The sequence below is a fragment of the Cornus florida genome, unplaced genomic scaffold, assembly GCF_030987335.1.
Source record: "Cornus florida cultivar Cherokee Brave unplaced genomic scaffold, ASM3098733v1 CherokeeBrave_3.0.0_Hap2_Chr08, whole genome shotgun sequence".
Lineage (NCBI taxonomy): Eukaryota > Viridiplantae > Streptophyta > Magnoliopsida > Cornales > Cornaceae > Cornus > Cornus florida.
In genome coordinates, this window is record NW_026775578.1 from 43,681,602 (window position 1) to 43,794,497 (window position 112,896).

Below are 112,896 nucleotides of genomic sequence, written 5' to 3' on the forward strand. Positions count from 1 at the left end.
GAGGAATGAATGTTTGAGAAAGCAATGATTGCAGCTGAATTTCGGATTGATAAAAAGAGATTCCAAGGAAATTTTGGCAATTATTATTTGCCTATAAAGTTCTTAATTTGAACTTTTGACCTGATGGATCTTAGGGAGGCCGGTGTGATTGTGTAAATCAAAGTCTGGGGCCTCAACATGGATTTGCCTTTACACAATCCAATTTTATCAATTAATCTTAAAAGGTTCAAAATCTTATCAGATGCTGCAGTCTTTGTTCTTATTGATCCCAGATCGAAGTCAGATTGCAATCAAGGCAGTGCATAGAATAAACTTGAATTCTCAAATTATTGGTGGTTTTTATGATGTGATGAACTGCACCAGGGTAAACACAACTTGTTATCAAGTAAAGAAATAATCTGGGAAGAGGTCATTAAATTTCTCTTGTGAGAATATAAAGGTACTTGTAGAGTATTATGGATCATGGGTCGCATTATTGCAAATACCCATATGTTCTTTGCTATAGATGCTCAATGTCTATACCAGCTTGGATCTTTACCTTGGGTGGAGTTATGATTTCTTAGAAATCAAAAAGGTTGACTTGTATATCCCGATATGGAATAAGCCACCACCCTTGACAATATATTGTGACAATAAGGCTGCAATGCTTCGAGCTAACAATGAGTGTTACAATGAAAAATCCAGACAGGTGCAATTGAAGCACAATCACGTGAGAATGATCCTAGCTGATGGAATTATTTCTACTCAGTATGTGAAGTCCAAATCAAATTTGGTGGATCCATTGTCAAAGGGCTTAGGTAGGGACCAAGTCTCCAAAACATCGAAAGCGGTGGAACTAAAGACTGTAATTGAATAAGTTGTGCTGTTATGGGAACTCAACCCAGTGATATTTCTCCTGGGTTCAATGGGAAAAACAAGTAACAGAATAAATTGTGTGAGCACATCAATGTTCATTTCCCTATAATGTGATGTGGGTGTTCAATCCTGTAATTACAGGATCACTCTTGATAGATTCACCGTATAATTAATGAGGAGACTGAGACATGAGTCTCTTAATGAATTCTATAGATCGGATTTCTGATTGGGGTGTACACAATCACTTTTGATAGATTCACCGATTTATCTTACAATGAAGAGGATGCGATTAAATTCTCTTATTGAGTCCATAACCGGTATTCGGTTGGAGTGTGTAAGGTCACTCCTGATGGACACACCGATCTAAGTGTGGAAGTAGGACCGCTTCTATAGGATCTAGATTAGCTTGATCCTTAACGACACTCAGAAGTATGGATTCTGGACATATGGCCGAACGTGTCAAACTTTAGTACTTTATCTCCGAATAGAAGTGTGTGTGTAGTATTTCTTATCCATCAACGTGGTTCTTGGTTTAAGATATCATTCAACAAGTTCTCAGATAAAATCAAGGGTACTTACATTAGGTAATGGTTCAAGTCCAAAAGACACCATTATTGATGCATATAACTGTATCGATCAACAAAAGGAATTTGAAACAAGTGGGGGATTATTGAAGTTATGTTTCAAATTAATATCGTAACTCTATATTTATGAAGACAAAGTATTAATTTTACAAACTTTAAACTTTAAGTTTTCACCTGATGCATTTAATCTACTATATTGATATGTTATTTATGAGTTAAGTTTAAAGTTACATTAAATACTTAATTAATGTCTTCTCAATATACTATTATAAATAGTATGGCATATTAAACCTATGAGATATACAGACACTCTCAATACAAGTAAGAAAGAAAAAGAGATTTAAAAAAGTATTTTCAAATTATTGAGTTTGAGTGTGTGAGTGTCATACTTTTAGTTGATCGGAGAGAGATAAATACACAGGTTCATAATGAGAAATGCAACCTTCATGAATATACAGTTTTGATAACTGGACTTAGTTAAATCCCGTAGATAGTGCTGCCATTAAAATTCCGTTACACGTAGGAGAGGCTTCAACTATCTTCAAGAAGCGATTATGTGCCTCTAAGCCTTGATATTCCCCATTTCAATATATTGGTTCTAACACTTTTTTGTTTGATTGAATGGAAGGTATAGCACAAAGGATTGAATGGAAGGTATCCCCATGCAGTTCTTGATAAAAATTGAAACAAGTTGTGGAGAATGTATAGGTTGCAACTCGGGTGGGTTGAAAGTATAGCTTGAGCCCAACTCGACATATGGAATGTTTAACCCAAGTTTAACCCTAACGTTACCTTTAACCCTAACTATTCAACCTGAATCCAACCCATCCTTCTAGTTTTAAACTCGGGTTTGTAACTCGGGCTTAGATTTCGGTTTTAAAAGGGGTTAATTTGTGTTACCCATATGACCAATTTGATTAAATTACTCTTAAACAAAAAATATTATAAAAATTTGTTGTAAATTTTTAATAAAATTGCTACAAATGCTTATAAAAGTAATTCTCCTAAATGCTAATATACAATACATTGAGATTTAAAAATGGAAATTGAAAAGAAAAAGGTGTTCATAATTTGAAGGGTATATATAATGCATTTAAAGTTAAAATATATATAAAAATAATATTATACTTCATGTTTGGATTCGCTCGGATTGCTAGCACCTCAACTTAAACCCAACCCTAATTAAGTTCGAGTTAAGATTTTTTAACACAAGCCCGACCCTAATTACAAAAATGATTAGCTTACCCAACCCAAGTTGCACCCTATGCATTACCAATATTTTGGTCTAAAATGACATGGGTTAAATGTGAAGATCTCAATTGTGAGAATAGAGTTACAGAAAAACATAACCATTTTCGACAATCTCTGCTTAATGTTCAAGTCATTTGGTTTGGAATTCAACTTCCATTCCAAGACACAAATTGATTTTGCTATCAGAAACAAATTCTCCACAGTTATAGATTTATGCAATTCTCAACATCGAGATTGGTTCGGTGGTAACTCAAACACGAGCACACCTAAACTGATTCAATGATTTGAATTTTAACGGTTCTCTGTTGCTTGTTACGAGGCATGTTGGGCTTATTTCTATAGGCGTAGATTCCTGTAACAGAGCTGGTAATTTTTAGTCCCATTTGTGTTTTCACAGGCTTGGAGCAACTCTGGTCCATCAGTTTGTTGGGCCAAGTTGATATATCCATTTTCGGTACAGTTATCTTTTATTTTTATAATATTTCTTTAACCATTGGAGAAAAAAAAAATTGAAAATTTAAGAAGTATTACTACAAAAGTTGTTCATTGGAATTTAGTAATTATCTTTTTTATCCTTTATATTTATAATATTTGTTTAACCATTGGAGGGAAAAAAAAAAAAAAAAGGAAATTTAAAAAGTATTACTACAAAAGAAGTTCATTGGAATTTAGTTATTATCCTTTAGATGCTGTAAATTGTTGGCACATTTTTTTTTTTGTTGGGACTCTTCCAATTAGATTAGAGAAGTTTTTCCTAATAATTTGTCGAATAACTCAATAATATTTTAATAAAATAAAAAATAATAAATATTATTAAATATAAACTGAATTTGGGTTGGGCTAAGATTACAAACCTCCAAGCTCAGTCCGAAACCCCTACTCTTTGTCACTCAGTTGTCGGAGAAGGCGGCTCTCCTTGTGGATTATGGATAGTTAAGGGATTTAAAATTATGTTATTGTATTTTTAATACAAAATATAAAATAAAAAAAAAAAACAAAAAACAAATTCAGTATAATTCAACAAGTTCAAGTTTGGTTAAGAGCCAGGTTGTTGACTTCTTGAAGCTCGCAAATTTCACCTCATCACTGTTCTATTTTATTTTATTTTATTTTATTTTATTTTTTTGTTGTTGAAAAATTTCAGAACTACCATTGATTTTGCTTTCAGAAAGTACTTTGATTGCTTTCAGAAACATGGGTTGTCCAATTTTTGAACCCATTTTGCTTTTATGGGTCAGTTGTGTTTTGGCGATTCAGGGTGAGTATGAGTATGAGTATGATCAAGACTACGCAAGTCAAATTCTGAGGTTAGCAAAGAAAGACAAAGATTGGTTAGTCTCGATAAGAAGGAAAATCCATGAAAACCCAGAACTCCGATTCGAAGAACACAACACCAGTGCTCTTATTCGGAAAGAACTGGACAAACTAGGCATTTCTTACGATTTCCCATTTGCCAAAACCGGTTTGGTGGCCCAAATTGGCTCCGGTTCTAGCCCGATCGTCGCTCTGCGAGCCGACATGGATGCCCTCCCTTTGCAGGTATAATTCAGACACCAAATTTTCTCTTCATATACATAATAGAAATATACACTCACATATACATGTATGCTTACACTTTCATCTGCATTGGTGTTTTAACTTTTAATAAGTCTATTATTCTGATTATATATATATATATATATATATATATATAGGAGCTAGTTGATTGGGAGCATAAGAGCAAAATTGATGGTAAAATGCATGGATGCGGACACGATGCCCATACAACGATGCTGCTTGGTGCTGCCAAGTTACTCAATCAACGAAAAGATAAATTTAAGGTGTGTTTTAAATTCACAAGTATAATATAATATATGGTGGATTAAATTGTGTTTGGATGATTTTTATTCAAAGGAAAATGTTTGTTGTATAGTTCTTGTCAATTATACTCTTGCAAGAGGGGTTATGTGCTAAATCGTCATGTCATGAACTTCAAATGGTTGGTCGCAGTGTTCATGAGCTTGAACTACCTAAGTTCGCCTTCTTCACGAGCTTATGCAACTTCTATGTTAGTTTTTCAAGTCAATTGCGTATACAGATTCATTTCTCATGGTTGAAATTCCAATTCATGATGCAACTCATGATTTATGCGATGGTAAAATTTAGTTTAGAATCTTTAGACATGATTGATTTCCGCGGGTATATGTCCTCTGAAGTTCAGATGGTAGAACATTAACTCACTTGCACAAGAGAATAAACCCAACTCAACCCTTAATTTAATTTTTTTACAATGAAGATTTGACCAAAGGGTTTTAGGCTTTTAACTGATACAGATAGTCTTCTTCCTAAGATGACTGCATTTCCTTCGGATTGCTTGGATAGTCTTTGTCAAGAATGAGAATTTGAGTATCTTTTTCAATATCTGAATGATGCATTCCCATGTCTGGGACTTGAACCCAAAACTTCTTCCTTTGCAAAAAAAATAAGATCATTTCTTTTTTCTTTTCATTTTGTAAGGATGAGAATTTGATAATCAATTGACAAGAATGATGAAGGAACAAGAAACCGGGAGGTTTAAAATTATTGTCAATAATATTTTGCTGCATAAAATCTCCTTATACGGAAATATAGTAATAATAATGCAATTGTTTGTAACATTTTTTTTTTTTTTTGGTATAACTTGAGCACTCTTAGGTGTAAACCAACTTTTTTTGGATTGTCTCAACTAGTCTAACATGAGACATTTTCAGATTGCTTTCTTTTTGCTGATATGATTTGATTGAAAAACAGAACAAGGAATTTGAGTACACCAATGATGTTGGATGTGGCATGAATAATGGTTAATGCATTGCTGTTATGTCACATTCTTCGAGTAATGTGTATGTCTAATGTGTTTGTAGTCAACCTTTTCCTAAACTGGGACATACCAGGAAAGAAAAAGGGATGTCACCCATCTTGATATTATAGATTTTGTAACATCCTAATTCTTTCTGCTGCAAATGCTATCTGAATCATATTCCTGAATGGTTGAATCCTGGTCTATATCCCTAATCTGTCATGCTGCCATTTTTTTTTTTCGTAAATGGGAAAATTTTATAAAAATAAAAACAAGAAAGTACAATTACAAGAGAAAATGAAGGCATGCTTTCATTTTACAAGAGAAAAGTAAACAGACCCAACCCTAAAGACAGAATGAAAGATTTAGAAAACAGGTTACATAACATGAGTTCAAAATTTTATACCAAAGTCTTCAAGTTTTATCCCGGCCATCTCAAGGAGTTCCAATAATGTGACGTAGTCTCAAATTTCGTTCTTGCCAAATATTCCAAAAGATTGGTGTAAAGATCATCTCCATTAATTTATTTTCAAAGAGGAGGCTCTTGGGGAATTGATAAACCACTCCAACAATTCTGAAAGTTAAGTAGCGTAGGCATGTTCCAGGGTAAGACCATCATCAAACCAACTCTACATTTGCTTTAGAAAGCTACAAGAAAAGAACAGGTGCTCTGTTGAGTCATTGGCTGAAGAATAGTTATGGCATGCAGATACAAAAACCATTCCTCTTTTCTGCAAATTACTTTGGAACCCTATTTAGTATTCAGTGGATCCCGACAGCATGTAATAGCCATTTTGGGCCTACCATTATTCCAACAAAGCCTGTACCATGACACTCCGTTCTCTGCAAATTTACATTTGTTCCAGACAGCTTTAAAAGAGAAGGTACAATGTTTCCAAGTGATTTTATAAGTTCCTTGCTGAATATGTGAAGTTATGTAAACTAGTATATACATAATATTCTAAATCACCTATATTTCAGAAGTTGATGAATCATTTTTTTTATGGTTTCTTATGCTTCATACCTTCTATAGTCCTCCAAAAGAGAAGTATCTGAGTAGAACAAGCTGGAGGTTACAGATTTTTATTTTTGTAATTGTTTTCTTTCTTGTGTTGGAAAATTCAAATATATCGGCGTTTAACTGCTTTTCTTTTATATAGTTGTCAGCTTGCCAGATGGAGGTTGGATGAAACAGAAGTGAATCAGTTAATTTTCTTTGTCGCAGTATTAATTTTTAAATTACTGTCTTTATTTGGGATAGTTATAATTGGACGGATCATATTACGGATCATATTTTTCTGCTCTTCTCTTATTTTATTTGTGACTCAATTTGACACACAACTAATTCGTGGCTTGAATCTAAATTCAAAATGGGACATTCATGCTTCTGGACTGTTGAAGCACCCTGTAAATGGATGGTGAATCATTTGCTTAATTGACGAGGTTAATCATTGAATGTGCTCTTTGCTTCCCTTATCAGTAGAATTTCTCTCTCTCTCTCTATATATATATATATAGTTAAATTACGTTCCTATGTAGATTGTTACGTGGAGGTACTCCATCTCATCTAAACTGAACTTACAGATTTACTATTCCTGTTAAAATATCCTAATTTTTGCTTTATTTTGTGTTGAAGGGAACTGTAAGACTTCTTTTCCAACCTGCTGAGGAAGGAGGTGCTGGTGCATCTCACATGATAAAGGAAGGCGCTCTTGGTGGTGCTGAAGCAATATTTGGAATGCATGTTGATTATACAATACCCACGGGAAGCATATCAACCATTTCAGGACCTTTTTTAGCTGCTGTATGCTTCTTTGAAGCGAAAATAGAAGGAAAAGGTGGGCATGCTGCAGAACCCCACATTGCTGTGGACCCAATAATTGCTGCATCATTTACAATTTTGGCATTGCAACAGCTCATCTCAAGGGAAACGGATCCCCTCCAAAGTCAAGTATTCTCCTATTTATCTATTTATACAATCTCGAGTTTCCCCCCTGCTTTATTGTATTTGAACCTACTGAAATATGGCAGTTGCCGATGACATAGTCCCTTGACCCTTTGAAACAGCTCCGATGCATGTTTCCCTTATGAATATAAGTTAAAGCTTTACCTATTTAACTTATATTTTCATTTAAAGAAATCCATCTTATGACTGTAATAAAATTTATTTGGAATAGTAGGCATCTTCTTTTGGTAGTTTGGGTGCTTATTTCTTGGCATAGAGAAGAATGGAACGTATAGGAAACGTTTAGCATATAGGATGCTTAAGTTGATTTAATGCTAATACATGGGTGTTTGCTGAAGGTGCTGTCTGTTACTTATGTCAGAGGTGGGACGGCATTAAATGTAATTCCATCATATGTTGAACTAGGGGGTACTTTGAGGAGTCTCACCACTGAAGGTTTGATCCAACTCCAGCAGAGGGTGAAGGAGGTATTCACTAATCCTAAACCTTTACTTTTGGATAAATCGAAAGCTTCATGTTTGATATTCATTTTCAATATGTAGGATTTACCTCAATTTTTGTCTAATATTATGCATCTACCTCAATTTTGGTGCTTTGGTTGAACTGACACACCACGCAGTAATTCTCTCAAGTCATTGGCCTTCTTGTTCTTTCTAGAGTTGCTTTAGGCTCTTTAGAGATATACTTAAGGACAACATCCCCATGTTCCTATTTGATTGATTTAGAATCTAAAATGAAACACAATGTGCTTTACAAAAATTAAAGCATATTGTCCCGGGACTAAGTCTTGTGTATAAATTCAATTTATTTGTTCGTTCTTCCGGTTAATGTTTTGCTAACCTAAGCATATCAGTATTGGAACCAAACTCCATTTCGAGTGAAGCCATAGAATGGTATAATTATGCAATTAAGCTTTGAATCTTTGAGACAAAAAGTCCATGTTTCCACCTGTGTTATTTGAACTGTTCTCTTATAGGGTGCTTTTAAGTTGGAACACCTTGCTGCCTGTGTCGATTGGTTTGAATGCCTTCAAAGTCTGAAAATTTTCTAAATTGTTTTTGTAAACATGAAGTCTTTGGCTAATCCATGTCAAGTTAATCATGTCCACATCTATGGAGCTCACAGGTCATCAAAGGACAGGCGGCTGTACACAGGTGTACTGCATATGTTAACATGAAAGAAGAGGATTACCCAGCATATCCAGCTTGTGTAAATGACCCGACGTTGCACCAGCACGTGGAGAGGGTCGGTGGACTCCTGCTCGGTCCCGAGAATGTCAAGGTGTCTGGCAAGGTGATGGCAGGGGAAGACTTTGCCTTCTATCAAGAAGTGATTCCTGGATACATGCTCAACATAGGAATAAGAAATGAGAAAGTGGGGTCAGTTTACTCCCCACACTCTCCTCACTTCTTTCTTGATGAGGATGTCCTTCCAATTGGGGCAGCACTGCACACTACTCTTGCAGAGACATATCTGAATGAGCACCAACATTCTGTTATGCTGTGAAGATTTCATGGTGCAAAATGTATTGAGAGCATGGACAAACTCTAGTGATTTCACAATAACTTTGTGTTGAACTTTCTGTATACACATGCAATGGATAAAAATATACGTATGTTTGTAAACAGACTATGTCTTCAATTACATACTCATGGAGGCTCTATCTTTGAAACAGTAGTAAAAATGACCCAATAGAAGTTTGTGCGTGTTTGTGTGTGTAATTGTGCACATAGCAGCACAATCTTTCAGTTGCCAAATGTTTTTTTTAGGAACTAAGTTCCATTGTGTATAATTTACACTTGTATTACTTAATAATTACTAATAATAAATTGTTAAAAAAGATATGTATTCCTCCTCTTCTTTTTTTTTTTCTTTTTTTTTTCCCCGGTAATTAAATGATATGTATTCCTTGTTTTCTTGTATGCTTGAAGTTGCAAAAATAACAATACTTAATAGTTCCATGAGTTAAGAAATGAATTTTTGTTTTCCTAAATGGGATGATTTTATAAAATTAAGCAAGAAAATACAAGAAAATAAGGAGGCATATACCCCTTTAATTACAGACAGAAATGGAAAAACCCTATTTCAATAAATGTATTATCTTATATTTTTATTAACTATTTAAAGAATTGAATATATATAGAGTATACATGAATTTAGGCAAAGAATGTTAGAAAATTTGGTTGTCCAAATTAGGCAAAATATAAAAAATAAAAATCAATTTAAACTTCTCAGTTTTCTGTAAAATTGTCCCTGGATTGCCCAATTTATAGTCAAATTGATCTCAAGAGAAAGATATTTGAGGCTAAATATTACTCTTTCAAAGTAGAATGTCCGGGATTCAAGTTCTCATGACGGCAAAAATGTGTGTGTTTCTTGCTAACGTTAAAAAAAATTAAATATTGGAAGATACAATAATATATTAGTTGCATTATGTGGACCTCTCCCAGAATCTGTTAAAAACAAGCCACACCTGATGCCCAGGTTTTTATAAGACATTAACACCTTTTATGGTGTTAGAGAGCATGGTGTGTGTGTTGAAATGGTTCTCATTTTAAAGACAAGAAAATATTTTGAGCCCACTTTACATGCCCACTCCATAGTCTCCATACATGCATTGCACTTTGCACCCAAGCATTCAAATTACCTATATAACCTCAACATTCCTAGAATGCAGCCTCTCTTTCTTTCACCCGACCCTACCTCAGTCTTGGTTTTTGAGGGGGATTCCACAATAGACTACGAAGTCTTTCAAAACACAAAACACACAAAACATGTCATGCCCACCCCACACCCCCCCCCCCCCCCCCCCCCCCCCCCCAATTTATAAGTGGGTTCCATTTTTGGGGACACCATGAATTTCAAAGTTCAATTATTATTATTATTGTTACTATTCTCGAAAGTTCAAGTAAATAAGTACACACAGGTATAATATTATTTTTATTTTAATAGGATTTAAACATTTATTTATTTATTTATTTTTGAGAAAAAGAAAATCATATCGCCTTAGTTAATATTTTCATTGAGACACTCGCATTGGCGGATCCAGGGGTGGGCTCAACCAAACCACCCCCCAAAAAAAAAAAAAAAAAAAAAAAAAAGTTATTATTATTACTGCTATTAGTCCATCCAAAAAAATATTAACCCACCATTCACCTTGGACACTCATAGACACACCGACCTATTTAGACTTTAAACACTCAACTTCTCCATTAATTTTTTTTTTTTTGTAAATTGCTTCCGCTAAAATTACACCAACGATTGTCCCCATAATTTTTTTATCTTCTTGTTAAAGAATAACATAATTTTCTGGGTCAGCCCAACACTCACTCACTCATTTGCACTGTTCATTTATAAATTATATTCAGATACATGTACGAGATATCCATGTTTATTTATAAATATATGGTGTATTTGTTGCGGTCTATCAATCAATCAAGGGGTAAATATATTAATTTAGATCATCCAAACTTTTATGATTGATATATCAAATGCCATGTAATTAATGAATGATACAAAGTTATGGAGACATCTGAGACAGAACAAATTGTGATGATCCGTCAAATTTGGCATCAATGTCTTGTTATTTACATTGTCACGTGTTGAATTTTTTGGATTTCAAGAAATGACATGGCCTCTGTTTTGTTCTAGTATTGCTTTATTTACTTTTGAACGAGTTAAGAGGAGAGAAAATAGTATTAATTTGTATATATGTCACACACAAAAAATTACCCTTTTTTGAGAATCTAATTTTTTAAGAGGGTAATTTTTAATATATATTTTTTGTGATAGTAGTTGGGAATAAATTTTCAAATATATCCTTTTAGGATGAATACACATACTTTTATATAACTTCAAATATGGTAAATTAGGAATATTAAAAAAATGATACATTGGATTGTGAGTTGGGACAATTATTTTGGAATAACTAAAAATAGAAAAGTGAACACTTTTTATGAGACTGATGGAGTAAATAAATAGTAGGGGTGTGCAAAAAATTGTCAATCCGAAAAACCAAACTGGACATGACCGAATCGGGCGGTCTCGGCCAATTTCATAACGGTTCGGTCCGGTCACCGTTCTAAAATAATAGAACAGTGAATTTTAGTTTGGTCCCGGATTAGGGTCCTATAGGGCTGGTCCAGCCTAGTCTGAATCGTTATAATATGTATATATATATATATATATATATATGGACAATACTTGTCTACTCACCGGTGAGTACGAAGTTCTTACTTACCCTTGATGTGACACAAAAATAATGTGGCAAGTGTTCTTAAAATAAAAATAATAAAAATTAAAAAAATTGATTAATTTTGCGCCACATTAGAGTAAGTATGAACTTCCTACTCACTGGTAAGTACGTAAGTATTATCTATACCTATATACTACTCTTAACTTTGTAAGGAATTTCGACAAAAAGATCAAATGTGAGCCAACATTTATCACTGTCTGATTTTTTTTATTTGTTTTCGTTTCTTCCAATGTTTTATTTTTGGGTGCGTGCCATCATTCTTCCACTATTTCATTTTTTTTTCTTTGCTCACGCCGCCTCATTCAGTTCTTAGTTCTCATCATTACGGGATCCAGTTGTTGATCAATCTCTCCCACACAACCTTCGAAGTTCGGTCATCGCCATCGATCTTTTATCGTTACCGTCAATGACATCCTTTCTCACACTCACTCCTCTTTTCTCACGGCATGTTTGTGCCTCAAGCACAACCAACAACGACAACAAATCACCCCTCTATATAATTTTGCCCCCCATATAAATTCCTAGATCCTTCCCTACAAACCGGACATTGTGCACCCCTAATAAATAGTAGGTAATCATTTACTTTTATTCTTTTTCTTCCGTTTCTTCCTTTAAAAAAAATCCCAGACTTCTGACGCTATATCATTCCTTTTTTTTCACAGAAAGAAAAGCAAATCCTCTTTCATTGAAATAGGTTTTTGCTTATTTTCCTTACCTTCCCATACTTGTATATAAAAGAAAGTGATCATAACCTAATTTACCCTCTCTCTTTTTCAAAAAAAAAAAAAAAAAAAAAAAAAAAAAAAAAAAAAAAAAGTGAGATAACATTTCCCTTTCCCTTTTCCATTTCGTATCCTCCTTATTTTTCTTTCAATTTCCTTAAACCTCACATTATTAATGATGGTACTGTGTCTTCAAATGTAGTGGAAAACAAAAATAATGAAATTTCTATTTTCACGTTCTTCCCATGGCAAGGGACAAGCTCTTTTTCTATGAGCTGTATTTGCACCACCATTTATAACAATTCCTTGAAATACATCCTTTCCCTTTGAATAAAAAGAAAGTGTTGATTTGATGAAATTTCCAACACAGGATTATGGAATGACAAAAAAGCCCTTCAAAAGTGTCCCTATAATGAACTCAATCACAAAAATTATGGTTCACCAGTAGAGAACCAAAAACATGACACTTATAACTCAAGTCTTTGCTTTACTTGTAGTAATGCCCTAACACATTCTTGCTTCTTTATATATTTCTCTAGAGTTGGAGACATGTCTTATGGAATAATCATGAATAGTTTAGTGTTAATTAAGGTTGTAACAACCTAGGTTAGATCTGTGGTCCCAAACAAGTTTATGTCCATTCCTTCTGCTGACTTCCATAGACCATAGCTTTGATGTTTCAATAACAACTTACAATAAATCTTGCACATCTTAGTAGGACCCTACAAGCAATCTCAATAGCCAATGAGAATCAGCCAAGTGTTCTAATCAACAACAATAGTTTTTTTTTTTTTTTTCAGATATATATATATATATATATATATATATATATATATATATATATATATTTAAAGTTATGCAAAGTACTTGGAGAAAAAAAGGTTGAGTTAATGGGTGGTTGAGTATGATTGTTTACTAACTAGACAAAGCAAGAGTGGTCTAGATGCTGCTAACTGCTATCCTAATGGTATGGTTGGGACCCTACCCTTCTTTGATTAGAATCTCAGAAGAACAAACTATTTGCATCCACGTAAACATTGTCACTAGAAAGGTGAGGACAATTAAAATAGGGCAACCTAACATGAAATCTTCTTGAGGGGGTGCCCTCTTTTTGGCTGGATGTCATTTTTGATTTCTCCTTTGGTTGGCATCTCAGATCTAAACCTTTTTGAGTTGGTGATTCAATTGGTGCCCAATGCTGACTCACTTCCACGCGTAACCAATCGAAGTAAGGTGGATCAATCATTTCTGCAAATTAAACTAGGAAAAATTAGTTTTGTCCTAGATGTAGCACAGTTGGATGGTAGGATGGATCTTCGATGCGTGAACAAATGGTATCCGTATACCGAGCGTGGGTTTGAACCCCTCCACCGCACAAATTTGCGAATTAAATCTCATTTGTGTCGGAACACTAATACAGGTAGGGTTCCTCCAGTTTAGAAGACCTTTTATTAAATAATAATAATAATAATAATAATTAGTTCTGAGTTTTTCCATCAAAGTGTGATGTTGGGTTTGGCTTTGAATCAGATGGTGGAATGAGATATGTACGAGGTCAATATCCATTAGGTCTAGTTTGGTAAGGTTGGTGCTTTAAGACCCTTAGTAGGGAACCCCATGTCACACCACTTTGGGGGTTTTGATGAGTATTGATCAAGATATGTGTGTGTGACTTTGTGTGTGTGTGTGTGTGTGTGAGAGAGAGAGAGAGAGAGAGAGAGAGAGCATTGGTGAACACAACAGAAAGCTAGTTGTTTTACCCAAAAACAGTATGAGAGAAAGATGATTAAAAAAAGGGAATATGAAGCTTTGTGATCTGAAGAAATGTAGCACTCCATGTGACTCCAACTTTCTAGTAATGCAGATCTTTACACGCAAAACATGAACCACTTTCACACCCCCAAGTTTTCAATTATCGCTATCCAAGCTATGAAAATGGGAAAGAAAAGTGAAGCTAAAAACAATTTTTGCCGACTCTATCTGTACATAAAGTCAATACATTAAAAAGATACTTTGGAAAGATGATGAGAAAATGATGACGATGATACAGAGAATATTGATGGTTGTGCTGAGAAAAGTATAAAAGTTTCATAAACAAATTGAAATCAGCTTGTATAACATTTTTGCTTGAGAATCTTCTTGTTACACATAATAGGTTAAGGCATTGATGTACATGTATGAAATTGGATGTGACTATCCTAATTAAATTAAACAATTATTCACAGGCATAGAAGTTATGGTTACCATTATATTTCTTATGGTCTAATTTATCTCTTTAAGAAAACTATGGTCATGAGTTTTTATTTTTGCAATTAAGAATCAATGCACCTGTGAACTTCAAATGCATGCAATTGCCTGTAAATTATGTACATTATTTGAATTCATACCTCGCTTATAATAAATCTCTGGATATTAAAGGGAGTACTCCAAAGACCTTACAAGTTTAAGTTAGTCTCGTTGAGCATATATATGATCATGATTGTGATTGTTTAAAACAAATAATAATTATTATTATAATTAATAAGCGAATTTTGATCTGAGTAATCCAAACAGGTTTGTATGACGAAGAGATGTGCATAATTAACAATTTTTGTATGATAAAAAATATACTGATCAACTTAACCTTCATATAAAGATAATGACGTTCGAATTTTAAGCACTGACTTGATTGTCGGAGTGTACCCGATTAGTACCCCATTGATGTCAATCCTCATCACATCTCCTATATTTCAATTTCACAAAAAGCTCGTACCAAATCAGATCTTGTAAATTTTTGTATCAACAACAATAATAATAAATAAAATAAAATGTAACCTTGGCAACATATACCCATCTCTCTTGGATACCCCAATTCTCACCCTTCTCACTATAAATCAACCTAACCTCCTACCTTGGTTTTCGCCCTAATTTTCTCTTCTCTGCAACCAAACAAATCAAATCAAACACAATTAAACTAAGAGGCCCCTCCGATAGTTAATGGTCCAGCATGTGCTTTGGAATAAGAGAGTTCACTTTATAGGATAATAATAGGCACCGCCCATCCTTTAAATTCCCATTCTTGTATATAAGTACACTCTCCCCCCTTTCTTACTCCTCTCTCCCTCTCTCTTCTTTCTCTGTGTTCCTCTTGTCATTTTGTGAAACTCAGCTTTGGTTTCTCATTTGTCATTGACAATGGGTGAAGAAGCTAAACAGGTAACTAATTTTTTTTTTTTTTTTTGCACTATTTTTATGTTTCTTCATTGCTGATCAATTCTTTTAATGGGTTGTTTTAATTTTTTGTAAATTTTGGTTTTGTATTTGATTGATATATCATATATTGAATTGAATTTGACAGGAACAAGCTAATGTAGAAGCTAAGCCAGAGGAAAAGAAAGAAGAGAAGGCTGAGGAGAAGGAAGAGCCTAAGCCACCCGAGCCTTTCGTCTTGTTCGTAGACTTGCATTGTGTGGGATGTGCAAAGAAGATTGAGAAATCCATCTTGAAGATCAGAGGTCTCTCTAAATATATATATATATATATATATATATCTATATATATATATATATATATATATATATATATATTAGACACATATTTATTTGTGTTTGTGTGTGTGTCTAATCCTTGGTTTTTGTTAATAGGAGTTGAGGGGGTTGTGATTGATATGGCACAAAACCAAGTGACTATTAAGGGAGTGATTGAGCCTCAAGCTGTGTGTACAAAGATAATGAAGAGAACCAAAAGAACAGCCAAAGTCTTGTCCCCATTGCCTGCAGCTGAGGGTGAACCTATACCAGAAGTTGTTAATTCACAGGTCTCATCATGAACCACCTTAATTCATATATATATATATATACACACACATATAATGAACCAAAAAATCTAAATGTTCTCATCTTCTCCATCTTAATGTTGTTCTTTTAATTGATATTTCAGGTCAGTGGATTAACCACTGTGGAACTTAATGTGAACATGCACTGTGAGGCCTGCGCGGAGCAACTCAAGAAAAAGATACTCAAAATGAGAGGTACTACTTCGTGTTACTAACAGAAAGGTCATTACCCAGTGCTGGTCGCGTAAGCCTATGTGGGACGTCTCAAATTTATGTGCACATATATAAACTAAGACATAATTTAAGTGGTTAATATCTGAGTTTTGTGTGAATTTTAGGAGTTAGAACAGCCGCGACAGAATTGAGCTCCGGGAAGGTGACTGTGACTGGTACCATGGAAGCGGACAAGCTCGTTGATTATGTCTACAGGCGTACGAAAAAGCAAGCAAAAATTGTGCCACAGCCTGAGCCCGAGAAGAAAGAAGCAGAGGAAGCAAAGCCCGGAGAGAAGAAAGAAGAAGAGAAGGCAGCCGAGGAACAAAAACCCGAAGAGAAGAAGGAAGAAGGTGAAAAACCACCAGAAGAAGAGAAGAAAGAAGGTGGTGAAGGGAATGGCAATGAAAACAAAGAAGAGGCTATGAAAGAAGGAGAGAACAATATTAGTGGTGGTAGTGATGAACAAAGCATGCAGAAAATGGTGCATTATTACCAACCCCTTTATTTCATTGAGAGAATTCCACCACCACAGCTCTTCTCTGATGAAAATCCTAATGCATGTTGCATTTCATAGTTCAATTAAGTCCTTATTAATTACCAACTTTCCATATATTGTATGATTCCAACACTACTATACCACCACTATGTGAGCATATACATAATAATCTTGGTGGATGGTTTCAGTGAATGGAGTGTGGATCCAAGTTCCAAAAACAATTATAATAATAAGATATAATCATTCTGTATATATGTGTTATGCATTGAATATTTTAATATCTATACATATACACAATATGGTTAGTATTTTATTTTGTGATGAATGGTTGTGTGTGACTATAATGAAGGAGGTCTCTGTTTTATATTAATCTCAGAGGAGTTGTGATAGATTTTTAGTATGTCAGAGTGTGGCAATTTGTACACTTAAATTAATTCGTCTAACTTTATTTAGTCTTTTACTTATGTGACAGATTATATTAGAATGTTATCTGAACCATTTAATAATTTCTAAAAATATACAAGCTTAAAGTACATTTGAGTGAAGTGTGGACCGGTTATTATTAGATTACCAATAGAAGGTTAAGTTATGACAGAATTGGTAACAATGTATGCCAAAATCCAACACCCTCTTCCACATGCAATTTTGTCTAGTTCAATGTTCATCAATTTAATATTATGTAAAATAATCGGTCCTTTAAAAGCTTAAGTTGTTAGAAAAAAAAAAAAAAAAGAAGGCTTAGCAATGGGTGTATCAAAGATCAATAATCTCTCACGTGCAAAGTAGTCTTGCATACAACGGACCAAACATACCAAACCAAGTTCATAACAAACGCATACTTGCACATCAAATCGGGAAATAAATGCAAAAGATGGAGACTTTAATTCAAGCTTGATCTTCAAGAACCAAATTTGATATCATGTTAGATAACCAATTATTTCAACAGAAAGTTTCTAACTTCTATCTGCAAATTAGAAAAGGACCTTGTCGCTTAGTGTTCATACCAAATTTTTAATTTTTTTTTTTTTAAATACAAAGTGATTATTTTTAACTCAATTTAGAAACCCTTCTCCACACATGACGATAAACATAACAGATCTCTGAAGTTAGTATAAATAGATAACGTACGTTCACAAATTTTCAAGGTTACTAGATACCTAAAAGAAATTTAGCGTTTGCTATACTCAAATTAATTAATAAAATCTGAAGTACCGTTAACATTAGACCAATATCTGTAATTAAGTGATTGTAGATGATTGCTTTACGTCAAATGCCACCTGTCATTTTACTATCATTAATGCAAAGCCACATTTGCATACTATAAAGAGCCTGTATCGTACGCTAGAGCTCTATCTGCTTGGCCTTACGAGGGAGGTCCCACTTCAGTTAGATGGGTTTCCTTCTACACGCCTACACTGTTTAGAGGAAGGGGTCACTATCCTTCACTCTCCTGCTGTCATGGAAGTACCTTGCTCTAGTTGGATGGGTATTGCCTGTTAGGATATGTGTGCACTAGCTTAGCAAATTCTAATTTTAGACTGTAAAAGTCATGGTTTATTATCTGGATATTATTATTAAAGCATTATACAATTGGTGAATGGAATGTATTATTTTTCGATTCATTATGGAATTGATTGTGTCCACTTGATTACAAAATATATTTATATATGTATGTAATGGCAATTAATACTATGTTATAAATTAGTAATCATAAATGGTTTAAAGTCGGTAATTATGGATGGACATTTAATTAGTTAAGACTTAAACCGAGTCCACGATAGATTGAGATATATTGCTAGAACTGTCGTATGCAATTACTCTCTATCACAATCATGGCTTTTGACTCTTAAGCATAAAAGAAGTATAGACTCTTTTATTAATTAATAATTACTTTGATTTGTTCGGCGGATACCTCGGGATCCTTAGATCGACACTTTGAATAGTTATGTAATTAATAATTAGAGGTCTATATTCTCAATATTTGTATCAGTGCTATTTGTATTTATTTTGTTTTGATTATGGTTGATCACAAATTAAATTCGAAGGCCTTCGTATGTTTTAGACAAATGTTATATATATATATTTATTTAATAAATTATTATTATTTTTTGTCAAATAAATATTTTATTGTGATCGAGCCGGAAATAATCAAAGGTAACAAAATAATTATATTAATTATGTTGTCGGATTGATGGCTTTAATTATCCGATAAATAATTAAGTATAGAGGGGTCAAAGTGCAACATTGACTTAGAGGTTATTTACTATTTAATTGGAGTGCAATTAATTTCATTTAGTGGAGTAGAAATTAATTTATGAATTAATTGAATTGGGTCCATGGTTTAATGGACCAGACCAATTATTAATTTATAGGAGCCAAGAAAATAGTAAGCCCAAAAGGATTCTCACCAATAGCCCAAGTTGATATTGGAGTCATGTTAGAATTGAGAAAATTGAATTAGAGATGGAGAATGATTTATTGTTTCCTTATTCTTATTTTTATTTTGCCTATATATACATGAGTTCATGGATATTTTAGGTGTGACTTTTAAAACAAGAAAAAGGAATACACTTTCACTCTCTAGATTTTAGGGTTTTGTTTTCTCTTCTAAAGGAGGCTACCACAAACCTAGATTCCAAGGTCATTCATCAAGGCATATTGGTAATTCCTAAAGAGAAGATAATAATCAAGAAGAAGGAGAAAGGATCTTGCTAAAGGGATTTACAATAAGTGAGAACAATCACTTTAGAGGAAAGTTCAAAAGGTTTATTCAGACCTTTGATATAAGTATTCAATCTGTTTATTGAATTATACATCATCTTTTATTTATCTTTGTATAAAACTTGTCTCTATGTGATGAATCAAGATCCATGATTGCAAATCCCTCAAAAGTTTTAAAAACTTGCACGTTTCCCAATAGTGGTATCAGAGCACATGGTTTAATTCATTACTAGAGAACATGTGTTTATAAAAATCATATTCATGGATTCAAATTATATATACATATATAAAATTATTGATATATGTTGATGTATGATTTATTATGTTGATATATATTAATACATGATGATGTATGTATAATTGTGAATGGATAATGATGTGTGTTTGGGCCATGGATGAAGCTTATAGGTTTATAGAATGTAATTTTATTTTTGGATGAATGTAATTAAGGTTTTGTTTTAGCCGTTTGAAAATTCAATGATGTAATTTAATTTTTTCCATTGTATTTCAAATTGTAAGTATTTATTAAAGCCATGTAATATTCATTAAAGGATGCTATGAAGCTTCAAGAGGGTCCGAAAGGGTTAAATTATGCTTCAGTAATTTTCTGAAATTTTTCTGAATTTTCTGGAATTTTTTTGAGGCTTAATTTAATTTTCTGAAATTTTTCGGATTTTTTGGAATTTTTTCAGCGTTTTTCCGGTGGCCGGAGCTTCGCCGGCGGCAAGAAAAGGCGTCGGAGGAGGCTGGAATCACATGTGATGCAAGTAAGATGAGCCTGGCGCGTGTTCCTCACGCGCCAGGAAGTGGCATATAAAGGACAAGCTGGCGCGTGGATCTCACGCGCCAGTTAAGGGGGTTTCCTTCTCCATGCGCGTGCAGGACCGTGGAGGCGCGTCCCACGTGCCCCAAGCGCGTGCCAGCGCATGGGGGCGCGTGCCTTGACCTGCCACCTTCCCTAGGCGCGTGCCAACGCGTGTGGGGTCCTCGGGGCTCGTTCCAAGCGGCGTTTTGCTTCTCCTGACGCGTACAAGTTTCTTATGGGTGTTTACAGACAGTTAAAGGACACCCGTACAGCAAGAATAGTTTTTAAATGTTAAAAACTAAATCCATTGGCCATTTATACTGCTTCTGTCTGTTATTTGATGCATGAAATAATTTAATACTTATTATAATTGTTCATGCATTGGATCCATGATTTTTTAATTAAATGGCTTGATTTATATTAATTAAATTATGAAGATAAATTGGATTAGATTGCTAATTAATTTGAGGGCATTTATTGGGAAACAGAAAAATTATTTTTGTAAATTATTTTTTGCCTCAAATTAAAATTAGTGAATCATTTAAAATCCATATATTTTCTAAATTTAATTGGATTAAAATCAAGGCGTTTTGCATGCATTAAATCATGAATTGAAAACCCTAGTTTTATATTATTAAAAATTGAGTGGGAGCGGGGATTTTTATACATTACTCCATGGCCTTCGTAATTATAACCATTGTGATTAGATCTTTAAAAATAAGGCTCCAAGCATGATTTAAAGAGTCTAGATTACAAGAATTGTTGTCTCACGAAAATATATTTATTAAATAACCATTATAGTTAGATCTTTAAAAATAAGGCCCTACGCATGATTTAAAGAGTCTAAGCTATTAATGGCAATATTTAATATTTGATTTTTTGTTGGAGCATTAATTATGCTATACACTTAATCTAAAATCAATAGTATTAGCACCCCAACGGAGTGGTCTATACTAGGTGATTTTAGAAAGGCTAAATATAATCGGGAATTATTTCATATATATAGATAAGGCATTGTCTAAAAAGATATGGAAATAATGAGTTGTTTTCGCCAATAAGTAATAATGAATTCTGCCAACCGGATAAGTTATTGGCATATTGATTGTCCGATTTTTCATGCAATGTGGTTAAGGGACCCACAATTAATTAATTATTTTATACTTACATGATTATTATTATTCACTTTATTTATTGTATGAATGCTTTTATTTTCAGATTTATCATGACTAGTCCATTCAGTCCACTTGCAAACATACTAAAAGAAAATCGATTAACTGGACCTAATTATATCGATTGGAAAAGGCAACTAGATATTGTACTCACATATGAGGGGTTGAATTATGTACTTACTACTCCCAGACCTTCTCCACCTTTGCCTGAGGATCCTCCTAAGGAGCATGAAGTTTTTAAGAAATGGAATAAAGCAGATGAGATGACTAGGTGCTACATTCTTGCTTCACTCTCGAATGTACTCCAAAGTCAACATCTTCAATATCTCACTTCTGCAGACATCATGCTTAACCTTAAGGAAATGTTTGGGCAAATTGGTAAGAGTGCACGCCAAAATGCTATGACAAATTTGATGACCATTAAGATAGTCCAAGGTACTTCAGTTCGGGAACATGCTTTAAAAATGATTGGTTTTTTAAATGAACTGGAGATCCTTGGATGTAACTTGGATGGTGAACTTCAGGTTGACATGATTATCGCTTCATTGCCAGACTCATTTAACTCTTTTAGGGTTAATTATTATATGAATAAGCTTGAGTACACACTCGCTGAACTTTTGAATGAGTTAGTAACCTTTAAAGAGATAATCAAAAGCAAGGGTGCATCTATCAACTACACTCAGTCTGCTGGACCATCCACTTCTAGGCCCAAGAGGAAGGGCAAGAAAAAGAAGAAGAATGGTGCCAAAACTGTGGTTGTGCCAAACAAAGTAATCCAAAAGGATAAGGGAAAGAAGAAAGTGCGGGTTGAAGGCGAAGGAAACTGTTTCCATTGCGGCCAACCGGGTCACTAGAAACCTAACTGCCCAATACTTCGCACACAAGGCAAAGGAAAAGGTATATTCATTGTTGAGGCATGTAATGTGGTTAAATCTATAGATTCCTGATGCATAGATTCTGGAGCCACTAATCATGTTTGCAATTCATTGTAGGGATTCCAGGAGTCTAGAAGCCTCAATGAAGGAGAGATATACTTGCATATGGGATCTAATGCCAAGGTGGAAGCTAAAGCAGTGGGAGTGGTTCGTATGCAGTTTGATAGTGGGAGGAGTCTTATTTTAGAAGATTATCTTTATGCGCCAAATGTTAGGTGCAATTTAATTTTAGTTTCTTTGTTGGTTTGCAAAAACTATATTTTTACTTTTGAAAAAAATGTTTTAATTAAATTAAATGGTTGTGTTATAACGTCTGGTGCATTGAAAGATAGTCTATATGTTTTAACTCCTAACTCATATCAAATGCAAAATTATGAATTAAATGCAACTTCATCTAGATTGAATGTTAAAAGAAAAGCAGTTTCTCCAAACTCATTGTATCATTGGCATCTACGATTAGGTCACATCAATCAAAATAGGATTCAAAGGTTGGTTAAAGAAGGTTTATTACCTTGTGAGGCAGAAGAGCCTATGCCAACTTGTGAATCCTGTATTGAAGGAAAGATGACTCGAAGGGCTTACTCAGCCAAAGGATATAGAGCCAAAGAACAATTAGAGTTGGTGCACACAGACGTGTGTGGTCCCATGAACACCCAAGCGAGAGGAGGGTTTGAGTACTTCATCACTTTCATTGATGATTATTCACGTTTTGGATATATTTACCTAATGCGACACAAATCAGAAGCTTATGGAAAATTCCGTGAGTTTCAGGCGGAAGTGGAGCGTAGATTAGGTAAACTTATCAAAACACTTCGATCTGATCGAGGAGGTGAATACCTCTTGGGGGAGTTCAAGGATCATATGGTCAATGAGGGTATTGTGCGCCAGTTATCCGCACCTGACTGCCCTCAACAGAATGGAGTGGCAGAAAAAAGAAACAGAACTTTACTTAACATGGTTAGATCTATGATGAGTTTTGCTACATTACCTCTATCATTTTGGGGATTAGCCTTAGAATCAGCGATGTATATTTTGAACTGTGTTCCATCCAAGTCTGTTTTAAGAACGCCATATGAGCTGTGGTTTGGACATAAACCTAGTTTAAATCACATGCATATATGGGGGTGTCCAGCACACGTGCAAAAGAAACAGGTAGACAAGTTGGAAGCAAGATCAGATGCATGCTTGTTTGTTGGCTATCCTAAGGGCACTAGAGGTGGATTATTTTATGATCCCAGGGACAATAAGGTTATTGTCAGCACCCATGCTGTTTACCTGGAGGAGGATTATATTATGAACCACAGACCTAGTAGCCAGATAGTGTTAGAGGAGATGGTTGGCCCATCAGATATACCCACTGTGGACACATCTAATATAAATACTGAGAATAATGAGACACAAGAAGTCCCTGTTGAATTACCATCAACTAGTACATCGATTCCTGCACCGGTCTTTCGGCGTAGTGGGAGGACTATCATCCAACCCGAAAAACTCACGCTTTTGGGTGAGGTCTATAAGGCCATCCCCGATAAGCATGAGTCAGACCCAGTAAGCTATGCGGAAGCATTGACCGATATAGATGCGAATCGTTGGAAAGATGCCATGAATTCAGAGTTGGAATCTATGTATTCTAACAAAGTCTGGGATATTGTAGAACTTCCTAGTGGGGTTCAGCCCATTGGTTATAAGTGGATCTATAAACGAAAGAGAGGAATGGATGGGAATGTTGAGACATTCAAAGCTAGACTGGTTGCCAAAGGCTTCACTCAACGTGAAGGTATTGATTATGAGGATACATTCTCACCAGTTGCAATGCTTAAATCTATTCGCATTCTTTTGGCCATTAGTGCTTATTATGATTATGAGATATGGCAGATGGATGTTAAGACGGCATTTTTAAATGGCCATCTTGAACAAGACATCTACATGAGGCAACCAGACAGTTTCGTGGTTAAAGGTAGTGAGGACTGTGTATGTAAGTTGAATAAGTCTATTTATGGACTTAAGCAAGCTTCACGCACATGGAACATTTGTTTTGATCAGGCAGTCAAATTATTTGGCTTTGAACAAAACGTGTTTGAACCTTGCGTTTACAAGAAAAAACAGGGTAATGTCATCATGATTCTCGTTTTATATGTTGATGACATCTTACTCATTGGTAATGATGTAGAAGCATTGTCATCAGTTAAAAGATGGTTGTTCAATAAATTTGAGATGAAAGATCTTGGAGATGCAAGTTATATTCTTGGGATCAAGCTTATGCGAGATCAGGTTAAAAAGAAAATAGGCTTGTCTCAAGAGTCTTACATTGACAAAGTTCTGATCAGGTTTGGAATGGAAAACTCTAAGAAAGGGTTTTTGCCATTTAGACATGGGTTGGCTCTTTCTAATGACCAGTCTCCCAAGACTGATAAGGAAATTGAGCAAATGAGGCGGGTACCATATGCTTCGGCAGTTGGTAGTCTCATGTATGCCATGGTCTGTACTAGACCGGACATCTGCTACTCTGTAGGGATTGTCAGTAGATATCAGTCCAATCCTGGACTTGATCATTGGTCAGCTATGAAGAATATCTTAAAATACCTTAGAAGAACTAAGAATCTAATGCTCATTTATGGAGGTGATGATCTGGTTCCAGTCGGATATACGGATTCTGATTTTCAATCAGATCCAAATGCCAGGAGATCTACATCTGGATATATGTTTAAGTTCAATGGAGGGGCAGTTAGTTGGAAGAGTGTCAAGCAGGGTTGTACTGCTGACTCAACCATGGAAGCAGAATACATTGCAGCTTCTGAGGCAGCAAAAGAAGTTGTTTGGTTGAGAAACTTTCTAATTGAACTGGAGGTTGTGGAGCATATAGATCGGCCTATGACACTTCATTGTGACAATAGTACAGCTATAGCCCAAACCAAGGACCCAAAATTTCATAAAGGAACAAGACACATTCAGAGGAAACATCATGTGGTTCGTGATATAGTAAAGCGAGGAGATATACTTGTGGCCAAGATTGCATCGGAACATAACCTTGCTGATCCATTCACAAAGGCTTTACCGATCAAGATGTTTGATCGTCATATGGAGAACATGGGAGTTAGATGTGATTCGAATTGGCTATAAGTGCAAGTGGGAGCTGTTAAGATATGTGTGCACTAGCATAGCAAATTCTAATTTTGGATTGTAAAAGTCATGGTTTATTATCTGGATATTATTATTAAAGCATTATACAATTGGTGAATGGAATGTATTATTTTTCGATTCATTATGGAATTGATTGTGTCTACTTGATTACAAAATATATTTATATATGTATGTAATGGCAATTAATACTATGTTATAAATTAGTAATCATAAATGATTTAAAGTCGGTAATTATGAATGGACATTTAATTAGTTAAGACTTAAACCGAGTCCACGATAGATTGAGATATATTGCTAGAACTGTCGTATGCAATTACTCTCTATCACAGTCATGGCTTTTGACTCTTAAGCATGAAAGAAGTATAGACTCTTTTATTAATTAATAATTACTTTGATTTGTTCGGCGGATACCTCGGGATCCTTAGATCGACACTTTGGATAGTTATGTAATTAATAATTAGAGGTCTATATTCTCAATATTTGCATCAGTGCTATTTGTATTTATTTTGTTTTGATTATGGTTGATCACAAATTAAATTCGAAGGCCTTCGTATGTTTTAGACAAATGTTTTATATATATATTTATTTAATAAATTATTATTATTTTTTGTCAAATAAATATTTTATTGTGATCGAGCCGGAAATAATCAAAGGTAACAAAATAATTATATTAATTATGTTGTCGGATTGATGACTTTAATTATCCGATAAATAATTAAATATAGAGGGGTCAAAGTGCAACATTGACTTAGAGGTTATTTACTATTTAATTGGAGTGCAATTAATTTCTTTTAGTGGAGTAGAAATTAATTTATGAATTAATTGAATTGGGTCCATGATTTAATGGACCGGACCAATTATTAATTTATAGGAGCCAAGAAAATAGTAAGCCCAAAAGGATTCTCACCAATAGCCCAAGTTGATATTGGAGTCATGTTAGAATTGAGAAAGTTGAATTAGAGATGGAGAATGATTTATTGTTTCCTTATTCTTATTTTTATTTTGCCTATATATACATGAGTTCATGGATATTTTAGGTGTGACTTTTAGAATAAGAAAAAGGAATACACTTTCTCTCTCTAGATTCACTACAAGAAAAAGTGTTATTAGTGACAGACCTTTAGGGACAGTACAAAAAGGGTCCCTAAAGACCCTATTTTTAGGGACGGGCTTTTATTACTGTCCTTAAAGACCCTATTTTTAGGGACGGGCTTTTATTACTGTCCTTAAAGACCCTATTTTTAGGGACAGTCCTTTATTACTGTCCCTAAAGACTCTATTTTTAGGGACGGGCTTTAATTACCGTCTCTAAATGGCCAAATAATTTTTTTTCCCCCTCCGTGCTACTGGCGGGAAACTTGGCGCCACATAAATGATTATTTTTAATAGAAAACATAATTAAAAATTAGTCTTTAGGGACGGTAAATGTACTGTGACTAATGTGACATTATAAAACGACGTAGTTTTTGTCAGTAGGTATATATATCATACGTCCAACTTCCTCTACACATCTACACATAAGCCCTAGCTTTCTCTCTCTGCTCTCTCTCTCGTCGAAGCCGTGTATTTCTCTTTCTGCTCTCTCTCTCTATAAACGAAAAAGATGCAGACAAGATGATGTTGTAGATTCGATATAGTCTCCCTACTCGAGTTATCTCTTTGGTTCGCCTCTCTAGTCTCCCTCTTCGAGTTATCTCTCTGGTTCGCCTTTCTATTCGAGTTCTCTCTCTGGTTTGAACACGACAAACAACCATTTGGAGCCACAAATTCTTCGAATTTCAGACGGCTATACACATAAATTTGAAGCAAAAAATCAAGGTTCTTCTATCCCTGTCTATATATGTATCTATTAGCTTTGATTTTTTGATTAAGAGTGTTTCATTTATTTAGTTATTTATTTATTTTTTTTTTGGATCTTTCTGTAGTTTTTTTTAATGCAAATAAGTATTATAGGGTTTCAAAATTGCAAGTGAAATTGCAGATTTGGAAGAACTTAGGAACAAAATAGCCAAGCGAGTTGAGGAGCTTTCCATTGAGGGTTCTGTCCATTGGAGCTATAGATCTGAATGTACCTAACCCAGCTGAGGATTCTATTCATTCTTGGCTCTAGTGAACCAGTAAGTTGGAGAAGGGTCTGTCTTAGCTATGGTTTTCCGTGGATGTGCATTACACATCAATTTGAAGCAAAAAATCAAGGTTCGTCTGTCTCTTTCTATATATATATCTATTAGTTTTGATTTTTTTTATTAAGAGTGTTTTATTTAATTTTTTTTTTGGATCTTTCTGTAGTTTTTTTTTATGTAAATACATATTATAGAGTTTCAAAATTGCAAGTGAAATTGCAGATTATTTCCTTTGTTTTGCTCTGGTTCCAGTTTGTAGCTAGTTTGGCTTTTTCTTTTGTGCTTTGAGCTTTTGGTTCCCCTTTGTTTTGATTGTTTGCTCCTTTAATAGATATGCAACTTATATAAAGTTTTTGGCTGTAACTGACCATTTTCCAATCATATATGTAGATACAATTCGCCAATAATACATTTTCTTTTTCACTCAATGCATGCAAACTCCAAATTTACCGCCACAAATTCATTCACCTCTCACATACCATCTACCTCTTGCAGTGGCACGGGTTCAAATCCTGGAATCAGCATTTCTAGAACTATAGGTTAGGTTGCCTACCATGTGCCTTTGACAGACCTTGCTTAATGCAGGACCCTTGTGCACTGGGTACAACCTTTTATAGTTGACGTGGTAGCATCGAGGTCCCTTGGTTGTTTCTGTTTGGGCTTTTCATGTAAAAATAGTGTCTCTCTTTTTTGCTTCCTTGATTGATTGATGTCTAATTAATCAGCTTCATATAATTGTGAACAAAATTGTGATTGGAATTTTGAATACCACTGGATGGAAGAGACATATTCAGCCCCTTCTAGCTTTGTCATTCCATATATTTTTTGAGAACTTTCTAACTATTTACCAAAGCTTTCTCAACGCTTTATCCAGTATTAATCATCTTCATTCTGCTTTGCTCATATAATCTTCATGTGACTTTTCTGTGAAGAAAAAGAAAAGAAAGCCATCATAAGTATCGTCTAAGAGTGTTAGTCTCACTATTATGGTTCTAAAGTTTACTGAAAGTTTGTGCAACTTTAATTTGGATTGTACTACCTATTTTGATTTTAAAAAATTCAGGTGAAAACAATATGGCTGAATATTCTGCCAAAACTGAAAATTTTTGGACTTGGAAGTTAGTTTAAAATTGCCATTTCAATGAAAAGGCTATTGCTTATGTTATTATTGCTACAATTGCAATTGTTGACAGACGTAAACAGAGTATTAGGATTATTTCACATACAGTGGTTGATCTCAACCTTTTAACTAGCATTCTTGTACTTATTAGTGCTAGCTTGTACTACTGCATCAAATAATGAGTCCCAAAAGGGTCATTTATCTGCCCTTTACTATTTTGAGTTAAAATTGGGTTGATTTTGCAGAATTTGGTAAAATCCCACCGGATATTTCAAAAGATAAAATAGATTGTTTGCCAATTTTGGTCAACTAATTGGAGCATTCAGAAGATATTGATGTGTTGAACTTCCAAGTTGACTAAAAATTGCCGAGTTCAAAACCTTGCTCATGACAGACTCTCTATTATGCATTTTATTTAAGCATTTGCTATTCATCCTAGTTCTTCCTGTACACAATACATCTTTTATTACTCTAACTTATAATTTGACTTCGATTCTTTTTCTTTTTGTTTGTAGGGGGATGAAAATGTTGGGGTCGCCTTTTTAACTTATCCTGTTTTGATGGCTTCTGATATTCTTTTATATCAGGTGGGTTTCTGTCTCTGCGGCACAGAATATTGGGTCATGCTCGAAATTCATATCTTTATGGATATGCTGTTTCATCTGGATTGTGTTCTTGCATTTTATTTTTAGACTTTGAAAAGATAAATTAGTCCTCCGTTTTGAATTATTGAAATATTGGTTCATCATGATTGTTATAACAGTACACATAACAGATTGAATGGCAAACAGGTAGCACTTTTATGTGTGCTTTCTCGAATTCGCATGTTGATGATTACCCTGAATATGCATGTATCTTATTAATTGCAGCATTCCTTTGCAGTCTGACTTTGTCCCAGTTGGCGAGGATCAGACTCGAGAGCTGGCTGAGTGTATGTATATGTATATGTTTCTTTTTCAGAATTTGAGAGCATTTTAACTTTTCTAGAAATTTGTGATTTCAACTGATATTACAAATGATTTTGTTCTACCGTTAAATTTCGCAGGGTTCTGTTATTCTTATGTAGGTATTCATATTGATCTCTAGAAAAACTTGTGCGATTGGTGGATGTCACTAGAATTTCAGGTTTGTTAACTACTTGTTTTAGCTATGAATTTGAAATCATTGATTATAATACATTGATTCACTAGTTATTTAGGTTTGTTAACTTTTATTATTCTTTGAATTACTATGCAGAAAATAAGTGAAAGAAATAAAGCTAACCGTTCGAAGAATGAGATTCCACATGTTTCATTGGTAGTGGACTCTTGAGGATTTACTGTGTAATATAACCTGATGGGATTTTACCATTGTTTCAGACCTGCTAGGTCTAAGCATTGCAGTGTATATGACCGGTGTGTCGCTCGGTTTGACCATCATTGTGGATGGATGGTTTGCTTTCATACCATTCTTAAAATTATATTTTTATGTGGTACATATTATAATATATTGTTTTTCTTTCCTTCTCAAAATTTTTTATTTCATCTGTCATTTCTGCAGAATAATTGCATAGGGGAGAGAAACACCAGATACTTCATGGGTTTTCTTCTCTGGTGAGATTTACTAGATTTAGCAGCATTGTATTTTATAATCGAGCAAATAGTATTTCAGCTGTAGCTAGTGAGTTTCCCTACGATTTTCTTCTATTCCTATGTTTCACAAATGATCCATGTTTAGGACTGGCATTGTTTTTGTTAGAAGACATGCATCTGCTTATTTTTTAATTAAAGGTTAAAACTGAAACTACTTAACAGTTGTAATATTTATTGGTTATAAATGGGTCATAGTCGAGCTTTTAAAATTGACTTCAAGTTGCTTATACCTCGATGGGTTGCGCTTTTAAAAAAATGGAAATATTTTGTTGAGGCATAAGGAAATAAAATTGAATTAATACTGGTCCATGTAGGATATTTTATGCGAGTATTTCACTAAAATGTGACAACCGCAGAGGTTGCATTATTATTGATGACTGTGGTAAAGGCCTAAACCCAATCAGTAATTGTGTTGTGTGACATTTGCACCATATAAATGAACTGTTTGGCTCACCCAACCCAATTAGTATTACAGTGCATGTGCTGCCTCCATAATGATTCTTGATTCTACTTGTGTTGAGTGCTTCTTTAGTGCTTATGCAGGCATTTCCTACTCTGTGTATATGGAACAGTAGCCATTGGGTTGGTTCTTGCTGGTCAGTTGAAAGAACTAAAAGTTATATATATTCTAACAGGTATTTTTTTTTTTTTTTTTTTGCATATAACATCTCCTAGTTGGTGGTTGAATTTTTATGAGACCCTAAATTTGAATAATTATTTTCTGATTTCCTATTTGCAGTTTATTATGGCATTCAGAATTCTTTTGGTAGCTTGGCTCCATATGTCGTACAGGTGAGTGCTTCTAGATTTATATCTTGCTTCTTGTATGCAGCCTATAATTTGCGTTTAGGAAGTATTACTTTCTAATTGCATTTCAGTTTTTTCTACTGTGATATTAACATTCTATTTGTTTCCTTATAAAATTTTGAATATATTCATATATTTAATCCTCTACCATGCTTGTTCCCGAGTTTTGAAATGATGGGAACATGTTGCTTTAAGAAGAGAAAACTGGGGAAACATCATTTTGGGAACACACCTAGAATGCCATAGTCATCACAACGGGGTTATGGTTAAATCACAAAATCTTGAGAGTTTCAAATCAGCTATAAATTCTAAAGTAACATCTACTAAATTAGAAGAGCAGATGGTTTACATTTCACATATAAGCTAGTGGACATTGCTTATTATACTTGGACTAAGAATCTAAAATTATAAACTATAAATTATACAGTAAAACTAAATTAGATCACCTAATGGCAAACATAATGACCCTACTAAGCCCTAACCCACGAGAAGAGGCCTTACGTACAAAATATTTACCTTATTAAGTACCATATTCACATTAATGTAATAGATCACAAATAAGAATAACTAGTATTAAATTGGTTAAAAGTAAACATAAAATAGAACTCAACTTAATCTAAGACATACACAAGGTCTTGAGTTGGCCTCACAATGTGGGAAATTGGAATTTCGTGCATGGTTAAGGGTTCTTTGTTAAATTTAGAGATTATCATGGCTTTCATCACTTCCTTGGCCCCATTCTCTTTTTATCATTTTATCATTGTAATATCTTCATTTGGAGTCATATAATTCTCTTTTATTTAATCATGTGTATAACATAAAGATATCACATTTAGCCTTTCTTATTTTTCACTATTTTTTTTTCTCACTTTCCTAATTTCTCTCACTTCTCTTGGATTCAAACATATAGGAGATGCATGGAAGATGCTACTTGGAACAGCTGGAGCAATGATGCCTGACTATGAGGATGTTGAAACCATTTGATGTTAAAGCTGATACTATTTGGAATGGCTAGAGCAGTGATGCCTGATTATGAGGATGTTGAAACCATTTGATGTTAAAGCTGCCAGTGAATATTTTGTAGTTTTTGTTTAAAAAATTAGAGATTTTATAGTTTCATTATGAAATTAAGAGCTTGAAGTTTTTATAGATTTTATAGCGCTATTGTGATAATTTTTTTTCTGAACTTAATATTGGTAGATAACATATTAACTGTGTTCTTTTTTTTCAAAATTTGTCCCGATTCAGAAAAGTTGCATACACAATCTCTCTTTTTTTTTCCTTCATACCTTGGACTTGCAACATATAATGTTTTAATCACACAAATCAAACCGAGCCCAAAATAAAAACATAATAAAAATAAATAAAAAATCAAAAGTGTATTAGGGACAGTTTTTAGCTGTCACAAATTTTAAAATAAATAAAAGAATTATGTATCAGGGACGGTATTTATTGTCCCTAATACTACATGTATTGGGGACAGTCACCAAAACTGTCCCTACTATATAAATGATTAGTGACGGTTTCTACCATCCCTAATACCTTTTAGGGACAGTATTATTTGGGACAGTAGGTACCGTCCCTAAAAGCCGAGTTTTTTGGGGACGGTCATTTTTTACCGTCCCTAAAGATCTTTTGTCACGCAATAATTAGGGACGGATGATTTTGATCATTAGGGACGGTCTTGGGGTTTTTAGGGACAGATTTGACTGTCCCTAAAAACCAAATTTCTTGCAGTGATTTTAGGGTTTTGTTTTCTCTGCTAAAGGAGGCTACCACAAGCCTAGATTCCAAGGTCATTCATCAAGGCATATTGGTGATTCCTAAAGAGAAGATAATAATCAAGAAGAAGGAGAAAGGATCTTGCTAAATGGATCTACAATAAGTGAGAACATTCACTTTAGAGGAAAGTTCAAAAGGTTTACTCAGACCTTTGATGTAAGTATTCAATCTGTTTATTGAATTATACATTATCTTTTATTTATCTTTGCATAAAACTTGTCTCTATGTGATAAATCAAGATCCATGATTGCAAATCCCTCAAAAGTTTTAAAAACTTGCACGTTTCCCAACATCGCCATGCACCATCTTTGAGGCCTCCCTATCTGGATCATCTATGTTGTTCATCCCGAACTCCCCCTACATGGGAGCTCGAGAGCTTCAAACTTAATTGCTCGCCTCGAGCTCCCTCTGCATAGGAGCTCGAGAGCTTCAAACTTAATTGTTTACCCTGAGCTCCCCCTGCATAGGAGCTCGGGTGCTTCAAACTTAACTGATCATAGCTTAAAGGAAGTGTGGAAACTCGGGACCAAAGAAGGCAAGTCCCAAGCAATTTTCATATCTCTTCCTACTTTGCGGGAATCTGAGTATCAGTGGTTAGGCGGCTGAGTTCCAAGGATTCGCCTTATCTCGAGATCTACACAAGGGGGAGGGAACGTTTAATACGCAATAACTAAGCTCGAGTAGTAAAGACCACATAATACATTAAATATATGTTGATTGACTGATAAGACCTGGATTTAACACAGAACCATTATTACATCACTTGGACCAAGGCGCACGTTGCCTCAGGCCACCCTCCTGACGTTCTATCAGTCAAGAAGAAGGCCCTTTAGCCCACTAGTCAAAGGAAGGTTAACCTCCGCGACTAATGGTTAAGGGGAGGTTACCCCCCCGCCACCGGGGGCATTATCCGGAGATGAATTAGTAAAAATATGACCAAACTCTCATCATTTAGGGGCAAGACAGATATATTCCACTACAACCATAACCATAAAGAATGGTCTTATAGGGCTCAAGCTACCATAGGGTGTTAAACAAATTTGCCTTCTCTCTCTCAATCTCCAATACGGAGAATCCCTTGTGCTAGCTTAGAGCTCCATTCAGCCTCTGATTTCAGCATTCCTGATAGACGTGGAATGATCTCCTCACATCATCAAGAACCAACTATCAACAGTTATATTTCCTGCCATTTCAAAGTAAAAGATAAAGAGTTCGAATAAACACATTGCGTTATAAAAACCAATGAATTATGCCTTCTCCTATGAAGATCAAGTAATATTTCTTAGCATAGTCCCATAATGGGGTTTCATTCAATTAGTTTGAAAATGTTAAGGTTAAGTTAGAGCTTCCTCCTATGAGATTTGCTTTCATTGTCTCATATATTTTTTTTGTAGCAAATTTTCCTCTTCTAGGAAGAGTAACAACTATCAATAATAATTTTTACGACACCAGTAATATTTTAAAATGGGGTAAATTATACTAACTTCCTTTATAGTTTGTCATAATTACAAGGATCTTTTTTATAATCTTTAAAATTACATTATCCTCCCTTCATAATGAAACGTTATTTCACAGACCTCCTTTTTAACTGTCAAGAACGGAATTTGCTGATGTCATTAATAAATTAAAATTCTCATATTACCTCTCAACTTATATAAACATACTTATATATGGAATTATTAGTTAAATAAAAAATAGAGACTATATGACCTTATCTTTAGTCAAAGTACCACGATCTCGAATCTTGAGGCAGAGGACAGATCGAATCAATTTTGGAACTAACATGAAAAATAAAATTAATCAATTGTGTTGGTATTTTGGTTGCAAAGAGTGATTTTTAGGGTGGAGAGAGACTACATCTCTCTTTCCATAACTGCTTCTGTCTAAATCGCTTTATATGTGAGATATTAATTATTTTTGGCAATTGTCGTAGACATAACAAGTCCATGTCGAGTTGTAATTTAAGTTACTTGTAATGCAAGTTATCAAGATCGACGGAGACTATGAATTTGGAAGGTTGTTCAAAGATGCTATAATTGTGATCATCACAGAAAAGAAAGAACACCATGTTAGGAAGAAATCCAAAAAGGTTAAGACACATTCCATATTTGGTAATTTCAAGTCTGGTAGATTTGAACCTGTTCATGATTCTTGGAACAGGTTCAAGCCATTAGAATTTCATCTAGAAATCATTCTGCCATTCTTGAACCTGTTCCCAATTCTTTGAACAGGTTCAAGTTTTCAACATTGGCATCGAAATACATTCTGCCATTTTTGAACCGGTTCCCAATTCTTTGAACAGGTTCAAGAGTCCTGATAGCCTATGGAAAGTTTAGTTTCCTGTTTAAGATTTCTCTCCTAGTTGGTTTAGAATTGTACCAAATCCTATGCACGAATTTTATCATTTTCAGAAGGATTAGGTCATTCTAAACTCTATATAAACCATGTCATATACATTGGTTGAAAAAAGGCTTTTACATTATTATTCAAATTTTATTTAAAGCCTTAGGAAGATTATTTTTGTAGAAAATCAGAGTTGATTTTTTCTGATATCTTTCTAGAACATATACACATAAACACTTAGTTTAGAGTTGTGGTGTTCGAATCCTGATCGTGATCATACAGTCGTATTTACATCGATCAGACGAAGCAGATCTTCTTCTACATCATTCAGACGATTGAAGAACAAAAGTAAACGCAGTCACACTTTGAGAGGGTTGGAGCATTCGTGGAGTGTTGTCTGATCTACCTACTACTCTTCTATAAATATCAAGTGTAAGCCTGAGATCAAGTTGATGTTGTACGGGGAGTCGCAAAGCCAGAGGATTGTCAGCAGTTGGTGTGGTGTAGAACGATAGGGTGTGAGCCAGAGTCAAAGTTCGGTATACTTTGTTTCAAGCATAGTGAATTGGTTTACTTTGGACTGCACAAGTCCACGAGGTTTTTCCCATAACAGTTGACGTATTTTATCAACTTGGGTTTCCTCACTAAAATCCTGGTGTCATCTCTACCTTTATACTTTGCTTTATTTTATTTGCATGTGATTAACTGTTTAAATTGCTAAAATAAGTAAAGTTGGTAACGACATAGATCTGTTTTATAAAACAAATAAAAACTTTCCTGTATACATTCCGCTGCCTATGACTCACATTATATACTTCCCATGGCTTTCAATCCTCTAGTCTCTACATACAGAACACTCAAAATACAAACCCTTTTCCCACTGACCTATATATATACATACTACACCCTCAAGTATAAACACCATAAATTTGGAGATAAATAGAGTAAGAATAGGGGACTATGGCATGTTTGTGTGTATGTATACCTTAACATTACAAATAAAACGTATAATAGTTCTTGGCCATGTGAATAGTTCCACCGATACATATAGATCATGATTTTGGGGTATGTATATACAAAAGTCCGTGAGTTTCCTGTTTATGTCTTGTTCTACCCAAATTTTTCCATATGGACTAGATATATGTGTGTGTGTGTGTGTGTGTGTGATTTGATTTATTGTACACATGGTTTGTTGTATCGTTCGATAAGCAACCCTTTTTCAAGTTCGATATGCGACTCGTATCGGCCAGTTTATACTGACTTTATCCAAGTCCGTTATACCGTAACCGTAATCGATAGTGCAAATCATGATTGTAAATCTTTTGATGTGCGAATCATGATTGTAAATCTTTTGATGCCAGATCTTCAGTTTCAAACGGGCAAAAAGGGATATAAAGTATGTGAATCATGGTGGAGAAATTGGGTGTGACCAGTGTATCTTTCGATATCTCCATTGTTGCTTTGAATGGAGATTGAAACCCCAACCCAAATTGGTGACCAACAAACACCAATCCACCAAAGAAAATTGAAAACCCAATTGTGGGATAAAGATGGTGTTAGAAAGATAGAATGTACATCTCAAGTTCAACCAATAAAAATGAGTAGTTCAATCATTTACTAAATTAACTTGAGGACATTTCAACAGTATACCTGTAAGGAAAGGTATGTGTAATAACGTTTTGTTATTAAAGGAGGCCAGTGTAATTGTGAAAACTATAAGAGATATTCCTATAATTTTCTCCAATCATGTCAAAAAATACAATTAAAGCTCGTCCAAATTTTGTGGATGAAATGGTATTACATACTTGTCAAGGTAGTTGGATATATAATAAGAAAGTTATTATGAAAGACCCGAAAACGTTGGATTTCATCTGAGAGTATGCAACGAGGAGCAACTTAAACTCTAATTTTGGATTGATATTCGTCATAGCCTGCGTATTCATCCTTGTCTCTATCAATAAAATCGGGAACTTAAATTATTTTTCTTCATTCTTTCTCCTTAAACTTTATAATACATCTTATATTTTATGTTGTTTGAATTTTTTAGTTTCTATTTAGGAATTTGTGGATGTCACAGAATTAAGGGGAGAGACAAAAGTGGATAAAAAGGAATGGGGTCCTTTAGAGATTCCCTGAGAAATCAGAGGCCTGGGTTTCACATGGTGGGACCACTCTCTAATATGATGAGATCTGACTCATCGTCTCTCAATAAGCGCGAACACAAACAAACACCACATCTTATGTTTGGGCCCACTCATTGACGTGGCCCAATCTGGCGGTGTCACGCACGTGCCAAACTTCGGAACTGGACACTACCATTGGTTGTTGATTAATTAAAAACCTAGATCTGTGTCCTATTTTACTTTTAGTGGATGGTGATCGGATGGCCCTTGTCCTACTGCAGTACTTTGCTGCAATCTCAAAACCTTCATCATTTTTTATTTTTATTTTATTATTTTTTTAATCAATATTCACACATATATGTTTTATTAAGACTCGAACCCCTAATTTTTTTCTTAAAAGTAAAAGTGGTGGTATAGGTGATGATAGCAATGGTGTGGTGGAGGTGAATGGTGGTCGTAGTGGAAGGTGACAATGATGGCGGTAATGGTGACAGTGATGGTGATGGAAAGCAGTGAAGGTAGTGGTAGTAAAAGGTGGTGATGGACGTCGGTGGCGCCGATGATTGTTGTGGCGTGCCCTGCAACCTCTTTTTTGTTTGAGAATTATGATATATGATTCGAATTTGGAGTTCGAATTTGAATGCCTCCAAATGGTACATTTGTGAGTGGAGTGCTACAACATGAATCTCATATTTAGATGATAAATCATTCATCTTTGTTCGATATTCCGTCGTGGGCTAGCAAAGTATTTCTATTGCACACAAAGAAACAAAAAATACAAAATTGTACAAACTATATCTTTACCAAGCTAGTATTGTCCCAAATTCCCAATTAATCGAGGGCTCCGTTAAAGGGAGTGACTGAATTTAAACAAAGCCTTTAACTATTTTATACAAACTAATTGGAAATTCTCAAACTCAAACTCACATTCTCACACATTACTTGAACTTTAACCACTTTAAGCAACTGAAGAAGAACGAAAACTAAAACTAACCAACCAAAGTAATTAAGTTAATATTTATGTCTATGTTTACTAAGCTGGTGCATGCACGGTGGCAATAAATCTCAACTGGAGCTCAAACTCATCAAGAAACAATATTAAAGAATCAATATATATATATGTGTGTGTGTATAGCAGTGTGTGTCCATGTTATAATTAGCATTGTGTTATAAACGCGGGCAAGAGTAATATTTGTCTGATTGATGAAGAAAAAGAAAAAGTACAAATATCACATGCATGCATGGCAGAACAGATATATTCTATGAAGAATGATGCATTGAGTGCTTCAGCAAATCAATAACTAGTTATAATATATATATATATATATATATATATATATATATATATATATGTACGATGAAGAATTATATATATATATAAATTGATCACTCATTTCATTTTCTCGGGTGCTTTCCACAACTTGTTTGCTAAGCAAACACAGCCCACATGGAAGCCAAAACCCGCCATTAAAAGGTGATGCAATACAAGCCACTTTTTATTGACCAAATAAAAGTTGATGACACATTGTATTCATTGTCTGAGTCACCATTGACGATCTATCTACAAAGCACAAACAACAACTTCTCAATTCAAAGAATCTTTGGAATTGAAATGCCTTGACAATAACTTAAGCTAGCCACCATAAACAGTAAATTAAGGATAAACAGCAACAAAAGGGAATGTGCAGAAAGCAAAGAGAAAGATAAAGGGTACGTATGGTGACCTTTCTTTTTCCCGGGAATCCATATTTTGTGTACTTTGCTTTTGTGAGGATAATGTATATCTAGCTAATTGACCCCTCTTTAGTGACTTCTAGTCCTATATATATCCATCAATTTATTTCAAGTCTAAGAAGCAATAACAATACAAACACATATATATATAACTGTCAAGAACAAGATTGATGGTTGGTGTATTTTGAGATTATATAATGGAGAATAATCTCCAAATTGTTCCGGCGAGCAAGAATGTGGAGGCACAGTATGTCGAAATGAAGGTGCCTTTATATTCCTATGGATGTGAGAGGAAAGTGAAGAAGGCTTTAGCTCATCTCAAAGGTAACAATTTTTTTTTTTTTTTTTAAGTCCCAGTTTTCAGTAAATTAAATTTCCTCATAATTAAACTAGGGAATCAATTCCTCCTAAATTGTTTTAATTGTTCATGCCCATTCACTGACCATATTATATGTTTTTGTGTGTAGATATCATAGTGATTTTTTTGACCCGTTTTAGTATTGCGACTCGGTTTCTTATTTCTTTTGTAACCTGATATATAATGATACTGTGATTTTTGTATTTTTTTTTAAGTTGAACAGTGAAAAATCCAAATAGAGAGAGAGATATTTGAAAGGGTGTATTGAGCGTTAGGGGTTTGAGACACTTGTACGTATATCTCCTTTGTTTTTCACATAATAAACTCTTTTCATGATTGTCCTTAGCCGTGGATGTTCGCTATGAGCTGAACCATATTAAATCTCTGTGTTCAATGCAATGTGTGTTTTTTTGCTTATGCTATATCTTGAATTTTTTTGTATCTTGTCACAACAGAAAGGATTTAAACATTTTGCTATGAAAATGAGCCCACAATTGCCAATGTTTGTGTTTGTCTTTAAGCATAGGCAAGACTCGTGTTAGGGTCAAAACAGGCCCAAGCATACAACACTACCAGATCAAACCAAAACCATGTCCAAGTAATATCTATGGGCCACTGAGTGAACAAACCATAATCGTGATATTGTTCAAAATATTGATGCACACATCTAACGGTTCGAAAGAAAATTTTATAAATATCAAAATTCATTTACAGTAGATTACACGAATTAGTTAAACTTTTACTTCTCTTTCTTTTAGCTTCTTTTTACTAAATTAAACTTCGGTGTTGAATAATTTTATTTTCTGATATCCGCAGGCATATATTCGGTAAATGTGGATTTTAATCAACAGAAGGTGACAGTGTGGGGAATATGCAACAAATACGATGTGCTAACGACGACGAGGATTAAGAGGAAAGAAGCTCGTTTTTGGAATCCAGAAGACAATATTAATGAAGAAATGGATCAAGAATCAGAACCAAAGCCACCATCAACATCACCATCTTCTCTTAATCCCCCAAAATTAAAACGCTTAGAGTTATCTTATACCCTCGCAAAGGCTAGGTCTCTCGGCTGGAAAGCATGGAAGAGAGTCTTCATTAGATCCTATTCCTTCTAAATTAAATTAAAATCAAGTAAAAGAAGAGAGAGTAATTAAATGTACATTTGCATCACTATATATTTTTGTCATCTCATGTGTGAAATATTGCTGGTTCATGCACCTTATTTATTTTTTTTTGACTTCTTTAGGGTCTGTTTGGTTAGCGTTTTTTGTTTCTATACTTTTGTTGTGGGCGGGTTACTGTAGTAGTGTTTTTGGCAGTAACGTGTTTGGTAAATAATATTTTATTTTTTACAACATTGAAACGCTTCATGAAAAGTAGGCTAAAGTCGAAACACCAATTTAATATTTTTATATATTAGCAACAAGTACTTTAGCGATAATCAATACCCAAAAAAAAAAAAATTAAATACTTGGTAATGACCTTTTAAATTAGCCATTATATTTTTCAAACTTGCAACATTTTTTAATCAAACGTCTTTTAATATTTCTACAACAAAAACAAAAACGTTATTTATGTTTAGAGTTAAAATAAAAAAAAAAATTGGATTAGCAAACAAGCCCTTAAAATCCTCTATAATGTACAGAAATAAGGAATTTGACCAAACGAAAGCATTGATTAACTTTCCTAAAGAAGAAAGTATTGACTAGTTAGGAATACTACTATATTATAGTATATAATGCTGGTTCATGATCAAGTTCCTAGAACGTCTTGATAGGCTTGGGAGTAGGAATATATCATGGTTTTTAATTAAGCAATGCTATTAAATTGATAATAAAAATTTAATATTTTTTATCTCTAGATTCATTGGGATAGAAACCTTTTAACTAATATTTTCCATTAGATTTTAGGTCTAAAAATCATTATTCTTACCGTAATGAGCTCTAACAAAAACTTACTTTCAATTTTGTCTAATTTGTCGAACTTATTGGCTTAAGCATGTATTTTTCAATTTCTTTCTTAAATATTAGATATATATATATATTTGAAAGGGGAATAATTTCTACATAATTCATCCATAATACAATTCAAAAAGTGGCTTTTCTTGATCACCATAATTCAAAGGGACCGAAAAAAAGGTTTGGTGCAGCAGTAATGAGAGAATTTGTGTCACATATTGACTGTCGGCATAAAGAGGATTAATTATTTGAAGTACTATGTTGTCTGCTGCTTTCATTCTATTCCACAATCTCAAACTTTCACTTAAAAGCCTTATCCACCCAGCATTAACTCTTTATACAAACATAATTTTTCCTGCTAATACTTAGACTTAATTAAGTATTATTAGTATAAACAAATGGATTAGTTAGTGTTATAATATCTCCTCTTTAAATTAAGAGTTGAGTGTCGGAACCTAAAAAAAAAACAAAAAAACAAAAAACAAAAACAATATTATGAATACATGTGAGTTTACTTAAACCTTCAAAAAAAAAAAAAAAAAAAAAAAAAAAAAAAAATGTATTATCAACTAATAGATTATATGTATAATTTCATTTACAAAATTTTTTTTTCAAGTTTCTTAGAGCAACCACATAATTCACTACGAGATATATACAGACCATTCGTTTCACATATACTGAACAATACCGAGAGAATTCTCTTGAAGTGACCCCAGAGAAATTCGAATGCACCTAATCCTGAAGATAAGGCCTAATTCACATAATTTTCTAAAAGGATGTCATTTTCACATTTTGCTTATGTCCCCATTCTGTGTAATCTAGATTATGTTGTTTTGGCACTTCTGTTTTTACTTTATATGACTTAAATTTTATCGCTTTCACGCTCCGATTTCTGCTCCTACTATATGTGACTTCGACAACCTCCCTTCAATTGCCATTTTATTGTTTGAACTTTGACAAATTAATTAGTCAAATTAGTGATATCATCTACTACTTAAACACGTATAAAAAAGTTAAAAACGTGATTAAGGTAAGATAAGGTAGAGAAAAGGAAAGAAAATTATTTTTGAGCCAAGTTGGGCCAGAACAGGGCCACCATGTCTCTGTCGGCTTGGGGCAAAATTGGGCCAAAAAAAGAAAATGTGAGCATTCAAGTTTAATGATTTCAAATTATATCAAACGTTACCAAACACGTTTCGTATTTTTTTTTCGCTATAGTACTCCGAAGCAAAAACATAAGAAACAAAAACAATTACCAAACAAGTCCTTAAACTTCAAAAAGAAAAAAAGTATTATCAATCAATAGATTATATATAATTTCATTTGCAAATTTTTGTTTTCAATGATAATGATATCAGGTTTCTTAGAGCATCTCATAATTCACTACCAAATATATGTAAACTATCCATTTCACATACGCCGAACAATATCGAGAGAATTCTCTTGAAGTGACCCCAGAGAAATTCGAATGGACCTATTTTTCTTTGTTCTTCTTGAAGATAATGCCTAAGTCACATAATTCTTCTAAATGGATGTCACTCTCACATTTTGCTCATATTCCCATTCTGTGAAATTTGGATTATGTTATTTTGGTATTTCCGCTTTCACTTTATATGATTTAAATTTTATGACTTTTAAACTCCGATTTCCGCTCCCACTATATATAACCTCAACAGCCTCCCTTCAATTGCCATTTTATTGTTTGAACTTTGACAAATTAATTAGTCAAATTAGTGATATCATCTACACAACGTCATCTACTACTTAAACACATTAAACACGTATAAAAAAAACAAGTTAAAAACGTGATTACACAAGTGATTAAGGTAAGATAAGGTAGAGAAAAGAAAAGTTAAATTATTTTTGGGCCAAATTGGGCCAGACCAACCCAGAACAAGACCACCATGTCACTGTCGGCATGGGGCAAAATTGGGCAAAAAAAAGAAAACGTGGGCATTCAAATTTAATGATTTCAAATTATCGCGTGAGCCCACGTGTCACCATGTGAAACCAAATTCCATCATTATAACATTATTTATTATGGTCACAAATCAACCGTGCATTAAAGATTTAAAAATAGTAAAAATATATATAAATAAAAATTGAACAAAAAAGCTGGTCCATCCTTGTTAGTATATAAATTTGGCTACATTATGCAGAATATATCCATTCTCATTAAGTTTTCTGCAAAAATCGGTTCAAGGGTTTTAGAGAGAGAAATATTTAGAGAGAGAGAGGATGATGAGAGTGGGGATGTTGGTGGTGCTACTGGAGGAATATGGGACGTTGATGGCAAGAGTGAGGGAGGAGCTTCTCAGGAGTCTTCGTTCCGCCACCACTTCAAGTTCACACTTCTCTACAGACTCGTCTTCTTTCTTTGTTTACTTCTAAATTTACAATTTCTTATACTTTTTTTTTTTTGGTTAAATATTAATTTCTTATACTTTATTTATGGATACTTTGGAATTGGTTGCTTTTGATGTGGCTAATTGAAGTGGTGTATCTATAACTTTTCCATTATATTCTACAATTAATGAGAGAAGCAATAATAAAAGATGGGTTATTTTGTTTGTCTACATGCATTGGTTCATTTTTATCCTCTAAATTTCAATGTTAAGGTAATGTATATTGCTCATGTCATAGCTCCAGTTTGGTGATAATTCCAAAGGTTTGAAATGGAATTTTTAAAAATTTTGAGAATAGAAACAATTTTCAAAAACTAAAAAATGATTTTTTTTTTTTTTTTTTTTTGAAAGGCGAGAAAATATCATTACACTATAACTCTTCATGAACAAAATTTATATATTTACAAAGTAGAAAAAATGATACTGTATAATTGAATGAGGTGTATATGTGATGTGCGTAGACATGTAAATAAGAGAGAAAAGAGTAAGCATAAGTTTTCAAACTCTGCCTTCAATAATCTATATAGAGAAAAATAAGATTTTATAAAAGTATTAATTAAAAAAATAAAAAAAAAAACTTGAAGATTTTTTATTTGAAAAGAAGAAAACTTAAGGGGAATTACAGAACTGAATAATGTGTATACTTAGATGCCGTTGAGACAATTAACATATTAATCTTTGAGAGATACACACAAGAGTCTTCAAATTTCATTAAAATTCAACCTTATTATTCTACATGCATTGTGAATTGTTGAGTAGTTGAAAATTGAGAGTAGGAATCCTAAGAATCTTAATAGGATGCCAGGCTCAAACATAAACTCTTCAGTATTCACGATATATTAATCTTAGTTTTGTCCAATATCTCAAATGGTAAAGCCTATCTATGAAATAAGTCTAATATTGTATGTATTTCCTATCTATGAAATAAGTCTGTTGTATGTATTTCTTTTTCTTTTGTAAAGAAAATAAAAAATAAAAATAAAAAATAAAAAAGGCCCACCTTGTTTGATCAAGAAAACCAAGAAAAGAATACTAAGATTGAAAAAGGATGCTATAATTTTTTTTTAATATTTCTAAGAGTAGTGATACTTATACCGAATACTTGCAGTGAGTTGTTTAACCTAATGGTTTTTGATTGGTTATTGATGCTAAATACAAGTAAGTGGAGGCCCTACTTCCTTATTTATTGCATAAATGACCAATTAAAAGTAATAAATTGTAGTAGGTCTAGCAATTCATTGCAACTATTCGGTGCGTGTAAAAATTATTTTCCTATTTCAAATGATAAATCCTATCTTTCAAATGCAACGATGTGTTTGAACTAGTTTCATAACCTATAATCATGCAATGTGAATGAATTATGCTTTAAGCTACAATGTTACTAAACAAATTTAAAAGTGATAAAAGTATAAAAAGTATTTTATACAATCTATCGCTAAAAGCGTTTGGAATTACAATACTTTTGATGAAAGCACTTTTATCAGTAGAATTGTCACAATACTACTTTCATAACAATAAATTTTTATAAGAGATAAAGAGAAAATAAATTTTTACAAAAATATTAATTAAAAAAAAAAAAACTTGAAGATTTTTTAATTAAAGAGAAGAAAGCTTAAGGGGAATTACGTACATAACTGAATAATGTGTATACTTAGATGTCATTGAGACAATTAAACACACTAATCTTTGAGAGATACACACAAGAGTCTTCATAATTCATCAAAATTCAACCTTATTATTTTACATCGTGAATTGTTGAGTAGTTGAAAATTGACAGAGTATGAATCCTAGGAATCTTAATAGAGTGCAAGGCTCGAACATAAACTCCCAGACATGAAGAACAAGCCAACCTCGAACTACACCTCACTTGAGTTTCATCTTCACGATATATTAATCTTAGTTTTGTCCAATATTTCAAATGGTAAAGCCTATCTATGAAATAAGTCTAATATTGTATGTGTTTCCTATCTATGAAATAAGTCTATTGTATGTATTTCTTTTTCTTTTTTTAAACAAAAATAAATAAAAAATACTTGTTTGATCAAGAAGACCAAGAAAAGAATACTAAGGTTGAAAAAGGATGCTATAATTTTTTCTAATATTTCAAAGAGTAGTGATACTTACACCGAACACTTACAGTGAGTTGTCGAACCTAATAGTTTTTTATTGGTTATTTATGTTAAATACAAGTAAGTGGAGACCATACTTCCTTATTTATTGCATCAATGACCAATTAAAAGTAGTAGGTCGTAGTAGGTCTAGCAATTCACTACAACTATTCGGTGCAAGAATCATTTTCCTATTTCAAATGATAAATCCTATCTTTCAAGTGCAACAATGTGTTTGAACTAGTTTTATAACATGTAATCATGCAATGTGAGTGAATTTTGCTTTAAGCTACAATGTTATTAAACAAATTTAAAAGTGATGCAAGTATAAAAAGTGTTTTATACAATCTATCGCTAAAAGCGTTTGGAATTACAACACTTTTGATGAAAGCACTTTTATCAGTAAAATTGTCACAAAACTGCTTTCATAACAATAAATTTTTATTAGAGATAAGAGTAAGCATAAGTCTTCAAACTCTGCCTTCAATATAGAGAAAAATAAATTTTTATAAAAATATTAATTCAAAAAAAACTTGAAGATTTTTTATTTGAAGAGAAGAAAACTTAAGGGGAATTACATAACTGAAAAATGTGTATACTTAGATGTCGTTGAGACAATTAAACACATTAATCTTTGAGAGATACATACTAGTGTCTTCAAATTTCATTCAAACTCTACCTTATTATTTTACATTGTGAATTGTTGAGTAGTTGAAAATTGATAGAGTAGGAATCCTAAGGATCCTAATAGGGTGCAAGGCTCGAATATAGACTCTCAGCCACAATCACACGAGGAATAAGTCAATTACTCGAACTACACGTCACTTGGGTTTCATCTTCACGATATGTTAATCTTAGTTTTGTCCAATATCTCAAATGGTAAAGCCTATCTATGAAATAAGTCTAATATGTATGTATTTCCTATCTATGAAATAAGTCTATTGTATGTATTTCTTTTTCCTTTTTTTTTTTTTAAAAAAAAAAATTACTTGTTTGATCAAGAAGACCAAGAAAAGAATACTAAGATTGAAAAAGGATGCTATAGTTTTTTCTAATATTTCAAAGAGTAGTGATACTTACACTAAACACTTGCAATGAGTTGTCTAACTTAATAATTTTTTATTAGTTATTTATGTTAAATACAAGTAAGTGAAAGGCCCTAATTTTTTATTTATTGCATAAATGACCAAATAAAAGTAGTAGGTCTAACAATTCACTACAACTATTCAATGCAAGGATTATTTTCTTATTTCAAATGATAAATCCTATTTTTCAAGTACAACGATGTGTTTGAACTAGTTTTATAACATGTAATCATGCAATGTGAATGGATTATGCTTTAAGTTACAATGTTACAAAACAAATTTAAAAGTGATGCAAGTATAAAAAGTATTTTATACAATCTATCGCTAAAATTGTTTGGAATTACAATACTTTTGATGAAAGCACTTTTATCAGTAGAGTTGTCACAAAATTGTTTGCCACCTAATCCACAAATGTTTTGGATTAAGTCAATGTGAACCCTACTTTTACTTGCCACCAGGACACCCATGTTCATTCGATTATAAGGGAATAGATTTGTGACTTTCGTCCAAATAGCATTTCCCCTAAAACAAATAAGCTACACAAAGTTTACAGTTCCGGGACTACTATTAAATATCATCAACAAGGATGGTACTTCCTCACTTATTAAATATAAGTTGAGGATTCAGTTTTCATAATAAAATAGTGTGCGAATTTCTTGTCAAAATTTTTTTTTTTAAAAAATAAATAAATAAATAAACCTCAAGTATCATGGACCATATTTGATGATGGAATTTCTTAGTGTTGCTTTGGATTCCAAATTCAAGGCTTTAGTTACAAGCAATGGAGGACCAAACAATTTCAAGAACCTGAATTATTTAGTTAGCATATCATGGGTATGCTGGTGGGAGTGTTGTTGGATTTTTCTGAATTTCAGTCTTTTACCATTGTTGAATGTTTGGTCATTAGCAACATTACATATTTTTATAGGGCCGGTTCAGGCCTATAGTCAGTCTATCAATAAATTAGCGGACCCAATTGCCCATTGTTTGTGGCTATGGTTCAATCTTAAGGAAATTATTTTGAAATTTTATTTATTTATTTATTTGGGTTTGAACATTGATTTGGACTACTTGTTTCCTCCTGTTTTAAACAAATTCATTTTTCTACAAAATACATGTTATGAAAGTAAGATTGCTGAGTATATATGAGCCAATTTGCATAAGCCCAAGTGTAATGGGTAGGAGCTTATTTATTTATCAAAAAATTTAATATACTGGGTAGTACTACATAGCCATTCATTTATACTCAATTATTCTCTTAATCGGATTCGATGTGGGACAAATCTCTTCTTGTAACATTCTCTCTCACCCGAACTCGCAACACCCTCGTTACAGTCGAGCCACCCTGCCTACCAATTAACTCACCCAGACGCTTTCTGGACCGGGTACTTGGTGTGATACCGGATCAAGGATTGGATCTGACTCTGATACCAATTGTAACGGGTGGACGCTTACTATTTACCAAAAAACTTAAATTATTGGATAGTACTGCATACGTACCCATTTATATCAAATCACTCTTCCATTTGAATTCAATATAGAACAAATCTCTCCTTATAACACTAAGTCTATATAAGCCCCATTTATAATCATCCAAACTTAAATCATACTTTTTAGAAAGTTGGTACCACATTGTAGTCCATTTACCCATTTCAAGTAAAACAGAATATATATCTTGATAATTAGAGGGTTTTTTTATTTTTTTATTTTTATTATTATTATTTTTTTTGGTGCCAAAATGTGATATTCCTCAACTGTGATTCAATATATGATGTCAAATAGTGATGTTTGTCAACAAAAATTTGTTTCATGACAAACATCTATCTGGTTCATGTTTTCTTGACCGTTGATACTTTTAGTGGACCATAAAAAGTGAAAAACATAAAATAGTAAGCATTCCACAAAAGAAAATACATTAGAATGTTTTTGGATAAACATTGAAATGACACAAACACATTGTCTCAAAGTTTACATCCCAATAACTCCACGACAAAAAAAGCACAAAACATAACTAAGTAAAAAACAATATAACCGAACATAATCAATTTCCAAAAGCGACATCAATTTCTCCAAGCGTCTCTCACGATGGGGTAAATAGATAATCAATAAATTGTGTCACTCTATCACGATAGTTATGTTTAGTCAGAAAAATGAAATACTCAACAATTGCATGATCTTCTATTCCAATTACCACCAACTCATTAAAGATGTCTCTTTCATATTTTCCCTTTTGGTACAACTAGCTTCTCCTAAAGTTCATTTCCCTTTTTAGGTGCTTCACCAACATGACTCACTCTTCAATCATATAATTATCCTAATCAAAAGTCGAAGAATTTCTTTTTCTTTTTCCTTTTGATGAAGCCGTGCTATGGAAAGGTACACTTAAAGGTGTTTCAAGAAACATCATATTCATATTTTCAAATTCATTATCCATAAAATCATAGTTATCCAAATTTACTTCATTTTGTGACACCAAGTGATAAATACCATTAATGTTTTCCATAGGATCCTAGCTCATTAGAAGTTGGCACCATCGGTTATTCCACTCCTTAGTACTTGTTGCATTAAACTCATTTGCTCTATCTTTGGCAAATAAATCCAACAACTTATCACAGTTATAAATAGGTGTAGTCCTCCATTTGTCAATTTGTGGTTTTTGCTATTGTCAAAACACAAAAAGATTTGTTAACATTATTTCAAAATGGAAAAAAACAAAAAAAAAAAACAAAATATATCTTTTTTTTTTTTATTTATTTAAAAGAGTCACTTAGAAAACAAACCCGAATTAAAGAATCCCAAACTTCATCCTCAGCGATCCACATTTTTGTTTCTTTCTTCAAGCAAACCCATTCAAACCATTCTTAAACAAATCAAAACACTCATTAAATTTACTCTTGATTGTTTTCAAGCGATTTTTTACTCTCTCTTTGTGTTTATATGCATGCCTAATATTTCATTCAATTCTTGAACCATTTCAATACAGGCTTTTGTAGTGAAAGTGTCGTCGATCCTATTCCCCTTGAGATATTAATTATATAAAACATGCACAAATATATCATACATTTGTGTTGTCCAAACTAATCTATCCCTATTGTTTCCATCACTTTGGCTTGATTTTTTATTCATTTTTGTGTCTACATATGTGTCTACATACAACTAATATAATAAAAAGAAAAGAACAAAAAGAGAGAGATTAAATAGATGAAACAAAAAAGTGTATGCATGGTAAGAGTTAATAACAAGCTTTTAAAATTCTACATCTCCAAATCAAATCAAACACTCTAATATTAAAAAAGTTAAAAGAAAAATTAAACAAAAGCAAATAAGTTTATCTCAAGCAAATAAATATATCAAATCTCACACTTGATTAGCAACATAGTCACTCTATATATGAGAAGCTATTGAATCCCTCAAGTATTCCCTAATGCATGATCCGCACATTTCTCTATTGGACCACGCTCTTTATTTAGAGTTTAATTAATTAAAAGCTCCTGACCCACTTCATTAATAAGATTTTCATCCATCCTCTTCTTTATAGTGCTCTCCTCATAACTCTCGAGTCTGGCGTCATACCCCCCCATCTAGACTTGACATGGGGTGAATTTTATGTTAAATGAATAAACAACTAACATGTTTATTGTTAGATAATTCTTCCTACCCTTATATGTTGGTGCATCTTCATTAATTAGATACTTTCAACGAATGTGTACCATCAATAGCCCCGATGCAATTCTACCTTGAAATTGAAAAAAAAAAAAAAATTAATATTGAGGAGTACAAAATTAATCATATCTACCTTGGAAAATGGATGAAAAGTATTGTTATTGAGTATTTTCGGGAACTTCCAATTCATTAGGTTGTTTGAGAAACCATCCTTCCAGCGAGATTATTGTTTTTATCACACTATATATGAAATTATATTGTTCGATTCCTCACATTGTGTGATATAATATGAAGAAACTTGGCAACTTGCTCCTCAACACTTGCACATTTTATGGGTCAAAGACCTCCATCTCTCATAAACATCTTACATAATTTTTGAAAAGCTTTTGGTCCCATATGAGTAATATTCCGACACTCATAACTTATTCTATGTTTGTTCATTAGTTTATCCCGTATTCTTTGCCTTTCAATCCTTGATTGTGTAAGAGGTTTATATACATAGTTTCTATGCTTTCGACCATAAACCAATACACCACGATACAAGTGACCATATCAGTAATTTTACATTTGTCTTTAATTCCCACATAAAATGAAATTTATTTCCTCATTCTCTTGTGTGTCCATCTAAAATTGTAAAAAATGCAAAATGATACATAGTTAAAATAAAAATATTAATACCTTAATTGCTGAATAATGATGAAAGGCGACACTTAAGAAGCTAATAAGCAAATGATTTGCTCAACAGAAACAAAATACACCACAAATGTTATCACTTGCTCCTAACCACATTCTAAAAGCTCGCAATTGTTGCCATTCATTTTCTACTAAAAAAAGGTTAATGTAATATAATTGTTACTAATTAGTATTTAAAAAAATAGTCAAGACTCAAAACTAATGCTATATAAAAGAAGTACAAACGTGAATGTATACAAAGAAAAGACTTCTGAATTCTACGACTTGAAGACATTGAATAGGAAAGGTAAAACATAAACCTAACTAACTGCTTTAAGGTGGAGGTGCGTGATAAAGGCCCAGAGCAAGGTAGGGTGCTTCGACTTCGTGTTTCCATTGATGTTACTAAACCGCTCCGGCGAGGGGTTCAGCTTGCTGATCATAATGGTCGTACTTTTTGGGCCCCAATCCGGTATGAACGCCTCCCGCTGTTTTGTTACCGGTGTGGAGTCATTGGCCATAGTTTCAGACATTGTCGCCGGGGCCAAACCGAGGTTGCTTCTACTCACACAATGGTTCATCAATATGGGCCATGGCTTCACGCTACGGCACTGATTGGCCGAATACTAAATAAACAGTCTTGAGTCTCATTTACAGGAGCCGCGTGACAAAAGATGGTTGTATACTGATGATCTCGATGATTATGAGCCAGAATCGCCGGCGTCGTCTGAGCCGTCGGCGGAGCAGTTGCCGATTCTGCCTCATGGCGTCACCGATACAACGCCGCCTAGTCAGTCCTCTGACACACGCTTTGATGGGGCTTCTGACACTGCTTTTGATGAGGCGTGTCTTGGACGTCACATTGCTCCCACCACAGAGTTGGCCCATCTGGATGAGGCGTGTCCTGAACGTCACACTGCACCTACTACAGAGTTGGCTCATGTGGATGAAGCGTGTCCTGAATGTCACAATTCTCCTGATTTAGAATTGGGCCCTGGGGTTTTGGTCCATCATCTTTTGGCCCCTCCACTTTTGGCCCACGAGAAAGATTGGGCTATGGTTGAGGGTCACTCCGACATTCTAGTCCAAGATGGTGCTGGCCCAAGTACATCAGTTGCTCATCGACAGAATCCATCCACTCCTAACGAGGCCAGTATTTTAACATTTCCAAAGGCACTTGGGGAACCCACTGTTCAGTCTATTAGAAGTCCAGCCCATTTTCGTCAGCTTCCTTTGTCGATCACTAGACTGCGGCCGAAGGCTGTGGTGGGTAAGAAGCGGCAACCTAAGGCTTCTAGGGCTGATCGACCTCAGAAGAGATTGCAACGGGACGCCTCTATGCAGTGCACCACCCGTGAGGAAGCCCGACTCTTGCCGAGCTCTCCGTTGCAAACGGAAGAACCGTTTCTTCATCCCTGTTCATCCAAACTCAAGGTGGAGGTAGCCAGCCTTAAATGGCCCCATGATGATCAATGAAGATGTTGGTATGGAACTATCAGGGGTTGGGGAATCCTCTGACGGTTCGACAATTGAAGAAGCTGATCCGGCTTCATTCCCCTTGTTTGGTGGCGCTTTTGGAAACAAAGAATGGCGAGTCTTTGCTGGAAAGGGTTCGGAAGACGGTGAATTTTCCTTTTTCTTGTTTGGTCCCGCCTCGCGGCTTAGCTAGAGGTTTATTATTATGGTGGACGGAGTCTGTGGATGTTCGGATTTGTGCCTTTCTGGATTTTCATATCTCCAGTGTCGTTAATTCCGGTTCAGGTCGATGTTGGGGTTTTTCCGTGGTCTATGCTAGCTGTCATGCTAGTGTTCGTGTTGAGCAATGGGGTTCCCTTCGTCGTTTGCTGCAGGATTGGCAGTATCCTTGGATCATGATTGGGGATTTCAATGAAATTGCTCACTCTTCTGAGAAGTTTGGTGGCCGTTCAAAGCCGGTTTAGGTTTTACAAAAATTCCGGCTGCTGATCAATGATTGTAGTCTCTTTGATTTGGGCTTTTCTAGTTTTCCGTTTACTTGGAACAATCAACGTTGCGGGGAGGCAAATATCCGCCAACGGCTTGACCGTGCCTTGGTCTCTTCTGACTGGCGTCTTTTGTTTCCTAGAGCTTCTCTTAGCCATTGCTCAGTGGCGGGCTCTGATCATGTAGCTTTGCTTCTTGATTTCCAACCTATTTTCTCCTTTAAAGCTCGTCAATTTTATTTTGATGCCCGTTGGGTTTCTCATGTGGATTGTCACGCCATTATTGAGGCTGCTTGGAAATCTCGTTTTCATGGGTCTCCGTTTATTTTGTTGGGCGGCTAGACTGAAGTTATGTAAGGAACGCTTGCAGGGTTGGGCAAAGCAATGCAATCAGAATTCTCGTCGTCAGACGCTGAAGCAAAGTTGAAGAGTTTGCAGGAAAACTTATCGCAGTATAATCATGCCCAGGTTGTTGCGGTTGAACGAACTCTTAATCAGCTTTGGCAAGATGAAGAATTGTTCTGGAAGCAGAAATCCCGTGTGAAGTGGCTTCAAAGTTCTTCCATGCCACTACACTGCAACGTCGATCTTGCAATCGGATTTCAGGGATAGAAGACTCAACTGGTCGTTGGATTGATGATGATGTGGGCTTGCAAAATATTTTTCTGTCATACTTTCAACAGCTCTACACATCTCATTCTCTTTCTTCTTCTTCTATGGAGCATTTCTTACGATATATCCCTCTCACCATCACGGCGGAGATGAATCAAAAGCTTTTGTGTCCATTAACAGAGGCAGAGGTGGAAAATGCTGTTTTTTCAATGGCGCCTTTCAAAACTCCAGGACCTGATGGTATGACCCCGTTGTTTTATCAACACTACTGGCAGTTAATTAAGGATGATATTGTTTTTGCTATCTCCAGTTTTATGTACTCGGGTTTTATGTTGTCTAGCTTTAATCATACTAATATTGTGCTTATTCCAAAAGTTAAATCTCCAACTCTAGTTTCTCAATTTCGGCCTATTTCCTTATGTAATGTGGCTTATAGAATCATTGCTAAGGTGCTTGCAAATCGCCTCAAATCTGTGCTTGATTCTTGTATTAGCTCTACTCAGAGCGCTTTTGTTTCGGGTAGGCATATAACTGATAATATTCCGGTTGCACATGAAGTTCTTCATTATCTCAAAAATAAAAGAAACGGGGACTTGTCTTTTTTGGCACTTAAATTGGATATGAGTAAAGCCTTTGATCGGGTTGAATGGCCTTTTCTTGTTGAGTTGCTTGGCCAGATGGGGTTTAATTCTCATTGGATTCGTTTGATTTATGCCTGCATCTCTACTGTTTCTTTCTCTATTGTTATTAATGGCCGGCCAGTAGGTTTTTTTAAGCCTTCTCGCGGTTTACGCCAAGGAGATCCTTTTATCTCCTTATTTATTTATTCTTTGTGCTGAGAGTTTATCACAAGCTTTTCACAGGGCTATGCTTATGAAAGTGTTGACAGGCGTTCGAATTTGTCGCCGCGCTCCATCTCTGTCTCATTTATTTTTTGCAGATGATTCTCTGATCTTTTGTCAAGCATCTTGTTCGGAGGTGAGATCAGTCAAACGCATTCTTTCAGCTTATGAGCTTGCTTCGGGACAGGTGGTGAATTTTTCCAAATCCTCTATTTTCTTCTCTAAAAATACCAGTCCCTTCAGACGGAGACGGCTTTGTTCTATCTTGGGTATTGGGGAGGAAGGTTTGAAAGCCAAATATCTGGGTATGCCGGCCATTATCGGGCGCTCCAAGTCTGATGTTTTTCATTTTGTCTCCCAGAAAGTTCAAGATCGTTTGTCAGCGTGGAAAGCGAAATATCTTTCTAAAGGCGGTAAAGAAGTGCTTATTAAGGCTGTTTTAAGTTCTTTGCCGACTTATGTTATGTCATGTTTCCGTTTACCGGCTTCCCTATGTGAGAAAATTATGCAGCTTATTCGTGCTTTTTGGTGGCGCAATAATCCTGATTCTAGATCAGTTCACTGGTCTAGCTGGGCCTCGCTCTGTTTAAGTAAAAAAAGCTGGAGGCTTGGGAATCTGAGACACGGGTGCGTTCAACTCGGCTCTGTTAGCTAAGCAAGCGTGGAATTTTCAAGTGCTTCGTCGTGGTTTGGCTTTTCGGTTGTTCAAAGCCAAATATTTCCATTCTTGTTCCTTTTTGGAAGCCGGTCTGGGGTCCAATCCATCTTGGGCGTGGAGGAGCATCTGGTCCTCCAAGCCTATTCTTAAAAAAGGGCTAAGATGGGTTGTGGGTGATGGTAAATCTCTCAGCATTTGGAATGACTTCTGGGTGCCATCCATGGAAACTTTGCCGTGCCTCAATTCTTCTATTGCTGTTCATAGAGTTGCTGACCTTGTTGACCCTATGACTCATTCGTGGCGTATCCCTCTCCTTTTCCAGCTCTTTCCTGCTGAAGTGGTCTCTGCTATTCGGCGCATTCCAATTAGTTTGCGCCGTTGTGAGGATCATCAAGTGTGGGCTTTCTCTGATCACGGAAAATTTACTGTTAAATCGGCGTATCATGTGGCTTTTTCTCTTCTTGATCATCCTATGCATCATTCCACTATTAATCCAAAGTGCTGGACATCTATCTGGAACTGTCACAGTCTTCCAAAGGTTAAGCATTTTCTTTGGCAGTGTGTTCATTGGATTCTCCCAACTCGGGCTGCTTTAAAGCTTAGGGGGTTGTCTGCTGATGATTTTTGCCTTTCTTGTGGAGAGGGACCTGAAACGGTGGAGCACTTGCTTTTGGGCTGCTCTAAGTCTCTCCTTGTTTGGAAGCTCGCTCCTCTTCGTTTTGATTTTCAGACATGGGGTGTTCGCTCCTTTGCTGAGAGGTGGCTTGATGTGTCCTCCTATGGGGTTGATGCTTGTAGTTTGGCCTCTTTTGTTGCTTGGACGATATGGAAATCTCGGAACACTTAGTTTTTCATGGTTCGATATCTGACCCTCATCAGGTTATTTCTACAGCCGTTTCAGTGTTTTGGGAGTTTCGGGACGCTGCTCAGCTTCAGTTATCGACTTTCCTCCCCGTCTCATCTCTCTAACTCTGTGGTATGGACGCCTCCGGCTCCTGGTTTCATCAAATGCAATTTGGATGCCACCTTCTTTGCCAGCACAGAATGGGCTGGAGGCGGACTTGTCTTCTGCAATCATTTGGGAGTTATCTTGCGAGTTGTTGTCCTTAAGTCTTTCTTTGCATTTTCAGCTCTCTCGGCTGAGGCTTTTGTCATGAGGGATGCTTTGCTTTGGGCTCGTCTTTTTGGTTTTCACAGTTTATGTTTGGAGAATGATTCTCTTATCTTATGTGAGGCTGTGAATGGCGTTCGCCCGTGCCCTGCATCTATCTTGCCTCTTGTTTTTGACATTCGGCATCTTTTGCATGCTCTTGATGTTGCTCGGGTTGAGCATGTTCGTCGTGCTGCAAATTCGCGGCGCATCAGATTGCTTTGCTTTCTCGCTCTCAGCCTTGCTCTAGTCAGGTGTTTTTTGGGCTGCCTTGGTAGTTGTTTTTTCTTCAGCCGCTTCCTGTTCCTCTCATAGAAGATGTGGTTCATGGGAGCTTTGTTTGTCATCAGCTTCCTGCTCCTCCTACTGATGTTTTTGATTGAGCTTTTTGGCATCAGCGTTTTGGAGCCATTGTTCCTTTCAGCATTATCACTGATTTCTGGAGATATTGTCTTCTTCGGATCTCAATGAGCTCGGAGTGGAATGGGGCGTCAATTATGAGCTTTATCATTTGTTGTAATTTGATGGGGTATGCCCCTGGTTGCTGTATTTGCTATCCTGTTTTAGCTGCTTGTTGCAATCTATGTTTGCTCATGGAAAAAAAAAAAAAAAATTTAGCTTACTCAAAAAGTTGATTCTACTACTATCATGTTTCAAAGAATTGAGGAGTGAGGACAAGCATATGCACCAGTTAAAACTGATGGGTAAGACTTCAGACTTGTCATTAGACACTCTTACGGTTTTCCAATTTGATCACAAAACCTGGTCCTCACTAGGTAAGCCCTAAATTGATCCAATAAATGAAATACATCTGATCTGTCAGATTCTTGATTTGTAATATGTCATTGTGTGCAGGGGCAGAGGGATAGGAGGCTAAGGGGGGGACCATGGAAACAAAGTGATTGGATCCGCTTAATAAATCAAATAATAGTGGAAGAAAAATAGATACAGCAATATATATGTCAATGAACTCAGCACAACACCATCATGAAATTATTTTTTCTAAAAGCAGCAAAGAATTGAAGTCCAAGTTTGGTTCTTTGAACAATTTGTTATAATTTCTTTATAAATTAAAATTACAAAAGAAACAGCATCATATTTCTTAGAAACTAAATAGAGCACTGAAATTTCCATCTAGGGTGTATACTCACTCTCCGATTAGTGAAAATTAACCAGAAAAAAAAACTCAAAAATTGATTCAAAAATAACAATTTATTACAGAATGGAAATGAAAGGTGCAGTTTATTTATATGTGTGTGCACGCGCTTCTATGTCTCTGTGTGTGTATATATATATATGAGTAGTGATATTCACACCGAATACTTGCATTGAATTGTCTAACCGAATAATTTTTAATTGACTATTTCTACCAAATATAACTAAGTGGAGGGCTCTACTTCCTTATTTGTTGCATAATTAATCAATTAAAAGAGTAGGTTTAGCAATTCAGTGTAACTATTCTGTGCAAGAATCATTTCCCTATATATATATATATATGGTAAATTGAAATGGGTATAAATTGATTCGTAGATAACTCTGACCTGATTTATGTAATGATTCTGATTTTTTTATTTTTTTATTTTTATTTTTATTTTTTTTATGGGATTTTTTGATTTTTCTAGACTATTTTAATCCTTATTCCGTTTTTACGTGTCGAACACCGTGGGGTGTGTCGGGATTGTTTGAGAGTTGTTTGGGGCATTCCCTTGAGTTGAGGATTCTTGAAAATGCATTGGTTGCCATATCGGCATTTTTCATTTTTTGGATCGAGAGGTTCTAGGTGGAACACGCTACTGGGGTTGTTGTGTACGGGGGTTGTGTTTTGGGTCCACTGCATTTCATCCATGTTTATTTAATGTATTTTATGTGGATACATATTTATTATGGAGTTGTAGTGTGATTAATATGTGTATATATATAATGTTAATGTTAATATTTGTTGTGTGGGACCCACTAAGCATTTAGTCATTACATGTGACCATAAAGTCACATGCTGACCATTTACTACTTCCATCTTCCTGCGTCATTCTTTTCTTTTCTCTGTATCTTCTTTTCTTTCTTTTCTCTTTTTTCTTTCATCACTTCAAAGCAAGATTTACATCATTCTACATAGAATTTGATCTTGCCACTGAAGGCAAAGTTGACGATCGCGTTGAGGATTTTGTATTGATCGGAGCAAAGTTCTGTTTGGCCACCATTTAGATTTCATGATTGGGCTAATTTTTGGGTTTCTCCTTTATTGAGGTAGGGGTGCTCTAATCCATGGCTTCTTTGACTTATTGTGAATTTTCCTTCTAATTTGATTCGAAGCACGTTGAATTTTAATTATTTTGCCTGTGGTTATTGTATTTGTATGTTCTCAAGATGATGAAGGTGTCCTAAGTGTTAATTAAATTCATGTACATGATTATTTTATTGTGGTGAAGAAGCATGCTTAGTATCGACATGTTGTATGTCTTGTGATTTCTAATTGCTATAAAAATTGATGTTGTAATTGTGAAAATAAATGTTTAGAACTCCCTACCACAATGTGATAATGATGCAGTTGGAATGTATGGAATTTTATTGTTGAATTGGTATTTAGAAATATAAAGCATTCATGCATTCATTAGGAAAGAAAAAAGGAAAAAGTTGTTTTAATAGCAAATGAAAATTATTTTGGAAAAAAAAAATGTTTTTTTTTAAAAAGTGATTTGCGAAAAACCTAGATGCCTAAGAGGTTCCTAGTGGTCCGCAGCGTTAATGTGATCTAGAAGGAATTAGGGAGAGACCCTAGCGTGGTTGAGCTACCTAGGCGCGAAACGACGCCATAGAGATGCCATGTGGCAGGGGATAGCTAACCAATCCTTCTCTCGTGGCACCAAAGGGGTGCTATGGATCGGGTTGTATTAACGGTTTGGAACGGTAAAACGAAAATGTTTCAGAATTGGGGAGCATCATTGGCATGTCATTGCATTACATTGGCATGTGTTGTATACATATGGTTGGATGATCTGTATTGTTGTATTCTTATTGTTGTTGCTATGTTTTCCCTTATAGCACAATCTCGTTTACTTTAACTCTATGCTTTGTGTGGATTTACGTGGTTATTAAGTGGTGTGTCTTAGACACCTCCTACTGAGCGGCTAGCTCACCCCATCATATTATTACATTTTTCAAGTCACGAGAAGGAAGTGGCGAACGACGCTTTTCCACAGATTTTGATGGGTTAGTGGACTGTTTTGACATATTTTGTAACTATGATCTCATTTTTTTTATTATTATTATTAATTTTTTTTTATAAACCTTGGGATGACTCGTATATTATGTATTGACATAGGAAGGGATGGTAGTGTTCTTAGTTGATCTCGGGTTCGGGTCGTTACAAATTTGGTATCAGAGCAATGGTTCGAAAACCAGTAGGACGACGGGTAGAGGCCTACCTAGGATTGTGTAGAAGGTGGATTGCATTATTTATGTGCTTATGTGTTAAAGTGTTTGTTATCTGAGAAGCATACTTATTTGCTTAATTGCTTATGTGTTTAAGGTTTTAAAAGGCATGTTTATTTGCTAAGTGTTCACATGCTTATGTATTTAATTGCTAAGATGTGTGTTATATGGCCATGATGATGAAATGTATAAGTAATTGAAAACATGTTAATTGTGATAAGATGACAATTATGAGTTACGGTTATTATATATATGTGTATGCGTGTATAGGAGTATACGGTTGGGTATGGGATGGTTACTAGTACATATTGCGGCATTGATGGTTGTGTGGGTTTTAAATTGAGTAGGTGTGCAGCTCGGTTATTCTAGGGTTCTTATCGAACGAATGGCGTGGACTTCTAGCTCGTGGATTGAGCTATTTGGTGTGTAATTATTTTGATCTTCTTGTTGCATTTTGTGCGGTGTTTAGAGTACGACTTTAGAACAGGTTTGTATTGCATGGCACGGTGTCTATGTTGTATGTGAGTTTCATGCATCAGTGTATGGGTTCTTGTGACTAGAAGGGTCAGGTGTGCGATGTGAGGTTTTTGTGAGGTACGTATGACTTTAGGAGGTTAGTGGTTGTGACTTAGGTCACAGTTTGGTGCAGAGGTTCTTTTTCGAACCGATTGTAGTAGATGTGACAAAGGTTGCTCGAGTCACGAGTGTAGTCTATCGGTTGTAGACATATATTTCGGGTATTCTGGTATGGTCCGAGGAAGCGTGTTGATTACGACTGTTAAGGGGACTTGTTGGGCTCTGTGAGTCTATGGTGGCGTAGGCGTTGACTGGAGTCATGCCAGTGTCAAGTGATCGATTGTTAGATGTTAATCATTTTGTAGTCTTGTAAGAGTTTGTTTTAGAGACTGGTTTGTTGAGAAGTGATTCCCATTTCGGAGAGCTATAGAAGTGTGTTACGGCTAATTGACTCTCGATGAGTCGATTGTATGGTTCAGTGGATGAGCGGAGTCGTAGGTTGTCACGGTTGCCGTGGGAGTCTTGAGGTGGTGTATTGTGGTCAGTTTTAGCTGTGTGGTGCAGGGTTGTGCGATAAGGGAGGTAGTATGGGGTCATTGAGGTGTTGGTCGATTGTGGATGAAGTGATATATGATAGGTGCTACATTACCAAATGGACTGTGTTTTAGAATTCGGAAGCTGTGGATTAGGGTTGTATTTCAATTGCGTTTGGGGTATCAGGAGATAATGCTGGTTGTCTGAGATTCGAAGAGATAGACTGATGATTAGAATGATTAGGACGAGGGTGATCCTTTAGGTTTAACTTGTAGCCCCATTTGACTTTTGTCGGGGCCAAGGGTGTTATGAGGAATGGTGAAGAGGAAAGGTAATGATGTTGACGCTAAGGTGTAAGGTTTTTTTGGCTGAGTATGTAGGTTGTCTTGGGAAGAATGGTCGGAGTAATCGATTAACTGTTAGTGACTGATTATGTTGTAGATGGTTTTGAGGAGACGAATGGGTATTGAGCATTCTGGTCTTTGTGCCTATTTTTCCTTTTGGGATTTGTCGGCATGGTATTGTCATATAGAGGTTCTTTTCTAGTGGTAAGTAGTGGTCGTTGTGGGGAGTATAAAGAGTCATGCTTATTCTTTGGTTATGATGGTGTTATCTTAAGGATATTTGAGGAAGAATCGCTTGGTAGTAGCTTGATGATCCGGTGAGATGAGAGGTTCGAGTTGTCATTCGAGGATGATAGTAGTTGAGGTGTTATGGCGTGATGTTTAGTGTTAATGAGGAGACTGGTTTAAGGTATGATCCGAGGATGGTTTAGAGATTGTGAGTTATTTGTTGTATGTTGTCAGGTAGGTGATAGGATTGTGCGTCAGTTGAGGCAATTGCGGACAGTTTAGTCATTAGAGCCAATGAGGACGATGTTACCAGGTAGGCACCTTTTTCTTTTAACGAGTAGTGGGTTACCGTGACTGAAGTCACGAGTCTTGTGTGCACGGTATTCGAGGGAGTGTAGCCTAAAAAGTTAGAGATGGAATGGGTGATCTAATGTCATCGTATGGCATAGAGGTTGTCATTTGGGAGTGACTGATTTTAGGTAGAATAAGACGTGGTGTCTAACGTACTGTGATCATTCCTAGTGTTAGTACGTTGTAAGCAATTGGTGCTCTTATCTGATTAGTTTTGGTTAGCATGGGTATCGCGGTGTAGCGTATGCGAGGTTCCGGTGTTGATAGTGTGTGACGGTCCATTAGTGGTGAGGTCGCCTAGATTTGAGTTCGTAGTTCCGTACAGGTATCCAATTGGTTATTCTCCTTGTGTGTAAGGAGTTCAGTTCATCTCAGGTGAGATTGGGTGCCCACAGTTGGACGATTGGTAAGCAGCATGTGATAGGGTGTTAGGCGCATTTAGGTACGAGTCGTCAATTTCTTGTGAGAGTGGGTCTCGTTACCTTTCTATTTGTTCTGGTCCTGACAAAGACATCGTTTGTAGTATGTCTTGTCCTCCATCTAGGAGTTGTGCGCGTTCGTGGATGGGTTGACCCGTGTGTAGGTTGTTATGCTGTTAAGAGTTTATCGGTATGGGTTTGGTTGAATGGGTCGACTTACTCCCACGGAAGGAGGTAGAGTCTTTGGTTTTTGTTGTGCTTGTTCTGAGAATGGTCTTGACTGGTGGTGTGTGAGGCACGAGTTGCCGAATAGGGATTGTGTGTTTTCTGCGTCTGGTACTAGCGGTGATGGCTAGGGGATGTGTTGAGAATTGTAAGTTTGAGGATGATTAGGTGATGTGATGTAAGTCATGTACTCGGATGTTTTTATAGACGTTTGATTCGAGCAATGTCTTGAGGACAAGTGTCGGTATCGCCTTAGAACTATGTGATTAGAGAAAGTGAATATGGCATTCCGTTGAGGAATAATGAGAAAGATTGACTTTGGTTTTAAGATCTTAGGTATGAGATAGTTACATCGTGTGTTTTGACGAGGTAAGAATTGAATTGAGAAATGTTATGGAGTTGTTTACTTGGTATGGGTATTATAAGGAGATTAGAGAACTTTTATGATGGTCGATAATTGTGGCGCGCGCTTGGTGCCGTGTTGTTTTTAGCTTGTTATAGGTTGTGTGATTGAGGTATGATTAGGAGTTTTAGAGCAGGTATATGACTGTATAGTTTTTGAGGTTACGTAGAGCGATGGATTAATATTGAGTAGATCTCATGGTTGTCTTGTGGACTGTGTGAGATTGTGTTTGAGGTTTCAACCTAAGGACAGGAATAACGTCTGTGTTAAGACCAGATCGAAGATGAGAATAGCCTGGCCAACCATTTCTCCTGAATCAGTTCCTCTTTAGCACGATGTCAGGTTAAAGGTCAATGATTGTTTCGACTTGTTAATGACAGTGAGAGCAATGTGTTGTGTGTTGTGTCAGTGTGTATCTAGTCTGAGAAGGACATTCGTTAGAATAATAGTGTTTTGTGGATTCAAATGATATATCTTGGGTAACGAGATGTGTAGGTAGGACTAAGTGTCTGACCATTTGATTATTGAAGGTTTTGTTTTGAGGATTTGTGTTCTGGGTACAAGATAGTACGTTTTATTGTTCTGGTGACTCATGATTATGTAGTCGTTGGGAGATCTGTTGTTTAGTCATCTTAAAGTTGTGTAGTATGATGATTGTCGTATAGTGCACTTAGTAGTCGCTGGTGCGGTTATGTAATGGTGTAGCTATGTAGTAGATAGCGAGTGTTTAGTCTGGTAGAGATGTGTAGATTTGAGTTTGAGCTTGATTGTGAGATGGACGGGGTTCCTTATCTGAGGTTTTATGTGTCCTTTAAAGGATAAGTTGAGATTGGATGTTGTCATGTTCAGAGGTCTTATGATCGTTCTTCTTTTGGGCTCCGAAGCCTTGCGTAGTAGTGTAGAGTGGACCGACTTCCGTTTTGAGTTGAGTACAGCATAGGGCGTACCAGCCAGTCTTGTGTTATTATGTTGTGAGTGATGAGTACCCTTATAGGGCGGTGAGCATTGTGTTTTAGTGGCAGCGGTGTGTGATTTCCTATTCACGTCAAATGTCAAAGGCAATAAGGTTGGTGAGTTCTCAGTCCTGCGGTTTGGTGAGGTGTTTCTCAGAAAGGTGTGTGGCTGTGGGCCTCCTTCTTTAGGGAGGGTAGATTTCGAGGACGAGATCTCTTTAAGGATGGTAGATTGTAATGATTCTGATTTTTTTCTTTTTTATTTCTGGGATTTATTTTTATTTTTTTGGATTATTTTAATCCTTGTCCGTTTTACATGCCGAACATCGTGGGGTGTGCTGGTAGTGTTTGAGAGTTATTTAGGGCATTCCCTTGAGTTTAGGACTCTTGAAAATGCATCGGTTGCTATTTCGGCATTTTTTCATTTTTCGGGCCAAGATGTTCCAAGTGGAACTCGCTATCGGGGTCATTGTGTACGGGGGTTGTGTTTTGGGTCCACTGCATTTCATGCATGTTTATTTAATGTATTTTATGTGGATACATGTTTATTATAGGGTTGTAGTGTGGTTAATATGTGTATATATATAATGTTAATGTTAATATTTGTTGCGTGGGACCCACTGAGCATTTAGTCATTACATGTGACCATAAGGTCACATGCTGACCATTTTACTGCTTCCATCTTCCTGTGCCATTCTTTTCTTTTCTCTGCATCTTCTTTTCTTTCTTTTTTCTTTTTTCTTTCATCACTTCAAAACAAGATTTACACCATTCTACATAGAATTTGATCTTGCCACTGAAGGTAAAGTTGACGAGCGCGTTGAGTACTCCGTATTGATCGGAGCAAAGTTCCATTTGGCCACCATTTGGATTTCAGGATTGGGCTAATTTTTGGGGTTTTTCTCCTTTATTGAGGTAGGGGTGCTCTAATCCATGGCTTCTTTGACTTATTGTGAATTTTCTTTCTAATTTGATTCTAAGCATGTTGAATTTTAATTATTTTGCCTTTGGTTGTTGTATTTGTATGTTCTCAAGATGATGAAGGTGTCCTAAGTGTTAATTAAATTCATGTACATGATTATTTTATTGTGGTGAAGAAGCATGCTTCGTATCGACATATTGTATGTCTTGTGATTTCTAATTGTTATGAAAATTGATGTTGTAATTGTGAAAATAAATGTTTAGAACTCCCTACCATAATGTGATGATGATATAGTTAGAATGTGTGGAATTTTACTATTGAATTAGTATTTAGAAACATGAAACATTCATGCATTCATTGGGAAAGAAAAAGGAAAAAAGTTATTTTAAAAGCAAATAAAAATTATTTTGGGAAAAAAACAGTTTTTTTTTTTTTTGAAAAGTGGTTTGTGAAAAACCCGGATGTTTAGGAGGTGCCTAGTGGTCCGTGGCGTTAATGTGATCTAGAGGGAACTAGGGAGAACCCTAGTGTGGTTGAGCTACCTAGGCCCGAAACGACGCCATGAATGTGCCATGTGGTCGGGTATAGCTAACCAATCCTTCTCTCGTGGCGCCATAGAGGTGCTATGGGTCAAGTTGCATTAACGGTTTGGAACGGTGAAACGGAAATATTTCAGAAATGGAGAGCGACATTGGCATGTCATTGCATTACATTGGCATGCATTGTATATATATGGTTGGATGATCTATATTGTTGTATTGTTATTGTTGTTGTTGCTATGTTTTCCCCTATAACATGATCCCGTTTAGTTTTACTCTATCCTTTGTGTGGATTCACGGGGTCATTAAGTGGTGTGTCTTAGACACCTTTTACTGAGCGGCTGGCTCACTCCATCATATTATTACATTTTTCAGGTCACGGGAAGGAAGTAGCAGACGATACTCCTCCACAGATTTTGATGGGTTAGTGGACTGTTTTGACATATTTTGTAACTATGATCTCATTTTATTATTATTATTATTATTATTATTATTATTATTATTATAATTTTTTATAAACTTTAGGATGACTAGTATATTATGTATTGACATAGGAAGGGACGGTAGTGTCCTTACTTGACATCGGGTTCGGGTAAGGGCCCGGTTGGCGATTCGGACCCTCGGGTTCGGGTCATTACAAATTATTAGTGTGCTGATGTGGCTATCCACCTTTTTTTTTTTTTACTAACTATAAACCCTGGTTTGCAGCTCAAGATTATCTATTCACTTTATTATTTTAAGAATTCTCCACTTCATTTGGCTATATGTGGATGTTGTGATAGAGTATGAAAAGTGGGGCTCGTTGACGTGGCACTCTATTCCAATTGCATAATTTTTCTCTTCACTTTACATAGATATTGTCTATTCAGACTTGCACATTGAATGCCCTTAGAGGAAGAAATTGAAATGGTTTCTTTGCTGGAGGAGACCTGTAATACCCCCTAATTTTAGAACACGGGTTGATCAAATCTGCTCACAAAATCAAGGGATATCAAGACAATTAGAGTATTTCAAACAAGTACAGAGTACAAAAATAAAATAAAAAGAATAAATAACTCGCTGAAGGAAATCTATTAAATAATAAATCCATTAATAATTGTCTAATGATTACAGCACGGGAATTGTGCAACTCAAGGACCCCTTAACCAAAATCCACTATCCAGAAATTCATCAATACATATTGAAGTAATAATATCCTACTTTGAAATGAAATAGAAAGAATGGATAAGTCCTCCAGTTGCGGATCCTCAACCTTGAGACCTTGAATTTCTAATAACCTGAAAACAAATCGCGTGTTAAACCCTACGAGCAAGCTCTCGCTACCAGGCCTCTGAAAACTAATAAACAGATTATCTCTCACCAAAACTAATCCTATTAAAGTTTTTATCTTTAATAAATAATAATATACATATATATAAATAATTATATATAATACACTAATCACAAGGTTCATTAAATTTAAAACCATTGAACTATTTCATGCAGTGGTGGTGGCTGGGCATCCAAAAACGGTGATGGAAGAGGGTTAGCCCTCCTTTATTATCACACCGGCGGGATCTCCGAACCGGACTACATCCCCATCTAACTCTTGGTGCCGTTTCTTCAAAGAAACTGCATCGGATTTCAAGAATTTGAAATATCACAGTGACGTTCGTGGGAAGAAAACTTCGATTAAAGAAGAAGATGTTGTAAACGAAATCAAATATTGGTCCTCATCAGTGGTTGGTTATGTGATGGGGAAGAAACCTTACTATCATAATTTCAAATTGTTTGTGGAGAAACGATGGTCTAAGAATTTTACGCTTACGTATCTAAAGGATGGTTTCTTTTTGGTTCGATTTCATGATGATGCAGATGTTCAGAAAGTGCTGTCTTGTATTCATACATTTGAAGGAAGGCCAATCATCCTCAAGCGCTGGAGTAAAAACGTAAATCTTGTCAGTGAGGTTTTAGAATCGGTACCCATTTGGTTGAAGATATTTGATCTTCCTGTGCATTGTAGAAAAGCCCAAGTGGTTTCTATGATTTGTTCTAACTTCGCAAAACCAATTTACATGGATACTACAGATTCTAATATAGACAAAGGTAAATATTTGCGAGTTATGGTTGAAGTGGATATGAAGGAAAAGTTACCAGATTTACTGGAGGTGGATATTCATGGTGTTGATTATGTTTTGACTTTTGAGTATGAATGGAAGCCGCAGATTTGTACATATTGTCAAAGAGTTGATCATGTGTCTACTAGATGTCCACAAAAAGTTTTATAGGCCAAACCACAGAAGAAGAAAATGGTTGATAAATGGGTGGTGAAGTAGAAAGGTCAGTTGGTGGTTCGAGATGAAGATGAAGTGTTTGTGGATATGCCTATTAATGTAGAAGAAGACTTGGTTAAACAGGCTTCCACCCCTGTTGTCTCCATCCAAACCTCTAATGTCTTCCAACTTTTACAGAATGAAGATGCTCAGACGGAAGTTGAGGAACTTAACTCAGGAAAAGAGGGTGTGATCTCTATTAACTTCCAATCTTTACCGAATGCAAGATTCAGAAGGAAGTTGTGGAGCTTAATTTTTAAAAAAGGGGAGAGATACTTCATCTCGAAAATGTAATTAAGGATAGTAGTTCACACATAGGACTTGTCTCTGAAGCAAAAACTGGTCATGAAGCTTCAAGTGCAGAGATCAAGGTAATGTCTACAGTTCAATCTTTGAAGGGTTTAGCACGGATGTCAAGGATGGTATTCAAAACCAAGTTGCGGGTGGGGATTCAGCCATTGCTATTTCCTCTTCCAAAGTTTCTGACAGTCAACAGAAAGTTAAGAAGAAAAATGCAGGTGTGTTGGCATCAAACAGAGTGACTAGGAGTCAAGGGGGTATCCCTAATCCTCTTTTTCAATGATCACTTCATGGAATGTAAGGGGCTTAAATAAGCCTAGACGACAAAGGGAGGTTCGACAATGGATTAAATCAAATGACTCTCATTTTGTTTGTTTACAAGAAACTAGGGTTAGAAGGCCTAAGTTTGATGTTATCACAAGGAAACTAAATAGAAGATGGAACTGGATTCATAATTATAACTCCCATGAACTGGGTAGAATTTTGATTGGTTGGGATCCCTTGTATTTTACGGTGACAGTGGTTAATGAGATGGATCAGTGTATTTTACTTAAGGTTTGTATTTTACAAACTGATGAAGTGGTTTTCTGTACTCCTGTATATGCTTTGAATACTATTGCAGAAAGAAGAAAGCTATGGGATCAATTGGTTATTCAGTCTTCTATTGTTACTAGTCCATGGTTGGTAGTTGGAGATTGGAATGCTACCAGGTTTCATTCAGATAAACAAGGAGGCCGTAGGGTACCTCAAAAGCTCCTTGATGAATTTAATGACTGCCTGCACAATGCTGGTTTGATGGAATTATTTGCCTCCAATGGGGATTGGTCTTGGTGTAATAAGCAAGGAAGGAAAAAAAGAATTCTGGCAAAATTGGATAGGGTTTTTACAAATGATTATTTACAGGTACAAAAATTTCATATTCTGCATCATCCTCTTCTGATCACTATGGAGTAGTTATTAATATTTTTAGACAATTTGCAAGTGGTCCTAAGCCCTTTAAAATGTTAAAAATATGGTGTTTGAAAATGGTATTACGGAGGTGATCAAGAAAGATTGGGATGTTCCTATACCGGGTACTCCCATACATATTCTTCTCAAAAAAACTTAGGAAGGTTAAGGCTGCTGTTAAGCTATGGAATAAGGAATCTTTTGGGGATATTGAAGAGAGGGTGTTAACCACTAAGCCATCACTGGAAAAGATTCAGCTAACACTTCTTGACAACCCCACAAATGATATGTTTGACAAAGAAAATCAAGCTAAGGATGATTATTCTGATGCATTGTCTGCTCAAGAGATTTTATATGCTCAGAAATCACGGATCTTGTGGCTCAAAGACATTGACAGATGTACAGGCTATTTCCACTCCAAAATGAAACAACACCATCAGTTTAATGCAATTACATCTGTGGAATGCGAGAATGGACAGGTTACTACAGACACAGAGAAGATCAAAACAGCCTTTGCTGATTATTATCAGGATTTATATCAAAATAATGAAGTGGAGGATTCCTTTGTAGTTAATCCTAGATATATTCTTTCTTTTGAAGATAAGTTGATTCTGGATGCTCCTGTATCAGCTGAAGAAATCAAAGCAGTAGTGATGAATTTTAAGCCTGATAAAGCTCCTAGCCCAGACGGTTTCCCTGCAAGATTTTATCAATCCTTTTGGTATATAGTTCAGCCTGAAGTATGTTCTGCTGTTCAACATTTTTTACAACAGGTTCTCTTCCAAATGGGGTGAGTAGCTCTTTCCTTACCCTGATTCCTAAGGTTGGTAATGCAATTAAGCCTAAGGAATTCAGACCTATTTCCCTATGCAACCTCATCTGTAAAATCATCTAAAATATTCTAGCTTCTAGGCTTTCTTTGGTGCTTCCTAAGTTGGTTGGATTGGAGTAGAGTGCATTCATTAAAGGGCGGAAAATTCAAGATGCTATAATCATGGGGTATGTCATGGTAAGTGAATTCAATACCAAATATCCAACTATGGCCTTGAAAGCTGATGTAACAAAGGCATTTGATTCTATTTCATGGCGATTTCTTCTAAACATCCTAAATGCCTTTGGCTTCAGTTCCAATTGGGTGAGGTGGATTTCAACTCTCTTGCATTCCACAAGATATTCTATATTACTTAATGGTTCTCCCACAGGATTTATTCAACCATCAAAGGGCTTACGGTAGGGATGTCATCTCTCTCCCCTTCTTTTCACTCTGGTAACTGACCAACTATCCCAACTTCTCAGCACAACAGCTGTCTCCGGAAGGCTTATTCTGTCAAAAACTGCTCAAAAAGCTAATTCTACTTGCTGTCACACCTTTTTTGCCGATGATTTATTAATAACCTGTACAACATCATTATTTAATGCTAGAATTCTTCAAGAAGTTTTCAAAGATTTTGGAGATGCTTCAGGTCTTAACATTAGTTATCAAAAGAGCAGTGTGATCTTCTCCAAATATGTCAGAAGGAAAAATGCAATTCTGAACCTGCTTAAATGCAAAGAAGAATCACTTCCTTTAACATATTTGGGGATCCCACTGTGTTCTTCCAGTTTAAAAAGATCTTATTGTGCTTTTCTTATTGACAAAGTTTCTAAGAAGCTTACTGATTGGAGTACAAGGCTGTTGTCAATTGCAGGAAAGGTTGATCTGATCAAAACAGTTATAACTCCAGTTTGTTTGTATTGGTGCAGTGTGTTCTCTCTTCCTATGACGATTATTAATTAAATTCAGAAATTGTGTAGAGATTTTGTATGGGGAAGTGGGGATAATGTGAAGAAATTACATTTCCTAAGCTGGGACATGATGTGTCGATCAAAAGCTGAGGGTGGTTTAGGAATTCAGAAATTGAAGGATTTGCAGGTGACTTCTCACTGTGTTTTGGCATGGGATTATTTATTGAGTAAGGACAGACTTTGGGTTTCTTGGTTTCAAAACAGATATGCAGTTAATTCAAATTACTGGAGTGCAATCGCAAAGATCTCTCACTCTATTCTGTGGAAGAACTTGCTTAGTGTGAGAGATTTTATGCTCGCCAATGTTGATTTTTCTATTGGGAATGGACAAATATTTAAAGTTTTGACAGATCCATGATGTGCAAAGGAAACTTTGCTACAAAAGTTTGGTCACAGAATTGTTAGACGACTGGGGTTTTCTTGGACTTCTCCTTTGTCAAGTCTCATCCTTGATGGAGAATGGAAGTTTGATCTTTTTCAAAATGCAATCTTCAGACCTATTAAGGACTACCTGCAAACATTGACTATTCATAATAGACCAGATAGATTTTTGTGGGATGGAGGAACTTTTACGTTTAAAACAGCATGGAAGAGATGTAGATCTACCTTTTCAGAGGTTACCTGTTCTAAGATTTGTTGGGGTAAGGCTAGATCTCGTTGGTCAATCCTTGGTGTCTTTTTGTTTCAAGATAGATTACCCACAATGTATAATCTGCAGAAGAGGTGTGTGCAGTTGGCTCCTAGATGCTCTATTTGTCTTCAACAGATTGATACCAGAAATCATGTTTTTATTCAATGCCCTTTTGCTATGAATTTTTGGATTTGGTTGAAGACTTCAATTGACTGGGCTATGGACTTAAGTTCTATATATACAGTGGAAGACCTGCTGCTTTGGATTTCTCTACAGACCAGTAAAATGGTTCATACCATTCTTGTTGCTGGTCTTTAGAGCATTTGGCAAGAAAGAAATCGAAGATTACATGGACACAATTCTAGTTCTTCCTCGGAGGTGGCTAGGAAAACTTTGCTAGAAGTATTTGATGTTTATAATGTCACGCTTAGAAACATTATTTAGTTTACACTTTAGTTGTTTGTCTTTATTTACTGGAACGGTTTTTTATTTCCCATTTTGTTCTTTCCAGTAGTTTTTACTGAGGGTATGCCCTATGTGCACCTGTACATATATTTTTTCCTTTTTTAATACATCATCCAATTATGAAAAATAAAAAGAAGAAGTTAAAACCATTAAACAATGATTAAATTAATAATCATTCCTAGGCCAATCCACAATTTCTTTTAAAGAGAAATTCCTTTAAACTTAATTTAATCCTAAACAATTTTGAAACCATTTAAATAATAAAATATAATTAAAGGAATAATATATTTAATCCAATCCCTAATAATAATTGTAATTATTTATATCACATATCCAATATCCAAGCTTTGACAAATTATTCATGTCTGCACCAATATTATCTTATTAATATAAAATAAAATAATATATTAACCTTTAAATACTAGATTATTCTAATATAAGAATATCTAATAGTAATCCAACTTACACATTCAATAACTATAAATGAAAATTTAATCATCTAATGCATAGCAATTTAATTATGCTTTGGCAAATAAACCATGCCATTATAAATATATTTATTTATACATTGGCAATTCAACCATACCTCCACAAGTATATTTATTTATACATTTAGCAAATCATTCATGCCATTATAAATATATTTATTTATATATTGGCAACTCAACCATGCCTCCATAAGTATATTTATTTATACATTGGCAATTCAACTATGCCTCCACAAATATATTTATTTATACATTTAAAATAACAACTCATTCATGCTTACTATGTATGTATTTTTTTCATACAAATACCTAGGTAATATATTTAAGCCCCTGACGACTCATCCATGCCTATAATTCAACCATGTACCAAATCTTAAAATTAATTTAACAACAAAACAAATCATACATAAGCATTCCATACATATTATACGCATATCGTTAATTTAACAACGAGCCTATCAAGATATACCAAAATAAGAAAAATAATATTAATCATCTTAAATAATATATACATATACACATATATTATTTAATATATATATGTGTAATGCAAAAATAAAAAATGTAAGTTACTAAAAGTTTTGACCATCCTGCCATATAATCATAATAATCCTTGATTATTTAAAACATATACACATATATTCCTTAATAATCCTTAATTATTTTAAACCATATATATATATATATATATATATATATATATATATACTTCCTTCCATACAAAATTTAAATTAATTAAACCATATAAAAAATGGTTTCCCCCAAATACTCCATCTCGGTTTAAATAATTTTCTAACACTGTCTCACTAAAATGTAAATATCTCTTAGTATGATGGAAATCTAAGAATAAAATTGATACCATTGGAAAGAGGACGAAAAATCCTTAAATTTGAGCTCAAGAATGACCTAATTTCGATTTAAAATGAATGAGTTATGACCGTTTCAATTTCAAATAACAAAACAAACAAAATAATAGGCTGAGCTCAATCACTACTGTGAGCGCAACCGCACCGGATCCTTCTTCTGTTGACTAGACCTAGTCAATGCTCCAGATCTGTTGTGCACTAGGATTTAGTGCACCTCACCACACCTGATCAACCGCTTATTGATCTAGCCGCATGCACAGCCAGATCTGCAGGTGCATCACATTACCGTGTGCTGTATCACACCGAATCAATCCAACTAAATTAAATTGATCCTATGGCCTAGATCAACGAGTGTAACCTTTTCCTACATATGCGACCACACTGGATAAAACCCTTATTGATGCGCCATTAACACACCGCCTCTAGTGTATGTATATATATATAAATAGTAGGGTTAATTACAATGACACCCCCTGAGGTTTGCTATAATTACAGCTATATACAAGTTAGACCATTTTTAAACGATGACACCCCTCTAGGTTTGATAAAGTTAACAAAGACACCCCCTGCTAGCATTTTTGATCCAAACAGACCCTTAAAAGGTGAGAAAAGACTAAATTGCCCTTCAATAAAATACTAATTTTTAATTTAAAATATCAAAATCTTCAAATGATATAATTACCTTTATTAATTCCAATTTTATATCTCTATCCTCTCTCACTGAAAACCCAGAAATTTTGCCCCCAAAACCACCACCACCCACCACTGCCACCTCCACCAAAAAACGAAATAGAGAAATTACAAATGGGTTTAATGAGAATTATTGCATACTATTAATTAATTTCTTTGTGCCTATCCAATGTGTTTCTTCAATTTTGTGGGCAAAAATATATATATATATTTCTTGAAAGAATGAACAGGGGCGATAGTGGTAGAGAGAGTGGAGGCGGTACCGGGCCTTCGTCAAAGCATCCACTAGCCGTGGAGACTCGGCGGCGAGCTTGTGAGCAAGATGGAGAGCACGGGTGTGGATGAACTGCGGCAAAGCGGTGACGGCTTGATGAAGCCAATAGAGACGAGATGGTTAACTGCGGCGGTGAGCGAGGAGGGACTCTCGGCTTTGATGATGTCCACCGGTGGGCAAGGAGAACTCGGTTGTGGATATCTGCGATAGGTGATGAGAGCGACGATGAGCTCAGCCAGTGGCTGTGGATCGGTGAGACAGATCTGGATGTCCACTGGCAGGGACTCTTGGCTTGATGATGTCCACCTACGAGCAAGGAGAAGTCGGCTATGATTTGCGACTGGCGATGGGAACGACGGCGAGCTCGGCCGGTGGTTGTGGACGATGAGACAGATCCGGCGAGGGAGGTGAAGCTCGGTTGTGGTTGGCGACGGTGCTGCTATCCTAATTTTTTGTTGGACTTGGTTTTATATATATATATATATATATATATATATATATATATATATATATATATATGATGGTGTTGATGTAATAATGTATATATATAAGGGCAAAATTGACTTTTCATAAGTTCTGATATTTTTCCACAAACATGAATTAAACATTGAAGGGTAATCTCATCTTTTTAACAATTTAAGGGCTTGTTTGGAACAAAATTCTTACAGGGGGTGTCATTGTTCAAAAAATGGCTAAGTTATATATAACTGTTAATATGTCAAACCTCAGGGGGTGTCGTTGTAATTAACCCTAAATAGTATATATATATAATTTTCCAAACAAATAATAAAAAAATAAATCTAATAAATTTCAGAAAAATATATAAAAATACCAGAAAATTCCATAAAAATACAGAAAATTCCCAAAATTTCTATAACTCCTACATAGCCTTCTTGGGTTATAGATCAAACATAACAATTAATTTTAAATAAATACAACACATATATCTAACTATTTAAAATCCAAAGTTTTAAAAAAATAAAATAATCACATAACCATAGGCCTTTATTAATTAATCTAATAAGGATTCCTTCAAGCCCAATATCACATCCATTGGTTAAAATAAAATAATTAAATTAAATCTAATAATTACGAATAATTAACAAACAATTCACACAAGTATAAATACACATAAATCAAATAAACAATTCAATCATAGCATTCCATAAAGCAAAACACCATATCAATTCAACAAATATAATCGTGAAATATAATCTAATTAAAATAAGACAATTAATCTAAGCACTCAATTAAATAAAACAAATCATTTAAAAATAAAATAAAAGCAATTAATTTTATTTAAATCAAACAAGTCATTTAAAAATAAAATAAAAGTAATTAATCCCAATTAATAAATCTTTTAAAATATCGGGGTATTATAAGACCAGATTTGGAGAAGAGGTGAAGGGAGCTGCAAGTTCTTCTTCTTAATTTTTTCACCGAATAAGAAAGGTTGCCCTACATGATTGTTAAAAACATGGGACTTGAATGGAATAACAATTTTATGTATCTAATTATTGAGGCTAGTTTTGACATTATAAAAAGGCAAAAGTGTGAAATACTCCTTGAGCTTTCAGCAAATGAGCAAAATACCACCTGAACTAAAAAAGTGAGCAACTCACTCATAGTACTTCCAAAAGTGAACACTTTGCCCCCCCCTCCAAAAGCTGGAATCTTCTTTTCGGTCATATGCTTTTGCACGTGATTTAATGTTGACTTTTAATTCAAAAAATGCCCTCTATGATGACCATTATACCCTCTGACATTATATACAAACTTTGGCTTCGATTTATTTATCCCAATGAAACGCATGCCCCACTAGCTATCTCACAAACACGCCTTTATGTCAACACACACACACACACACACACACACACATCATTGTCCTTCTTCTTCATCCGCTTACTGAAATAAAATCATAAAAACAAACTTTTAGTTGACACATAAAGAAAGTACACAGAGGGGATTATACACACACACACACACACACACACACACACACACACACATCCAGATAATGTAGCCATTTATGGAATCCAAAAAATTTGTGACTGGCCTTTAATTGGCATAACTTACCCAAAACTTTTAGTTGACTCATAGAGAGAGTACACAAAGGGTATAATATATATATATATACACACACACACACACCCAGATAATGTAGCCATTTAAGGAATCTAAAAACTTTGTGACTTGCCCTTTAATTGGCATAACTGACCCAAAACAACGAATCCTAATTAGAGCCATTTAAGGAATCTAAAACCTTTGATTTTGGAGCAAAGCCAAACTTCTTTTCAAAAACCTTGCTAATTCTGGGATATTTTTTTTGCAAGCAAAAATAATAATGCAGATCTTATGAATAATAATAGTGTTCTTTGTAAAAGGATTATGTGAACCAAGCACCAAAAAATTCAATCTACATTTTATGTAGCTGTGATACTCCCGGATTTCCAGAAGCGAGTTGGCCAGGCCCACGTCCGAATACCCGAGGATATCAAAACAAATGGCAATAATCAAACACAAAGTACAAAATAGATAAATAAGAATAAATAAATGACTGAAAGAAACTAAAATAATTAATCCAATAATTAATCCTCATAATAAACGTCATTAAATAATAAGTTATTCTGATACAATTAATCCTCCAAAGTTATACAACTCGGGAATCCATACTATGTGAACCCCTAGAAAACCCAACTGAACAAATGACAGCAATAACTATCTACATTAGAAAACTGAAACATAAAGAAACTTCTAAGTAGATAATCCGTAAGAGTGAAGTAGATGATCCCTGCTTAGCACGAACAATCCCTACTCCTAACGAATACTTGAAAAATAAGAGTGGGTCAGGCCCACAAACAAGTTCTACTCTACTACAGTCCAAGCAGAGATCCGATACACGTATACATCCTAATCAATCCAACAATAACTAATAGTCCGTAAAATATATATATACACACTAAGGGAATCTCACTAGACTACAAGGCGGTCTCAACCTGACTAAAAGGCAACATGCAAACGCACCTGAAGTGGGCATGAGTACCTAGACCTGACAGGGTACACCACTACCATTATAGCCAGCTATGCATCCCATTGCATATACGCTCCCTAACCGTCGATCGTGAGATTCAAGCTCATATCGTGGTGCCATAACTATATGTATATAAAATCCATTCTATCCATCCATAAGTAATCCGAGTAGTCATTCAATTTGTTTAGTTGATCTGACTTAAATATAAGTAGGACTTAACATTTTGAGTTAATTTATTCCCTTATACAAAATAAGTAATCCAGATAAGTCATTCAACTTGTTCAGTTGACCTGACCTAAATATAAGTAGGACTTAACATTTTTAGTTAATCCATTCTCTTATACAAAATAGGTAGGACTTAACTTCTTTGATTAATCCGTCCTTAGAATGCCACTGTCCCATACCGGTGCATTACATCCATATAATCCATACATGATGCACACAGATAAAGTAGTACATCAGATAATCCATAATAACATGATGAAAATCACATATACTATCCTTGCATATACTTTAGCAAAATAATAACTCTAAGTAGAATGCATTTAATTTCTTTACAATAATAAATTAACATGCATCTCAAATAGATTATTTTAACCTCCAGAACATCATTAAACTATTTAAATTCCATTTAATTGATTAAATTAGTTTAATCCCAATATTCCTCTATTTAAATTGCTATATAATAGTAGGCAATTAAATCCTCCAATAACAATATACAGACCTATTTAAAGTGCCGTACTGTTCAAGTCCATAACCTATTAATGTATATTATGCATTGTTGGAGTTTGTCCCATCATTTCAACCATCTAATTCATCTAAATTGTTACAATGCCATTGGAACAACCCACATTGCCAAACAGAACTTAAAATAATCAATTTCTGCAAGTTCCAGCACGAGGGCAAGCTCCCAAAATACGAGAGCAAGCTCTGCCCTCTCCGGAGCCGGCTCCTACTTGGGCAGCCAGCTCTGTAGTATTGAGAGCCGGTGACTGGTTCATTGCACTACCATCAAGTTTCAGAGTGTGAATTTTAGGCGAGGGTCAAGAGTTTTACATTTATAAAAGCCACTATTACCTTTCACTATAGATATAGCTAGGGCGAGTAGGGATTGTCCCAAGGGATTAGAGTCGTACTTGGTTATGGAATCGCTATTAGGGTTAGTAGGTAGAGTGATCAAACAAATGGTTGGTTGGTTGATTAAACTAGAGAGCAAATTAAACTAAATAATTGAATGCAATAAAGAGTAAGTAAGAGAGAGAGAAATCTTGGGGTTTAGAGATCACCTCCAAGCAATGTTTTTCTACACCTTCAACTAGTGACTAATGAGGGTAATGTGTGTTGCAATATTGATGTGTGTGTGTGTTTGGTTGATTCAATTAGAAAGGGTGACCAATTAAGGATACATTGTCTAATCAACATGTGAAAAACACAATATATCTAGCAATTAAGTATATATTGTCTAAATAGTATGTGAAAAGTACAACATATCTAGTAAGTTATTAATCCTTTCATTAAGCTCATAAGCCAAATACACCACAAGGTTAAAGACATATGCTACTTGCATTCAAAAGTATGGAACATCAAACAACAAGCATGGATTGCCCTCCCATCTAACAACTATGCTACCACTACACTACAATTAAGCTAATGACATGAAATTAAACTAATTAAGTTAAGAGAGAGGCACAATTCATTAAGAAATGAGTATGGACCATCTAGAAAATCACAAGAGCATTCTTTTAAGCATAATGTTTTGACAATCTCTAGATCTATAGTATTAATACACATAGATATGCATCAATAATACAAGAAATAAAGACAAACACATGAACATCTATTCTAGCATACATAGACATATGGATAGAATGAAATGATCAATTGAAAGTATTTAACCACATAAATCATTGAACAATCAAGATCTATATATATCATAGTGTCAAAACATTAATTACAACACTAATCCCTCAATAATACACAAGATTAAGATATAGAAAGCATACTTGGGGCTAACTCTAGCCCCAAGAGGATGTCTAGCCACTCATAGTGATGTTGCTCCAACCCTCAAGGGCTAACTCCATAGAAGAAATCTGCTCCTTGTTGATGAAGAACTCCAATGGTGTCTCTAGCCTCCTCCTCCTCTAAGCTTGCCTCCTTTGAGAATAATCCCTAGAATTGTCTCTTAGCTCAAAAAGTGCATAATATTCCTTTTATAGGTAGGTCAAGTGACACACAAAATGAGCTGGGGTCGTGCAAAGAATATTCTCTAATGATTGGATAGAGGACAGATTAAACAAGCTGGCTTTTTAACTTTTTCGCACTGGAGGAAGTTCGATCGATCGAACCTTGGACTTGGATCGATCGAACTTGGTTGAGATCTATCGAATTGAGGCTGGATCAATCCAACTGGTTAAGCTTTATGGGAAAAGACAAATCCGAGATATTTTGGGAGATATTTTTGGGAAAAGGATAAAAGCGGTTAGTGGGTAGTACAGCTGTGGATAAGATCAATTATTTGAATAAGGACAAAAGTGTTCAATCGATCGAAGGGTGGTGTTAGATCGATCGAAATTTGGACTTTATGCTTTGGGTCAAGGTTTGGATCTATCTTGAAGTACTGAGATCGATCAGTGTTCGATCGATCGAACCTTGAAGTTGGATCGATCGAACTTTGTTGCTTCTTACCTTTGGCTTCATTTGCTTCTTTCTTTCTCCACTTTGCTCCTTTCTTTGTTTAATCCCAGAATTGCTTCAATTAAGTCTTATTTGGCTGATTTAGCTTATTTTTGGGATAAGTGCCTAAAAATGAAAACATTACGAGATCAATCTAAGACGATAAAATAAGATTGATAAAGGTACTAGTATGCCTAAGCTTAAGGGGTTTAAATACGCACTTTTCAGCACTCATCACACCCACAAACTTAAATATTGCTAGTCCCTAACAATGAACTAGAAAGTAAAAGAATGAAATGAACAACTATACAAGTATGAATCTAAAAAAACAATAAATGGATAACGCCACTTTCGTAGGGAACACGATTGCACTTAGCACATGCAACAAGCCTTTTAAACCCCTAGGTTACCCCTAGTGGACGAGTGAAGTCTCGTGAGGGTTTCCAGAAATGATACCCACAAACATTAAGCTCATTCTTTCTAAAGAGGCAACAATATTGCAAACAAGCATTGGGAGAAAACTACCTCAAGTATGTAATTTTTCAAACGTTTCCAAGCAATCTCTCAAAATCTGAACATCAAGCAAGCAAGTATGGTCCTCCACACATCAAGAAAATGATAATGCAAATCAAAACAACTCTAGAATCCTTTTTGAGTGGACCGGTATCAAATGTGTTGCTGTCTTAGCCAACTAGAGAAATGATCACATCCTTACCCTCAAACTAGCACACAAATCTAGTACTGATCATCAAGACAAAAGTGGACCTTTTATTAAAGCTTTATTGTTCTAGGTGCGCTTATTCTTTTCACTCAATTTTTATTTTTATTTTTTATTTTTAATTTTTTTTATTTTTTTTAGGATCAAAGATGGAAGCATGGTGCAATGTGTTGATCTATTAAGCTTTCTAGCGATTCATGAGGTCGAGCATTAGGTCAATGACTCCCAAACCAGATGGCTTTAGGGCATTAGGCATTCAAATACCCCTACGAACTTACAAGCTCAAATCAACTAGGCTACAAATCAAGACAACAACCATCTAATCATTTCCCACTTCTCACCTTTTGGGAGAAGTCCTCACTTTTATTTATTTATTTTTTTTGTATTCAATTATTAACCTAGAGTTTGGGCCCTCCACCTTTCGGCGCGAGAAGTTCAGTGCTTGATGAAGCTAGAATCCCGGCTACTCAGTGAAAAGGGGTTGTTATCCACCTTTATCAAGAATGAAAGCTTTCAATGCACTACTAGCTCAATTGGGATATAACCAATTCAATAATCAACAAAGCATGTACCCCACAAATGAATGCTAGTATGCGCTGTGCTAGTGTAGAATCCTAGAATGAATCTCAAAACAATCACAAAATCAAGATGATGTGGACCACAAGTGCAAGCAAGATATCAATCTTTCGAAAAATTTACTCCTAAATGGCTTCCATAAAGCATACAAGGAGTATTGGACTCTCAAGTCAAACAATTTTTAAATTTTAAGCAATATAGTCCTCAAAAGATCAAAATCATCGCTAAATATGGACCAATCATAGAAAAATCCCTCAATTACACAAGTTATGCTCAAAATCTTGAAATTTAAAGCTAACACTGCAAAGCACCATTCCCCCCAAACTTAAATGACACAATATCCTCAATGTGCAAGAGAACAAAGGAAAGAGTATACCAGTGCAACTAAGCAAGAATGATCGGGACTGAAGTATCCAAAGTGGGTGGCATGGCCCTCCCAAACTTGGGATGAACTGTAGTCCTGAAAATTGGCACTTGGATAAACTCATCAGATAACAAAATGGGATAAGTAGTGCACAGTGGACATGCAAATGTAAATGGGATAAACAGATAAAGAGATGAGAGAGGTATAAGGGTGGTTCTGAAATTCGGGTAGCACTCTCTCACTGAAGTCACTGTGATGCACCTGATGGAGTTAAAAGGACAGATGTATTAATAAAAGCATACGACATCCATCATAGATAAAAACAACAATAAAGTGCAATACATCCAGTGTCAAAGCCGATAAACCCGGCTCCAAAAATAATAGTATCACAAGTGTAGTAGACACACAACATAGATAGAGAGCATAAAAAGATAAAGAGACTGGGAGTCTCAGGCAGAGGGAACTCCGCGGATCTCCCTGGCTAAGTCATCAATGGTAGTCAAGATCTCCGTACGGAGGCGAGCAATGTCAGCTCTAATGACAGCCAGCATATTCAGACGAAGGGTAGCAATGTCAGCTCTAAGGGCAACCAGCATATCCTCCAAACTCTGAAGTTGCTCCTCTAAGCGACATATCTGATCATGAGCCGTAGGTGTGGATGAAGTAGAAGATTGTCATTTTTAGTCATGGTCTGCAAAAAGGAAATCTTGCAATGGGAGTTAGCGCTAGAATAAATAATTGAAAGCACAATAGAAACGTGTATATCAAATAAGATAGACAAAACATATATGACATGAATCTATGCAAGTGATAGGATGTGAAGCATGCTAAGCAATGTAAGTATGAAATGCATCCAATGTGGAATATCACAGGCATTAGGCATAAATATGATAGCATGAAGTGAAAATAAGATGAATGAAGTGTGTATGTGAGATCGATCACAAAGGTTGGATTGATCGAAAGTAAGTGAGATCGATCTCACAACTTCGATCGATTTGAGACACAAGTTTGATCGATCGAATTGTGTTCTGTGAAAAACGAGAAGTCACAGATCTGTGATTGTGGAAGCACGGGACCCATATGAAAATGTTCGTGGGCCCATCAACACAACAAACATCAATCCCAATCACTTAGAATGGCTCACACTCCCAAAAATCAAAGTAACTCATTACAATGGACACGTCATAAAGACGAATATAGACATATATATATGAAAAGCTTAAAACTTCATCCATAGCCAACAATCATCATGAATATTGGAACGGATCAAACACTTAAAGCATGCTCTTAACAAATTGAGGTGTGAAATCAATAATGGGGTCTCGGATCTTACCTTGAATCAAAGGGAGGAGAGATGAAATGCGAAGAGGAAGAGGATCCGAGAAGAGGGAGAGATCGACACCTGGTTCACTCCGGAGATCTCACCAGAGATGGAGGAAATGGGTGAGGTTACAGCGGCGTAGGAACTAGGGTTTGGAAATGAGGGAGAATGAGATCTAATCCTTGGTTAGATTTAAAAACTGTCGTTCTTTTGTTCGATCGATCAAACCAGAATCACAGATCGATCGAACTTTGAATGATCTCTTCACAAAGTTTTTTTATTTTATTTTTATGATCAGATAAAATAAAATGTGAATAAAATAAAATAAAAATATTTTGAATTTTTGAAAATTGAAAAAGTCAAAACAAAGTCAAACAATGAAATGGAGAACTGAGACCAATTGGAACAAGAGTTCGATCGATCAGATAGAGAGCAAAAATATGCAGGTTTTTGGTTCAAAAATTTGGCTAAGTGTTGGAACTTGAAGATCGATCGAAGAACTTCAGATCGATCTTGAAATGTTTTCGATCGATCAGACAGAAAGGTGAAATATGCAGGTTGATGCAGGCTCAAAAATTTTCTAAGTGTTGAATCATGAGATCGATCGAAGGTCTCTTGATCGATCTAAGAATAAGTTCGAACGATGGGACAGAGAGGTGATTTGGATGCAGGTGGATGTAGGTAGAAATTTTTTCTAAGTGTTGGATGTATGTGGAAGTTCGATCGATCGAATTCTCATTTGAGATCGATCGAACTTATGCAAAATGTTTAATCACAACACAAAATTCATGCAATCCTAATCACAGTTCCTAGCAATGCATATGAACCAAAAATAAGTATCTAGACTTCGCAAGAAATGAAATTTAAGATAGAAATGGGGGAGGAATAGGGTTTTGACACCCTACGACATGTTTTTGCTAGTCTTTAACGTCTCTAGCAAGACATTGGGCTCTTTTAGCCCGGATCAAAGATCTTGTTATGCATCCCCTCCTTATGGAGTGATGAATGCTTTGAACTTGTTGAACAAATGGTTCTTTAAAGAACTTGTTGGATTAAGCTCAAAAGGAGCTTTTGGTTCCTTGTCAATGCAATCTTCTATGTGTTTATACACTGGGCCAACTAGATGTGCAGCTTCCAAATGTCTTTGAAAGACTTGACGCTCTGTGTAAGGTTTTAACCTTTGTCCATTAACTTTGAAAATGTTCCCCTTCTTCAAGTTTTTGATTTCAACCGCCTCATGAGGTGCAACAGAGATGATTTCATAAGGACCCTCCCATTTGGTTCTCAATTTCCCAAGAAAGTGTTTCAGTCTAGAGTTGAAAAGCCAAGCTTTTTGATCGGGTTCCAAATACTTTTTCACAATATGCTTATCATGAAAGGCTTTGGTTCGTTCTTTGTAGATTTTGGCATTATCATAAGCATTGTGTCTCAACTCTTCTAACTCACTCAATTGAAGTAGCCTATTCTCTCTGGCTTTATCAAGGTCAAAATTGAGCTTTTTAACTGCCCATAAGGCTTTATGCTCTAGCTCAACCGGAAGATGGCAAGGCTTTCCATATACAAGCCTATAAGGAGACATACCAATGGGAGTCTTGTATGCCGTCCGATAAGCCCACAAAACATCATTTAGCTTCCTCGACCAATTCTTCCGGGTGGTGTTAACCATTTTATCAAGAATATGCTTAATTTCTCGGTTAGACACTTTAACTTGCCCGCTTGTTTGAGGATGGTAGGGAGTGGCTACCTTATGAGTGACGGAGTACTTAAGAAATAAGTACCTCAAGAATTGATTGCAAAAATATTTTCCTCCATCACTTATTATAGCCCTTGGCATACCAAAATGAGCAAAGATATTGGATTTAATGAATTGAATGACCACGGAGTGGTCATTTGTTTTGGTAGCACATGCTTCCACCCACTTGGAAACATAATCAACGGCAAGAAGAATGTATTGAAAACCATAGGACATAGGAAAAGGACCCATAAAATCAATTCCCCATATATCAAAGATCTCAACAACAAGTATATTGGTCAAGGGCATCATATCTCTTTTAGACATTGTCCCCATCTTTTGACATCTCTCATATGATTTGCAAAAATTGTAGGCATCTCTATAAATAGTGGGCCAAAAGAGCCCACTTTGAAAAACCTTCAAGGCCGTCTTCTTTGCACTAAAATGCCCACCACATGCAAGAGTGTGACAAAACACTAGGACACTTGGAATTTCACTCTCTGGAATGCATCTCCTCACAATTTGATCCGGACAATATCGGTATAAGACAGGGTCTTCCCAATAGTAATTCTGGATGTTGGCAAAGAAACGATTCTTTTCGTTCTTCGACCAAGAAGTTGGTAGCTTGCCTACTGCTAAGTAATTCACAATGTTGGCAAACCAAGGCATTTTTCCATTAGAAATTTGAAAGAGTTGTTCATCCGAAAAAGAGTCACAGATTGGTAGACTAGGGAAAGGCTATATCAATAACCTAGAAAGATGATCGGCAACTACATTTTCGGTGCCTTTCTTGTCCTTAATTTCAAAATCGAATTCCTGAAGAAGCAAAATCCATCTAATTAGCCTAGGTTTTGTTTCCCTTTTTGTCAATAGATGTCTCAAGGCGGCATGATCAGAATAAATAACAACCTTGGACCCTAAGAGATAGGAATGAAATTTATCAAGAGCATATACTACGGTAAGTAATTCTTTCTCGGTAGTGGAGTAATTCAATTGAGTTCCCGAGAAAGTTTTACTTGCATAGTAGATGGCACAAGGAAGCTTACCCACTCTTTGTCCCAAAACTGCCCCCATGGCATAATCAGAAGCATCACACATGATTTCAAATGGCAATGACCAATTAGGTGGTTGCATGATAGGAGCAGATGATAATAATTCACGCAATTTATGAAAAGTGTCTAAGCATGCTTGGTCAAAGACAAAAGGAGTTTCCTTGACAAGAAGGTTACACAAGGGTCGAGCAATTTTGCTAAAGTCTTTAATAAAACGGCGGTAAAAGCTAGTATGACCTAGAAAGGATCAAACCTCTCTCACCGTTGAAGGTGGAGACAATTCAGAAATAAGCTCGACCTTCGCTTTATCAACCTCTACTCCTCTCCTTGAGATAACGTGACCCAAAACAATACCCACTTGAACCATGAAATGACTCTTTTCCCAGCTAAGTACAAGGTTGGTTTCACGACATCTCTTAAGCACTAGATCTAAATTTTTGAGGTATGGATTAAATGAAAACCCAAAAACAGAAAAATCATCCATGAAAACCTCTAGATACTCTTCCACCATATCCAAGAAAATTGACATCATACACCTTTGGAATGTGGTGGGTGCATTGCACAAACCAAAAGGCATCCGTCTATAAGCAAATGTGCCGAATGGACATGTAAAGGTGGTTTTCTCTTGGTCTAGTGGGTCGAGGGCTACTTGATTATACCCTGAATAGCCATCAAGGAAGCAATAATATTGTTGCCGGGCCAATCTCTCTAGAATTTGATCAATGAATGGCAAGGGGAATTGATCCTTTCTAGTGGCAGCATTCAATTTGCGGTAATCAATGCATACACGCCATGAATTGGCAGTACGCTTAGAGATTTCCTTACCCTTTGCATTCTCAACCACTGTAATCCCCAATTTTTTGGGAACTACTTGAGTTGGACTCACCCATTTGCTGTCGGAGATTGGGTAAATGATTCTGGCATCTAAGAGTTTGACAACTTCCTTCTTAACTACCTTATTCATGCTTGGATTAAGTCTCATTTGGGCATCCCTAAAGGGTTTTGCATCGTCTTCTATAAGTATGCGATGCATACAAATAGAAGAGTCAATTCCTTTAAGATTCGCCACACTCTATCCTATGGCTTCTTTATTTTCTTTAAGCATACTTAAGAGAGCATCTTCTTGGTCTTTTTCGAGACTTGAAGAAATGATAACCAGAAGAGTCTCTTTTGGTCCTAAGAATGCATACTTGAGATTGGAAGGTAGTGTTTTAAGCTCAAGAATTGGTGGAGAGACTAAAGATGAGACCGATGGAGTGTTAGAGAGTGGAGGAAGAGGTTCTATTGGAGTTTTCCAAGATGGAAAATGTAAGCTTGTAATAGATTCCATGAGATTCATTGATTTTTCATCATCAAATCCATAACTTCCATGCATTTCAAGAAGACAAGAAGTAAGAGTTTCATTGGATAAAAGAGATGAAAGACTATCCTCAATTGGTTGTTTCATTACCATCGTTGGAATCGATTCTTCTACAACCTCATCTAACACATCTACAAGGCAACACTCATCTTCATCTATGGAATGTTGACTTGCATGGAAAACATTAAGTTTGATCATCATATTGCCAAAAGAAAGGTCCATAATCCCGGATCTACAATTAATTGTTGCATTTACGGTGGCAAGGAATGGTCTTCCCAAGATGATTGGGATGTGGTTCGAGGGATTAGTAACCGGTTCGGTATCAAGAACTACGAAATCAACCGTAAAGTAGAATTTATCCACCTTGACAAGAATGTCCTCAACCATGCCCCTAGGTGTTTTGACGGATCTATCGGCTATTTGAAGAACCACCGAGGTTGGCTTTAATTCATTCAACCCTAGTTGGACATATACGGAGTAAGGAATCAAATTAACACTTGCACCTAAGTCAAGAAGAGCTCTACGAATTTCATGGGTTCCGATTACACAAGAAATAGTCGGAGCACCGGGATTTTTGAACTTAAGTGGAGTGTTTTGTTGAAGAATGGAGCTCACTTGCTCCGTGAGGAACATTTTTTTAGGGCTTGGTCCCTTACTCTTCCTCTTTTGTGTGTAAAGATCTTTCAAGAATTTTGCATAAGGTGGAATTTGCTTAATGGCATCCAAAAGAGGAAGATTGATGTTGACTTGCTTAAAAACTTCCATCATGTCATGTGTTTTCCCTTCTTGCCTCCCATAAGGTGAAGTTTCTTTTAAAACATAAGGGAATGGAGCTTTTGGCTCACAAGACTTTGTAATTTGAGAGGATGATGGAGAAGATTGAGAATTCTGGTTAGGAACATTTTCATTCAAAGGAGTAGGTGTGGAATTGGGAATTGGATGGGTGACAACTTTAGGTTGCACCGGTTCACTATCTTCCTTTGGTAGTTCAACCTTATTGTCCACTTGCTTACCACTTCTCAAGGTGGTGATAGCTTGTGCTTGAGCTTGGTAAGGACACCCCGATGTAGGGTTTGCTTCCACACAAAATTGGGCTTTTGGATTCCTCTCGGGTTGACTAGACAATTTCCCAATTTCTCTTGCGTTCAATGCATTAGCTATAGTCCCAATTTGGGATTCAAGCTTTGATATGGAGCGAGAGTGGGAATGCAACAAGTTGGTATCCTTTTCTAAGCTACCCAAGGCCATCAAAACCTTATCTTCAAATGTAGAATTACTAGAAAGTGCTTGAGGATAATGGAAGCCAACTTGGGAATTACACATTTGAGAAAGTGAGAGGTCATTCATCCTTTGATGATGGAAAAAAGAAGAGACAAACCCTTGAGAACCTCCATTTCTTTTATGAGGTGGAATGTATTTTCTTTGGAGATTTTTAGCTTGATAAGGGCTTTCATTCCACAATGGAACATATGCATTTGAATAGGGGTGAACAAATGTAGCATTAACTTGTTTAAAGTGTTCATTAATAGCATGTCCATGGGAACAATTGAAAGTAGTATGCAAAACATTTGAACATATCATGCAAGGCTCACAAAGATGAGTTATATGATGAAAAGGAGATGCATTGATAGCAGGTTTTTGATTCAACAAGAATTGATCAAGTTTTTGAGAAAGAGTTTTAACCTCGGCTACAATTTCCCTTGAATTTTCAAGTTGACACACTGTTACACTTTTCTCCTTTTTATTAAAACCACGATCAAGCCGAGAAGTGTAATATTTGTGCAAAGAATTTTCACTCATTTTTTCAAAAAGGTGTCAAATGTCATCTTCACGTTTTCTAAAATATGAACCTCCACATGAGGTATCAACTATGTCCTTTTGCATGTCGGATAAGCTTTCATAGAAGTATTGGACAACTTGCCATTTTGGAATACCATGATGTGGACACTTTCTTAGCAAGTCATTCAATCTCTCCTAAGCCTCATGCAACAACTCTCTTTCCCTTTGAGAAAATTCTCTAATTGAAGCGCACATTACATTGGTCAAACTTACGGGGTAAATTTTTTTTAAAAACTCATTTTGCATTTGTGCCCAAGATGTTATTGAATTTACCCCTAAAGTATTGAACCAATGCTTTGCTTTATTTTTAAGCATGAAGGGGAAGAGAAATAATTTAAGAACTTCCTCTGGGATATCCATGTACCTCACGGTGGAACATAGTTCAAGAAATTCATTAAGATGCCTATATGGTTCCTCTTCATCCAAGCCATAAAAGAGTGGACACATTTGAATGGTCTCGGGCTTGATTTCATATTGATTAGCCTCAAAATTAGGCAACACAATGCAAGTGGGTGCATGGTATGCATGAAGATTATAATGATCATGAATGACCATTGGAGGAATTGGAGCTTAAACTTCGGGGTCATGTTGATTAAGAGGTAGGTTTTGCATGAAGCGTGGGCCTAAGTAGCCAAGATTACCCTCTAGATTTTCCATGTGAATGCCTAGAATGTATGATATGACAAGGTCTATATAAGACTATAAATGACACACAAATCACAACAAAACAAACAAGCACTCCTCCTTTGCAATAAATCAACAATCAACAAACTTCCTTCACATACAATGTTCCCATACTCCCATGCTTTGATAACAATGCAAAGAAAAGTAAATTGCCTCTACGCGGGCTCACGATTTATCTAGAAAATTAAAAACAAGCCTCCACGTGGGCTGACGATTTAACTAAGGGATTGAGTAAGAAAAAGCTCACAAAGGTCCTTTAGCACTTCAACTCCAAATTTATAGCTTAGCATAGCAATTTTTTTAAAATTTTTAGCATTTTTCCTTGCTTGCTTAGCTCCTTTGCTTACCTACTAGCTCAATGCTCCTTGTCAAAGATGAACAAACACAATAAGTAATCTAAAGAAAAATAAAAACAAAGTAAAGACACGATCAAAAGAGTACTAATTCCTAATAAATTCCATAAATACGACGTTGCTTATTCCCTGGCAACGGCGCCATAAACTAACTGGTTCATTGCACTACCATCAAGTTTGAGAGTGTGAATTTTAGGCAAGGGCCAAGAGTTTTACATTTATAAAAGCCACTACTACCTTTCACTATAAATATAGCTAGGGCGAGTAGGGATCGTCCCAAGGGATTGGAGTCGTACTTGGTTGTGGAATCGCTATTAGGGTTAGTAGGTCGAGTGATCAAACAAATGGTTAGTTGGTTGATTAAACTAGAGAGCAAATTAAACTAAATAATTGAATGCAATAAAGAGTAAGTAAGAGAGAGAGAGAAATCTTGGGGTTTAGAGATCACCTCTAAGCAATGCTTTTCTACACCTTCAACTAGTGACTAATGAGGGTAATGTGTGTTGCAATATTGATGTGTGTGTATGTTTGGTTGATTCAATTAGCAAGGGTGACCAATTAAGCATACATTGTCTAATCAACATGTGAAAAGCACAATATATCTAGCAATCAAGTATATATTGTCTAAATAACATGTGAAAAGCACAACATATCTAGCAATTCATTAATCCTTTCATTAAGCTCATAAGCCAAATACACCACAAGGTTAAAGACATATGCTACTTGCATTCAAAAGTATAGAACATCAAACAACAAGCATGGATTGCCCTCCCATCTAACAACTATGCTACCACTACACTACAATTAAGCTAATGACATGAAATTAAACTAATTAAGCGAAGGGAGAGGTATAATCCATCAAGAAATGAGTATAAATCATCTAGAAAATCACAAGAGCATTCTTTTAAGCACAATGTTTTGACAATCTCTAGATCTATAGCATTAATACACATAGACATGCATCAATAACATAAGAAATAGAGACAAACACATGAACATCTATTTTAGCATACATATACATATGGATAGAATGAAATGATCAATTGAAAGCATTTAACCACATAAATCATTGAACAATTAAGATCTATATATATATAAAACACAAGATTAAGATATAAAAAGCATGCTTGGGGCTAACTCTAGCCCCAAGAGGATGTCTAGCCACTCATGGTGATATTGCTCCAACCCTCAAGGGCTAACTCCATAGAAGAAATCTGCTCCTTGTTGATGAAGAACTCCAATGGTGTCTCTAGCCTCCTCCTCCTCTAAGCTTGCCTCCTTTGAGAATAATCCCTAGAATTGTCTCTTAACTTAAAAAGTGCATCATATTCCTTTTATAGGTAGGTCAAGTGACACACAAAATGAGCTGGGGTCGTGCAAAGAATATTCTCTAATGATTGGATAGAGGACGGATTAAACAAGCTGGCTTTTTAACTTTTTCGCACTGGAGGAAGTTCGATCGATCGAACCCTGGACTTGGATCGATTGAACTTGGCTGAGATCTATCGAACTGAGGCTGGATCGATCGAACTGGTTGAGCTTTTTGGGAAAAGACAAATCCGAGATATTTTGGGAGATATTTTTGGGAAAAGGACAAAAGTGGTTAGTGGGTGGTACAACTGTGGATAAGATCAATCATTTGAATAAGGATAAAAGTGTTCGATCGATCGAAGGGTGGTGTTGGATCGATCGAACTTTGGACTTTCTGCTTTGGGTCAATGTTTGAATCTATCTTAAAGTACTGAGATCGATCAGTGTTCGATCGATCGAACCTTGAAGTTGGATCGATCGACTTTGCTGCTTCCCACCTTTGGCTTCATTTGCTTTTTTCTTTCTCCACTTTGCTTCTTTCTTTGTTTAATCCCAGAATTGCTTCAATTAAGCTCTTATTTGGCTGAGTTAGCTAATTTTCGGGATAAGTGCCTGAAAATGGAAACATTACGAAATCAATCTAAAATGGTAAAGTAAGATAGATAAAGGTAATAGAATGCCTAAGCTTAATGGGTTTAAATACGCACTTTTCAGCGCTCATCAGCCGGCTCCCTCCAAGTGGGAGTCGGCTCTGTCCATAAGGGAGCCGGCTCTCTCCCTGAGAGCCACACTAAAAACACTAGGGAGCCGGCTCTCGACCTGCTATGCTCTTTCTTCTTCGTCTCCGATGTCCTCTGTTCATTTCGATCACCTTCGTTACAGATCCTAAATCTCTGTTCTTATTTCCAGATGATCTCCATTAATTATTTAGAGTTCGTCTGCATCTTTTACATAAATTAAAACAAAGTTTCCTATAAGAATTTCAAGAATCAGCAAGAGCACATCTAAACAATTAAATTCAGTTTTAATTCCAATTAAGCATGCATAAAGGTCAATTTAATCTCTGATTACTCCTAGAATTAACCTAGGCATGCATAGAATATGAATCAAAGGGAAAAAGTTAGAAGTTGAACTTGCCTCTTAAAGTTTCAGTTTGAAACCTTTAACCGTCTTCTTCCTAGACTTTCCGGCGACCTTTGATTGTCATCAAGCCTCCTTCTGCTCTAGTTCTATTCCACAAGCAGACCTTCTTCCTTCCTCCTTTATCCAGCCCCTTCTTGGCTGAAACTCTCTCTCTCTTTTCTCTTACAGTTTTTCTCTCAAACTCTCTGTCTCTAAAAAGTGGTGTGAATAGGGTTTCTTCCAACCCTTGACAGACCAACCTAAGATGTATAAATAGGTGTATAATAAACCTTAATCCTATTCATAACCTAAGGAAAAATAAAAGAAAATAAAAATAAAACATAATACATATTTATGAAGTCTGTACGTCAATATAGGATGTCGTTCACTGATAGCTATTAGGATGATTACTATCGGAGATTAGGGGCATGTGTCCCTAGATCTCTATCGGTTTTATTTTATGGGCGGGTGACGGCATCGTCTAGTTACCACAACGGTTACGGAGTGTGTGGGGGTAACTAGCACTGTCAGCTACCACAATATTTTTCATGTCACTGAATTTCACATCGCCTGGGGTAAGGATTTTTGGATTATGTTTTACCACTTTTGGTGTTTTAAGGTACGAAGATTGTTCGATCTGAATTTCGGGACGAAATTCTTTTTAAGTGGTGGAGAATGTGACAACCCGGATTTTTTTTTTAAGATTTTAAATTTTATACTCTTGATTTTTAGTTGTCAATAAAATTGATTATTTTGTTTTTATTGGAGATTTACCAATTGGAGGTTGGATTATTGATTATTGATTATTGAATTGGAGATTTATCCAATTAAAAGATTTAATGGGTTTAATTTTTGTTGTCATAATTAATTTGATTAATTATGATTTAAGGCTTATCAATTACAAATTGATTATTTTGTTTTAATTGGAGACTTGGTGAGTTACCCAATTGAAATTTTTAATGGGTTGAATTATTTTTTGTTACACAGTATATATATATATCTTTGTTGCATCAGTCGGTGATGAGGCTGCCGATATTGAGAGGAGAACGAAAGATTGAATGGAAATGGTAATTTGGCGGGTCCCACGTACTTTGTGATTGCAATGGACAATTTTCCTTTGGCTTTGATTTTTTTCTCACGTGGTTTTTTTGTGGTGGCTGATGTTTCTTTGTTAAATGTTGTATGGAATGAAAAGATGTGAAGATAAAGATAAGAATTAAGGAGGAAAAATGGGGCAAAATTGATGATGATAATGGGCCCCACTAAATGAGATATTATGGGTCTTGATTTGTTACATTGAATATATATAGTATGTATATATATAGTTTCATTTGTGATGTCTGTTGAAGGACTGCACCCATCCGAAAATGCAAGAAAAGAAAGAAAAGTTTGAAATGGTGTTAGTGGTGGGCCTATTAGTTGATATTTTGGTTAAATACTACTTTGTGCACATGGGTATTGTGTATACAATTAATGTAAAGAAAAATTAAAGAAAGAAAGTGGCAGTAAGTGTCTGCAGAAAGTAAGATAAAGCAAGAAATGTGATGATGGTGTCGCGTGAGGTCCACTTAGTGATAAGTTTGCAATTGTTTTGATTTTTGTTGTATGGTGACCTGTTGTGCTATGTCATTTGCCTATATATATATTGGTTTGTTTTGGTGAGTAAACAGAAGAGAAAAATTAAAGGGCAAAGGGCCGAGATTTTATTTAAGCAGAGAGCCGAGACGGACTTGAGGCATGATGATCCAGTATTGATTTATTCTTTTAAAGAGTAGGGTTCTTTATACCTTGAATTGTCTGGGTGATTTTATTTCAAATATTTTGTTAATGTTGTTTTGTTAAATTGCATATATATATATTTTTTGTTCAAAAATATATTTATATTTTGTGAACTAATTTTCATGAAACCTCCTTGAGATTCTTGTTATGGTTTTTCCTACTGGGACTTCCCCCGTCTCAACCCCCTACAGTTTCAGGTACCGAGGATGAGCTTGGATTGATAGTAGCAGGCTAGGAGGAAGAGTAGGACTGGAGGAATTAAATTATTTATTTTAGAGAAGTTGTGTATTTAATTGAGGAAATTAATTTGTATTAATAAAATGGTATTTTCTTTTGAGATCCTGGGTGGAAATTGAAGTATTTTGATTTGAATAAATCGAGGATTTTATTTAGAAAAAAAAATTCGGGGCGTTACATTCATCGTCATGGACGACACTTCTCTTCTCAGGTTTTTCACCATATAAGGTTATAGAAACCCTAAGAGCCGCCACCACAATATCAGCCTTTTGAATAATATGAGGAAAAAAGAACTTCTTCTATCAAGGCCTGTGCCTTCTTTTATAGAAGAAATAAAGGTTTGGTGGGCTTTTAGGTCTTCTGGCCCATTTGGAGTAAAATACGACTTAGAAAAAAATAATCCCAGTAACTTATATATTAATCTATCTTGGAAAGCTCGAGCTTAAAAAGTAGAGCACGAACTATAGGGTTCAGGCTCGAGCTTTAGGAACAAAGCTCGAGCTTTTTTGAATTATTGCTCGAGCTTCAAAGGATGGTGCTCGATCTTTAATTTTATACTTAGTCAAATTTCTTCAACTATTTTTCGAAGCGTCTTTTTCATCAACACTTAGAATATTTTGGGGGTTTTCTTCTTTTAACATTGCTCGATCCAAGCTTTATAGGGCTCGAGCTTTAGGTACTAAGCTCGAGCTTTTGGTACTCAAGGCTTGAGCTTTGAATGATAGTGCTCGATCCTTGAGGTCTGGCATGAGGCCCTGGAGCTTGGTTTTCCTTTAAAATCAATTCTTCAAATTCCGACGCCTCATGCTTGAGCTTGAGGGCCAAGGCTCGAGCACCTTGGGGTAAGGCTAGAGCACCACTGAGTAGGGCTCGAGCTCTGGACGTACAAGATTCAAGCTTTAATACCTTGTTGATTTTCTTCTTTGTCTTGCAGGGCTCGAGCCTTAGAAATTAGGCTCGAGCTTTGGTACTTAAATTCTTCCAAACTTCACAATTTAAGCTCTCTGCTTGCTTTGAATGACCGGCAACAACTTTGTAAGCTTCGATATCAGTCTTTTCATCATAAATTCCTGGTTTTAACCGTTTCTCTGGGAAAGTAATTATAAACACATAATAAGCATAAATTAGTCTAACAATGGATAAAAGTATCACTTTAGGTTTTAATAGACGTATATTTAGGGGATCGAATATGCAATATTCAGCGCTCATCACACCCCTAAACTTACATATTGCTAGTCCCTTAGCAATACAGAACTAAAAAGCCACTTTCGTGGGAATCACGGTTGCATTTAGCCTATACAACAAGATTTGAAACCCCTAGGTTACCCCTAATGGACGAGTTGTAGTCTCGTGAGGTTTCTAGTGATGGTACCCACAAACATCTCAAACAGTGCCTTAATTGCACAATAAGATCATTCAATCCTGTTTTTAAATCATAATATCCCTACAGTTCATCAATCAATCAAATATAGCAAGTGCATCAAATTATATTAATCAGAAAAACTTTCAACTTCCAATTTCAATTTAACAGCCATGGTCCCCATATGTCAGTTTAATCATTTATTCAATAATCTTAATCTCCAAAATTCTTTAAAAGTGAACTTATAGTCAAACATGTGGCTTACTATCCATACTTGCATTTATTCCTTACTATTCCTCAACTCATAGGCCAACTTTTCAAATTCCAACTCCCAAGGCACTATTATTATTATTTCTACTGGTATGCATTTTTTCAAAAAGAATACTATGCAATGTACAGGTCTATTAAGCTTTCTAAATCACCCATGTAACGAACTTTCGGCCAATGACTCCCAAACCAAAAAGTCTTAGGGCATTAAGTGATAAAGCACCCCTCCGGACCTAATTGTTCAAGTAATCTAGGCAACCTAAACCCTTTATGTAACAAGCTTTCAGCCAATGACTCTAAAACCAGATGGTCTTAGGGCATTAGGTATCAGAACACACCCCTAAGGACTTAATTGCTCAAGCAATCTAGGTACAGGCCTGAACTTGACCCTTTTCTACTCTTTTTTTTTTTTTTTTTTCATTCACATTGGTGAAGAACTTTTTCATTTATTGCATACATACCTTTTCTTTCCTTTCTTTTATTTAATTTTTTTTTTATGCCTTGGTTATCAAAATTATCAAATTCACCTACTCATCTCAGTTTAACTCAAAACAAAACAAGACTTACAGTTCATACCCAAAAGAATTCATGCAAGTGTGAACATGTGCAAAGTGGAGTATTTTAGAGATCAATATCATCAAACAATAATCATCCTAACAAAGTGGACCACAGGCTACCAACTGATTTCAAAAATTTTCAAGAATTCCTTTTCAACATAATTTTGGCATACAAATCATTTCTAACCAACATCAAACTGCAAAAAGAATATATGACAATCAACAAACTCAAAATCATGCTTGTAACATCAAATTTCAGGACCTTGTGTTATATCATCAAAATTTTGAATTGCCCCTTACCCCCAAACTTAGTGTGCACATTGTCCTCAATGTGTGAAAACAGAAGAGAGTTAGAAAGATATTACCATACTACACCAGACCAGGAAATATATACCAATATGAAACACAGAAGGGCAAATTAGAGAAGTCACCCCCAAACTTGGTCTGTAGTACCTGGCAAAATCTGTAACCTCCAATACACATCAGAGTATTAAGTATATGGAATAATAATAGAGAAATATCATATGCAGCTCAAATATAAACATAAGTATAAGACATGCAAAAAATATGTATATAAATAATCAGAATCAGTACAATGCTTTTAATAACAGACTTAGGGCAGATATACAGCATAGAGAATGAAATATATCAAAAAGACTGCCCTAGTCAACAAAAGATGCCTATCTAGTAAAACAAAATACAAAAAAGCCCTAGACAACTAATCTATATCAGGTGGAAGAGTATCTGTAGAAGTAGAAGCGGCAGAAGGAGTGCAGTGTAAAAGCTCAGCAAGAATGCTTCGTTGCTCAATCAGCATCTGTCTCAGCACTGTCTGTCCACCTTGCAGCTCTGCCACCCTGGCATGTAACTCTCTAATCTCAGCCTGAGAAGAACTCTCAGGCTGTATTGTATGAACTTACCTCCTCTTCGGTGGTGCCTGGCTATCAGAGGTATCCATCTCATCCTCCGTGGCCTCATTATCATCCTCATCCACCACTCTAACAGTAACTGCTATATAACCCTCATCTCCAAACTCCATTGCATTACGATAATTTGCCAGCATATGCGTCCACACCTCATTCCATTTCTTCATTCCAAATATAGGAGTTTCATTACAAGACTCCTCTTTCTTATCTACTACAAAACCCTGTAGCTCTAATATCCTGGTAATCATATATGGAAAAGGTAGCTTATGGGTAGGAATATTCTTATGTGGTCTAATCTCTGACCAAAACTCCAGTATCTGGTAGAAAATCATCCCAGGAAATGAATACCGCTGCTCAAACTGAATAGCATAGAGTGCCTGAATAAAATCAGTATTCTGAATATTTTATGTCCAAGAGGATGAACATTAGCAGAGATAATAGAATCCAAAATCCATAACCTCTTTGGAATCTTAGCCTTGGTAATACTACTAAGCTTTCGCCTGGCAAAACCTTCTATCACACAATTTTTGAATCAAATTTTCTACAATTGGTACCCTAAGGAAATGTGTGAAATTAGGACAATTATGCCTCTTATTTACCACCTGAGAAAGCTTATGATAACATTCTAAAGCTGCAGCAATGGCATTAGGATTAACAATCAACTCATTCCCATCGATCATAGTTCTAAGCTCCCAAAGGTCATTCTCACTATAGACAAGATTGAGATAAAACATACGAACAAGATGAGTATAAACAATCTTAGTTACAGGACCATAAGATGCAGAAGATGCCTATAACTAAATGACTTCATAGCCTATCTACTGCGAGGATCAGCAATTAACGCCTGATAATCAAAGGTCATTTCATAAGAAATTGGGATGGTCTTTCAAGCACTTGGCAAAACATCTTTAGTCACCCTAGCATGCTTAGAAGGAGTAGGATGAACCATCTCAACTTTCAATTAATAGTACCCTCAAAGAAATCCCTTTAAATCACCAAAATCCACCAAATTCTGCAATCTGGGAACTGAAGCTTGAGCTTAACCTTCTGAGCTCGGGCTTGAATCAAGGCTCGAGCTTTAAGTTGCAGAACTTGAGCTCTACCTGAAACTAAACCAACACATATCTTCAGAAATCAATATATATATCAACCCAAGAGTCCTTTAAATAACCATTGTCTGCAGATAACTTATGAAAACCCAAATAATCATTCATCCAAAAAGAAACTCATGCTTTCCTAGTCCAGATCTAGAAATTTAAGCAACTAAGAAAGAAGCAGTGGGAAGAAGATGAAGATGAAGATTTTTGCCTGATTAGCACCTGCAACTCTAGAAGGAGAATGTCAAAAATCATGGTGAATTAGTATAGAGAAGAAAACTTGGAGAAAAACTTCAAGAGAGAGAGATTATGATAGAATAAAAGAAGGAGAACTCAGGCTTTCTTAAAAACTTTTAAAACCCAGGGCTCGAGCTTTAAAACCTGAGAGCTCGAGCCTGTCACCAAAAACCTTTGAGTTAGTGATGAAGGATGGCTCGAGCTTAGCGTGGGCAAGCTCGAGCTTTTGATAGCTGATGCTCGAGCTTTAGAATGAAAGCTCAAGCTTTGAAGACAAATTTTTATATTTTTTTCAATTTTTATTTATTTTTCTTAATAAACCTAAACCTAAACTAAGTTAGAAATAAAATAATAATAAATATAAACTAAAAACCTAAAAATTAAAACTAAACTAAAAATAATAAAAAACTAAAGTACAACATACAAATGCTAAGTTTAGCATCGATAGCTCAACAGAATGCTAAATTTAACGTCGATAGCTCGACAAAAACTGATTTCTCTAGTCCAAGTAAATAGGATCATGAAGTTCTACTGCCTTCACTGTGCCTCTCTGTACAATACCCTCAATGTAGGGCTTAAGTTTTTGTTCATTAACTTTGGACACTTATCCAGTCTTGTAATCTTGTATTTCTATTGCACCATAAGGCGTAACAGAAATAACCATATATGGACCTTCCCAACATGACTTAAGCTTTCCAGGAAAAAGTTTCAGTCATGTATAAAATAACCAAACCTTTTTCCCGGGCTCAAAAGTCTTACGCAAGATATACTTGTCATAAAATGCCGTAGTCTTTGATTTGTAAACCTTAGCACTCTTATAAGCATCATTACGTAATTCTTCAGGCTCGGTTAGTTGAAGCTTCCTGTTAGAACCAGCAGAGTTCATATCAAAATTGAGTTTTTTTTATGCCCAGAGAGCTCGATGCTCTAAATCTATAAGAAAATGACACCATTTACCATAGACAAGATAGTAAAGTGACATACCAATTGCAGTCTTAAAAGCTGTTCGGTAAGCGCACAGAGCATCATTTAGTCTGAATGACCAATCCTTACGATCTTGCTTAACCATTTTTTCAAGAATTCTCTTAATCTCATGATTGGATATTTCAACTTGGCCACTTGTTTATGGATGATAGGGAGTAGTAACTTTATGAGTGATGGAGTATTTTTGTACCAAAGTACGAAAGTACCTATTACAGAAGTGAGCACCCCCATCACTAATAATAGTTGGTGGCATACCAAATCAGCTAAAAATGTTCATTTAAATGAACTAAATCACAACTGCGTGATCGGCGGTTTTAGTAGCCACTGCCTTAACTTATTTAGACATATAATCATTAGCCACAAGAATATACTCATTTTTATTTGATTGAACAAAAGGACCCATGAAATCAATACCCATACATCAAAAACCTCAATGACTAAGATCGGAGTTAAGGGTATCATGTCTCTTCTGGAAATTGATTCTAACTGCTGACATCGAAAGCATGACATACAAAACAAATATGCATCCCGAAAGAGTGAAGGCCAAAAAAAACGACACTAAAGAATTTTAGCTACAGTTTTCTTTGCACTGAATTGACCTCCATAAGCTAAACTATGACAGAAGGTCAGAATACTATGAAACTCACTCTTAGGAACACATCTACGAATGATTTGGTCAGCGCAATACTTGAATAGTTGGGGATCTTCCCAATAGTACATCTTAATCTGGGAGAAAAATTAATCTTTTTCCTACTTTGACCAAGATAAATGAATTTTGCCTATTGCAAGACAATTCAGAATATCAGCAAACCAAGGCAAATCCGTATGAGAAACCCCAAATAGCTATTCATTCAGAAAGAAATCACAAACTGGAAGTGAAGTTGAGGTATCCTCAATTAGAATTCTAGAAAGATGATCAGCTACCACATTCTCTGATCATCTTTTATCCCGGATTTCATAATCAAACTCTTGAAGTAGAAAGATCCATCGAATCAAACGGGGTTTGGTTTCCTTATTGGAGAGAAAATGTCTCAAAACAGAATGATTAGAATAGACCACGACTTTGGAACCCAATATATATGATCTGAATTTGTCCAAAACAAAGACAACTGCAAGCAACTTTTTTTCAGTAGTGGTATAATTCAATTGTGCATCTGAAAAAGTTTTGCTTGCATAGTAGTTAACATAAGGAAGTTTCTCTAGTCGTTGTTTCAGGACAGCACCTATAGTATAATCAAATGCATCACACATGATCTCAAATGGAAGAGCCCAATTTGGAGGATTTATAATAGGAACTGAAGAAAGAAAAGGGTGAAGCTTATGGAAAGCTTCTAGGCATGATTCATCAAAGACAAAAGGAGCGTCATTTGCAAATAGAGTACATAAACGATGAGAAATTTTGTTGAAAGCTTTAATGAAACGTCGATAGAACCCGGCATGCCCAATAAATGATCGCACTCCCCTTACGGAGGTAGGAGGAGGCAATTTAGAGATCAAATTTACTTTGGCTCTATCAACTTCAATCCCTCTCTTTGAAATGATATGTCCTAAAACAATCCCCCCTTAAACCATAAAATAGCTTTTCTCCTAACTAAGAATAAGATTTATTTCCCTACAACACTGAAGCACTAGGGATAGATGTTGGAGACCATTCTCGAATGTGGATCCAAAAATAGAGAAGTCATCCATAAAGACCTCGAGAAACTTTTCAACCATATCCGAAAAGAGAGACATCATACATCTCTGGAATGTTGCTAGTGCATTACACAATCCGAAAGACATCCGTCTATATGCAAATGTACTGAATAGACAAGTGAAAATAGTTTTCTCTTAATCCTTAAGATCAATGGCCACCTGATTATAGCCGGAACATCCGTCTAAGAAGCAATAATAGCTATGGCCAGTCAACTGCTCTAAGATCTGATCAATGAATAGTAATGAAAAATGATCCATTCTAGTAGCGGAGTTGAGTTTCCTGTAATCAATACACACACACCATCCAGTGGTGGTGCATTATGGAACTAATTTTCCCTTAAAATTCTCAACTACTGTAATACCTAACTTTTTAGGTATTACCTGAGTAAGACTCACCCACTTGCTATCTGAGATGGGGTAGCTTATTCCCACATCTAGTAACTTCACAACTTCTTTCATAACCACCTCCTTCATATTGGGATTCAATCTTCTTTGGAGTTCCTAAGATGTTTGGGAATCCTCCTCCAAATGAATCTAATGCATGCAAATTATGGGACTAATTTCTTTCAAATCAGCCACACTCTACCCAATAGACTCTTTATTTTGCTCAAGAACTTTTAAGAGACTACTTTCTTGGGAACTTGTAAGATTGGAAGCAATTATCACCGAGAGGGTGTCATTTAAACCCAAAAAAAAAATACTTAAGCTTGTCTGGTAGTGGCTTAAGCTTAAGCTTTGGTGGAGACTCTAAGGAAGGAATAGACGGAGTACTAGAAAGTGGAAGAAGAAACTCAAGTCTAGATTTCTATAGAGAAAAATCTATGATAGTGGTGGAGTTGAGCAATGAATTCAGTTCAGCTATTGAAGATTCGATATCGAAGTCTTCAGAATTGAACTGATTCTGACAAGAATCTAAAGGATCCTTAGATAAAATAGTTGGGAGTGATTCTCAACCAACTCATCAATAACATTAAGGAAGAAGCATTCACTATCATCGTGAGGATGATGAATTGCATTAAAAATGTTAAGCTTGACTTTCATATTCCCAAAAGATAAATCCATGGCTCTAGTCCTACAGTTAATGCAAGCATTCGCTGTAGCTAGAAAAGGACACCCAAGAATGACTGGAATATATTTTTTGGAATCGTGGACCAGTTCTGTATTAAGAACTAAGAAATCAACTGGAAAATAGAACTTGTCCACTTTTACGAGTACATCTTCAATAATACCTTGTGGTTGTCTGACAGAACAGTCAGCAAGCTGTAAAATAACCGACGCAGGTTTTAATTCTCCTCAACCAAACTTCTTATACACCGAGTAAGGAATAAGATTCATACTTGCTCCAAGATCAAGAAGTGCTTGCTCTATCACATTGTTTCCAATTATACAAGAAATTGTAAGAGCACCAAGATCTTTAATCTTTAAAGAAGTGTTGTACTTAAAAATAGCACTGACTTACTTGGTGAAACAAATTTTCTTAGGAACTTGGCTTTTGGATTTTTTCTTAAGAATGCACAAGTCCTTTAGAAATTTGGAGTAGGTTGGAATTTTCTTTATAGCATCAAGTAGAGGAAGATTGATTTTGACCTATTTAAAAGACCTTCATCATATCTTGAATTTTCTCCCTTTGCTTACCAAAGTAAGAGGGTTCTTTGAGACGTTCAGGATAAGGTTCTTTTGGTTCATAAGCTGTCTCAAGATTAGGAATAGATGAAGAAGTGACCCCACCTTCAACTTCTGTTATGGTTTATAGAATAGAGTTTGAGGAAACATCCCTGGGATGTGGATTATGAATGATAGAAACAATAAGAACCCTAAGCCTCTCTTTTTCTTCCTGTCCTTTTTTAACTTGATTATCAACTACTTTACCACTCCTCAATGTAGTGATAGCCTAAACTTGCTCATGATGAAAAATTGGTTTCATCAATCATGTAAGTCTGACCTTTCGGGTTGGCTACTGGCTGACTAGGCAGCTTTCCATCCTCTTTTCGAGATAAAGTACTTGTTATTTGCCCAACTTGTGCCTCTAACTTTTCTTTGGCTTGTGAATGAGAATTAAGAAGTTAGGTATTGGCTTTAAGATTAACAAGAGTATTGAGTACTTGATCCTCAAAAGTAAAATTTCTAGGAGGAGGTGGAAGATTAAGAGTTTGAGTTGGTTGATTCATAAACTGAGGTGGATAATAAATAGTAGATTGATTGAACGAATTATTTTGTGGCAGAGGGTTAGATGAATTTTGGTACTATCCCTGAGATTGTGGAACAGGGACTCATTGACTTTGATTACGCCATGATAGATTGGGATGATCTCTCCAGCCAGGATTATATGTAGAAGCATATGGATTATAAGCTAGTCTGGAGAATGCATTATTCACTTATTCCTGTGGGATCTTAGATGGTTATCCCGTCATAGGGCAAGTGTCAGCAAAATGGGAAGGATTAGCACAGATTGAACAAACTTATTTTGGTAAGGCAGTTTGTGGATTAGCAATAGGAACATAGCCAGATGATAAGACTTGGTTAAACCTACGGTTCAACGCTTCTATTTGAGTGGCTAACTCACTAGATTTTTCTACCTCATAATGACCTAAACCTAGAGGAAGAAGCATGTTACATTGAATTTTCACTTAGGGCCTCAAACAGTTCCCAAGCATCAGCCAGACTCTTACGAAGAAAAGCTCCATTACTGGATGCATCAACCATGTTCCTATGAGAATCAGAAAACCATTATAGAAAATCTGTACTAAATGCCATTTAGCAATATCATGGTGTGGACACTTTCTTAGAAGATCATTATATTTTTCCCATGAATCATGAAATTGTTCTCCCGGTATTTGGGAAAACACCATGATATCTTCTCATTTGTGAGGTTTTACCCACTGTGTAGTACTTTTTTAAGAACTCTTGTTGCAACATGTCCCATGTAGAAATGGAATTTGTTGGAAAGGACTGCAACCAAGTTCTTGCTTTGTCCTTGAGAGAGAATTAGAAAAGTCACATCCTGAATGAATCATTGGTAAGAGTGGTTAACTTGGTAGTCGAGCACAGTTCCAAAACTACATCTAAGTGTGTATAAGGATCCTCTGTAACAAACCCATGGAAAGTAGGAAGCATTTGGATCATAGCAGGCTTGATCTCGTAATGGGTTGCATCAGCATCAGGAAATACAAAGCACGAAGGGGAAGTGTATGTGGTTGGAATAAAATGACCCCTCAATTGTGGTCGTGGAGGAACGGGTGCTTGCGGCACTCAATCTGCATTACCATTACCCAATGCATCATGATTATCAGCTATGTTATTAGAGGAACTTCCTATTGAATTTAAATCCTTTTTAAGTTTTCTTAATTGACTAAGATTTCTCTCTATTTCAGGATCAGGCACTAAAGGTTCTGACTGAATATGACGAGTTAACATGCACCAATTCCACTAACCCTAATAGTAACAAAAATAAAAATTCCAAGCAAAAGAAAACAACAAAAACTCACAGAAGGTTTTATAAACCGAAGCTTTTTATCCCTTAAGCGTCTTTGTCGTCACTGCTAATTTCCTGCACTTGAAAAGAAAAAGAATTAAGGTAAGAAACTAGAAAGTCCGAAGACTGGTAAACCAAAAGTAGTAAACTAATTAAAAACTAAACAAATAAACAAATCTCCTCGGCAACGGCGCCAAAAATTGATATGTCTCAGCTTATTACCTCTCGCAATAGCATGAATCTTTATAGGATAGTACTATATAGAGGGTGTCGATCCCACAGGGAGATAAGTCTTCTTTGCTTTGTTTTTAACTAATCAAACTTATTTCTTGGTTTACAGGTAACTTGTTGAATTGATTGATTGAATGGTTGCCATGAACATAAAATAAAATAAAACTAAAATTAAACTAAAGTGATCAAAGAGAGAAAAGTCTTAGGGCTTTGACTTCACCACAACCTTCATATTATGGTTAACTGTTCAACTCTGGGGATTTAACAATTTATATTTCAAATGAATTGAACTCAATAACATTCGTTCAATTTGGATTTAAAGAAAGATGTTTTATAAATTGCAGTTAACTATAACCTATCTGTGGTTAGCATGGACTCTCCACCTACTTACTTTAACTAATTTTACAAACAATCCATCTTTCCCAAGCATAGACTATGAAAACATTCATTTATAAAAAACATTGGAACACCATTACATGATCTCCATTCTTATGTTCGGCAGGGCTTCGCCAGATACTGTCCAATAAGAATGGGGTGAGTATAGTTTACGAAAAGTTATATCTAAGATAATGTAATAACAATTTAAAAACTATTAAAACATTAAAATCCAATTGAGTTTTCTCAATTACTCATAATCATGTAATCAGAAATATAATATATATTAAAAATATCCCAAAGTTAAAACAATCAAACCATAGTACTTAGGTTGGGTTACATCAGTGCCCTAAGAAAGGAATTAACTACTCATGACGATACAGAATATCATATGTGTTGTTGTCGTCTTTATCATCACGGACGACACTTCTCTTCTCAGGATCTTCACCTTCTAAGGTTATGAAAACCCTAATAGCCGCCGCCACAATATCAGATTTCTAAATAATACGAGAAAAATGAACTTCTTCAATCAAGGCATGTGCCTTCTTTTATAGAAGAAATAAATGTTTGGTGGGCTTTTAGGTCTTTTGGCCCATCTGGAGTGAAATACGACTTGGAAAATAATGATCCCTGTAACTTATAAATCAATATGTCCTGGAAGGCTCGAGCTTAAGGAGTAGAGCTCAAGCTATGGGGCTCAAACTTGAGCTTTAGGAACAAAGCTCGAGCTTTCTTGAATTATTGCTCGAGCTTCAAAGGATAGTGCTCGATCTTTAATTTTATACTTAGTCAAATTTCTTCAACTATTTTTCGAAGCGTCTTTTCCATCAACACTTAGAATGTTTTAGGGTTTTTCTTCTTTTAACATTGCTCAATCCAAGCTTCATAGGACTCGAGCTTTAGGTACTAAGCTCGAGCTTTTGGTACTCAAGGCTCGAGCTTTGAATGATAGTGCTCGATCATTGAGGTCTGGCACGAGGCCTTGGAGCTTGGTTTTCCTTTAAAATCAACTCTTCAAATTCCGACGCCTCATGTTTGAGCTTAAGGGCCAAGGCTCGAGCATCCTGGGGTAAGGCTCGAGCACCACTGAGTAGGGCTTGAGCTCTAGAGGTACAAGGCTCGAGCTTTAATGCCTTGTTGATTTTTTTTTTTTTTTTTTTTGGCAAGGCTCAAGCCTTAGAACTTAAGCTCGAGCTTTGGTACTTGAATTCTTCCGAACTTCACCATTTAAACTCTCAACTTGCTTTGAATGATCGGCAATGACTCTGTAAGCTTCAATATTAGTCTTTTCATCATAAAGTCCAGGTTTTAACCGTTTCTTTGGGAAAGTACTTATAAACACAATAAGCATAAATCAGTCTAACAATGGATAAAAGTGTCACTTTAGGTTTTAATATACATATATTTAGGGGCTCGAATATGCAATATTTAGCGCTCATCACATATCTTTTCTTTTCTCTCCACTAAAGATATCTAAACATATTTTTCCTTATCTTTTCTTTTCTTTCCAAATCCTTCCAAGTCATCTTATCCAATTGGACCCTAAAAGAAAAAATTTATATATGAGGATATTTTGAGAGGAAACATGTCCATTGATGCATAAATAGTGAAGCATTCCGTTAATTAGTAGAATATGACCTTGATAGCGATGTTATATTGCCATCCTTAATTATCGGTGTTTTAACCTAGATGATATAAACTATTTACTCAAAAGCAGAGGTTGATGTTGGAATTTATATGCCTTGGCATAGCGAACTCTTATTTCGATTAAAGTGACATATGTTCCTAGTAAATCTAAAATGATATATATATGTTTTATACAATTGGTGAATTCAATGTATTATGTTTTGATTCATTATGGAATTGATAGTGTCCACTTAATTACAAGAGATATTTATATGTATGTGATGGCGATTGATGTGTGTCAGTTTATTACCATTCACAATAGCACGAATCTTTGTAGGATAGTACTATATAGAGGGTGTCGATCCCATAGGGAAATGAGTTTTCTTTGCTTTGTTTTTAACTAATATCTTGGTTTACAGGTAACTGTTTGAATTGATTGTTTGTTTGGTTGTCACGAGCATAAATAAAATTAAATTGAAATTAAACTAAAGTGATCAGAGAAAGAGAGATCTTAGGGCTTTGACTTCACCACAATCTTTATACTATGGCTAACTATTTCAACTCTGGGAATTTAACAAATTATATTTCAAATGAATTGAACTCAATAACATTCGTTCAATTCGAGTTTTAAAGAAAGATGTTTTATAAATTATAGTTAACTATAACCTATCTGCGGTTAGTATGGACTCTCCACCTGCCTACTTTAACTACTTTTATAAATAATCCATCTTTCCTAAGCATAGACTATGAAAACATTCATTTATAAAAAATATTAGAACACTATTACATGATCTCCATTCTTATGTCCGTCAGGGCTCCGCTAGATACCGTCCAATAAGAATAGGTGAAGTATAGTTAATGAACAGTTTTATCTAAGACAAGGTAATAACAATTCAAAAACTATTAAAACTTTAAAAGATCCAATTGAGTTGTCTCAATTGCTCATAATCATATAGTAAAAAATATAAGATGGGTTACATTAGTGCCCTAAGAGAGGAATTAGCTTCTCATGACAATGCAGAATATCATCTGTGTTGTTGTCGTCTTCATCGTCACGGACGACACTTCTCTTCTCAGGATCTTCACCTTCTAAGGTTATTGAAACCCTAAAATCCGCCACCACAATATCAGCCTTCTGAATAATACGAGAACAAGGAACTCCTTCTATCAAGGCATGTGCCTTCTTTTATAGAAGAAAATAAAGGTTTGGTGGACTTTTAGGTTTTCTGGCCCATTTGGAGTGAGATACAACTTAGAAAAGAATAATACCGTAACTTTAAATCTGATCTGTCCTGGAAGGCTCGAGCTTCAGAAGTGGAGCTCGAGCTTTTGGGGCTCAAGCTCGAGCTTTAGAAGCAAAGTTCGAGCTTTTTTGAATTATTACTCGAGCTTCAAAAGATGGTGCTCGATCTTCAATTCTGTACTTAATCAAATTTCTTTAACTATTTTCCGAAGCGTCTTTTCCTTCAACACTTATAATATTTTGGGATTCTCTTCTGGTAACATTACTTGATCTTAACTTCATAGGGCCCGAGCTTTTGGTCCTGAGCTCGAGCTTTTGGTACTCAAGGCTCAAGCTTTGAATGATGGTGCTCGATCCTTGAGGTCTGGCTCGAGGCCTTGAGAGTTTGGTTTTTCTTTAAAATCAACTCTTTAAATTACGACGCCTTATGCTTGAGCTTGAGAGCCAAAGCTCGAGCACCCTGAGGTAAGGCTTGAGCACCATTGAATAGGGCTCGAGCTCTGAAGGTACAAGGCTCGAACTTTAATGCCTTATTGATTTTCTTCTTTTTCTTGCAGGGCTCGAGCCTCAGGACTTAGGCTTGAGCTTTAGTACTTAAATTCTTCCAAACTTCACCATTTAAGCTTTCGGCTTACTTTGAATGACCAACATCGACTTTGTAAGCTTTGATATCAGTCTTTTCATTATAAAGTCCCGGTTTTAACCGTTTCTCCGAAAAAGTACCTATAAATCAGTCTAATAATGGATAGAATTATCACTTTGGGCCTTAATATACGTATATTTAGGGGCTCGAATATGTAATATTCAACGCTCATCAGCGATTAATACATGAATATAAATAGTAATCATAAATAGTTCATAATCAGTAATTATGGATGTTTGGCTTAGTCTAAATGACCAATTTGTGATTTAGATGAGAGAACAATAAAAAATAAAAAATAAAATTAAAAAAAAAAGGGCAATACAGCATTTTTTGGGCTCAATCCGATAAGTCGGGTTCCAACCCGATCGATTGGATCTTCCCATACTTAGTTTTTTTCTTGAAAACCCTCAAAAATCTACTCTCTGACCGATTGGTTAGAGTTTTCCCAGACTTCAAATTTTTTCCTAAAGTTTTTAGAATCGCCTAGATTGGTCAGACTTCAAACAGTCATAACTTATTCATTTTAAATCTAAATGGGGTCATTATTGAGCCCAATTTGATTCATTTTTAGTTAGTTTTCTAATGGTACCAATATCACTTTTAGATTCCAATCTTACTGAGAGATATTCATATTTTAGTGAGACCATGTTAGGAAATCTTTGAGCCAGGAATATGCAATTGTGGAAAATCAGGTTTATGGCCCCTAAAACTTATTGGGATGTTCCCAAATAATCAAATTAGATTTAGTAGACCCTGTTGGACTTAGTTAATGACAAATTATCCTCTTTTGTGTATAATGACTATTTTACCCCTCGTGAGCCTAGGGTTCCGTCGTGAGCCCGAAGTTAGAGCTACCATTCTTTGATGATCCAATGTGGTTGTAAATGATTAGTATGATTTTATTATGACTCCTAACTATTAGATTGGTGCATAATGACTATTTTACCCTTGGGTGTCCTCGGGTCGACTTAAGACCCTGCTAGCAATTCGAACCTCCGGGTTTGGGTCATTATATATTTAGTATCAGAACTTTAGATTCGAATACCTTTTAGACGACGGGTAATGGCTTACCTAGATGGGGTAGAAGGTTGACTTGCATTAACTGCATGCTTTGTGTTCACTGTTTTAAGAAGCTTGCTTACTTGTTACTTGCTTATGTTTTTACGATTTTAAAGGACTTGCTTGTTTTCTAAGTGTTCACATATTTACATGTTTAAATGTTAAAATATATGTTACATGGCCATATAAATGAAATGCGTATGTGATTAAAATCATGTGTATAAAATGCTTGTATGTGAAAGGTTTATTTGATTAGTTAAAGCAATCAACCTTTTAAAGCATGCTAAATGTGATGTGATGACAAGTGTAAGGTGTATGGTAGAATGGCAAGTAGTAGGCACAGTTTATGCAAGCATGTTATGTATGGTAATGTGACGGGTAGTCGGACATGGCTTATGCAAGTCTGTTTTATATATGAAAGGATGATAACTAGAAAGAAGGCACAATGTTAAAATTTTAAATGAAGGGACACGGTTATATCTAGTGTGTGTTGTGGTTATTATAAATATATATCTGTTTATGTGCGTATATGCGGTTGAGCATGGGATGGTTGCTAGTGCGGTAGAGTACTTGTTGCGACATAGATAGTTGTGTTAGTTATAACCTGAGTAGGCGAGGAGCTCAGTTTCTCCAGGGTTGTTGGGTGCCGATCTTTATCGAACGAATGGCATGGACTTCTAGCTCATGAATTGAGCTATTCGGTGCGTGGTTGTTCCAGTATTCTTATTATTTTTATAGTGTGGTGCTGGGGGCACGACCTTAGAATGATTGCGTACCATATGGTACCGTATCCAAGGTAAGGCATATGAGTTTCATGTGTTAATGTATAGGTTCTTGTGACCATGGAAGTCAGGTGTACGATGTAAGGTTTTTGTGAGAAATGTGTGACTTTAAGATGTTAGTGTTCATGACTTAGGTCACGGTTTGGTGCAAAAGTTCTCTTCGAACTGGTTTGTGGTAGGTGTGACAGAGATTGGTTGAGTCATGGGTATGGTCCAAGGATCAACGACGTATGTTTCGGGTACTCTAGTACAGGTTGGTTATAGTTGCTAAGGGACTTGTTGGATTCAGTAAGTGTAGGTTGACGTAAGCATTGACTGGATTCATGCCAGTGCTAGGTGATCGATTGTTAGATGTGGTTCATTTCATGGTCTTGTAAGAGTCTATTTTAGAGTCTGGTTAGTTGAGAGGTGATTTCTATTTTGGAAACCAGCAGAGGTATGTCATAGGTGTTATAAACTCTCGGTGAGTTAATTGTATAAGTCTTAAAGTAGGGAATGGTGGTTAGTTTTAGCTGGATAGTACAAAATTGCACAATACGGGCAGCTGTGGTAGTTAAGGTGTTTGATTGTTCACAGATGAGGTGGTGGTTGGTAGGTACTGTGTTACCACGTGGATTATGTTTTAGAATTTGAAAGCTGTGGACTAAAGTTGTATTCCGGTTATGTCTGGAGTATCAAGAGGTAGTACTTGTTGTTTAAGGATCCAAAGAGATAGACTGTTGATTAGAACGATTGGAATGAAGGTGATCTCGGAGGTGTAGCTGGTAGCCCCATTTGACTTTTATCAGGGCCAAAGGTGTTCTAAGGGACGGTGAAGAGAAGAGGTAATGATGTTGAACCTAGAACATGAAGTTTCCTTAACTAGGCATGTAGATTACCTAGGGAAGAGTGGTTTGAGTAACTGGTTAAGTGTTAGCAATTGATTGTACTGTAGTTGATTTTGAGGAAATAGCTGGGCATTGAGTACTCTGGTTTCGGTGCTCATTTTTCCTTTTCGGGATTCATCAACATTGCATTACATTATAGAGGTTCTTCTCTAATAGCAAGTAGTGGTCGCTATGGGGAGTATCGAGAGTAATGCATACTCTCTTGATGTGATGGTGCCATCCTAGGGATGCTTAAGGGGAGATCGCTTGGTGGTAACTTGTTGAGCCAGTGGGATGTGAGTTCGAGTTGTCTTTCGGGACTAATGGTAGTAGAAGTGTTATGGCATAATGTCTTAGTGCTGATGAGTAGATGGTTTAAGGTGTGATATGAATATAGATTAGAGAGTATGAGTTGCTTATCGTATGTTGCCACGTAAATAATGGGGTTATGCGTTAATCGAAGCGATTGTGGACTGTTTAGTCTTTTAGAGCCAATGAGGGCAGTGATGCCATATAGGCACATTTTTCTTCTAGCGAGTCAGTAAGTTGCTATGACTAAGGTCACGAGTCATATGTGTACGATGTTTGAGGTAGTATCGACTAGGACGGTTTGAGGATGAAATAGATGTCGAGGTGTCATTTTATGGCATAAAGGTTACCATTTGAGGATGATGGTTTTGAGTAGGACGGGATGCAGTGTCAGGTAGGCAATGATCGTTCCTAGTGTTAGAGAATTGTGAACAATGATGCTCTTGTATGGCAGTACTATTATAGGCTGTATTATAGCACCCAGAGTGCATGATTTGTGTATTCGATTCG

General features: G+C 35.6%; 5 protein-coding genes and 1 long non-coding RNA gene across 7 annotated transcripts; all 6 read left to right on the top strand.

The window, feature by feature from the left end:
• The first annotated feature begins 3,602 nt into the window (after window positions 1-3,602).
• Window positions 3,603-9,155, top strand: LOC132271530 (IAA-amino acid hydrolase ILR1-like 5). Its single transcript, XM_059772929.1, has 5 exons — window positions 3,603-4,229; window positions 4,385-4,510; window positions 7,142-7,456; window positions 7,810-7,938; window positions 8,597-9,155. The coding sequence occupies exons 1-5, from the start codon at window positions 3,885-3,887 to the stop codon at window positions 8,975-8,977; spliced, it is 1,296 nt and encodes a 431-aa protein (XP_059628912.1). The 5' UTR covers window positions 3,603-3,884; the 3' UTR covers window positions 8,978-9,155.
• A 6,237-nt stretch (window positions 9,156-15,392) lies between these two features.
• On the top strand, window positions 15,393-17,226 carry LOC132271531 (heavy metal-associated isoprenylated plant protein 9). Its single transcript, XM_059772931.1, has 5 exons — window positions 15,393-15,643; window positions 15,786-15,942; window positions 16,072-16,244; window positions 16,367-16,457; window positions 16,601-17,226. The coding sequence occupies exons 1-5, from the start codon at window positions 15,623-15,625 to the stop codon at window positions 17,050-17,052; spliced, it is 894 nt and encodes a 297-aa protein (XP_059628914.1). The 5' UTR covers window positions 15,393-15,622; the 3' UTR covers window positions 17,053-17,226.
• A 22,313-nt stretch (window positions 17,227-39,539) lies between these two features.
• On the top strand, window positions 39,540-40,995 carry LOC132268618 (protein SODIUM POTASSIUM ROOT DEFECTIVE 2). The gene is made up of 2 exons (XM_059769444.1): window positions 39,540-39,732; window positions 40,583-40,995. Exons 1-2 carry the CDS (start codon window positions 39,606-39,608, stop codon window positions 40,882-40,884), a joined length of 429 nt encoding a protein of 142 aa, XP_059625427.1. The 5' UTR covers window positions 39,540-39,605; the 3' UTR covers window positions 40,885-40,995.
• Window positions 40,996-52,908: 11,913 nt separating this feature from the next.
• LOC132271532 (uncharacterized) lies at window positions 52,909-57,513 on the top strand. Of its 2 annotated transcripts, none has more exons than XM_059772932.1 (2): window positions 52,909-54,473; window positions 55,123-57,513. In XM_059772932.1, exons 1-2 carry the CDS (start codon window positions 54,338-54,340, stop codon window positions 55,728-55,730), a joined length of 744 nt encoding a protein of 247 aa, XP_059628915.1. In that variant the 5' UTR covers window positions 52,909-54,337; the 3' UTR covers window positions 55,731-57,513. The 2 variants fall into 2 exon arrangements, with proteins under 2 accessions (XP_059628915.1, XP_059628916.1); XM_059772933.1 differs by having other exon boundaries at window positions 52,912-54,473; window positions 55,174-57,513.
• Window positions 53,147-53,963, top strand: LOC132270149 (uncharacterized). Its single transcript, XM_059771351.1, has 3 exons — window positions 53,147-53,282; window positions 53,422-53,572; window positions 53,663-53,963. Exons 1-3 carry the CDS (start codon window positions 53,147-53,149, stop codon window positions 53,961-53,963), a joined length of 588 nt encoding a protein of 195 aa, XP_059627334.1.
• Window positions 57,514-94,189: 36,676 nt separating the features above from the next.
• On the top strand, window positions 94,190-94,757 carry LOC132271533 (uncharacterized). Its single transcript, XR_009469722.1, has 2 exons — window positions 94,190-94,412; window positions 94,612-94,757. It is a non-coding gene; the product is annotated as an uncharacterized LOC132271533 (long non-coding RNA).
• The last annotated feature ends 18,139 nt before the right edge of the window (window positions 94,758-112,896 follow it).

Bases quoted from the DNA above. Each gene is read 5' to 3' on its own strand.
- LOC132271530 (XM_059772929.1), top strand. From the start codon at position 3,885: ATGGGTTGTCCAATTTTTGAACCCATTTTGCTTTTATGGGTCAGTTGT. The intron at 4,511-7,141 runs GTGTGTTTTAAA...TTTGTGTTGAAG, and splicing joins AACGAAAAGATAAATTTAAG to GGAACTGTAAGACTTCTTTT. The intron at 7,939-8,596 runs GTATTCACTAAT...TGGAGCTCACAG, and splicing joins TCCAGCAGAGGGTGAAGGAG to GTCATCAAAGGACAGGCGGC.
- LOC132271532 (XM_059772932.1), top strand. From the start codon at position 54,338: ATGGAGCATTTCTTACGATATATCCCTCTCACCATCACGGCGGAGATG. The intron at 54,474-55,122 runs GTATGACCCCGT...AAGTGTTGACAG, and splicing joins CAAAACTCCAGGACCTGATG to GCGTTCGAATTTGTCGCCGC.
- LOC132270149 (XM_059771351.1), top strand. From the start codon at position 53,147: ATGGAACTATCAGGGGTTGGGGAATCCTCTGACGGTTCGACAATTGAA. The intron at 53,283-53,421 runs GTGAATTTTCCT...ATTCCGGTTCAG, and splicing joins TGGAAAGGGTTCGGAAGACG to GTCGATGTTGGGGTTTTTCC. The intron at 53,573-53,662 runs GTTTGGTGGCCG...GGGCTTTTCTAG, and splicing joins ATTGCTCACTCTTCTGAGAA to TTTTCCGTTTACTTGGAACA.
- LOC132271531 (XM_059772931.1), top strand. From the start codon at position 15,623: ATGGGTGAAGAAGCTAAACAG. The intron at 15,943-16,071 runs GTCTCTCTAAAT...TTTTGTTAATAG, and splicing joins ATCCATCTTGAAGATCAGAG to GAGTTGAGGGGGTTGTGATT. The intron at 16,458-16,600 runs GTACTACTTCGT...TGTGAATTTTAG, and splicing joins AAAGATACTCAAAATGAGAG to GAGTTAGAACAGCCGCGACA.
- LOC132268618 (XM_059769444.1), top strand. From the start codon at position 39,606: ATGGAGAATAATCTCCAAATTGTTCCGGCGAGCAAGAATGTGGAGGCA. The intron at 39,733-40,582 runs GTAACAATTTTT...TGATATCCGCAG, and splicing joins GGCTTTAGCTCATCTCAAAG to GCATATATTCGGTAAATGTG.